A 142749-nucleotide genomic window follows, 5' to 3' on the forward strand; every position below is an offset into this window, starting at 1 on the left:
TATTGATCAATTTTGATGATAACAAAATCGATGGTATTGTTTTGCTGTGTATCCCCCTTCTAGACTGCGAGCCCGTCGTTGGGTAGGGGCCGTCTCTACATGCCGCCGACTTGTACTTCCCGAGCGCTTAGTACAGTGCTCTGCCCACAGTAAGCGCTCAATAAATACATCTGACTGAATGAATGGATGAACGGAGAATTGTCAAGGTCAGTCGCCTGGGCTTGAAGACGACGGTAGAAACTCCCAACAGGGAGATTTTTTCTCCTCGTGTGACAACAGAGCGGTGAACGACCTCGCCCTCCCAAGCAAAGATCATCCCGGGTTGCCCGGCTCAGTGGAAAGAGCCCGGGCTTGGGAGTCCGAGGTCGTGGGTTCTAATCCCGGCTCTGCCACTTGTCAGCTGGGTGACTTTGGCCAAGTCACTTCACTTCTCTGGGCCTCAGTTCCCTTGTCTGTAAAAATGGGGGTTACGACTGTGAGCACCCCCGTGGGAAAATCTAATCACCTCGTATCTAACCCAGCACTCAGAACAGTGCTCGGCACATAGTAAGCGCTTAACAAAAACCATCATCATCAAGTGGCGGAGCCGGGATTAGAACCCAAGACCTTCTGATTCCCAGGCCCGGGTTCTACCCGCTCCACCATCCTGCGTCTAAAGAAAGTAGGTATTCGTCTCTCCCGCTCCCTTTTTCCCTCCCAATCTGGCGGAGCCGGCTGTTGGGTAGGGGTCATCTCTATCTGTTGCTGACTTGAACTTCCCAAGCGCTTAGTACAGCGCTCTGCACAAAGTAAGCGCTCAATAAATATGATTGATTGAATGAATGAATTAAATCGAGCCAGCCAGGAGTCAAACGAGAAATCGGACTCGAAAACCGAGGCCCAGAGAATCAATCAATCAATCGTATTTATTGAGCGCTGACTGTACGCAGAGCACTGGACTAAGCGCTTGGGAAGTCCAAGTTGGCAACATATAGAGACGGTCCCTATCCAACAGTGGGCTCACAGTCTAGAAGGGGGAGACAACAGGCTAGGGGCAGGACACTGGGCAGACTGGGGACAGGCTGGGGGCAGGACACTGGGCAGACTGGGGACAGGCCTGGGGGTAGACACTGGGCAGACTGGGGACAGGCCTGGGGGTAGACACTGGACAGACTGGGGGCAGGCTTCTGGGGAGGTCTGGGGATAGACTGGAGGACAGGCCGCTGGGCAGACTGGAGGCAGGCTGGGGGCAGGCCTCTGGGCAGATTGGTTGTAGGGAGGGGACAGGCCAGGGGCAGGACACTGGGCAGACTGGGGACAGGCCGGGGGCAGGTCACTGGGCAGACTGGGGGCAGGCTGGGGGCAGGCCTCTGGGCAGATTGGTTGTAGGGGGGGGGACAGGCCAGGGGCAGGACACTGGGCAGACTGGGGACAGGCCGGGGGCAGGTCACTGGGCAGACTGGGGGCAGGCTGGGGGCAGGCCTCTGGGCAGATTGGTTGTAGGGGGGGGACAGGCCAGGGGCAGGACACTGGGCAGACTGGGGACAGGCTGGGGGCAGGACACTGGACAGACTGGGGGCAGACTCGGGGCAGGCTGGGAGGAGGCAGGGGTCAGGCCAGGGACAGGCCTGGGGGTAGAATGGGGGGCAGGACAATGGGCAGACTGGGGACAGGCCAGGGCAGGCTACTGGGCAGATTGGGAGTAGGTGATGATGATGATGATGACATTTATTAAGTGCTTATTATGTGCAAAGCACTGTTCTAAGCGCTGGGGAGGTTACAAGGTGATCAGCTTGTCCCATGGAGGGCTCACAGTCTTAATCCCCATTTTACAGATGAGGTCACTGAGGCACAGAGAGGTTAAGCGACTTGCCCAAAGTCACACAGCTGACAAGTGGTGGAGTCGGGATTTGAACCCATGACCTCTGACTCTTAAGCCCAGGCCAGGGGCAGGACACTGGGCAGACTGGGGGCAGGCCGGGGGCAGGACACTGGGCAAACTGGGGGCAGGCCAGGGCAGGCTACTGGGCAGATTGGGAGTGGGTAGCGGATAGGCCAGGGGCAGGACACTGGGCAGACTGGGGACAGGCCGGGGGCGGGACACTGGGCAGACTGGGGACAGGCCAGGGCAGGCTACTGGGCAGATTGGGGGTAGGTAGGGGACAGGCCAGGGGCAGGACACTGGGCAGACTGGGGGCAGGCCAGGGCAGGCTACTGGGCAGATTGGGAGTAGGTAGGGGACAGGCCAGGGGCAGGACACTGGGCAGACTGGGGGCTGGTCACTGGGCAGACTGGGGGCAGGTCGGGGGCAGGTAACTGGTCAGACTGGGGGTCAGGCTGGGGTCAGGCTGGGAGTAGGCAGGAGAGACAAGCCGGGAGGCACCGGTTGGGCCCGAATGTGGCTCCTGAGGCAGCTGGGTGGGTTTTGGGGGGGGGTTTTGGGGGCTCCCGGGGCTCCCACCTGCCATCATCTCACCGAGCCGATGGATGGGCGGGCGGGCGGCCAGCACAGCCCCCGGCCGACGCCTCTCCCAGCTGCTCCTCGCCCTCCCGCCCACGGTTGCCTGGCAACAGCGGCGGCGGCGCTGATTGGACGCGGGCTCGGGCCGGGCCTCCCGCCTCCACAGCGCCCCCCGCTGACCCAGTCGCAGCGGTGCCTGACGAGGACGGCGGCGGCGCTGATTGGACGCGGACTCGGGCCCCGGCCTCGCCGTCTCCACAGCGCCCCCCGCTGGTCGGGTTCGGGCCTCTCCGCCTCCACAGCGCCCCCCGCTGGCCCAGGGGCAGCGGCGCCTCACCAGGACGGCGGCGGCGGCGCTGATTGGACGCGGGCACGAGCCTCGCCGTCTCCACAGCGCCCCCCGCTGGCCCAGTCGCAGTGGTGCCTGACGAGGACGGCGGCGCTGATTGGACGCGGGCTCGGGCCGGGCCTCGCCGTCTCCACAGCGCCTCCCGCTGGCTTCCTAGAGAAGCAGCGTGGCTCAGTGGAAAGAGCCCGGGCTTTGGAGTCAGAGGTCATGGGTTCAAATCCCGCCTCCGCCACTTGTCAGCTGTGTAGCTTTACTGCACTTCTCTGTGCCTCAGTTCCCTCATCTGTTGAATGGGGATGAAGACTGGGAGCACCCTGTGGGACAAGCTGATCACCTTGTAACCTCCCCAGCAATTAGAACACCACTGTTGAGTAGGGACTGTATATGTTGCCAACTTGTACTTCCCAAGCGCTTAGTACAGTGCTCTGCACACAGTAAGCGCTCAATAAATACGATTGATTGATAGTAAGCGCTTAATAAATGCTATTATTATTATTATTATCATTATTATTATTATTATTTCCTTGCGGGGTCGCTGGTCAGACCCGAGCCCTGGCCTCTCCGCCTCCATAGCGCCCCCCGCTGGCCCAGGAGCAGCGGCGCCTCACCAGGACGGCGGTGGCGGCGGCGCTGATTGGACGCGGGCTCGCGCCGGGCCTCCCACCTCCACAGCGCCCCCCGCTGGCCCAGTCGCAGCGGTGCCTGACGAGGACGGCGGCGGCGCTGATTGGACGCGGGCTCGGGCCCGGCCTCGCCGTCTCCATAGCGCCCCCCGCTGGTTTCCTCGCGGCGGCGCTGGTCAGGCCCGAGCTCCAGCTCGGGCCTCGCCGCCTCCACAGCGCCCCCCGCTGGCCCAGGAGCAGCGGCGCCTCACCAGGACGGCGGCGGCGGCGCTGATTGGACGCGGGCTCGGGCCTCCACAGCGCCCCCCCGCTGGCTCAGTCGCAGCGGTGCCTGACGAGGACGGCGACGCTGATTGGACGCGGGCTCGGGGCGGGCCTCGCCGTCTCCACAGCGCCCCCCGCTGGTTTCCTGGCGGCGGCGCTGGCCGGACCCGAGCTCGGGCCACGCCGCCTCCACAGCGCCCCCCGCTGGTCTAACTCTGCCTCTGTCCTGGCCGTCTGTCTCCACAGCGCCCCCTGCTTGCTCATTCATTCATTCATTCATTCATTCATTCATTCATTCACTCACTCACTCACTCACTCACTCACTCATCCATCCGCCCACTCATTCATTCATTCACTCAATCGTGTTAATATGTTTGGTTTTGTTCTCTGTCTCCCCCTTAGTACAGTGCTCTGCACACAGTAAGCGCTCAATAAATACGATTGATTGGTTCTAGACTGTGAGCCCACTGTTGGGTAGGGACCGTCTCTATATGCTGCCAACTTGGACTTCCCAAGTGCTTAGTCCAGTGCTCTGCACACAGTAAGCGCTCAATAAATATGACTGATTGATTGATTGATTGAGCGCTTACTGTGTGTAGAGCACTGGACTAAGCACTTGGGAAGTGCAAGTTGGCAACATATAGAGACGGTCCCTACCCATCAGCGGGCTCACATAATAATAATAATGATGGCATTTATTAAGCGCTTACTATGTGCAAAGCACTGTTCTAAGCAGTGGGGTGGTTACAAGGTGATCAGGTGGTCCCATGGGGGGCTCACAGTCTTAATCGCCATTTTACAGATGAGGGAACTGAGGCCCAGAGAAGTGAAGTCGGGATTTGAACCCATGACCTCTGACTCCAAAGTCCCAGCTCTTTCCACTGAGCCACGCTGCTTCTCACATCCATCCATTCATTCATTCATTCGTATTTATTGAGCGCTTCCTGTGTGCAGAGCACTGGACTAAGCGCTTGGGAAATACAAGTTGGCAACATATAGAGACGGTCCCGACCCAACAACAGGCTTACAGTTTAGGAGGGGGAGACAGACAACGAAACAAAGCAAGTAGACAGGTGTCAATACCATCAAAATAGATACATAGAATTATAGCTATATGCACCTCATTAATAATAATAATGATAATGGCATTTATTAAGCGCTTACTATGGGCAAAGCACTGTTCTAAGCACTGGGGAGGATACAAGGTGTTCAGGTTGTCCCACGGGGGACTCAGTCTACATCCCCATTTTCCAGATGAGGTCACTGAGGCCCAGAGAAGTGAAGTGACTTGCCCAAAATCACCCAGCTGTCAAGTGGGGGAGTCAGGATTTGAACCCATGACCTCTGACTCCAAAGCCTGGAATCTTTCCACTGAGCCATGCTGCTTCTCTGATGAGGAATGATGGGGAGGAACTGCTACTGCCTGAAAATGTGAGGGTTTTTAAATTTGTATTAATACTAAGAATACTAATACTAACAATAACTCTAGAGTGTAAGCTCTATAATGATGATAATAATATTGGTATTTGTTAAGCGCTTACTACGTGCCAAGCGCTGTTCTAAGCGCTAGGGTAAATACAAGGTAATTAGGCTGTCCCACGTGGGGCTCACAGTCATAACTTGTACTTCCCAAGCGCTTAGTACAGTGCTCTGCACACAGTAAGCGCTCAATAAATACCCTTCAAGGCCCTACTGAGAGCTCACCTCCTCCAGGAGGCCTTCCCAGACTGAGCCCCTTCCTTCCTCTCCCCCTCGTCCCCCTCTCCATCCCCGCATCTTATCTCCTTCCCTTCCCCACTGCACCTGTATATATGTATATATGTTTGTACAGATTTGTTACTCTATTTATTTATTTATTTTATTTGTACATATCTATTCTATTTATTTTATTTTGTTAGTATGTTTGGTTTTGTTCTCTGTCTCCCCCTTTTAGACTGTGAGCCCGCTGTTGTGTAGGGACCGTCTCTATATGTTGCCAACTTGGACTTCCCAAGCGCTTCGTCCAGTGCTCTGCACACAGTAAGCGCTCAATCAATACGACTGATGATGAACAAATACGATTGATTGATTGATTGATTAATCCCTATTTTACAGATGAGGGAACGGAGGCATAGAGAAGTGAAGTGACTTGCCCAAAGTCACACAGCTGATAAGTGGCAGAGGCGGGATTAGAACCCATGACCTCTGACTTCCAATAATAATAATAATGTTGGTATTTGTTAAGCGCTTACTATGTGCCAAGCACTGTTCTAAGCGCTGGGGGAATACAAGGAGATGAGGTTGTCCCATGTGGGGCTCACAGTCTTAATCCCCATTTTACAGATGAGGGAACTGAGGCACAGGGAAGTGAAGTGACTTGCCCAAGGTCACACAGCAGACATGTGGGGGAGGCGGGATTCGAACCCATGACCTCTGACTCCCAAGCCCGCACTCTTTCCACTGAGCCACGCTGCTTCTCTGATGATGTGGGCAGGGAACTGGTTTGCCAATTCAGCTATATCATACTCTCCCAGGCTCTTAGTACACTGCCCTCCACAAAGCAAGCGCTCAATAAATACCAATTGATATTGACTGATTGAATTGTGGTATTTCTTAAACATTTATTAAACCCTGGACTAGATACGGGATATCAGGTGGGACACGGTCCCTGTCCTATTCGGGGCTCATAATCTACATGTCTGCTGTGTGACCTTGGGTAAGTCACTTCACTTCTCTGGGCCTCAGTTCCCTCATCTGTAAAATGGGGATTAAGACTGTGAACCCCACACGGGACAACCTCACCTCCTTGTGTTCCCCCCAGCGCTTAGAACAGTGCTTTGCACATAGTAAGCGCTTAACAAATACCCACATTATTATTATTATAAAGGGGCGGGAGGACAGACGTAATATAATTACGGTTCTCGTTAAACCCTTATTGGGTGCCAAGCCCTGTTTTAATGCAGGGTTGAATAGGTGGGGTTCATAGCCTAAGTAGGAAGGGGATTTAATCCCCTTCTTTTACAGATGAGGAAACTGAGGCACGGATCTCCCACCGGACCAGTGGCAGAGCTGAAATTTGAACTCAGCTCCTCCGATTCCTAGGCCTCTGTTCTTGCCGCCGGCCACGCGGCGGGGCTCAGTGGAAAGAGCGCGAGCTTGGGGGTCAGAGGACGTGGGTTCTAATCCCACCTCTGCCACTTGTCAGCTGTGTGGCCTTGGGCAAGTCACTTCACTTCTCTGGGCCTCAGTTCCCTCCTCTGTAAAATGGGGATTAAAAGTGTGAGCCCCACATGGGACAACCTGATTACCTCGTATTTACCCTAGCATTTAGAACAGCGCTTGGCACATAGGAAGCGCTTAACAAATACCAATATTATTATCATCATTATTTGTCACCGTGGGCAAATCACTTCACTTCTCTGGGCCTCAGTTCCCTCCTCTGTAAAATGGGGATTAAAAGTGTGAGCCCCACGCGGGACAACCTGATCGCCCTGTATCTCATCTGTAAAATGGGGATTAAGACTGTGAGCCCCACATGGGACAACTTGATCACCTTGTGTCCCCTCCCCGGCGCCTAGAACAGTGCTTGGCACATAGTAAGCGCTTAACAAATACCATTATTATTATTATTATTATTATTATTATTATTTATCCCCATGTTACAGATGAGGAAACTAGTATGTTTTGTTTTGTTCTCTGTCTCCCCCTTGTAGACTGTGAGCCCACTGTTGGGTAGGGACTGTCTCTGTTGCCAACTTGTACTTCCCAAGCGCTTAGTACAGTGCTCTGCACACAGTAAGCACTCAGTAAATACGATTGATTGATTGATTGATTGATTAAGTGAAATGTCTTGCCTTCCCTCCCCCCACTTACCCCCTGCTCTTCCCCTACGGCACACTGATAAAGATTTATTGGTATCAAAGTACAGATCTCCACCTTGGTGTGGCCCGGGTTTTTTGAGATAAAAACACATCTGGTTTGGAGAGAGGGAAGGGCCCATTCGCTCACTCAGTCGTATTTATTGGGCGCTTACCGTGTGCAGACACTGGACTAAACGCTTGGGAAGGACAAGTCGGCCACAGGGAGGGACGGTCCCTACCCAACGACGGGCTCGCGGCCTAGAAGGGGGAGACGGACAGCAAAACAAAACATGGAGACGGGGGTCAAAACCGTCAGAACCAAGAGAATTACAGCGCATCATTAACAAAATTAGTAGAGTAGTAAATATGTCCAAGTAAAATAAATAGAGTAATAAATCTGTACAAATATATACAAGTGCTGTGGGGAGGGGAAGGAGGTAGGGCAGAGGATGGGGAGGAGGAGAGGAAAAAGGGGGCTGAGTGTGGGAAGGCCTCCTGGAGGAGGTGAGCGCTCAGTAGGGTTTTGAAGGGAGGAAGAGAGCGAGCTTGGCGGATGTGTGACTTCTATAATAATAATAATAATGGCATTTATTAAGCGCTTACTATGTGCAAAGCACTGTTCTAAGCGCCAGGGAGGTTACAGGGCAATCAGGTTGTCCCACAGGGGGCTCACAGTCTTAATCCCCATTTTACAGATGAGGGAACTGAGGCCCAGAGAAGTGAAGTGACTCTGCCCAAAGTCACACAGCTGACAATTGGCGGAGCCGGGATTTGAACCCATGACCTCTGACTCCAAAGCCCAGGCTCTTTCCACTGAGCCACGCTGCTTCTAGACTGTGAGCCCACTGTTGGGTAGGGACCGTCTCTCCATGTTGCCAACTTGGACTTCCCAAGTGCTTAGTCCAGTGCTCTGCACACAGTAAGCGCTCAATAAATACGATTGATTGATCGATTCGAGACTGTGAACCCACTGTTGGGTCGGGACCGTCTCTCTATGTTGCCAACTTGTACTTCCCAAGCACTTAGTCCAGTGCTCTGCACACAGTAAGCGCTCAATAAATACGATTAATTTGATTGATGTGTGGAGGGCATTCCAGGCCCATCTCTCTCCTCAAATATAATTTTTCTCGTCCTGCCATTCACCGCAGAACTGAAAGTCGTTTCTCCGTTCCTTGCCATCACCATCATCAATCGTATTTATTGAGCGCTTACTATGTGCAGAGCACTGTACTAAGCGCTTGGGAAGTACAAATTGGCAACATGTAGAGACAGTCCCACACTCTGCAGCGCTGTGCATTGTTTTTTTTTACGGTAACAATAATAATTTTGGTATTTGTTAAGCGCTTACTACGTGCAAAGCACTGTTCTAAGCGCTGGGGAGGACGCAAGGTGATCAGGTTTTCCCATGTGGGCTCACAATCTTCAGCCCCATTTTACAGATGAGGGAACTGGGGCGCGGAGAAGTGAAGTGACTTGGCCAAAGTCACACAGCTGGTATTTGTTAAGCGCTTACGCTGGGTGGAGCAGTGTTTTAAGCACCGGGATAGATATAAGAATATCAGGCCGGGCGCAATCAATCAATCGTATTTATTGAGCGCTTACTGTGTGCAGAGCACTGTACTAAGCGCTTGGGAAGTACAAGTTGGCAACATCTAGAGACGGTCCCTTCCCAACAGTGGGCTCACAGTCTCTGTCACACTCAAAGCCCCCCTTTTCCTCAGTTCCCCATCCATCCATCCCCCCAACTCCCTTTATCCCACCCGCCCCTCAGCACTTGGATATATCCGTACATATCTGTAATTCCATTTATTTCTATTACTGCTCGTTTCCTTGTTTTGATGCGTATACATCTATAATTCTATTCCTATCGATGCCTCTTCACTCGTTCTGCAGTCTGTCTCCCCCCACTTCTAGACTATTAGCGGCAGAGAAGCAGCGTGGCTCAGTGGAAAGAGCCCAGGCTTGGGAGTCGGAGGTCATGGGTTCAGATCCCGGCTCTGCCACGTCTGCTGCGTGACCTTGGGCAAGTCGCTTAACTTCTCTGAGCCTCAGTTCCCTCATCTGTAAAATGGGGATGAAGACTGAGCCTCACGTGGGACAACCTGATCACCTTGTATCCCCCCTCAGCACTTAGAACAGTGCTTGGCACATAGTAAGCGCTTAACAAATGCCATTATTCCATAAGCCCGTTGCTGGTAGGGATTGACACTCTTTATTGCTGAATTGTACTTTCCAAGCGCTCAGTATAGTGCTCTGCAATCAATCGTATTTATTGAGCGCTTACTGTGTGCAGAGCACTGTACTAAGCGCTTGGGAAGTACAAGTTGGCAACATATAGAGACGGTCCCGACCCAACAGTGGGCTCACAGTCTAAAAGACTCTACACACAGTAAGCGCTCATTAAAGACTGAATGAATGAACCCAGGGGCTTACAGTCCAAGTAGGAATGAATTCCCCATTTTACAGTTGAGAAAACTGAGGCCCAGGGAGGCTAAGTGACTCACCCAAGCTCACTCAGCAAGCAATTGGCAGAGGCAGAATTAGAACCCAGGTCCTCTGATCCCCTGACTGTGCTCTTTCCACCAGACCATGCTGTTTCTCATGCATATCCACGCATCAACAAAGCCGGGAAAATCAGGCTCTGGGGGGGACATCTCTTTGCAGTGCTAAGAGCAAAGGCTTGGAAATCAGAAGGTCATGGGTTCTAATCCTGGCTCTGACACTTGTCTGCTGGGTGACCTTGAGCAAGTCACTTCACTTCTCTGGACCTCCATTACCCCATCTGTAAAATAATAATAATAATGGTATTTGTTAAGCGCTTACTATGTTCCAAGCACCATTCTAAGTGCTAGGGTATATATGTTTGTACATATTTTTTACTCTATTTATTTATTTATTTTATTTGTACATATCTATTCTATTTATTTTATTTTGTTAGTATGTTTGGTTTTGTTCTCTGTCTCCCCCTTTTAGACTGTGAGCCCACTGTTGGGTAGGGACTGTCTCTCTATGTTGCCAACTTGTACTTCCCAAGCGCTTAGTCCAGTGCTCTGCACACAGTAAGCGCTCAATAAATACGATTGATTGATTGATGAGGGTAGATACAAGGTCATCAGGTTGTCCCACGTGGGCCTCACAGTCTGAATTCCCATTTTACAGGTGAGGGAACTGAGGCACAGAGAAGTTATGTGACCTGCCCAAGGCCACACAGCAGACAAGTGGCCAAGCCGGGATTAGAACCCACGTCCTCTGATTCCCAAGCCCGGGCTCTTGCCGCTGAGCCACGCTCCTTCTCCCACATGGGATGGAGACTGTGAGCCCCACGGGGGACAGGGACTGTGTCCGACCCAATTGGCTTGCAACCACCCCAGTGCTTAGTACAGTGCCTGGCACATAGTAAGCGCTTAACAAATGCCATTATTATTATTATTATCATCATAATGCTAGACTGCGAGCACATTGTTGGGTAGGGGCCGTCTCTGCATGTTGCCAATTTGTACTTCCCAAAGTACAGTGCTCTGCACACAGTAAGCGCTCAATAAATACGATCGAATGGCTGAATATTATTCCAGTGTCAGGAAAATCCAGGACACGAGGGGAAGAAGTGCCCAGTCAAATCCCGAAGAGTGGGTTGACCCCGATTTCACGTTAGGCCTGTCCACATGTTTTGTTTTGTTGTCTGTTTCCCCCTTCTAGACTGTGAGCCCGTTATTGGGTAGGGACCTTCTCTATGTGTTGCCGACTTGGACTTCCCAAGCGCTTAGTAACAACAATAACAACAATGATGGCATTTATTAAGCGCTTACTATGTGCAAAGCACTGTTCTAAGCGCTGGGGAGGTTACAAGGTGATCAGGTTGTCCCACGGGGGGCTCACAGTCTTAATCCCCATTTTACAGATGAGGGAACTGAGGCCCAGAGAAGTGAAGTGACTTGCCCAAAGTCACAGAGCTGACAATTGGTGGAGCCGGAATTTGAACCCATGACCTCTGACTCCAAAGCCCATGCTCTTTCCACCGAGCCACGCTGCTTCTCAATGTTAGCATTTGTTAAGCACTTACTATGTGCAAAGCACTGTTCTAAGCGCTGGGGGGATACAAGGTGATCAGGTTGTCCCACATGGGGCTCACAGTCTTAATCCCCATTTTACAGATGAGGGAACTGAGGCCCAGAGAAGTGAAGTGACTTGCCCAAAGTCACACAGCTGGCAAGTGGCGGAGCCGGGATTTGAACCCATGACCTCCGACTCCAAAGCCCGTTCTCTTTCCACTGAGCCACGCTGCTTCTCGGCACACAGTAAACGCTCAATAAATACGATTGAATGAATGAATGAATGGTAATCCTTCCTCAAGAGCCAAAGAAATCCCTTTCCGTGGAGCACCCAAGCGCAAATAAGGCACAGCACCCGGGAGATAGCCTCGCGCGTCTTTATTCAGAGCTTTTACACGTGTTGGCCGGCGCCTCGGCAAACACTGTTCCCCTGTGCATTAATCATAATCAGTGCAAAAATTATTTTCGGCACTATTGCTTTTCAGAAGCGGTAAGAAAATAGCCATTTCTTTTTTAGAGTGCCAGAAATGCAAAAAAAAAAAAAAGGTAATAAATCTCCATGAAAGAGAGATGAAGCAGTTACGGAGAAAACCCGACAAACAGAGGTTTCGGTGACTGCCTGACGTTCTCCGACGGCTTTGTCCAGTCTCGATTTTTCTAGCGTGTTAGATGTGACTTGTTTCTCCGGTGAACCTCCCCAGGCGCTACTCAGCCAAAACGTGCAAGCATCGCCAATACGCTTTGCGGTCCGAGAAAGGGGAAAAATGGTTAAGAAGATTTCCAAGTCCCAACTGTGAATAAAATCCTTCCCTTTGGATTTCTGCTATCGATCGACAGGATTTAGAATCACGACGAGGCGCACTGTGGCTGGGACTCTGGATTTTCATTCCTTTGGATTTCTGCTATCGATCGACAGGATTTCGAATCACCATGAGGCACACTGTGGCTGGGACTCTGGATTTTCATTCCTTTGGATTTCTGCTATCGATCGACAGGATTTCGAATCACCACGAGGCACACTGTGGCTGGGACTCTGGATTTTCATTCCTTTGGATTTCCGCTATCGATCGACAGGATTTCGAATCACCACGGGCCACACTGTGGCTGGGACTCTGGATTTTCATTCCTTTGGATTTCTGCTATCGATCGACAGGATTTCGAATCACGACGAGGCACACTGTGGCTGGGACTCTGGATGTTCATTCCTTTGGATTTCTGCTATCGATCGACAGGATTTAGAATCACGACGAGGCACACTGTGGCTGGGACTCTGGATTTTCATTCCTTTGGATTTCTGCTATCGATCGACAGGATTTAGAATCACGATGAGGCACACTGTGGGTGGGACTCTGGATTTTCATTCCTTTGGATTTCTGCTATCGATCGACAGGATTTAGAATCACCACGAGGCACACTGTGGCTGGGACTCTGGATTTTCATTCCTTTGGATTTCTGCTATCGATCGACAGGACTTAGAATCACGACGAGGCACACTGTGGCTGGGACTCTGGATTTTTGTTCATTAATTCGATCGTATTTAGTGCTTACTGGGTGCAAAGCGCTTGGGAGAGTACGATTCAAACAAAAAAACAGACACGTTCCCTGCCCACAGTGAGCTTTCATTGGGTTTTCCAATCACCCATGCACTCCTAGGGGATTGTCGCCAGTGGTATCTTCTTTGAATCGGAAGGGCAACTAGTTATATTTTGCGCACTTACTCTGTGCAAAGAACATTTTTTTAAAGGCATCCGTTAAGCGCTTACCCTGTTCCAGGCATTGTTCTAAGCTCTGGGGTATTTCTAAGCTAATCGGATTGGACACGGTCTCTGTCCCATATAGGGCTCACGGCTTTCATCCCCATTTTACAGATGAGGTAACCGAGGCACAGAGAAGCGAAGCGACTTGCCCAAGGTCACACGGCTGCCAAGCGGCGGAGGCGGGATTAGAACAAAGGTCTTTTTGATCGCCAGGCCCGCGTGTTCTATCCATTCGGCCACACTGTTTCGCGGGATCTCTGACCTCAAGGAGTTTTCAATCCAGGTCGTTTGCCAGGGTGATTCCAACTGGAATAAAAGAAAATTGGCAGGGAAGGCCCGGGACGCAGCTAGGAACAAGAGACCCATGTAGCCACGGTCTCTAACACAGCCGGGAAGCCGGACGTGGGCGGAACCCCAGATTTCCGCAGAAGCCGTTCGGAATTTTTAAAACATTGACAGCGCGTTGAAGTGCAGCTCTCGGAGCGTTTCGTTTCTTCGTAAATCGCCTGGGACGAGGAAGGAAAATTGACTTTATTTCTTCGGAAAACTAAGTCCAGGCAGATGGATGAAAGAGGATCCCGTTTCCCCAAGCGGAGACGGGGAAGGAGCGAGCCCGTCGTCGGGTAGGGGTTGTCTCTATCGGTGGCTGCGCCGTACTTTCCAAGCGCTTAGTCCAGTGCTCTGCACACAGTGAGCGCTCAATAAATAGGACTGAATGAATGAATGAGTGGCCATAAATAAGTCTTAAATATTTGGCGCTCTCCCGTGTAGGGGAAGCCCAGCCAGGAGGACAGAAAGACTTCCTTTTGATAAAGCGCCCTGGTTTACTTACATCTTTCACCATATAGGACGGATTCTGGTGGTATACTCCTCTGGCCTGGCAGCAGTCATCACCGTGGTGTAGATTGTGTAGCTAAAAGGAGGACAGGACAGCTTATATTCATTCATTCATTCATTCAATCATATTTATTGAGCACTTACTGCGTGCAGAGCACTGTACTAAGCGCTTGGGAAGTCCAAGTTGGCCACATATAGAGACGGTCCCTACCCAACGGCGGGCTCACAGTCTAGAAGCTTATATGAGGAGGCCTTCCCAAACTGAGCCCCCCTTTTCCTCTGCTCCTCCTCCCCTCCCGCCCCAAAGCCCTTGTGTCTATAGGTACCTATTTATTATTCTATTACTTATTTTATTAATGATGCACATATATCTATAATTCTATTTATTTATATTGATGCTACTGGCGCCTGTCTGCTTGTTTCGTTTTGTTGCCTGTCTCCCCGCTTCTAGACCGTGAGCCCGTTGTTGGGTAGGGATTGTCACTATCTGTTTCTGAACTGGACTTCCCAAGCGCTTAGTCCAGTGCCCTGCACACGGTAAGCGCTCAATAAATATGATCGAATGAATGAATAATAATGATAATGTTGGCATTTGTACATTCATTCATTCGATCATATTTATTGAGCGCTTTTTTATTGCTTACTTTTATTTGTTAAGCGCTTACTATGTGCCAAGCACTGTTCTAAGCGCTGGGGGGAAGATACAAGGTCATCAGGTTGTCCCACGGGGGGCTCACAGTCTTAATCCCCCATTTTACAGATGAGTTAACTGAGGCACAGAGAAGTGAAGTGGCTTGCCCAAGGTCACACAGCTGACAAGCAGCAGGGCCAGGATTAGAACCCATGACCTCTGACTCCTAAGCCCGGGCTCTTTCCACGAAGCCACGCTCAATAAACTGGTCTAGATCATACGCTCGTTGCGGGCAGGGACTGTGTCTGTTTCTTGTTCTGTCACACTCTCCCAGGCACTTAGTACAGTGCTCTGCACGCAGTAAGCGCTCCAGAAATACGATTAAATGGCTAAATGAATGCAAAATACAAGAATGAATGAATACAAGAGAAGCAGCGTGGCTCAGTGGAAAGAGCCCGGGCTTTGGAGTCAGAGGTCATGGGTTCTAATCCCGGCCCCGCCAACTGTCAGCTGTGTGACTTTGGGCAAGTCACTTCACTTCTCTGGGCCTCAGTGACCTCATCTGTAAAATGGGGATGAAGACTGGGAGCCCCCCCGAGGGACATTTATTTATTTTACTTGTACATATCTATTCTATTTATTTTATTTTGTTAATATGTTTTGTTTTGTTGTCTGTCTCACCCTTCTAATCAATCAATCGTATTTATTGAGCGCTTACTATGTGCAGAGCACTGTACTAAGCGCTTGCTTCTAGACAGTGAGCCCGTTGTTGGGTAGGGACCGTCTCTATATGTTGCCAACTTGGACTTCCCAAGCGCTTAGTACGGTGCTCTGCACACAGTAAGCACTCAGTAAATACAATTGATTGATTGATTGATTGACAACCTGATCACCTTGTAACCTCCCCAGAGCTTAGAACAGTGCTTTGCACATAGTAAGCGCTTGATAAATGCCGTCATCATCAAAATAGGGATTGATCAATTGACGGGGGAGAAGGAAATTAATCACAGAAACCCCCGATCACTGTCGGCTCCTCGTGAGTGCTTAGTCCAGTGCTCTGCACACAGTAAGCGCTCAATAAATATGATTGAATGAATGAGTGCACCCCAGATGAGACGCGAACCCACAGTCTGCATTTTCATTCAACGTGGCACTTACTTGTTCATGACTGGGACCACTGACAACACCTGTATGAAACAAGGGAGAGATCAGGTTAGCCAAGCAGATTAAAAGCCATCCGATCACACAGTTGGCACACAGTAAGCGCTTAAGAAATACCATAATTATTATGGTTGGGGGTGATCTTCAAAGCCCTACTGAGAGCTCACCTCCTCCAGGAGGCCTTCCCAGACTGAGCCCCTTCCTTCTTCTTCCCCTCGTCCCCCTCTCCATCCCCCCCATCTTACTTCCTTCCCTTCCCCACAACACCTGTATAGATGTATATATGTTTGTACAGATTTATTACTCTATTTACTTTACTTGTACATATCTATTCTATTTATTTTATTTTGTTAGTATGTTTGGTTTTGTTCTCTGTCTCCCCCTTTTAGACTGTAAGCCCACTGTTGGGTAGGGACTGTCTCTATATGTTGCCAACTTGGACTTCCCAAGCGCTTAGTACAGTGCTCTGCACACAGTAAGCGCTCAATAAATACGATTGATTGACTGATTTATACGGATTTATTACTCTATTTATTTATTTTACTTGTACATATTTATCCTATTTATTTTATTTTGTTAATATGTTTTGTTTTGTGGTCTGTCTCCCCCTTCTAGACTGTGAGCCCGCTGTTGGGTAGGGACAGTCTCTAGATGTAGCCAACTTGGACTTCCCAAGCGCTTAGTCCAGTGCTCTGCACACAGTAAGTGCTCAATAAATACGCTAGAATGAATGAATGAATGTATCTGCAGCGTGGCTCTGTAGAAAGAGCCCGGGCTTTGGAGTCAGAGGTCATGGGTTCAAATCCCGGCTCTGCCAACTGTCAGCCGTGACCTTGGGCAAGTCACTTCACTTCTCTGTGCCTCAGTTCCCTCATCTGGAAAACAGGGATGTAGACTGTGAGCCCCCCGTGGGACAACCTGATCACCTTGTAACCTCCCCAGCGCTTAGAACAGCGCTCTGCACATAGTAAGTGCTTAATAAATGCCATTATTATTATTATTATTATTATCAGGATGGCAGCAAGCCCAGGAAGTGTGATCTCCCTTGGAAGGAAGGGCATGTAAATTCTAGGACAAAAAACACCCCATCCTGCCCCATAATAATAATAATAATAATAATAATAATAATAATAATGGTATTTGTTAAGCGCTTACTATGTGCAAAGCACTGTTCTAAGCACTAAGCACCGTAATTCACCTCTCTCGTTTCCCTCTAGCCAACATTCCTGGCTCCCTCTCAGGGTGGCACCTGGAGAGTTTCCAATCAATCAATCAATCAATGGTATTTATTGAGCGCTTTTTTCCCAGTACTCTACTAGTCTCAACTATGGGAGGGAGAGTCGAGCAGAGGCCAAACCGTTCCATTTCTAGCTTGGCCAGTGGCTAGCGAGTGGCAGGCAATCGCGGATGGAGAGCGGGGCCTTCTGAGAGAAAAGCGTCCGCAGCGTCGCTATGGGTTGGAAACGGCTCGGCGGCGAAAGTCAAGACAACATTCCTGGCAATCGTTCACCCTTGGCAACTGGCGGAGGAATCGGAGCCGAAATCCCAAGACGGAAAGGGAGCTACCTGAAAGAGGGTGTTCAAACTGATGTGTTCCTGGCCGGTTGCGTTGAGCGCCTTGATGGCCGGAGTCCTGTGGCGAAAATGGCTGATTAATTAGACGGAAGGTCACTTCCCGGTCCCCGGACACCGAGCTGAACCACCGCCGGGCCTGAATCGAGGCTGAGCCGGGGGGGAGACGGGCACCCTCCCATCCCGTCTCCCACCCTGGAACACAGTTCTCTTTAGCCCAGGGTGGCAACCAGAACTGGAAAAATATCTGCCGCAGAATTGATGTACGGCCCCCGCTGAGCCTGGGTTCGGGAAGGGTCTCCCCTCATCCGAGGCTAAGGAATTCCACCTCCGCCGACTCCTTTCTTTGCCCCCACGACCCAAGGCCCCGAGGGGAACCCCTCGATGTCCCCCCGCCCCCCGCTGAGGGATGCTACAGCAGGAAGGAGTTCTGCTTTCCGCTCCGGGCCCCTGGTCCGAGGCCCCAGGGGAGCAAAGGAATAAAGTAACAGGGAGAAACTAGCCCGGCTCAGAGATGCCCGGTTACCTGCGGTCATCGGAGTGCGGAGGAGGCTTCCAGTGATCGTAGTTGGTCTCGACGCGGAACCACCTACACGCCAGGGCACAAAAAATGACATGAGAGACTTGGGGGGGAGGTGGGGGGAAGGAGATGTGTGTGTGTGTATGTGTGAGAAAAAGAGAGAAAAAGAGAGAGAAAGGGGTGGGGGGAGCTAAACTCCGTTATTTGGGGTCATTAGGAAGAGGAGATACCCAGGCGTTCAGGGACAAAAATAATAATAGAAAAATAATCCCGGTTTTTATTAAGCACTTATTAGGTACCAAGTAATCGTAACAGTAATAATGATGGTATTTGTTAAGCGCTCTCCATGTGCCAAGCACCGTTCTAAGCGCCGGAGGAGATACAAGGTGATCAGGTTGTCCCATGTGGGACTCACAGTTTCCGCCAATTGTCAGCTGTGTGACTTTGGGCAAGTCACTTCTCTGTGCCTGTTATCTCATCTGTAAAATGGACATTAAGACTGTGAGCCCCCCGTGGGACAACCTGATTACCTTGTAACCGCCCCCCCCCCCAGCGCTTAGAACACTGCTTTGCACATAGCAAGCGCTTAATAAATGCCATCGTTATTATTATTATTAATCCCCATTTTACAGAGGAGGGAATTGAGGCCCAGAGAAGTGATGTGACTTGCCCAAAGTCACCCAGCTGACGAGTGGCGGAGCCGGGATTGGAACCCATGACCTCTGATTCCCAAGCCTTTGCCACTAAGCCACGTTGCTTCTTTATTAAGTGCTGGAGTAATCAGGTGGACACAGTCCCTGTCCCACCTGGGGCTCACAGTCTACGGGAGGGGAGGAAGAACAGGCATAAATAATCCCCATTTTACAGAGGAGGCAACAGAGGCACAGAGTAGTTAAATGACCTGTCCAAGGTTACACAGCAAGCAAGAGACAGAACTGGAATTATAACTCAGGTCTCCTGTCTCTCAGGCCTGTTCCCTTTCCATTAGGCCACGATGCCCCCCTCAAAACTTCTTGCACCCCAGAAAATAATAATAATAATGAATAATAATGATGGCATTTGTTAAGCACTTACTACATGCCAGGTACTGTACTAAGCACTGGGATGGATACAAACTAATCGGGTTGGACAGAGTCCCCATCCCAGGTGAGGCTCAACGTCTCCATCCCCATAATAACAATAATAATAACGGCATTTGTTAAGCGCTTACTATGTGCAAAGCACTGCTCTAAGCACTGGGAGGGATACAAGGTGATCAGGTTGTCCCACCTGGGGCTCACAGACTTAATCCCCATTTTACAGATGAGGGAACTAAGGCTCAGAGAAGTTAAGCGACTTGTCCCAGGTCACACAGCAGACATGTGGGGGAGCTGGGATTAGAACCCATGACCTCTGACTCCCAAGCCCGCGATCTTTCCACTGAGCCACGCTGCTTCTCTATTTTACAGAGGAGATAACTGAGGCCCAGAGAAGCCAAGTGACTTCTAGACTAGACTTTTATTTTACTTGTACCTATCTATTCTATTTATTTTATTTTGTTAGTATGTTTGGTTTTGTTCTCTGTCTCCCCCTTTCAGACTGTGAGCCCACTGTTGGGTAAGGACTGTCTCTATATGTTGCCAACTTGTGCTTCCCAAGCGCTTAGTCCAGTGCTCTGCACACAGTAAGCACTCAATAAATACGATTGATGGATGATGGACAGACTTTCTAGACTGTGAGCCCACTGTTGGGTAGGGACTGTCTCTACATGTTGCCAACTTGTCCTTCCCAAGCGCTTAGTACAGTGCTCTGCACACAGTAAGCGCTCAATAAATACGATTGATGGATGATGGATAGACTTTCTAGACTGTGAGCACACTGTTGGGTAGGGACTGTCTCTACATGTTGCCAACTTGGACTTCCCAAGCGCTTAGTCCAGTGCTCTGCACACAGTAAGCGCTCAATAAATACGATTGATGGATGATGGATAGACTTTCTAGACTGTGAGCCCACTGTTGGGTAGGGACTGTCTCTACATGTTGCCAACTTGGACTTCCCAAGCGCTTAGTCCAGTGCTCTGCACACAGTAAGCGCTCAGTAAATACGATTGATGGATGATGGACAGACTTTCTAGACTGTGAGCCCACTGTTGGGTAGGGACTGTCTCTATATGTTGCCAACTTGTCCTTCCCAAGCGCTTAGTACAGTGCTCTGCACACAATAAGCGCTCAGTAAATACGATTGATGGATGATGGACAGACTTTCTAGACTGTGAGCCCACTGTTGGGTAGGGACTGTCTCTACATGTTGCCAACTTGGACTTCCCAAGCGCTTAGTCCAGTGCTCTGCACACAGTAAGCGCTCAATAAATACGATTGATTGATTGATTGATTGACTTGCCCCGGGTCACACAGCGGGCGAGTGGAGGAGCCGGGATCAGAACCCACGACCTTCCCCCTCCCAGGCCCGTCGGCCAGAGCCCGTTTCCACTTACTCTCCATTTAAGGGGTCCAGAGGCCAGATGTCCGCCGGGCCACCTCTGTTCCTAGTGATGACCACGCCCTCCTTGGGAGACACCCCTCCGACGATGTAATAGGCGTCGGCGATGATGGGGGTCTTGGCCAGCATGAGCACGGCGGCTTGGAAATCCTTAGCTTCGCTCAGGGTCTGGCCGCAGAGACAAGAGCAGGGCGTCATTCGCCGCCGCCGCCCCGGGGAGGGTGGACCACTAGGCCCGAAGCTCGTTGCGGGGCAGGGAACGTGTCCGTCGGTATTTGTGGAATGCTTACTGTGTGTGGAGCACTGTCATAATAATGGCTACCAATCAATCCGCACATCAGGCAGAAACTCCTCACCCTGGGCTTCCAGGCTGTCCATCCATCCATCCCCTGGCCCCCTCCTACCTCACCTCCCTTCTGTCCTTCTCCAGCCCAGCCCGCACCCTCCGCTCCTCCACCGCTGATCTCCTCACCGTACCTCGCACTCGCCTGTCCCACCATCGACCCCCGGCCCACGTCCTCCCCCAGGCCTGGAATGGCCTCCCTCTGCCCATCCGCCAAGCTCGCTCTCTTCCTCCCTTCAAGGCCCTGCTGAGAGCTCACCTCCTCCAGGAGGCCTTCCCAGACTGAACCCCTTCCTTCCTCTCCCCCTCGTCCCCCTCTCCATCCCACCCATCTTACCTCCTTCCCTTCCCCACAGCACCTGTATATATGTATATATGTTTGTACATATTTTTTACTCTATTTATTTATTTATTTTACTTGTACATATCTATTCTATTTATTTTATTTTGTTAGTATGTTTGGTTTTGTTCTCTGTCTCCCCCTTTTAGACTGTGAGCCCACTGTTGGGTAGGGACTGTCTCTATATGTTGCCAACTTGGACTTCCCAAGCCCTTAGTACAGTGCTCTGCACATAGTAAGCGCTCAATAAATACGATTGATGATGATGATGATGATGATAATAGTGCTTTGGAGTCAGAGGTCATGGGTTCGAATCCCAGCTCTGCCACATGTCTGCTGTGTGACCTTGGGCAAGTCACTTAACTTCTCTGAGCCTCAGTTACCTCATCTGTAAAATGGGGATTGCCTGAGAGCCCCACATGGGACAACCTGATCGTGTTATATCCCCCCGCCCCCCAGCGCTTAGAAAAGTGCTTGGCACATAGTAAGCGCTTAACAAATTCCATCATTATTATTATTATTATAATGATGGTATTTGTTAAGCGCTTACTATGTGCCAAGCACTGTTCTAAGCGCTGGCGGGACACACAAGGTGATCAGGTTGTCCCACATGGGGCTCCCAGTCTTCATCCCCATTTGACAGATGAGAGAAGGGAAGTGACTTGCCCAAAGTCACCCAGCTGACAAGGGGCGGAGCCGGGACTAGAACCCACGACCTCTGACTCTCAAGCCCGGGCTCTTTTCACTGAGCCACACTGCTTACTGAGTGTATATATGTCTGTACGTATTTATTACTCTATTTATTTATTTGTACATGTTTATTCTATTTATTTTATTTTGTTAATATGTTTTGTTTTGTCGTCTCTCTGCCCCTTCTAGACTGTGAGCCCGCTGTTGGGTAGGGACCGTCTCCAGATGTTGCCAACTTGTACTTCCCAAGCGCTTAGTACGGTGCTCTGCACACAGTAAGCGCTCAATAAATACGGATTGAATGAATGAAGGATTGGGAGAGTAGCGTGGCTTAGTGAAAAGAGCCCGGGCTTGAAAGCGCTCAATAGATAAGATTGAATGGATGAATGAATGAGTCAGAGGACGTGGGTTCTTAATCCCGGCAAGTCACTTCACTTCTCTGGGCCTCAGTTACCTCACCTGTAAAATGGGGATTAAGACTGTGAGCCCCATGGGGGACAACCCGATTACTCTGTATCTACTCCAGCCTTTAGAACGGTGCTTGGCACATAATAAGTGCTTAACAAATACCATTATGATTATTATTAGGCTGTAACAGTGTAACAGCCATGGTGTCTGCTACCTCTGTTGTATTGTACTCTCCCAAGCGCTTACTACAGTGCTCTGCAGATAGCAAGCACTCAGTAAATACCACTGATTCACTGATCGATCCCAGAATTTCCTCGGATGCCTCAAGGCGGAACCAAGCGGGAGAGGAATTTTAAAACATGCCAACGTATCCTCCCGTCAGTCACCACAATTGATCCCCGAGTTCCGGTGGTCACCATTCCGTGAGTTTCTCTTTTTTTATGGTTATTTGCTAAGCGCTCACTATGCGTTAAACACTGTTCTAAGCAGTGGGGTAGATACAAGCTAATCAGGGGGGATACTGTCCCTGTCCCCCGTGGGGCTCACGGTCTTCATCCCCATTTGACAGAGGAGGGAACTGAGGCCCAGAGAAGTGAAGTGACTTGCCCTAAGTCACACAGCAGACAGGTGGCGGAGCCGGAATTAGAACCCAGCTCCTTCTGACTCCAAGGCTGGGCTCGATCCTCCGGGCCACGCTGCATCCCACCGAGTGCCGTGGTCATCGTTCAGTGAGTTTCTCCTTGGCTGGAGATTCATTCATTCATTCAATCGTATTAATTGGGCGCTTACTGTGTGCAGAGCACTGGACTAAGCGCTTGGCAACTTAGAGATGACAACTGGCCCCCGGGCTTATGAGTAAGAAGGCCTGGGCCACTTTTCTTCCTCTCCCAAAGGGACAAGATCATGGTGCCCATTATAGCGTACCCTCCCAAGCGCTTAATACAGTGCTGTGCACACAGTAAGCGCTCAACAAATCCGACTGATTGACTGGAGGAGGTAGGGGGAAAAAACAGCCAACCCAGGCTTTTCCCCAGGTGCCTTGGATTCACCAGGCTCACTCATTTATTCATTCAATCGTATCGATTGCGCGCTTACCGTGTACAGAGCACTGTACTAAGCGCTTGGGAAGGACAAATCGGAGACGGTCCCTACCCAACAGTCTAGATGGGGGTTTGGCTCGAGCCCCAAACCTCCAGCTTCCGTGACCCAGTGACCAACACACTTACGTTCCTGATAAGCCAGCTGACCGGAGAATTCCTCTGCAGGAGAGCGGCTATGGCGTTTTCCCACCACCATCCTTTGTCTACGAAGTCGGGGGAGGGAAAGGGACGTTAGCCAGGAAGGAAAACTTCCAGGACCTTCCCCCCACACAATGGCAGTCCGTCTCCTGACACTTTCTCTTGCTCAAGGGGTGAAAAGCACGGAACGCCCTTCCTCTTCAAACCTGACAGTGCCTCTCCCCGGCTTCAAAGCCTCCTCCAAGAGGCCTTCCCTGACTGCGCCCTCCTTTCCTCCTCTCCCACTCCCGTCCGCGTCGCCCTGACTTGCTCCCTTTATTCATCCCCACTCCCAGCCCCACACCACTTACGGCCGTATAATAATAATAATGATGATGGCATTTATTAAGCGTTTACTCTGTGCAAAGCACTGTTCGAAGCGCTGGGGAGGCTACAAGGTGATCAGATTGTCCCACGGGGGGCTCACAGCCTTAACCCCCATTCTACAGATGAGGTAACTGAGGCCCAGAGAAGTGAAGTGACTTGCCCAAAGTCACCCAGCTGACAATTGGCGGAGCTGGGATTTGAACCCATGACCTCGGACTCCAAATCAATCAGTCGTGTTTATCGAGCGCTTACTGTGCGCAGAGCACTGGACTAAGCGCTTGGGATGTACAAGTTGGCAACATATAGAGACGGTCCTTACTCAACAGTGGGCTCACAGTCTAGAAGGGGGAGACAGAGAACAAAACAAAACATATTGACAAAATAAAATAAATAGAATAGATATGTACAAGTAAAATAAATAGAGTAATAAATACGTACAAACATGTATACATATATACAGGTGCTGTGGGGAAGGGAAGGAGGTAAGGCGGGTAGGGAAGGTGGGAGGCAAGGAGGTAAGCAAAAAAATAATGGCACCGGGCCACTTTTTTAAAGGTATGTTTGGAAAAGGAAGAAATCACATTTTGTCTCCAAAGCCCGGGCTCTTTCCACTGAGCCACGCTGCTTCTCTATCTGTACGTTATTTATTTAGAATAATGTCTGTCTCCCCCTCAAGACTGTAAGCTTGTGGGAAGGGACCGTGTCCGTTTATTGTTGTGTTGGACTCTCTCAAGGGCTCAGTACAGCGCTCTGCACACAGTGAGCGCTCAGTAAATACTACTGAATGAATGAATTCTCTTCTTCAATCATCATCAGCTGATAAAGAGCCCATCTTCTTGTTGGGTAATTTCTCCGCTTGTTGGGTAATTTCAGCATTTCGCCCTTATTTCTATTGAGCAAGAAGAAGCATCCGGTCGCTAAGAGCGATTTGTAATTCCCCCGCAACACAGTAATTTCAGTTAAGACAAACAGCTCAGCAGGGAAAAACACTCAGTTTTACTCCCCATCATTTCTAATTATATAAATTATCATCTACTCTTCCTAACACCTGTCAGAGACAAATGAAAATGAGCAACGAGGCCTGGCCAGAATTCAGTGATTTACTCTGAGGCTACTACTGGTATTTTTTTTTACGGTATTTACGGTATTTGTTTTCGAGGTGTCAAGCACGAAGCTGTGAGACTGTGAGCCCGCTGTTGGGTAGGGACCGTCTCTATATGTTGCCACCTTGTACTTCCCAAGTGCTTAGTCCAGTGCTCTGCACACAGTAAGCGCTCAATAAATACGATTGATTGATTGATTGATTAAGTGGTGGGGGAGATAGAAATGAATTAGGTCGGACACAGATACGTCTGTCTGTCGGTCTCCCCTGCTACAAACGGCTTGGGTTCAGGGAACCGTATCTCAGGCGCTTAGTCCAGTGCTCTACACACAGTAAGCGCTCGATAAATACAATTGAATGAATGAATTAATTAATAATAATAATGGTATTTGTTAAGCGCTTACTATGTGCCAAGCACTGTTCTAAGCAATGGGGGGATACAAGGCAATCAGGTTGTCCCACGTGGGGCTCACAATCTTAATCCCCATTTTACAGATGAGGGAACTGAGGCCCAGAGGAGTGAAGTGACTTGCCCAGAGTCACACAGCTGACAGTTGGCGGAGCTGGGATTTGAACCCATGACCTCTGGCTCCAAAGCCCGGGCTCTTTCCACTGAGCCATGCTGAATTCAGTTGCATTTAGTGTAGTGCATCAACTCAATATCATAACACCACTACCATAACCTCCCCCTTTTAGACTGTGAGCCCACTGTTGGGTAGGGACTGTCTCTATATGTTGCCAATTTGTACTTCCCAAGCGCTTAGTACAGTGCTCTGCACATAGTAAGCGCTCAATAAATACGATTGATGATGATGATGATGATAACACAACTACTACTGGTATGGCCCAAAGGATAGCGGACGAGCCTGACAGTCACGGGGACCTGGGTTCTAATCCCGACTCCGCCACTCTTCTGTGTGACCTTGAGCAAGTCACTTCACTTCTCCGGGCCTCCGTTCCCTCGTCTGTAAAATGGGAATTCCATACCTCCTCCCCCTCCTACTTAGATTGTAAGCCCTGTGAGGGCCAGGGTCTGTGCCTGATTTGATTATCTTCTATCTTCCCTAGTGCTTAGCACATAGTAGGTGCTTAACCCGTTCATTCATTCATTCAATTGTATTTATTGAGCGCTTACTGTGTGCACAGCGCTGTACTAAGCGCTTGGGAAGTACATTGTTAGGTAGGGACGGTCTCTATAGGTTGCCGATTTGTACTTCCCAAGCGCTTAGTACAGTGCTCTGCAAACAGCGCTCAATGAATACAATCGAATGAATGCCACAATTGTTATTATTACTAATGCAACTAACAATAATAATAATGATGGTATTTGTTAAGTGCCTACTGTTGCTACCACAACAACCACTACTATTACTGCTAATACTGCAATTATTTATTTTGTTAATGATGTGCATTTAGCTTTAATTCTATTTGTTCCGACAATTTTGAAACCTGTTCACATGTTTTGTTTTGCCGTCTGTCTCCCTCTTCCAGACTGTGAGCCCGTTGTTGGAGAGGGACCGTCTCTATATGCTGCAGATTTGTCCTTCCCAAGCGCTTAGTCCAGTGCTCTGCACACAGTAAGCGCTCAATAAATACGATTGAATGAATGAATGAATGATTACTACCATTGCTCCTATTACTGAAGCAGCACAGCGTGGCTCTGTGGAAAGAGCCCGGGCTTTGGAGCCAGAGGTCGTGGGTTCAAATCCCGGCTCCGCCAATTGTCAGCTGGGTGACTTTGGGCAAGTCACTTCACTTCTCTGGGCCTCAGTTACCTCATCTGGAAAATGGGGATGAAGACTGTGAGCCCCACGTGGGACAACCTGATCACCTTGTATCCCCCCAGCGCTTAGAACAGTGCTTGGCAAATAGTAAGCGCTTAACAAATACCATCATTATTATTATTAGGGGCCGTCTCTATATGTTGCCAGTTTGTACTTCCCAAGCGCTCAGTACAGTGCTCTGCACACAGTAAGCGCTCAATAAATACGATTGATTGATTGATTACTGAGCGCTGAGGATAGTGCCTGCCACACAGTAAGCGCTTAACAAATACCATCATTATTATTACTGAGCGCTGAGGATAGTGCCTGCCACACAGTAAGCGCTTAACAAATGCCATCATTATTATTATCAACGACTACTACCGTTATCTTGAAATATTTTCACATCGCCGGAGGCAGTGAGAGGGGAGTCGCACACTGACAATGTTCAGAAATCTCAACCCCAAACAAAAGGCTAAGAAACCAGGCTCAGGCCCGCTCATCCGGTGAAGGTTTTAACAAGCAAATCGGATCAACTTGTACTTCCCAAGCGCTTAGTACAGTGCTCTGCACACAGTAAGCGCTCAATAAATACGATTGATGATGATGATGATCAACTTCGCAGAATCCCAGGTCTTGGCTGGGACGGTTTGGGACTCCTTAAGATCCCTGGATTTTGTCCGTTTACCTCGCTCGTCACCGGAAACCGTAAACTTGTACGGACTCTGCCCCGTCCACAGACCCACGTAGCCGACAAAGGTAGTACCGGTGTACGCAATCTGAAATCAAAAAAGGAGCGCTTTGGTCGCAATTATATCACACCCGTATACACGTGACGGTGCCCTTCTCCATCTCAATCCCGTCTTAATGGGAGCTTCCTCCCGATGGGGGGATGAACTCCAAACTGCCCCTCGGAAGGGGACGTCAGCTGCGACTACAAAAAAATCATTTTTCTGTAGATTTACAATTTTGTAGATTGTGTGGCTAGTTAGCAAGACAGTGCTAACTAGCTCAACTTGCGGGCCTGTGCTCCAGAAAGTAAAAAGAGGATGCAGGCCTAGAAAGAGGATGTCACAGTTTGAAACGCTACCAGTTCTCTGTCTTTTCTTCTCTTCTTAAGCACTCTGAGACCCCAGCCTCGCAACACTTATGACAAGTTCCTCATACTCCACTACTTCCCTTTTCTGCAACTGATTTTTACGTCTGTCTCCCCTGTAGACTTTAAGCTCCCTTTGGGCAGAGAACAGGCTCACCAACTCTACTATATTGCACTCCCCCAACTGCTCAGTACAGTGCCCTGTATACAGTCAGTGCTCCGTAAATATGATTGATATTAAAATAAATTACAGGTATGGACAGTGAGTGCTGTGGAGTTGAGGATGGGGGAATAAAGGGTAAATATTCAAATGCAAGGGGGACGCAGAAGGGAGAGGGAGAAGAGGAAAGGAGGGCTTCGTCAGGGAAGGCCTCTCGGAGGAGATGGGCCTTCAATCAATCAATCAATCGTATTTATTGAGCGCTTACTGTGTGCAGAGCACTGTACATGAGGCTTTGAAGGTGAGGCCATCAGACGTGGGAGGGTGGGAGGCATTCCAGGTCAGGACGTGGGCGAGGGGTCGACGGTGAGACGGGATTGATGGCCAGCGAGTAGGCTGGCATTAGCGGAGCCAAGTGGGACAACAGCGTGGTGAGGGAGCCGGGGGAAGGTGATCGGATGCTTTAAAGCCGACGGGAAGGAATTCCTGTTTGATGTGGAGGTGGATGGGCAACCACTGGAGTTTCTTGAGGAGTGGGAAGACATGGACTGAATCGTTTTGGAGAAGATGACAAGGGCGAAAAGGACCAGAGCAGGGAGGCAGGGAGATCAGCAAGGGGATTCATGCAATAGTCAAGGCGTCCTTATTTGGGGTTTTTCAGCTTTCCCCTGAGGTGCTTTGGACAGACCGACCCAGGCGGGAGGTAGGGTGGGGAGCGGATTCCACTCGCTGGAGGAAATTGGTCATCTGAACCTCCAAGAGTGGACAGGCTAAAGGGTCGACACTGTCAACAGAGAAGCAGTGTGGCCTAGTGGAAAGATCCCAGGCCTAAGCCTGGGTTCTAATTCTGGCTCCTCCATTTGTTCATTCATTCCTTCACTCGATCGTATTTATTGAGCGCTTCCTGTGTGCGGGGCACGGTACTAAGCGCTTGGGAAGTACAAGTCGGCACCATATAGAGACGGTCCCCACCCAACGACGGGCTCGCAGTCTAGAAGGAGGGAGACGGACAGCAAAACGAAACACGTAGACGAGTAAGCGCTCAATAAATACGATTGATTGAACGAATGAATGAATGAATCATTTAGGGAGCCTCGTTGGAGTTTGAACCCCCCCGTCACGCTAACCACTCTACAGCCGGGCCTGGATCGTTTCCTATACAGGGCCTGGTCGCTGGCTTACGTGTCCTCTCATGGCTCCGCCTCAGGATGTGTCCCCCGTAACCGCCCTCCAACTTGTGGCCCTCCTCGCCCGCCCCGCATCCGTCCCTTCCCAGAGCGGGCCGACACGCTCCCTTCTCGGACGCGGCCTGGAGTCCGGCCCGCTGCGTCCCCCCCCGGAGCCCATACCTTCCCGGCCCTCATGAACTGCACGTCGATGACGACCTGGCGCAAAATGTCTCCGAAGACGTAATCCAAGTTTCGGCCGTGGAAAATGCGGCCGCTGGAATCCTGGGTGACGATACTGGTGCAGAAGCTGGGAGGATGCGAAGATGGGATGGGCAGAAAAAAGACAATCAACAGAACTCAATCGGGGCTTGATAATAATAAATAATAATAACGGCATTTAGTAAGCGCTCGCTATGTGCAGAGCACTGTCCTAAGAGCTGGGGAGGTTACAAGGTGATCAGGTTGTCCCACAGGGGGCTCACCGTCTTCATCCCCATTGTACAGATGAGGGAACTGAGGCCCAGAGAAGTGAAGCGACTTGCCCAAAGTCACCCAGCTGACAAGTGGCAGGGCCGGGACTTGAACCCATGACTTCTGACTCCAAAACCCGGGCTCTTTCCACTGAGCCATGCTGCTTCTCTAAGGTGTGCAAGGAGCGCTGTACTGAACACATGGGAGAGTTCGACAGAGATAGCGCAAGACCGTGAGCCCACTGCTGGGTAGGGACTGTCTCTATATGTTACCAACTTGTACTTCCCAAGCGCTTAGTACAGTGCTCTGCACACAGTAAGCGCTCAATAAATACGATTGATGATGATGATGATAGCAGAAACGGGAAGAAGTCCAGCCCCGCAGGCTTACGAATCTGTTAGATCGATCCTTGGGGTAAAGTTGTTAAGTGTGGACTTGGGGTCAAGCACTGTACAAAGCACTGGGGAAAGAGCAGGGGCTTGGAAGCCAGAGGTCGTGGGTTCTAATCCCGGCTCCGCCACCTGTCTGGTGTGTGACCTCGGGCAAGTCACTTCACTTCTCTGTGCCTCAGTTCCCTCATCTGTAAAATGGGGATGAAGACTGTGAGCCCCGCGAGGGACAACCTGATCACCTTGTATCCTCCCCAGCGCTTAGAACAGTGCTTTGCACATAGTTAAGCACTTAACAAATGTCATTATTATTATTATTATTATTATTATTATTATTATTATTATTTTCGCTTCTCTGAGCCCCAGTTTCCTCTCCTGTAAAATGAGGATTGAGGCTGTGAGCCCCACGTGGGATGGGGACTGTGTCCAACTCGATTTGCTTGTATCCACCCCAGTGCCCGGCACATAGGAAGCGCTTAACAAGTACCACAATTATCATTATTGTTATGATTAATAGTAGAAGTAAAAAATAGCCTCTATAACTTAAAGATCTGTACGGAGAGGCTGTGGGGTTGAGGGTGGGGCGGATTAAAAACTGACCAAAGGTCACAGTTTCCAAATGCGCAGATGACGGAGAGGGGGAAAGGAGCTGGGGAAAAGAGGCCTTAAATCGGGGAACCCCTTTTATTCATTCTTTCATTCAAGCGTATTTATTGAGCGCTTACTGTGTGCAGAGCACTGGACTAAGAGCTTGGGAAGTACAAGTTGGCAACATATAGAGACGGTCCCTACCCAACAGCGGGCTCACAGTCTAGAAATCTTTTAGATCTTTACATCTTCGAGATCTTTTAGATCTTGAAACCCTTACAGGCATAAGGGCAGTGCTAAATCCAAGAGCAAATAGCAAGTTTCAGAAGGACAGGGCTAGGAAAACCATCATGCAGATGCAAACCAGCTCTGCAGCGGAGAAAAGCAGCCCAAAACAACAGACTTAATCCTACTAGTTTTGGTGCTTACTTCCTGACCCACTTCATCTTTACAGAATAATCAGGATTGGCTAAGTCTTCCAGCTGAAGCAGAGCTCTTCAGCGTGAACAACTACAACCTCCCGCCCCTGAAGCTTTATTCATCCTCTTGATGCAGAGCTTTGCCTCTGTGCTATCAGTTTCCTTCTTTGGAACCGGGGAAAGCAGCTTCTGAACTTTGAAAGAGAAGTTTTCAACAAAGTTTGCTTGACTGTCTGTCTCCCCCTTCTAGACTGTGAGCCCGCTGTTGGGTAGGGACCGTCTCTAGATGTTGCCGACTTGTACTTCCCAAGCGCTTAGTACGGTGCTCTGCACACAGTAAGCGCTCAATAAATACGATTGAATGAATGAATGAAAGTTTTTCCGACCCATTACCGGCAAAAGTGCCGCCCCGGTAACTTAACGTCCCCGTTAGCTTGGAGAGGCGCAGAGCACTGGGTAGCCATCGCTATAGCCTTCGAAAGAACAGATAATAATAATAATAATGATAGCATTTATTAAGCACTTTCTATGTGCAAAGCACTGTTCTAAGCACTGGGGAAGTTACAAGGTGATTAGGTTGTCCCACAAGGGGTTCACAGTCTTAATCCCCATTTTACAGCTGAGGTAATGGAGGCCCAGAGAAGTGAAGTGACTTGCCCAAAGTCACACAGCTGACAGTTGGTGGAGCCGGGATTTGAACCCATGACCTCTGACTCCAAAGCCCGGCCTCTTTCCACTGAGCCACGCTGCTTCTCCAGTGTCCTCTCAGCTAGTAATGATAACAATGGCATTTAATAAGCCCTGAAGAAGATACAGAGTTGAAAAGCGGCATGGCCTAATGGAAAGAGCCCAGGCCTGGGGTCAGAAGACCTAGGTTCTAATCCCAGTTTATCGGCTGTGTGACCTTGAGCAAGTCACTTCTCTCGGCCTAAATCCACCCCTTCTGTAAAGCGGGGATTTAGACTGGGATCCCCATCTAGGAGAGGGACAGTGCCCAATGTAATTAACTTATATCTTATAGAGAAGCAGTGTGGCTCAGTGGAAAAAGCCCGGGCTTTGGAGTCAGAGGTCAGGGGTTCGAATCCCGGCTCTGCCAACTGTCAGCTGTGTGACTTTGGGCAAGTCGCTTCACTTCTCTGGGCCTCAGTGACCTCATCTGTAAAATGGGGATTAAGACTATGAGCCCCCCGTGGGACAACCTGATCACCTTGTAACGTCCCTAGCGCTTAGAACAGTGCTTTGCACATAGTAAGCGCTTAGTAAATGCCATTATTATTATTATACCTACCTCCATCACTTGATATAGCGCCTGGGACACAGTGAGCGTTTAGCAAGTGCCATTAAAAAAAACACAGTCCAGTGCTCTGCACACAGTAAGCACTCAATAAATATGATCAAATGAATGAATGAAAAAGGGAAAAAAGTTATGAGATCAGACAGAGTCCAGGTCTCACAGAGGGTGCCTACATAATCGATCCCCATTTTACAGGCGAGGAAACTGAGGCTTGGAGATCTCTTGTTAAGAAGAATCATGGTATTAGATGAGCGCTTACTATGTGCCAAGCACTGTTCTAAGCACGGGGGTAGATACAGGGTGATCAGATTGTCCCACGTGGGGCTCACAGTTTTAATCCTCATTTTCCAGTCGAAGGAACTGAGGCCCAGAGAAGTGAAGTGACTTGCCCAAGGTCACACGGCAGACAAGTGGCGGAGCCGGGATTAGAACCCACGTCCTCTGACTCCCAAGCCCGGGCTCTTTCCACGAAGAAGACACCTAATAGTTAGCAGGGTGAAGGTAAAAACGATCTCTGGGTCGCAGTGAAGACCTGGGAGCCAGGGGATCTGGGTTCTAATCCCGGTTCTGTCATTTGCTTGCTGTGTGACCTAGGGAAAGTCACTTCACTTCTCTGGGCTTCAGTCACCTCACCCGAAAAAGGAGGATTAAATCCAATTCCCTCCCATTTAGAGGGTAAATTCCATGTGGGAAAGGGACTGGGTCCATCCTGATTCTCTAGACTGTAAACTCATTGCGGTCAGGGGACGTGTCTGCCAACTCTGTTGTAGTGTACTCTCCCAAGCGCTTAGTACAGTGCTCTGCACATAGGCGGAGCTCGATAAGCTCCTAAATATCACTCAGGGGATGAGAGAAGCAGCGTGATCTAGTGGAAAGAGCCCGGGCTTGGGAGTCAGAGGTCGTGGGTTCTAATCTGTGCTCTGCCACTTGTCTGCCGGGTGACCCTGGGTGAGTCACTTCACTTCTCTGGGCCTCAGTTCCCTCATCTGCAAAATGGGGAGCCCCATGTGGGTCAGGGGCTGTGTCATTGATTCACTCCATCCTATTTATTGAGCACTGACTGTGTGCAAAGCACTGGACTAAATGCTTCCAACCCAATTGGCTTGTATCCACCTCGGCGCTTAATACTTCTAGACTGTGAGCCCACTGTTGGGACCGTCTCTATATGTTGCCAACTTGGACTTCCCAAGCGCTTAGTACAGTGCTCTGCACACTGTAAGTGCTCAATAAATACGATTGAATGAATGAATGAATGAATAATACAGTGCCCGGCACATAGCACGCGCTCAACAAATACCACAGTTGTTGCTATTCTCGTTGGGGAGAAACTATGGTGTAGTGGATGGAGCCCGGGCCAGGCAGTTGGAAGGTCACGGGTTCTAATCCCGACTCCGCCGCTTGTCTGCTGCGGGACTTGGGGCGAGTCGCTTCACGTCTCTGGGCCTCAGTTCCCTCCTCTGTCAAATGGGGATGAAGACTGGGAGCCCCACTTGGGGCAGGGGGCTGTGTGAGAACTGCTTGCCTCCACCCCAGTGCTGAGCGGAGGGCCCGGCCCAAAGTCGGCGCTTCCCGGATGCCCTCATTTTCTTCTTAGGGTTCTCCGAGGGAGCGGGGCGGGGCAGGGCGAGAGGGTGCACGGGCACTCACGCGCTGTACTCGTAGGCCAGGTTGAGGAGGATGCCGTCGCTGAGGGGGATGCCCAGGACCTCGCTCATGCCCCGGATCTCCCCCAGGAAGGGCTGGGGCAGGAGGCCCTCCATCTCGGTCACCACCAGACCCAGGGTCACGTGCACCCACGGAGGAACTTGCTCCCTGAAAGGAAAAAGCCAAGGGTCAGCGGCCGGGCCCGGCCGGAGGGGCCCCTGGGGGGAAGAGAGGGCTCCCGGGTTGGGGGCTGGGGGCGGCTCGACAGTGCCGGGGCCCCCCAGGGCGCAGCGTCGCCCCAGCGCCCAGTGCCCCGCAGGAGAGGCAGGGGGCTGCCCCTCACCTTGCCCCTGCTCTGTCCCTGCCCCTTGCCCCAGGCCCTGGCAGGGCCAGGCTTTACATCAGAGATGTCCTGGCCCCCAGATGGTCTGAGGAAGTCACCTCCCATCCCATGCCCCTGGTGCCCACCAGCCTGCGCACCCCAGCAGGAACAACTGTCCTCTCGCTCTCTCTCTCTCCCACCCACCTCCATCTCTGTCTCTTCCCTCTCTCTATCTCTCCCTCTGTCTCTTCCTCTTCCCCTCTCTCTCCCCTCCATCTGTCCCTTCCCTGTCTCTCCCTCTTTCTCTTGTTTCTCTTCCTCCTCCCCGTCTCTCCCTCTCTCTCTGTCTCTCTTTTCCTCTCTCCCTTCCCCTCTTTCTCCCCACCTCTCTGTCTCTCTTCCCCCTCTCACCACCTCCATCTCTGTCTCTTTCCCCCTCTGTCTCTCCTTCTTTCTCTCTGTATCTCTGTCTCTCTCCCTTCCTCTTCCCCTCTCCCTCTCTCTCCGCCCCTCCATCTGTCTCTTCCCCCTCAGTCTCTCACTCTTTCTCTTTGTCTCTCTCTGTCTCTCCCTTCCCCCTCTCTCTCTCCATCTCTGTCTCTTCCCCCCCTCTGTCTCTCTCCCTTCCTCTTCCCTGTTCCCCCCTCCATCTCTGTCTCTCCCTCTTTCTGTGTCTCTCTGTGTCTCTGTCTCTCTCCCTTCCTCTTCCCCTCCCTCTCTCTCCCCCTCTATCTCTGTCTCTTCCCCCTTTCTGTCTCTCCCTCTTTCTCTCTCTTCCTCTTCCCCCCTGTCTTTCTGTCTCTCTTCCCACCTCCATCTGTCTCTTCCCCCCTCTCTGTCTCTCTCTTCATCTCTCCCTTCCTCTTTCCCTCTCTCTCCACCCCTCCATCTCTCCCTCTTTCTCTGTCTCTGTCTTCCTCTCTCTCTTCCCCTCTCTCTCCCCCCTCCATCTCTATCTCTCCCCTCTCCATCTCTATCTCTCCCTTCCCCTCTCCCCCTCCATCTCTCTCTCTCCCTCTTTCTCTGTCTCTCTCCCTTCCTCTTCCCCTCCCCCTCTCTCTCCCCTCCATCTCTGTCTCTTCCCCCATCTCTCCCTCTTTCTCTGTCTCTCCCTTCCTCTTCCCCTCTCTCTCCCCCTCCATCTGTCTCTCCCTCTTTCTCTCTGTCTCTCTCTCCTCCTCTTCCCCTAACTCTCTCCCTCATCTCTGTCTCTTCTCCCTTCTCTGTCTCTCTCCCTCTTTCTCATTCTGTCTCTCCCTTCCTCTCCCTCTCCCTTTTTATTCATTCCTTCCTTCATTCACTCGATCATATTTATTGAGCGCTTCCTGTGTGCCGAGCACTAGACTAAGTGCTTGGGAAGTCCAAGTCGGCAACACCCAGAGACGGTCCTTACCCAACAGCGGGCTCACAGCGCTTAGAACAGTGCTCGGCACAGACTAAGCGCGTAACAGATACCGCCCATCATCATGAACATTATTACAAATTATTATAACAGTTATTATTGTGATCATCAAGACGGCCCTTACCCAACAGCGGGCTCACAGTGCTTTGAACAGTGCTTGGCACAGACTAAGCACGTAACAGATACCGCCCATCATCATCAACATTATTATAAATTATTATAACAGTTAATATTGTGATCATTAAGACGGCCCTTACCCAACAGCGGGCTCACAGCGCTTAGAACAGTGCTTGGCACAGAGTAAGCGCGCAACAGACACCGCCCATCATCATCAACATTATTATAAATTATTATAACAGTTATTACTGTGATCATCAAGACGGCCCCTACCCAACAGCGGGCTCACAGTGCTTAGAACAATGCTCGGCACAGAGTAAGCACGTAACAGATACCACCACCATCATCAACATTATTATAAATTACTATAATAATAATGGCATTTATTAAGCGCTTTGTGCAAAGAGCACTGTTCTAATTGCTGGGGAGGTTACAAGGTGATCAGGTTGTCCCACGGGGGGCTCACAGTCTTAATCCCCATAATAACAATAATAATAATGATGGTATTTGTTAAGCGCTTACTAGGTGCAAAGCACTGTTCTAAGCGCTGGGGAGGTTACAAGGTGATCAGGTTGTCCCACGGGGGGCTCACAGTCTTCATCCCCAAAATAATAATAATAATAATAGTATTTGTTAAGTGCTTACTATGTGCAAAGCACTGTTCTAAGTGCTGAGGAGGTTACAAGGTGATCAGATTGTCCCACGGGGGGCTCACAGTCTTAATCCCCATTTTTACAGATGAGGGAACTGAGGCCCAGAGAAGTGAAGTGACTTGCCCAGAGTCACCCAGCTGACAAGTGTTTGTTTTGTCGTCAGTCTCCCCCTTCTAGCCTGTGAGCCCGCTGTTGGGGAGGGACCGTCTCTCTAGGTTGCCAACTTGGACTGCCCAAGCGCTTAGTCCAGTGCTCTGCACACAGTAAGCGCTCAATAAATATGACTGATTGATTGATTGGACTCCCCAAGCTTTTAGTCCAGTGCCCTGCATTCATTCATTCGTTCAATCGTATTTATTGAGCACTTACTGTGTGCAGAGCACACAGCGACCTTACTGCGCACAGTAAGCGCTCAGTAAATAATCAATCGTATTTATTGAGCGCTTACTGTGTGCAGAGCACACTGCGAGCTTACCGCGCACAGTAAGCGCTCAGTAAATAATCAATCAATCGTATTTATTGAGCGCTTACTGTGTGCACAGCAGTGTACTAAGCGCTTGGGAAGTCCAAGTTGGCAACATCTAGAGACAGTCCCTACCCAACAGAGGGCTCACAGGCTAGAAGGGGGAGACAGACGACAAAACCAAACACATTAACAAAATAAAATAAATAGATTAGATATGGACAAGTTAAATAAATAGAGTAATAAATCTGTGCAAACATATATACATCTATACAGGTGCTGTGGGGAAAGGAAGGAGGTAAGGCGGGGGGGATGGGGAGGGGGGGGGAGAGGAAGGAGGGGGCTCAGTCTGGGAAGGCCTCCTAACTTGTACTTCCCAAGCGCTTAGTCCAGTGCTCTGCACACAGTAAGCGCTCAATAAATACGATTGATTGATTGAATGAATGAATGAATGAATGAATGAATGAAAGTGTGGGATTTGAACCTACGACCTCCGACTCCCAAGCCCGGGCTGGGGAGATACGGTTGAATTTTTAGACTGTGAGCCCACTGTTGGGTCGGGACCGTCTCTAAGATGTTGCCAACTTGGACTTCCCAAGCGCTTAGTCCAGTGCTCTGCGCACAGTAAGCGCTCAGTAAATAATCAATCAATCGTATTTATTGAGCGCTTACTGTGTGCGGAGCACACTGTGAGCTTAATGCGCACAGTAAGCGCTCAGTAAATAATCGATCAATCAATCGTATTTATTGAGCGCTTACTGTGCGCAGAGCACTGGACTAAGCGCTTGGGAAGTCCAAGTTGGCAACGTATAGAGACGGTCCCTACCCAACAGTGGGCTCACAGTCTAAAAGGGGGAGACAGAGAACAAAACCAAACATACCAACAAAATAAAATCAATAGAATAGATATGGACAAGTAAAATAGAGTAATAAATCTGTACAAACATCTATACATCTATACAGGTGCTGTGGGGAGGGGAAGGAGGTAAGATGGGGGGATGGAGAAGGGGAGGAGGGGGCTGAGTCTGGGAAGGCCTCCTAACTTGGACTTCCCAAGCGCTTAGTCCAGTGCTCTGCACACAGTAAGCGCTCAATAAATACGATTGATTGATTGATTGATTGAATGAAAGTGTGGGATTTGAACCCACGACCTCCGACTCCCAAGCCCGGGCTGGGGAGATACGGTTGAATTTTTAGCCTGTGATCCCACTGTTGGGTAGGGATCGTCCCTAGATGTTGCCAACTTGGGCTTCCCAAGCGCTTAGTCCAGCGCTCTGCACACAGTAAGCGCTCAATAAATACGATTGATTGATTGAATGCAAGTGTGGGATTTGAACCCACGACCTCCGACTCCCAAGCCCGGGCTCTTTGCACGGAGTTGCGACGGTGATCGCCGTTATTATCTGATAAATGCTTATCACGGTGACCGGAAGATGCGTTGGAGGGCGGCGGTGAGGAAGGCGGGGTCGAAGGCCTTGAGGACCGGCAGCCAGCGAAATTCCGGGCCGGCGTCCAGGTCCACGGCGAAGGTCCGGGGGGCCTGGCCCGGGATCGGGAGCGGGAGCGGGAGCGGGAAGCCCGGGATCGGGAGCAGCAGCAACGGGAGCAGCAGCGAGAGCATCCTCCCTCCCGCGCTCCGCTCGGCTCCCGGGCTCCGGGAACTCTGAGAGGTCTCCCCTCCGGCCTCCCAACCACACCCCGCCCCGGACACGCCCCCTCCGCTCCCGCGCCCAATCAGCACTCGCCCATCCCGCTCAGGACACGCCCCCAAGCCCCGCCCCCAATCAGCACCCTCCCGTCCTGCCAAGGACACGCCCACCTGGCCCCGCCGTCCAATCAGCACTCGCCCGTCCTGCCCCGGACACGCCCCCTTCGGGCCCCGCCCGGACACGCCCTCTCCGCCCCCGCGCCCAATCAGCACTCGCCCATCCCGCCCAGGACACGCCCCCCCGCCCCGCCCTCCAATCAGCACCCGTCCGTCCTGTCCAGGACACGCCCACTTGGCCTCGCCGTCCAATCACCTCTCGTCCGTCCTGCCCCGGACACGCTCCCTTCGGGCCCCGCTCGGACACGCCCCCTCCGCCCCCTACGCCCCCGCGCCCAATCAGCACTCGCCCATCCCGCCCAGGACACGCCCCCAAGCCCCGCCCCCCAATCAGCACTCGCCCGTCCTGCCCAGGACACGCCCACTTAGCCTCGCCGTCCAATCAGCACTCGCCCATCCCGCTCAGGACACGCCCCCCCGGCCTCCAATCAGCACCCGCCGGTCCTGCCCAGGACACGCCCACTTAGCCTCGCCGTCCAATCAGCACTCGTCCGTCCTGCCCCGGACACGCCCCCTTCAGGCCCCTCCCGGACACGCCCCCTCCACCCCTGTGTCCAACAGCACTAGCTGATTCCCCTCAGGACACGCCCCCTGCACCCCCGTCCAATCAGCACTCGCTCGTCCTGCCCCGGACACGCCCCCTTAGGGGACAGCCCCCCCGGACACGCCCTCCGCCTCCGCGTCCAATCAGCACTCGCGGATCCCGCCCAGGACACGCCCCCCTCCCCGCCCTTCAATCAGCACTCGTCCGTCCTGCCCAGGACACGCCCACTAGGCCCTGCCGTCCAATCAGCACTCGCCCGTCCTGCCCCGGACACGCCCCCTTCGGGCCCCGCCCGGACACGCCCCCTCCACCCCCTTGGTCATCTTGTAACCGCCCCAGCGCTTAGAACAGTGCTTTGCACATTGTCAATGCTTAATAAATGATATTATTATTGCCCAAGGTCACCCAGTAGACAAGTGGCAGAGGCGGGATTAGAACCCGTGACCTCTGACTCCCAAGCCCGGGCTCTTTCCGCTGAGCCACTATGCTTCCCACTGTTCTAAGCGCTGGGGTGGTTACAAGGTGATCAGGTTGTCCCATGTGGGGCTCACAGTCTTCACCCCCATTTGACAGATGAGGAAACCGAGGCCCGGAGAAGTGCAATCATTTTCCCAATAATAATAATGATGGCATTTATTAAGCGCTTACTATGTGCAGAGCACTGTTCTAAGCGCTGGGGAGGTTACAGGGTGATCAGGTTGTCCCATCGGGGGCTCACAGTCTTCATCCCCATTTTCCAGATGAGGGAACTGAGGCCCAGAGAAGTGCAATCATTTTCCCAATAATAATAATGGCATTTATTAAGCGCTTACTATGTGCAGAGCACTGTTCTAAGTGCTGGGGGAGGTTACAAGGTGATCAGGTTGTCCCATGGGGGGCTCACCGTCTTCACCCCCATTTTCTAGATGAGGAAACTGAGGCCTGGAGAAGTGCAATCATTTTCCCAATAATAATAATGATGGCATTTATTAAGCGCTTACTACATGCAGAGCACTGTTCTAAGCGCAGGGGAGGTTACAAGGTGATCAGGTTGCCCCACGGGGGGCTCACAGTCTTCATCCCCATTTTCTAGATGAGGGAACTGAGGCCCAGAGAAGTGAAGAGACTTGCCCAGTCACACTGCCGCCAAGTGGCAGGGCCGGCATTTGAACCCATGACCTCTGACTCCAAAGCCTGTGATCTTGCCACTGAACCACGCATCCCTTTGCTCTTCCCCGACGGGCAGACCTACAGATGGACAGAGAAGACAGATGGACGGACGGATTGACCTACAGATGGACAGGCGGACAGAAGGACGGACGGATGGATTGATGGGGAAAGTCCTAAGGTAAAAAACACCCAAGTAGGTGACCAGCTGCCCAGAATTCTGGTGGAACATCCGCCAAGCTCGCTCTCTTCCTCCCTTCAAGGCCCTACTGAGAGCTCACCTCCTCCAGGAGGCCTTCCCATGCTCAGCCCCCTCCTTCCCCTCCCCACAGCACCTGTATATATGTATATATGTGTGTACACATTTATTACTCTATTTTATTTGTACATATTTATTCTATTTATTTTCTTTTGTTAATACGTTTTGTTTTGTCATCTGTCTCCCCCTTCTAGCCTGTGAGCCCACTGTTGGGTAGGGACCGTCTCTAGATGTTGCCAACTCGGACTTCCCAAGCGCCTAGTCCAGTGCTCTGCACACAGTCAGCGCTCAATAAATACGATTGATTGATTGAACTTCCCAAGCGCTTAGTCCAGTGCTCTGCACACAGTAAGTGCTCAATAAATACGATTGAATGAATGAATAACGACCCAATTGAAGGGGGGGAGCTAAAGCGGTTGAATTCTGCCCCGGGATCGGCGTATTTTCCGAGTTGACCACAGTCACAGTGAGAACCTCTTCCTCCCTTCAAAGCCCTACTGAGAGCTCACCTCCTCCAGGAGGCCTTCCCACACTCAGCCCCCTCCTTCCTCTCCCCCTTCTCCCCCTCCCCATCCCCCCTGCCTTACCTCCTTCCCCTCCCCACAGCACCTGGATAGATGTATATAAGTTTGTACGCATTTATTACTCTATTTTACTTGTCCATATCTATTCTATTTATTTTATTTTGTTAGTATGTTTGGTTTTGTTCTCTGTCTCCCCCTTTTAGACTGTGAGCCCACCGTTGGGTAGGGACTGTCTCTAGATGTTGCCAATTTGTACTTCCCAAGCGCTTAGTACAGTGCTCTGAACATAGTAAGCGCTCAATAAATACGATTGATGATGATGATGATTTATTACTCAATTTATTCATTTATTTTATTTGGTTAATATGTTTTGTTTTGTTGTCCGTCTCCCCCTTCTAGCCTGTGAGCCCGCTGTTGGGTAGGGACCGTCTCTACATGTTGCCAACTTGTACTTCCCAAGCGCTTAGTCCAGTGCTCTGCACACAGTAAGCGCTCAATAAATATGAACGAATGAACAAACGAACCTCCTGAGATGGGAACAAGGAACAACTCTGTTCAGGTCAGACTGTCAGCTCATGGTGGGCAGGCAAGGTCACCGTTTATTGTTGTGTCGTACTCTCCCAAGCGCTTAGCACCCAGGAAGGGCTTAATTAGCACCCAGTACGTGCTTAATAAATACAATTGAATGAATGCTTAGGCTGTGAGCCCCGAATAGGGCAGGCACCACGTCCAACCTAATAACGTCCATCTTCCCCAGTGCTTAGAACAGCGCTTGACACATAGTATGGGCTTAACAATCAATCAATCAATCAATCAATCGTATTTATTGAGCGCTTACTATGTGCAGAGCACTGTACTAAGCGCTTGGGAAGTACAAATTGGCATCACATAGAGACAGTCCCTACCCGATAGTGGGCTCACAGTCTAAAAGGGGGAGACAGAGAACAGAACCAAACATACCAACAAAATAAAATAAGTAGGATAGAAATGTACAAGTAAAATAAATAAATAAATAAACAGAGTAATAAATATGTACAACCATATATACATATATACAGGTGCTGTGGGGAGGGGAAGGCGGTAAGGCGGGGGGATGGAGAGGGGGACGAGGGGGAGAGGAAAGAAGGGGCTCAGTCTGGGAAGGCCTCCTGGAGGAGGTGAGCTCTCAGGAGGGCCTTGAAGGGAGGAAGAGAGCTAGCTTGGCGGATGGGCAGAGGGAGGGCATTCCAGGCCCGGGGGATGACGTGGGCCGGGGGTCGATGGCGGGACAGGCGAGAGCGAGGTACAGTGAGGAGATTAGTGGTGGAGGAGCGGAGGGTGCGGGCTGGGCAGTAGAAGGACAGAAGGGAGGTGAGGTAGGAGGGGGCCAGGGGATGGAGAGCCTTGAAGCCCAGGGTGAGGAGTTTCTGCCTGATGCGCAGATTGATCGGTAGCCATTGGAGGTTTTTGAGGAGGGGAGTGATATGTCCAGAGCGTTTCTGGACAAAGATAATCCGGGCAGCAGCATGAAGTATGGATTGAAGTGGAGAGAGACACGAGGATGGGAGATCAGAGAGAAGGCTAGTGCAGTAGTCCAGACGGGATAGGATGAGAGCTTGAATTAGCAGGGTAGCGGTTTGGATGGAGAGGAAAGGGCGGATCTTGGCAATGTTGCGGAGCTGAGACCGGCAGGTTTTGGTGACGGCTTGGATGTGAGGGGTGAATGAGAGAGCGGAGTCGAGGATGACACCGAGGTTGCGGGCTTGTGAGACGGGAAGGATGGTAGTGCCGTCAACAGAGATGGGAAAGTCAGGGAGAGGACAAGGTTTGGGAGGGAAGACAAGGAGCTCAGTCTTCGACATGTTGAGCTTTAGGTGGCGGGCGGACATCCAGATGGAGATGTCCTGAAGGCAGGAGGAGATGCGACATAAGTACCATACCATACAAGTACCATAAGAATCACAGCAGGACAACTGGTTTTTTTTGGGGGGAGGGGGGTATCTGTTAAGCGCTTACTATGTGCCAAGCACTGTTCTAAGCACGGGGAGGATACAAGGTGATCAGGTTGTCCCACGTGGGGCTCACCGTCTTCACCCGCATTTTACAGATGAGGGAACGGAGGCCCAGAGAAGTGAAGTGACTTGCCCAGAGTCACCCAGCTGACAAGCGGCGGGGTCGGAATTTGAACCCATGACCCGACTCCCAAGCCCGGGCTCTTTCCACTGAGCCACTGTTGCCGACCAGGGCCACTCCCCACCTTTGACCCTGGTTTGGCGCTGCAGAAGAGAGCCCGGGTTAGGGTTAGCCCCACGTGCCTTGTATCTCCCCCAGCGCTTAGAACAGCGCTTGGCACATAGTAAATGCTTAACAAATACCACCACCATTATTTTAGAAGCAGCGTGGCTCAGTGGAAAGAGGCCGGGCTTGAGAGTCAGAGGACATGGGTTCTAATCCCGGCTCCACTACTGGGAGACCTTGGGAAAGTCACTTCACCTCTCTGGGCCTCAGTGACCTCACCTGGAAAATGGGGATGAATCAATCAATCAGTCGTATTTATTGAGCGCTTACTGTGTGCAGAGCACTGTACTAAGCGCTTGGGAAGTACAAGCTGTCAACATAAGACGATGCACCCCACGTGGGACAACCCCATTACCTTGTATCCATCCCGGCGCTTAAAACCATGCTCGGCACATAGTAAGCGCTTAATACTATAATTATTACTGGGGAGAATCAATCAATCAATCAGTCGATAGTATTTGAGTGCTTATTTATTGAGCCCACATCTCCCCTCTTCGGGGCATCTCATCTCCCCCAGTCCTGAGCCAATCCGGAGGATCAAAATTTTGGGAAGGTGTGATGGGAGGACAGGAAGGGAGGAGAGGGGCAGGACTGCCAACCGCACGGTCATTTTAGAAACCACTGGACACGGAAAACCGGCTTCCGGAAGGAAAAGGGAGATCCGGGGTCCGGCGAAGCAGCCACGTTCCCTCTCCTTTCCTCCCTCATTCTCTCCCGTGAGAGCGGCGCGGACAAGGCCGTCGACCCGATGCCGTTCCCGGTTGTCAGGGCATCCCGTTTCCAAGGAGACCGGCTCCCGGGCGGACCCCGGATAAGCCCCCCGCTCCCAAAGGCTTGGGGTCGGCAGTCAGTCGTTCTTCGCCGGACGGCCCCGGCCTCCCTGGGTCCCCCCGGGTCCTGATGGAAACCGTCGTCTCCCCTCTGCTCACTTCACCAGCTGTTTCCTCTTTTTCAGAAGGGCGTCCCGGAGGGCCAGCTGGAAGGCAGGGATAACAAAAAATCAGAAATGGTCGGAACCGGGAAAACCCAGCACGTGAAGCTGGTTTCCTCCCCCTCGGCCCCTAAGGGCAACAGCAAACACGGAGCTCGTTGGGCAACAACAGCAGCTTTGGCTTTTAGTTTGGTTTTTTTTTTTAACAGCATTTGTTAATCACTCATTCATTCAATCAATCGGATTTATTCACTCATTCAATTGTATTTATTGAGCGCTTACTGTGTGCAGAGCACTGTACTAAGCACTTGGGATGTACAAGTTGGCAACATCTAGAGACAGTCCCTACCCAACAGCAGGCTCACAGGCTAGAAGGGGGAGACAGACAACAAAACAAAACATATTAACAACAGAAAATAAATAGAATATTCATTCATTCATTCGCATTTATTCATTCATTCATTCAATCGTATTTATTGAGCGCTTACTGTGTGCAGGGCACTGGACTAAGCGCTTGGGAAGTCCACGTTGGCAACATCTAGAGACGGCCCCTGCCCAACAGCGGGCTCACAGTCTAGAAGGGGGAGCGTGGCTTAATGGAGTGAGCCCAGGTTGGAGTCAGGAGACGTGGGTTCTAATCCCGCCTCCGCCACTTGACTGCTGTGTGACCTTGGGCAAGCCGCTTTGCTTCTCTGGGCCTCTGTGACCTCTTCTGTAAAATGGGGATTAAGATTGTGAGCCCCACGGGGGACAGCCTGCTCACCTTGTATCTCCCCCAGGGCTTAGAACAGTGCTTGGCACATAGTAAGCGCTTAACAAATGCCATAATTATAAGGGAAGAAGCGTGGCTCAATGAAAAGAGCCCAGGCTTGCGAGTCAGAGGTCATGGGTTCTAATTCCGGCTCTGCCACTTGTTAGCTGTGTGACTGGGCAAGTCGCTTGACTTCTCTGTGCCTCAGTCACCTCATATGTAAAATGGGGATGAAGACTGGGAGTGCCCCCCATGGGACAACCTGATCACCTTGTATCTCCCCCAGTGCTTAGAACAGTGCTTGGCATCATCATCAATCGTATTTATTGAGCGCTTACTGTGTGCAGAGCACTGTACGAAGCGCTTGGGAAGTACAAGTTGGAACATAGTAAGCACTTAACAAATACCACCATCATCATTAGTTGGTTTTTTTTGAGCGCTTATCATGCGCAGAGACCTGTACCAATCTCTTGGGAGAGCACGATCCGACAGAACTAGCAGAGCCGTTCCCTGCCCGCAAAGAGCTAAGCACTTACTACGTCCCAGCCACTGTACTAAGCGCCGGAGTAGATACAAGCTAATCAGGTCAGACACAGACCTCCTCCCACGTGGGGCTCACATTCTTAACCCCCCACTTTACAGATGATGATGAGGATGATGGCATTTATTAAGCGCTATGTGCCAAGCACTGGTCTAAGCGCTGGGAAGGTCGCAGGGTGATCAGGTTGTCCCACGGGGGGCTCATTCATTCATTCAATCGTATTTATTGAGCGCTCACTGTGTGCAGAGCACTGGACTAAGCGCTTGGGAAGTCCAAGTCGGCAGCATATAGAGACGGTCCCTACCCGACAGCAGGCTCACAGGCTAGAAGGGGGAGACAGACAATCAATCGATCAATCAATCGTATTTATTGAGCACTTACTGTGTGCAGAGCACTGTACTAAGCACTTGGGAAGTACAAGTTGGCAACATATAGAGACAGTCCCTACCCAACAGTGGGCTCACAGTCTAGAAGGGGGAGACAGAGAAGAAAACCAAACATACTAACAAAATAAAATAAATAGAATAGATAGGTACAAGTAAAATAAATAACTAAACAGTAATAAATAAATAGAGTAATAAATAACTAAATAGAGTAATAGACAACAAAACAAAACATGGGGACAGGTGTCAGAATAAATAGAAATAAATATAAAATAAATAGAATTTTATTCATCAGAATAAATAGAAATAAAGCTAGATGCACATCATAAACAAATAAATAGAATAGCTACAGTCTTAACCCCAACTTTACAGATGAGGTCACTGAGGCCAGCTTGTACTTCCCGAGCGCTTAGTACAGTGCTCTGCACACAGTAAGCGTTCAATAAATACGATTGATTGATTGAGGCATGGAGAAGCACAGTAACCTAAGGTCGCAAGGCAGACAAGCGGCGGAGCCAGAATTAGAACCCAGGTCCTCCTGACTCCCAACCCCGGGCTCTAGCCCCTACGTCGTGTACAATGCTTACACTTTGTCCCAAGCGCTGTTCTAAGTAATGAGGTAGGTACGGTAAGATCGGACGCACGTGGGGGGCTCACACGCTAAAGGGCTTTTTGGCATTTTACAGATGAGGAAACTGAGGCACAGGATGCTAAACGACTTGCTCCAGGCCTCGTGGCAGGCGGGAGGCAGAACGAGAATTAGAACTCAGGTCCTCGGACTCCTAGGCCCGCGGTATTCCCGTTAGGCCATGCCGCTTCCACCCGCCCAGCCCCAGGGCTCCTCTTCTCGGCTGCAGCTGTTCCGTGCCCAGGGAATAAAACAAAACCAATGATAATAATAATAATAATAATAATGATGATGGTATTTGTTAAGCACCTGCTATGTGCCAAGCACTGTTCTAAGCGCTGGGGGGGGCAGATACAAAGTAATCAGGCCCACGTGGGGCTCACAGTCTCAATCCCCATTTTCCAGATGAGGTCACTGAGGCCCAGAGAAGTGAAGCGACTCGTCCAAAGTCACCCAGCTGACAGGTGGCGGAGCCGGGATTCGAACCCATGACCGCCGACTCCAAAGCCCGGGCTCTTTCCACTGAGCCACCCTAACCGCAACTGCACTCACACGCTATGGGCGGCGTGGGTGGCCTCGCAGACAGAGCTCGGGCCTGGATTCGAATCCCGGCTCCTCCAATTCCCCGCTGGGTGACCTTGGACAAGTCACGAGAAGCAGCGTGGCTGAGTGGAAAGAGCCTGGGCTTGGGAGGCCTAAGGTCATGGGTTTGAATTCCGGCTCCGCCACTTGTCAGCCGGGTGACTTTGGGCAAGTCACTTCACTTCTCTGGGCCTTAGTTCCCTCATCTGGAAAACGGGGGTTAATAATAATAATAATTATGATGGCATTTGTTAAGCGCTTACTATGTGCCAAGCACTGCTCTAAGCGCTGGGGGGGATACAAGGTGATCAGGTTGTCCCACGGGGGGCTCACAGTCTTCATCCCCATTTTACAGCTGAGGTACTGAGGCCCAGAGAAGTGAAGTGATTTGCCCAAAGTCATCCAGCTGGCAAGTGGCAGAGCTGGGATTTGAACCCATGACCTCTGACTCCAAAGCCCGGGCTCTTTTCCACTGAGCCACGCTGCTTCTCAATAATGGCATTTATTAGGCGCCTACTATGTGCCAAGAACTGTTCTAAGCACTGAGGGAGATACAGGTGATCAGGGTGTCCCACGTGGGGCTCCCAGTCAATCCCCATTTTACAGATGAGGGAACTGAGGCTCAGAGAAGTTAAGCGACTTGCCCAAGGTCACACAGCAGACATGTGGCGGAGCCGGAATTCAAACCCAAGACCTCTGGCTCCAAAGCCCAGGCTCTTTCCACTGAGCCACGCCTGTGAATCTCACGTGGGACAACCTGATTAGCTTGCATCCCCCAGTGCTTAGAACAGTGCTTGGCACATAGTAAGCGCTTAACAAATGCCATCATCATTATTATTGAACGCCCCAGTTTCCTCAGCGGCAAAATGGGGGGGGAGTCAATTCCCGTCCTCCCCACCATTTAGACTGGAAGCCCCGTGTGGGCCAAGGACCGCGTCCCCTCTGATCACCCCGCATGACGACGACGGTATTTGTTAAGCGCTTACCGTGTGCCTAGCACTGTTCTAAGCACCGACCTGTCTCGACACCCCGGTGCCTGGCCCGGGGTGTCTATTTATTTTATTTTGTTTTAGTATGTTTTGTTTTGTTCTCTCTCTCCCCCTTCTAGACTGTGAGCCCACTGTTGAGTAGGGACCGTCTCTCTATGTTGCCAACTTGTACTTCCCAAGCACTTAGTCCAGTGCTCTGCACACAGTAAGCGCTCAATAAATACGATTGATGATGATGATCAAGGCCCTGCTGAGAGCTCACCTCCTCCAGGAGGCCTTCCCAGACTGAGCCCCTTCCTTCCTCTCCCCCTCGTCCCCCTCTCCATCCCCCCCATCTTACCTCCTTCCCTTCCCCACAGCACCTGGATATATGTATTTATGTTTGTACAGATTTATTACTCTATTTACTTTACTTGTACATATCTATTCTATTTATTTTATTCTGTTACTATGTTTGGTTTTGTTCTCTGTCTCCCCCTCCTAGACTGTGAGCCCACTGTTGGGTAGGGACTGTCTCTATATGTTGCCAACTTGGACTTCCCAAGCGCTTAGTCCAGTGCTCTGCACAAAGTAAGCACTCAATAAATACGATTGATGATGATGATGACTGTCTATGTTGCCAACCTGGACTTCCCAAGCGCTTAGTCCAGTGCTCTGCACACAGTAAGCACTCAATAAATATGATTGATTGATTGATGATTAAGCGCTCAACAGATACGTCGGCGATGGTCTTCCTCTCCACCCCGCGGCTCAGAGGTCAGTCTCAACGCACTGGAAGCAGCGTGGCTCAGTGGAAAGAGCCCGGGCTCGGGAGTCAGAGGTCATGGGTTCGAATCCCGGCTCCGCCACTTATCGGCTGTGCGACTTTGGGCAAGTCACTTCACTTCTCTGTGCCTCAGTTCCCTCATCTGTAAAATGGGGATTGAGATTGTGAGCCCCCCGTGGGACAACCTGATCACCTTGCATTCATTCATTCAATCGTATTTATTGAGCGCTTACTGTGTGCAGGGCACTGTACTAAGCGCTTGGGAAGTCCAAGTTGGCAACATCTAGAGACGGTCCCTACCCAACAGCGGGCTCACAGACTAGAAGGGGGAGACAGACAACAAAACCAAACATATTAACCAAATAAAATAAATAGAATATGTATAAGTAAAATAAATCCGAGTAGTAAATCTGTACAAACATATATACATCTATCCAGGTGCTGTGGGGAGGAGAAGGAGGTAAGGTGGGGGGGATTGAGAGGGGGAGAGGAAGGAGGGGGCTGAAGGCCTCCTAGTTACAAAGTTACAAAATAGAAGCTTGTAGGTGAGATTTTTTTGTACCCTTGTTTCCCCCCCAGCGCTTAGAACAGTGCTTTGCACATAGTAAGCGCTTAATAAATGCCATTATTATTATTATTATTATTATTATTATTACCTGCTTCTCCCTGAAGGAGCGTTTGTTCTTGGACCGGACGTCGCGGCTGTATCTCATCATCATGAAGTTCTTCTGCCGCTTCTTTTCTTTATTAGTGGAGCTGGAGAACGGATTGACCTTGGTCTTCTTCTTCACAAACTCCCTCCGGTCCGTCTTCCCGGCCTGTTGGTGCGAGGGGGTCCTCTTGCTGGCGGCGGGGGGGGGGGGGGGGGGGGGGGGGGGGGGTATCCCGGGACTCCCGCCCCCATTCCCGCGGCCTTTGGGGACCGCCCGGAAAACCCCCGCCCGCTCCCGCCGGCTCCGGAGCGAGTCGAGGGCCCGGCCAGCCGCCCGACGGCCGGAAAACTCACCTTCGCCGTTGCCAATCTGGTCTCCTTGTCGGACTTGGGCTTCTTATGCAGGTGTTCGATGGCCCGGAGAGACAGTAACTCGCCCCTGCCGAGGACACGCCGCCATGGGGAGGTGAGAGACGGAGGTGGGGAGGGAGTAACATTTGCACATAGTAAGCGCTTAATAAATGCCACCCAAAAAAAAAAAAAATCCCAGCTCTGCCAATTGTCAGCTGTGTGACTTTGGGCAAGTTGCTTCACTTCTCTGGACCAGTTACCTCATCTGTAAAATGGGGATGAAGACCGGGAGCCCCCCGTGGGACAACCTGATCACCTTGCAACCTCCCCAGTGCTTAGAACGGTGCTTTGCACATAGTAAGCGCTTAATAAATGCCATCCAAAAAAAAAAAAAAAAATCCCAGCTCTGCCAACTGTCAGCTGTGTGACTTTGGGCGAGTCGCTTCACTTCTCTGGACCGCAGTTCCCTCATCTGTAAAATGGGGATGAAGACCGTGAGCCCCCCGTGGGACAACCTGATCACCTGGCAACCTCCCCGGTGCTTAGAACAGTGCTTTGCACATAGTAAGCGCTTAATAAATGCCATTATTATCACTTATTACTCTATTTTACTTGCGCATATTTACTATTCTGTTAATGATGTGCATTTAGCTTTAATTCTATCTGTTCTGATGACTTGACAACTGTCCGCTTGTTTTGTTTTGTTGTCTGTCTCCGCCTTCTAGACTGGGAGCCCGCTGTTGGGTAGGGACGGTCTCTCGATGTCGCCAACTTGGGCTTCCCAAGCGCTTAGTCCAGTGCTCTGCACACGACTGAATGAATTACTCCCCTCCTCAAAAATCTCCAGTGGCTACCAATCAATCTGCGCATCAGACAAAAACTCCTTACCCTGGGCTTCCAGGCTGTCCATCCCCTGGCCCCCTCCTTCCTCACCTCCCTTCTGTCCTTCTCCAGCCCAGCCCACACCCTCCGCTCCTCCGCCGCTAATCTCCTCACCGTTAGGCCTCGTTCTCGCCTGTCCCGCCATCGACCCCCGGCCCACGTCCTCCCCCGGGCCTGGAATGGCCTTCCTCCGCCCATCCGCCAAGCTAGCTCTCTTCCTCCCTTCAAGGCCTTACCGAGAGCTCACCTCCTCCAGGAGGCCTTCCCAGACTGAGCCCCTTCCTTCCTCTCCCCCTCGTCCCCCTCTCCGTCCCCCCATCTTACCTCCTTCCCTTCCCCACAGCACCTGTATATATGCTTGTACATATTTATTACTCTAGTTATTTATTTATTTTACTTGTACATATCTATCCTATTTATTTTATTTTGTTAGTATGTTTGGTTTTGTTCTCTGTCTCCCCCTTTTAGACTGTGAGCCCACTGTTGGTTAGGGACCGTCTCTATATGTTGCCAACTTGTACTTCCCAGGCGCTTAGTCCAGTGCTCTGCACACAGTAAGCGCTCAATAAATACGATTGATGATGATGATGATGATGAATGAATGAATGCCTCTCTCCATCTCCACGGCAACAGCGGGCCTCCTGCCCCGAGCGGGGCCGCCGGGTACCCACCCGCGCTCCTCGTCGCTGTCGATCTCCACGTTCTTCCTCTTCTGGGCCTTCCCGGGGGCGGCGTCGACTTCGCGCCTCAGCTGGGCCAGACGGATTTTCCGGAAGTCCTCCTGGCTCAGGAGCCGGCTGGCGCTGACGGCCGTGGCCTTGGCCTTGCGTTCCTCGGCGGGCATGCCCTCCAGCCGCTCCGCCTTCCCCAGAAATTATCGTTACGGCATCTGTAAGCCGCTCGCCCTGGGCCAGGCGCCGAGCTAAGACCGCGCGGGGCTCACGGTCTCCATCCTCCCTTTACGGAGGCCCAGAGCTGAAGTGACTTGCCCGGGGTCCCACAGCGGATAAGAGGCGGAGCCGGGATTAATAATGATAATTGCCTTCTAGACTGTGAGCCCGCTGCTGGGTCTCTATATAATAATAATAATGACAGCATTTGTTAAGCACCTACTATGTGCAAAGCACCGTTCTAAGCGCTGGGGAGTTTACAAGGTGATCAGATTGTCCCACGCTGCCAACGTGGACTTCCCAAGCGCTTGCACACAGTTAGCGCTCGATAAATACGATTGAGTGCATGCTAAGCGCTTACTATGGCACTGATCTGAACGCTGGGGCAAGCAGGTTGTCCCACGTGGGGCCCACCCTTTTCACCCCCATTTGCCAGATGAAGCCACTGAGGCACCGAACGGTGAAATGACTTGCCCACGGATTAGAACCCGTGACCTTCCGGCTCCCAAGCCCATGATGGATCCAGTATGCTAAGCTGAAGAGGGGGTCACCCCTTACATACATCGGCTGTTCCCATCTCCGCCAACCCCACAGCCCTCACGGGAATATCTTTAAGCGCTCAATAAATACGATTGATTGATTGATTGATCTTTAAATTCCACAATGACGGTATTGATTATACATGACTTAATTCATCCGTATTAACGTCGGTCTCCCCCTCTAGACCGTAAGCTCGTTGTGGACTGTGAGCCCACCGTTGGGTAGGGACTGTCTCTATATGTTGCCAACTTGTACTTCCCAAGCGCTTAGTACAGTGCTCTGCACACAGTAAGCGCTCAGTAAATACGACTGATGATGATGATGATGATGTGGGCAGGCGACGTGCCCGCTAATTCTGTTGGACTGCGCTCTCCCAAGCGCTTCTGCACTCAATAAGTACACCTGATCAACGGATCACCTACAGAAGCAGCACGGCATAGGGGACGGAGCCCGGGCCCCGGAAGGTCACGGGTTCTAATCCCGGCTTCACCACGTGTCTGCTGTGTGGTCTCGGGAAAGTCACTTCACTCACAGAACAGTGCTTTGCACAGAGTAAGCGCTTAACAGCGTGAGAAGCAGCGTGGCTCAGTGGAAAGAGCCCGGGCTTTGGAGTCAGGGGTCATGGGTTCGAATCCCGGCTCCGCCAATTGTCAGCTGCGTGGCTTTGGGCAAGTCACTTCACTTCTCTGTGCCTCAGTTCCCTCATCTGTAAAATGGGGATTAAGACTGTGAGCCCCCCGTGGGACAACCTGATCTCCTTGCAACCTCCCCAGCGCTTAGTACAGTGCTTTGCACATAGTAAGCGCTTAATAAATGCCATTATTATTATTATTTAACAAATGCCATCATCATCATCATCATCATCATCATCATCATCATCCTCTGGGCCTCGGTGACCTCATCCGTCCAATGGGGATGGAGCCCCACGGGGGACGGGGACTGTGTCCAACCCGATTTGCTGGGATCCACCCCAGCGCTTAGTACAGTATCCGGCGGCGCGCAGTAAGCGCTTAACAAATAGAGAAGCAGCATGGCTCAGTGGAAAGAGGTCATGGGTTCAAATCCCGCCTCCGCCGACTGTCAGCTGGGTGACTCTGGGCAAGTCACTTCACTTCTCTTTCAGCGCTTAGTACAGTGCTCTGCACACAGTAAGCGCTCAATAAATACGATTGATTGATTCTCTTTGCCTCGGTGACCTCATCTGGAAACTGGAGATGAAGCCTGTGAGCCCCCCGTGGGACAACCTGATCACCCTGTAACCTCCCCAGCGCATAGACCAGTGCTTTGCACATAGTAAGCGCTTAACAAATGCCATCGTTATGATCATTATTAAATACCACAGTTATTGGTCCCATTTTACGGGACTCTCTGGCTGCCTCCGCCCCCACCCCCGCGGCCAGGTGCCAACGTCCACCCACCACCGCCTGCTGCTCTTCGTCGGAAGAGTGATGGACGTCGACCCATTCGCCGTCCTCATCGTCCTCTTCGCTGAGGCTGGCGCTTTCCCAACCGTCTGCAGGGCGACAGCACACCGGTGGTCAGACCTCCCGCCCCGCCTCCGCCGACTCCTCCTCGGTCGGTGCCAGCGACGGGGCGGAGGGGAAATGGGGAAGAGAGGGGAGGGCGAGGAACCGGGCACCCGGGATGGAAGCGTGCCCCTCCGACGGCTTTCCCACCACACTGGGCCCGGTCGGGAAGGGGGCCGCCGGACGCTCCCTAGGGAACCACTCGGAAGCCCGGGGAAGAGGACGGTGGGCGACCGGGCCGTCTGCCTCGTCGCCCAGGGAGCAGTTGTTGGGATGGGCTCCTCTCCTCCCCAGGTGCCAATCCGGACTCGGTGGGCCCCGTGGACCCTCGGCGCCAAGCGTCCCCGATTCCCCGGAGGAGCCGGCCCAGCCCCGCGCCCCGCTGGGCCGACCTCGCTGACCAGGCCGGACCGTGAGAAGCCCCTCAACCCGCCGGCGCAGGGAACTGATTAACCTCCATCGGCTTCTCCGTCCGCATCCTCTTGCTCAACCTCCAAAACCTCTGCCCCGGGAATGTAATCTTTGGCATCTAATTCACCGTATTCTTGGATTCTGGCCTCCTTGGAGGCCTCTGTTGGTTTACCCTAAAGGAGATACAAATATTCCACGTCATTCATTCATTCCATCGTATTTATTGAGCGCTTGCTGTGTGCGGAGCACTGTATTTAGCACTTGGGAAGTCCAAGCTGGCAACATATAGAGACGGTCCCTACCCAACAGCAGGCTCACAGGCTAGAAGGGGGAGACAGACAACAAAACAAAACATATTAACAAAATAAAATAAATAGAATAAATAGGTACAAATAAAATCAATAAATAACATCAGACGTCTTACCTAACAGGACCACCTAGACACGTCCTCTTGCAGCTAATAACAGACCACCCATCTTCCCTAACTCGCCCCCTCCCCTCCTCACTTTCCCACCAGTGATCCAGCACGGAACGCGCCCCCGCGGATCCATTTAATTCCTCTCCAGCTTTCCAACACCCTTTAACCGTTCCGCAAAACTTTCACACGACGCGAATGGAAGGAAAGGCATTTTCGAGAATGAGGGGTCACCATCGAGGCCGGTCTTCAACCCGCCCCACCATCAGAATGACCCTCCTGTTCCTTACCAACCTTCTATTCATTCATTCACTCATTCAATCGTATTTATTGAGCACTTAATGTGTGCAGAGCGCTGTACTAAGCGCTTGGGAAGGACAAGTTGGCAACATCTAGAGACGGTCCCTACCCAACAGTGGGCTCACAGTCTAGAAGGGGACTAGACTAGTCGAGAAAGCTCTTCTCAGCCCACCGCCACCCCCACGGCAAATTCCTACGGACAAGTGCCCGCTTCTTCCAGCCTTAGTTTCCTCATCTGTAAAACGGGTGGGCTGCACCCGTTCTCCTTCCCCGCTCGAGACTGCGAGCGCCACAGGGGCCCAGGGACTCTATCTGACCTCATTATCTTCTGCCTGTATGTATGGGAAGCAGCGTGGCTCAGTGGAAAGAGCCCGGGCTTTGGAGTCAGAGGTCAGGGGTTCAAATCCCGGCTCTGCCACCTGTCAGCTGTGTGACTTTGGGCAAGTCGCTTAACTTCTCTGTGCCTCAGTGACCTCATGTGTAAAATGGGGATTAAGACCGTGAGCCCCCAGTGGGGCTCCCCAGCGCTTAGAACAGTGCTTTGCACACAGTAAGTGCTAAATAAATGCTATCATCATTATTATTATTATTATTATTATTAATAATACGGGAAGCGCTTAACAGTCCCTAAGGCCACGGGCGGTGGTTGGCGGCGTGCCTCTGCTAGTCGACGACACTTTCCCCTCTGGGAATGGTTTCCCAGAATTCCCCGCGGCTGGGAACGGTTTTCCAGAATTCCGCCCCCCGCCACCGCTTACCCTGAACTTCTTCTGGAGCATCTGGGGGTTCAGCGTTCGGAACAGCTGGATCAGAGTCCGGGCGGACATCATCACGTCTGCGGAACAGAAGCCACCGGGGGTTTGCCGGGACCCCCCGGAGACACCCCCGGGGGCCACTGGTCACCCCCGGACCCCAACCAACACACTCACTCTTATCCCTGTGGGTCTTATAGAGGGCCAAGTCCTGGAGAAGGTCTTCTGTCATGGCCAGCGGACACCTGGCCGTTATCTCTTTAATGGCGTTGATCCTGGAAGAGAAAGGCCCTCACTGAGCGAATGATCATAATCGTGATGATGATAATAATTCTGGTATTTGTTAAGCGCTTCCTATGTGCAAAGCCCTGTTCTAAGTGCTGGGGAGGATCCAAGGTGATCGGATTGTCCCAGGTGGGGCTCCCAATCGTCATCCCCATTTTACACATGAGGTAACTGAGGCGCAGAGAAGTGAAGTGACTTGCCCAAAGTCACCCAGCTGACGAGCGGCGGAGCCGGGATTAGAACCCATGACCTCTGACTCCCAAGCCCGGGCTCTTTCCACTGAGCCACGCTGCTTCTCTATAATAATGGTGGCATTTGTGAAGCGCTTACTGTGTGCAAAGCGCTGTTCTAAGCGCTACAAGGTAATCAGGTTGTCCCACATAATAATAATAATAATGATGGCATTTATTAAGCGCTTACTATGTGCAAAGCACTGTTCTAAGTGCTGGGAAGGTTACAGGGTGATCAGATTGAGCCCCCTCCTTCCTCTCCCCCTCCTCCCCCTCTCCATCCCTCCCGCCTTACCTCCTTCCCTTCCCCACAGCACCTGGATATATGGATATATATCTGTACGGATTTATTACTCTATTTTACTTGTACATATTTATTCTATTTATTTTATTCTGTTAATATGTTTTGTTTTGTTCTCTGTCTCCCCCTTCTAGACTGTGAGCCCACTGTTGGGTAGGGACCGTCTTTATATGTCGCCAACTTGTACTTCCCAAGCGCTTAGTACGGTGCTCTGCACACAGTAAGCACTCAATAAATACGACTGAATGAATGAATGAGTGAATCAGGTTGTCCCACGGTGGGGCCCACAGTCTTCACCCCCATTTTCCAGATGAGGTCACTGGGGCCCAGAGAAGTGAAGCGACTTGCCCAAGGTCACACAGCTGACAGCTGGAGGAGCCGGGATTGGGACCCATGACCTCCGACTCCAAAGCCCGGGCTCTTCCCGCTGAGCCACGCTGCGTCTAAATCCCCGTTTTCCAGATGAGGGCACGGGAGGCCCAGGGTCTGTCTCTATATGTTGCCAACTTGGACTTCCCAAGCGCTTGGTACAGTGCTCTGCACACAGTAAGCGCTCAATAAATACGACTGATTGATTGATTGATTCATGCGACTTGCCCAAAGTCACCCAGCAGCCAAGTGACGGAGCCGGGATGAGAACGGACGACCTCTGACTCCCAAGCCTGGGCTCTAGCCACTGAGCCACGCTGCTTCACGGCTTTACTGAGCTTCCCATAGTAAGGTCTGTGTGGGTGGGGGTGGCCGTCTATTACGTCTCTGGGGTGCTCCGCAGGGCTCCCCTCCTCCCCGCCCCGCCTTGGGCACCTACCCGACGGTCATCACCTCCCCCGAGTTCTTGTCCGTCACGAAGTTGTTGGCCACGGTCATCAGCACGGACTGGACGATCTGGAGAGGAGAGAGGCCTCTTGAGCCTCCACGTGATGGACAACTTGGGGAAGGGGGGTCCACGCCGCCTCCCTAATCCCCCCCGACTGATGGTGCAGAGCCCTTCAGCCCCGTCCCCCCCCACCGAGGCTGGGGCCGTGAGTTCGATTCTCGGCCTCCGAGGGGGTCGCAGCGGTTTCCGGAGCCCTCACCTCGGGGGGGACCAGCTGGTGGGCAGCCTGGGCGGCGAACAGGAGGATCTTGGTGACGTCTGCGCACGGGAGAGGGGGGAAACGGCCGGAAAACGTTAGGTCCGGTGCCTCCGGCGATGGAGCCGGCAGCAAGGACCTCCACCGGTCGCCCATCATCATCAGTCGTATTTATTGAGCGCTTACTGTGTGCAGAGCACTGTACTAAGCGCTTGGGAAGTACCACCTCCACCTCAAAAACCCCTGGCCACCGGCTTTAAAGCAGTCCACCATCTCGCTCCTCTCCTACTCCCAGACCGCACACTCGATTTCTCTAACGCCAACCTTCTTGCTGTGCCCCCATCTCGCCCACATCCTGCCCTCCCTCCTCAGATCATCATCATCATCAATCGTATTTATTGAGCGCTTACTATGTGCAGAGCACTGTACTAAGCGCTTGGGAAGTACAAATTGGCAACATATAGAGACAGTCCCTACCCAACAGTGGGCTCCCAGTCAGATCCCCCAGACAGTGACTCTCCCCACTTTTAATAATAATAATGGCATTTACTAAGCGCCTACTTTATGCCAAGCACTGCTCTAAGCGCTGGGCCTCCGATTACAAGGTGATCGGGTTGTCCCCCGGGAGGGCTCACAGTCTTCACCCCCGTTTTACAGATGAGGTCACCGAGGCACAGAGAAGTTAAGCGACTTGCCCAAGGTCACCCAGCTGACAAGTGATGGAGCCGGAATTTGACCCACGACCTCTGACTCCAAAGCCCGGGCTCTTTCCATTGAGCTTCCCTATCAAACCCTTATTGAAAGCCCATCTCCTCCAAGAGGCCTTCCCTGACTAAACCCCCCTTTCCTCTTCTCCCTCTCCCTTCTGCGTCCCCCGGCTCGCTCCCTTCATTCATCCCCGCTCCCAGCCCCTCACCGCTTTCGTACAAATCCAGCGCTTAGAAAAGTGCTTTGCACATAGTAAGCGCTTAATAAATGCCATAATCATTATTATTATTATTATTATTATTAAATCTGTCATTTATTTAATTCTACTTTACGTCTGCCTCCCCCTCTTCTATACCGCGAGCTCATCGTGGGCAGGGAACGTGCCTGTTGATGGTAGTAAGCGCTTAATAAATGCCATCATCATTATTATTATTATTAAATCTGTCATTCATTTAATTCTATTTTACGTCTGACTCCCCCCTTCTATACCGCGAGCTCATCGTGGGCAGGGAACGTGCCTGCTGATGGTAGTAAGCGCTTAATAAATGCCATCATCATCATTATTATTATTATTAAATCTGTCATTTGTTTAATTCTATTTTACGTCTGCCTCCCCCTCTTCTATACCGCGAGCTCATTGTGGGCAGGGAACGTGCCTGTTGATGGTAGTAAGCGCTTAATAAATGCCATCATCGTTATTATTATTAAATCTGTCATTTATTTAATTCTATTTTACGTCTGCCTCCCCCACTTCTATACCGCGAGCTCATCGTGGGCAGGGAACGTGCCTGTTGATGGTAGTAAGCGCTTCATAAATGCCATCATCATTATTATTATTATTAAATCTGTCATTTATTTAATTCTATTTTATGTCTGCCTCCCCCTCTTCTATACCGCGAGCTCATCGTGGGCAGGGAACGTGCCTGTTCGTGGTAGTAAGCGCTTAATAAATGCCATCATCATCATTATTATTATTAAATCTGTCATTTATTTAATTCTATTTACGTCTGCCTCCCCCTCTTCTATACCGCGAGCTCATCGTGGGCAGGGAACGTGCCTGCTGATGGTAGTAAGCGCTTAATAAATGCCATCATCATTATTATTATTATTAAATCTGTCATTTATTTAATTCTATTTTACGTCTGCCTCCCCCTCTTCTATACCGCGAGCTCATCGTGGGGAGGGAACGTGCCTGCTGATGGTAGTAAGCGCTTAATAAATGCTATCATCATTATTATTAGTAGTATTAAATCTGTCATTTATTTAATTCTATTTTACGTCTGCCTCCCCCTCTTCTATACTGCGAGCTCATCGTGGGGAGGGAACGTGCCTGTTGATGGTAGTAAGCGCTTAATAAATGCTATCATCATTATTATTAGTAGTATTAAATCTGTCATTTATTTAATTCTATTTTACGTCTGCCTCCCCCTCTTCTATACCACGAGCTCATCGTGGGCAGGGAACGTGCCTGTTCGTGGTAGTAAGCGCTTAATAAATGCCATCATCATCATTATTATTATTAAATCTGTCATTTATTTAATTCTACTTACATCTGCCTCCCCCTCTTCTATACCGCGAGCTCATCGTGGGGAGGGAATGTGCCTGTTGATGGTAGTAAGCGCTTAATAAACGCCATCACCATTACTATTAAATCTGTCATTTATTTAATTCTATTTTACGTCTGCCTCCCCCTCTTCTATACCGCGAGCTCATCGTGGGCAGGGAACGTGCCTGCTGATGGTAGTAAGCGCTTAATAAATGCCATCATCATTATTATTATTATTATTATTATTAAATCAGTCATTCATTTAATTCTATTTTACGTCTGCCTCCCGCTCTTCTATACCACGAGCTCATCGTCCGGATGGACGAACGAATGACAGGGCTCACCTCTCTGGTGGGGCTGGAGGAAGCGCTGGACGAAGGGGTAGAAGTTGAAGAGGAAGAGCTGTGAGGGGAAGAGGCCAAACAGGATTAGCAGCACGGAAAGGAAATCAATTTCTCGCCCCTCCTTCGATTCTCCTCCCCTCTGCGCGGGTCTGTATCCCCTGAGCAATCAGTTTCCCCACCCTAAGGCCCTTCTCTACGTACTCTGCCACTTCATCATCAATCGTATTTATTGAGCGCTTACTATGTGCAGAGCACTGTACTAAGCGCTTGATGGTAGTAAGCGCTTAATAAATGCCATCACCATTATTATTATTATTAAATCTGTCATTTATTTAATTCTATTTTACGTCTGCCACTTCCCCTATATTTTATTTTTCTCTCCCCTCAGATGGACTTCCCCTCTTCCCCCCTCTCCATCCCCGCATCTTACCTCCTTCCCTTCCCCACAGCACCTGTATATATGGATATATGTTTGTACAGATTTATTACTCTATTTATTTATTGACTGATTTTACTTGTACATATCTATTCTATTTATTTTATTTTGTTAGTATATTTGGTTTTGTTCTCTGTCTCCCCCTTCTAGACTGTGAGCCCGCTGTTGGGTAGGGACTGTCTCTATATGTTGCCAACTTGTACTTCCCAAGCACTTAGTACAGTGCTCTGCACACAGTAAGTGCTCAATAAATACGATTGATTGATTGATTGATTGACTGTAAGCTTCTTGTGGGCAGGGATTGTGTCTACTGAACTCTCCCAGGTGCTTGGTACAGTGCTCTGTTCAGCGTTTCCAGACTGTGAGCCCACTGTTGGGTAGGGACTGTCTCTATATGTTGCCAACTTGTACTTCCCAAGCGCTTAGTACAGTGCTCTGCACACAGTAAGCGCTCAATAAATACGATTGATTGATTGTAACCTCCCCAGCACTTAGAACAGGGCTTTGCACATAGTAAGCGCTTCATAAATGCCATTATTATTATTATTATTATATAAGCAAATCGGGTTGGACAAAGTCCCTGTCCCCCAGGGGGCTCACAGTCTCAATCCCCATTTTACAGCCGAGGTAACTGAGGCCCAGAGAAGTGAAGTGACTTAATAATAATAATAATGATGGCATGTATTAAGTGCTTACTATGTGCACAGCACTGTTCTAAGCGCTGGGGAGCTTACAAGGTGATCAGGTTGTCCCACGGGGGGCTCACAGTCTTAATCCCCATTTTACAGCTGAGGTACTGAGGCCCAGAGAAGTGAAGTGACTTGCCCAAAGTCACCTAGCTGGCAAGTGGCAGAGCTGGGATTTGAACCCATGACCTCTGACTCCAAAGCCCGGGCTCTTTTCCACTGAGCCACGCTGCTTCTCAATAATGGCATTTATTAGGCGCTTACTATGTGCCAAGAACTGTTCTAAGCACTGAGGGAGATACAGGTGATCAGGGTGTCCCACTTGGGGCTCCCAGTCTTCATCCCCATTTTACAGAGGAGGGAACTGAGGCCCAGAGAATAATAATAATAATAATAATGATGGCAGAGAAGTGAAGTGACATTCCCCAAGTCACCCAGCTGACGCGTGGCCGAGCCGGGATTCGAACCCACGACCTCTGACTCCCAAGCCCGGGCTCTTTCCACTGAGCCACGCTGCTTCTCAATAATAATAGTGGCATTTATTAAGCGCTTACTATGTACCAAGAACTGTTCTAAGCACTGGGGAAGATACAGGTGACCAGGTTGTCCCCCCGTAGGGCTCCTAGTCTTCACCCCCATTTTACAGAGGAGGGAACTGAGGCCCAGAGAATAATAATAATAAATAATAATAATGATGGCAGAGAAGTGAAGTGACTTTCCCCAAGTCACCCAGCTGACGAGTGGCCGAGCCGGGATTCGAACTCATGACCTCTGACTCCCAAGCCCGGGCTCTTTCCACTGAGCCACTCTGCTTCTCAATAATAATAGTGGCATTTATTAAGCACTTACTATATACCAAGAACTGTTCTAAGCACTGGGGAAGATACAGGTGATCAGGTTGTCCCCCCGTAGGGCTCCTAGTCTTCATCCCCATTTTACAGAGGAGAGAACTGAGGCCCAGAAAATAATAATAACAGTGCTCTGCACACAGTAAGCGCTCAATAAATACGATTGATGATGATGAATAATGATAATAATAATGGTGGCAGAGAAATGAAGTGACTTTCCCCAAGTCACCCAGCTGATGAGTGGTGGAGCCAGGATTCGAACCCACGACCTCTGACTCCCAAGCCCAGGCTCTTTCCACTGAGCCACGCTGCTTCTCAATTCATCCCCATTTTACAGAGGAGGGAACTGAGGCCCGGAGAATAATAATAATAATAATAATGATGGCAGAGAAGGGAAGTGACTTTCCCCAAGTCACCCAGCTGACGAGTGGCCGAACCAGGATTCGAACCCACGACCTCTGACTCCCAAGCCTGGGCTCTTTCCACTGAGCCACGCTGCTTCTCAATTCATCCCCATTTTACAGAGGAGGGAACTGAGGCCCAGAGAATAATAATAATAATAATAATGGCAGAGAAGGGAAGTGACTTTCCCCAAGTCACCCAGCTGACGAGTGGCCGAACCGGGATTCGAACCCACGACCTCTGACTCCCAAGCCTGGGCTCTTTCCACTGAGCCACGCTGCTTCTCAATTCATCCCCATTTTACAGAGGAGGGAACTGAGGCCCAGAGAATAATAATAATAATAATAATAATGGCAGAGAAGGGAAGTGACTTTCCCCAAGTCACCCAGCTGACGAGTGGCCGAACCAGGATTCGAACCCACGACCTCTGACTCCCAAGCCTGGGCTCTTTCCACTGAGCCACGCTGCTTCTCAATTCATCCCCATTTTACAGAGGAGGGAACTGAGGCCCAGAGAATTAATAATAATAATAATAATAATAATAATGATGGCAGAGAAGGGAAGTGACATTCCCCAAGTCACCCAGCTGACGAGTGGCCGAACCGGGATTCGAACCCACGACCTCTGACTCCCAAGCCTGGGCTCTTTCCACTGAGCCACGCTGCTTCTCAATTCATCCCCATTTTACAGAGGAGGGAACTGAGGCCCAGAGAATTAATAATAATAATAATAATAATGATGGCAGAGAAGGGAAGTGACTTTCCCCAAGTCACCCAGCTGACGAGTGGCCGAGCCGGGATTCGAACCCACGACCCCTGAGTCCCAAACCCGGGCTCTTTCCACGGAGCCAGGCTGCTTCTGCCGGATCGCACCTCATGGATTCCCACCAGTCGGGAGATGAGGTCCATCAGCATCATCTTCACTTCGAACCTTTCCTTGGAGTTCTCCAGTTGCTTCAGGAGTTTCTCCGCGAAGCCTGGAAGAGAGGAGAAGCGTTAGGGGGGGAGGCATTACCAGCCTCTCGCGCTTCCCTGACTAGGGGAAAGAGAAGCAGCGTGGCTCGGTGGAAAGAGCCCGGGCTTTGGAGTCAGAGGTCACGGGTTCAAATCCCGGCTCCGCCACTTGTCAGCTGGGTGATTTCGGGCCAGTCACTTCACTTCTCCGGGCCTCAGTTCCCTCATCTGGAAAATGGGGATGAAGACTGGGAGCCCCACGTGGGCAACCTGATCACCTTGTATCTCCCCCAGTGCTTAGCACAGTGCTCGGCACTTAGTAAGTGCTTCACAAATACCACAATCATTATTGGGAGCAGGGAGGGACAAGGGAAGGATCCTCGCTCCACACCTTGGGGATCGTGGATCAGGTGAATGGCGGAGAAATTGAACACTTCCGGCTTCTTCTTCTTCTTCTGTTTCTGGAAGCAGAGGAGGAGGAGGAGGAAGAGCGAAGGTTATTCCGACGGCAATTCAAGGGAAGGGTGGTGATTTTCCACCACCGCGGCTCTTCTGCCCCTTCTTAGACCGTCCACTGGTGACCCGTCTGATGATCCCGGATTGCAGCACCGAGCGAACACCAGAAAATACCATTTTTTTTATATAAAAAAAGACTCACTTTCAGGACTTTCATGGCCTTTTCTAACTTCTTCTTGTGCTTGGAAGATTTTTTCCCGGTGGCATATTTCACGAGGAAGTCCCTGGCCGTGGGACCTTCGTCCTAAGGAAGAAACCACCACGATAATAATAATAATAATGGCATTTATTAAGCGCTTACTATGTGCAAAGCACTTAATAATGACGCTATTTGTTAAGCGCTTACTAGGTACCAACGAATGAACAACAGGCTCAATAGACTGTGAGCCCACTGTTGGGTAGGGACCGTTTCTACATGTTGCCAACTTGTAATAATGATAATGGCATTTATTATCATCAATCGTATTTATTGAGCGCTTACTATGTGCAGAGCACTGTACTAAGCGCTGGAGCACTGTACTAAGCGTTTTATTAAGCGCTTACTATGTGCAAAGCACTGTTCTAAGCGCTGGAGAGGTTACAAGGTGATCAGGTTGTCCCACGGGGGGGCTCACAGGCTTCACCCCCATTTTACAGATGAGGGAACTGAGGCCCAGAGAAGTGAAGTGACTTACCCAAAGTTACACAGCTAATTGGCGGAGCCGGGATTTGAACCCATGACCTCTGACTCCAAAGCCCAGGCTCTTTCCCACTGAGCCACGCTGCTTCACTGTACTTGTACTACATTGAACTTCATCGAACTTGTACTTCCCAAGCGCTTAGTCCAGTGCTCTGCACACGGTAAGCACTCAATAAATACGACTGAATGAATGAAATCCGATCTGAGGAAGGGCAGCCCTGGGTGACGGGGAACGGGCCCTGACGGGAAGGTCGAGATCTCTCAGCGTGGCTCAGTGGAAAGAGCCCGGGCTTTGGAGTCAGAGGTCATGGGTTCAAATTCCGGCTCCGCCAAGTGTCAGCTGTGTGACAACTTCTCTGGGCCTCAGTGACCTCATCTGTAAAATGGGGAAGAAGACTGTGAGCCCCCCATGGGACAACCTGATCACCCTGTAACCTCCCCATCATCATCATCATCAATCGCATTTATTGAGCGCTTACAATGTGCAGAGCACTGTACTAAGCGCTTGGGAAGTACAAATTGGCAACATCTAGAGACAGTCCCTACCCAACAGTGGGCTCACAGTCTAAAAGGGGGAGACAGAGAACAAAACCAAACATACTAACAAAATAAAATAAATAGGATAGATATGTACAAGTAAAATAAATAAATAAGTAGAGTAATAAATATGTACAAACATATATACATATATACAGGTGCTGTGGGGAAGGGAAGGAGGTAAGATGGGGGGATGGAGAGGGGGATGAGGGGGAGAGGAAGGAAGGGGCTCAGTCTGGGAAGGCCTCCTGGAGGAGGTGAGCTCTCAGTAGGGCCTTGAAGGGAGGAAGAGAGCGAGCTTGGCGGATGGGCAGAGGGATTGGGGGCATTCCGGGCCCAGGGGTCGATGGCGGGACAGGCGAGAACGAGGTACGGTGAGGAGATCAGCGGCAGAGGAGCGGAGGGTGCGGGCTGGGCTGGAGAAGGACAGAAGGGAGGGGAGGTAGGAGGGGGGAAGCTCCCCAGCGCTTAGAATGGTGCTTTGCACATAGTAAGTGCTTAATAAATGCCATTATTATTATTATTATCTGTCGCACGCGAGAGTTGGCTGGGAAGGCGGAGTGGGACGGCCCCTCTTCTGATGCCCCGCAGGCACTTCCTGCCCCGAATGGCGGCATCGGGCACGAGTCTCGAGGGGCAGGGACGAGCAGGGCGACTGACCTCAGACTCTGAATCGCTCTCTCGCTTCTCGTCCTCGTCTCTCCCCAGGAAGAACTTCAAACCGGCCACCAGGATCTGAGGAGGAAGAGGAGGACTTGGACTTCCCAAGCGCTTAGCACGGTGCTCTGCACACGGTAAGCGCTCAATAAATACGATCGATTGATTGAGGGGAGTCCGTCAGCCCGGCCGGAAGCTCCCTCCCCGGCTCCCCGGGCGGAGATCGGGGAAAATTTCCCCTGCCTCAGATGCCGGACCGTCGGAAGGCCGAGACCGGGCTCGGGTGCGGATCTAGGAAAGGTAAATCGGGAGGGAGGCGGTGGTGCGGCCGATCGCCGGGCTCCGCTCCCGGCTTCCTGTCGGACCATGGGCCTCCATTCCCAGAATAATCATAATGATGGTATTCGCTAAGCGCTTACTATGTGCCAAGCACTGTTCTAAACGTTGGGGTAAATACAAGGTAATAATAATAATGGCATTTATTAAGCACTTACCATGTGCCAAGCACTGTTCTAAGCGTTGGGGTAAATACAAGGTAATAATAAGAATGGCATTTATTAAGCACTTACTATGTGCCAAGCACTGTTCTAAACATTGGGGTAAATACAAGGTACTACTAATAATAATAATGGCATTTATTAAGCGCTTACTACGTGCCAAGCACTGTTCTAAACGTTGGGGTAAAGACAAGGCAATAATAATGGCATTTATTAAGCACTTACCATGTGCCAAGCACTGTTCTAAACGTTGGGGTAAATACAAGGTAATAATAATGGCATTTATTAAGCACTTACCATGTGCCAAGCACTGTTCTAAGCGTTGGGGTAAAGACAAGGTAATAATAATGGCATTTATTAAGCACTTACCATGTGCCAAGCACTGTTCTAAATGTTGGGGTAAATACAAGGTAATAATAATGGCATTTATTAAGCACTTACCATGTGCCAAGCACTGTTCTAAGCGTTGGGGTAAGTACAAGGTAATAATAAGAATGGCATTTATTAAGCACTTACTATGTGCCAAGCACTGTTCTAAGCGTTGGGGTAAATACAAGGTACTACTAATAATAATAATGGCATTTATTAAGTGCTTACTATGTGCCAAGCACTGTTCTAAGTGCTGGGGTAAATACAAGGTACTAATAATAATGGCATTTATTAAGTGCTTACTATGTGCCAAGCACTGTTCTAAGCGTTGGGGTAAATACAAGGTAATAATAATAATAATGGCATTTATTAAGTGCTTACTATGTGCCAAGCACTGTTCGACGCATTGGGGTAAATACAAGGTAATCAGGTTATCCCACGTGGGTCTCACAGTCTTAATCCATAATAAATGCCATTATTATTATTACAGATGAGGTAAACTGAGGCCCAGAGAAGTGAAGTGACTTCCCCAAAGTCACCCAGCTGACAGGGGGTGGAGGCAGGATTAGAACCCACGACCTCTGACTCTCCAGCCCACGCTCTACCCACTGAGCCGCAAGTTAGTCTAGCCTAACTCGCCAGTTGGAGCCTCCGGGCAGAAAAGACGAGGAGAAGAAAGATGACATCGCCTCGCCCCACCTTGTGTGTGCGTGTTGTGTTGTGTCTGTGTGTTGCGTGCCGAACCCAATCTCACCTTTGTGACCTTGGAAAAGCACGCGGTGGTGATTACGTTCACTGTTTTGGCATCGTTCCTGCAAAAACGACATGACAATAATAATAATAATAATAATAATAATAATAATGATGGCATCTGCTAAGCGCTTATTATATGCCACTTAACAAATACTATTTTATTTTAAAAAAAAACAAACAACCCCAGCACTTACCATAGTGCCTGGCACCTAGTAAGCACTTTCTTAGTGATACTTGTTGAGCACTTACTATGTACCACTTAACAAATAGTATTTTACTTTTTCCTGAAAAAAGCACCCCGGCACTTTTTTTAATGGTATGTTAAGCACTTACCGTTTACCGCTTAAATACTATAACTTTTTTCTTAAAAAAAGAACCCCAACACTTATTTAATGGTATTTGTTAAGCGCTTATTATATGCCACTTAACAAATACTATTTTATTAAAAAAAACAAAAAAACAAAAAAACCACCCCAGCACTTACCCCAGTGCCTGGCACATAGCAAGCACTTTTTAAATGATACTTGTTGAGCGTTTACTATGTACCACTTAACAAATACTATTTCACTTTTTTCTAAAAAAAGCACCCCAGCATTCTTTAGTGGTATTTGTTAAGCACTTTGTACCACTTAAATACTATTTTACTTTTTTCTTATAAAAGCAACCCAGCACTTCTTTAATGGTATTTAAGCGCTTACTATGTACCACTTAAATACTATTTTACTTTTGTCTAAAAAAAGCACCCCAGCACTTTTTTAATGGTATGTTAAGCGCTTACGATGTACCATTTAAATACTATAACTTTTTTCTAAAAAAAGCACCCCAGCACTTTTTTAATGGTATTTGTTAAGCGTTTACTATATGCCACTTAATAAATACTATTTTATTAAAAAAAAAAAAACACCCCAGCACTTACCCCAGTCCCTGGCACCTAGTAAGCACTTTTTTAATGATACTTGTTGAGCACTTAATATGTACCACTTAACAAATATTATTTCATTTTTTTCTAAAAAAAGCACCCCAGCATTTTTTAATGGTATTTGTTAAGCACTATGTACCACTTAAACACTATTTTACTTTTTTCTTGTAAAAGCAACCCAGCACTGCTTTAATGGTATTTAAGCGCTTACTATGAACCACTTAACAAATACTATTTTACTTTTGTCTAAAAAAAGCACCCCAGCACTTTTTTAATGGTATGTTAAGTGCTTACCATGTACCACTTAAATACTATAACTTTTTTCTAAAAAAAAAGCACCCCAGCACTTTTTTAATGGTATTTGTTAAGCATTTACTATATGTCACTTAACAAATACTATTTTATTTAAAAAAAACAACACCCCAGCACTTACCACAGTGCCTGGCACCTAGTAAGCACTTTTAAAATGATACTTGTTGAGCATCTACTATGTACCACTTAAATACTATTTCATTTTTTCTAAAAAAAGCACCCCAGCATTTTTTAATGGTATTTGTTAAGCACTCTGTACCACTTAAATATTATTTCATTTTTTTCTAAAAAAAGCACCCCAGCATTTTTTAATGGTATTTGTTAAGCACTCTGTACTGCTTAAATACTATTTTACTTTTGCCTAAAAAAAGCACCCCGGCACTTTTTAAATGGTATATTAAGCGCTTACTATGTACCACTTAACAAATACTATTTTATTTTTTTCTAAAAAAAAGCACCCCGGCACTTTTTTAATGCTACGTTAAGCGCTTACTATGTACCATGTACTATGAGAAGCAGCGTGGCTCAGTGGAAAAAGCCCGGGCTTTGGAGTCAGGGGTCATGGGTTCGAAATCGGCTCTGCCAATTGTCAGCTGGGTGACTTTGGGCAAGTCACTTCACTTCTCTGGGCCTCAGTTCCCTCATCTGTACAATGGGGATTAAGACTGTGAATCACCCGTGGGACAACCTGATCTCCTTGTAACCTCCCCAGCGCTTAGAACAGTGCTTTGCACATAGTAAGCACTTAATAAATGCCATCATTATTATTATTATTATTACCACTTAACAAATACTATTTTAATTTTGTCTAAAAAAAGCACCCCGGCACTTTTTTAACAGTACGTTAAGCGCTTACTATGTACCACTTAACAAATACTATTTTACTTTTTTAATGGTATGTTAAGCGCTTACCACCACTTAAATACTACAACTATTTTACTTTTTTAATGGTATGTTAAGCGCTTACCATGTACGACTTAAACACTATAACTTTTGTCTAAAAAAAAAAAAAAGCACCCCAGCACTTTTTTCATGGTGTTTGTTAAGCGCTTACTATGTGCCACTTAGGAAATATTGTTATTATTTTTTTTTTAAAAGCATCCGGAACATCCCGAGAGCAATCTCGGGCGCCTTGAGAAGCGTCACACGTCCCAGGGGATGGGAGGACTAAGGTTTTGGGTTCGACAGATACTTCGCTCACCAGATGTTCCTCTTGTACAGCTCAATCATCACGTCCAGGGAGATCTTGGCGGCGATGACGTTGCTGTCCCTCAGCATGGTGTACATGAAATTCTGCAGGACCTAGGGACACGGAGGAGGGCCGGGGGGTGGCACTGAGCTGAGCGTTGGTCTGCCCTGCCTCCTCCCACCCACCCCGGGGAGAACCCCCCACACTCACCGTGTTCACTTTGTTGTTCTTGTGCTTGGCGTTTATATTCTTGATGTCGGTCACGATGTGAGTGTACAGCGTCTGTTGTGAGGGAGGTTAAAAAAAAGAGATGACGACGCTTGGTAGGCGTCTACTAGGTGCCAAGTCCTGTATTAAGCGCTGGGGTAGAACATGGGAAGCGGCGTGACTTAGTGGAAAGAGCGCGGGGTGGGGAGTCGTAGGGCATGGGTTCTCATCCCAGCGCTTTGGACATAGTAAGCGCTTAATACATGCCATCATTATTATTATTATTATTATTATTATTATTATTATTATTATTATCCCAGCTCTGCCACTTGTCGGCTGGGTGACTGTGGGACGAAACAATTCATTAATAATAATAATAATGATGGCATTTATTAAGTGCTTACTATGTGCAGAGCACTGTAATAATCAATCAATTATTTATATTTATTGAGCGCTTACTGTGTGCAGAGCACTGCTAAGCACTTGGGAAGTATAAATTGGCAACATCTAGAGACGGTCCCTACCCAACAACGGGCTCACAGTCTAGAAGGGGGGAGGCAGACAACAAAACTAAACATATTAACAAGATAAAATCAACAGAATAGTAAATATGTACAAGTAAAATAAATAGAGTAATAAATCCGGACAGACAATCTCACACTTGCCTGCTGTTGCCTCAGTTTCCTCATCCGTGAGACTGTTTTGTTTTGTGGTCTGTCTCCCCCTTCTAGACTGGGAGCCCGCCACTGGGCAGGGACTGTTTCTATAGGTTGATGATTCGTATTTTCCAAGTGCTTAGTCCAGTGCTCTGCACGCAGTAAGCGCTCGATAAATACGACTGAATGACTGAATGAATGAGGAAACAGGTTGGGAGGAGTTCACACAGCGGGCAAGCGGCGGAGCCGGGATCAGAACGTGAATTCTCCGACTGGCGGGCCCGGATCCCGCTGCTTCCCGGACATCCGGAGACGTCCAGTCGAGCCACCCACCATCCCCCTCCGGACCGGCTAGCGGGGACCCTCGCCCCCCAGCCCCGGGCCCCCCGGGGCCGATCCGGGTCCTCACCTTTCTCAGGAGCTTGTCATGGCAGCGCAGGAGTTCGAAGAACAGTTCCAGCAGACTGGTTGGGTTGATGAGGTTCTTGTTTCTCAGCAAGATCAGAGCTTTGCAAAACGTCTGGAGAACAAGGGGGGAGACGCAACGTCCGGACGGTGAATAATAACGGTAATGACGATACCTGCCAAGCACTGTCCTAAGCACCGGGGTAGATACACGGTGATCAGGTTGTCCCACGTGGGGCTCCCAGGCTTCACCCCCATTTTACAGATGAGGGAACTGAGGCACGGAGAAGTGAAATGATTTGCCCAAATCACACGGCTGACAAGCGGCGGAGCCGGGATTAATGCTGCTGCTTATGGTGGCATTTGTTAAGCACTTACTATGTGCCAAGCACCGGGGTAGATACAAGGAGATCAGGTTGTCCCATGTGGGGCTCGCAGTCTTCATCCCCATTTTCCAGGTGAGGGAACTGAGGCCCAGAGAAGTGAAGTGACTTGCCTAAAGTCACAGAGATGATAAGTGGCGGAGTTGGGATTAGAACCCAAGACTTCTTACTCCCAAGCCCGGGCTCTTTCCACTGAACCACGCTGCTTCTCCTCAATGGGCTCACAGTCAATCAATCAATCGTATTTATTGAGCGCTTCCTGTGTGCAGAGCACTGTACTAAGAGCTTGGGAAGTACAAGTTGGCAACATATAGAGACAGTCCCTACCCAACAGTGGGCTCACAGTCTAGAAGAAACGGGTTGGACACAGCCCTCTGTCCCACGTGGGGCTCACAGTCTTAATCCCCATTTTCCAGATGAGGGAACTGAGGCCCAGAGTAGTGAAGTGACTTGCCTACAGGGGTCGGGATTAGAACCCACGACCTCTGACTCCCAAGCCCGGGCTCTTTCCACTGAGCCACGTTGCTTCTCCTTAACAGGCTCACAATCTAAAAGAAATGGGTTGGACACAGCCCTCTGTCCCCCGTGGGGCTCACAGTCTCAATTCCCATTTTCCAGATGAGGGAACTGAGGCCCAGGGAAGTGAAGTGACTTGCCCAAAGTCACATAGATGATAAGTGACGGAGTCGGGATTAGAACCCACGACCTCTGACTCCCAAGCCCGGGCTCTTTCCACTGAGCCACGCTGCTTCTCCTCAACGGGCTCACAATCTAAAAGAAACAGGTTGGACACAGCCCTCTGTCCCACATGGGGCTCACAGTCTCAATCCCCATTTTCCAGATGAGGGAACTGAGGCCCAGAGAAGTGAAGTGACTTGCCTACAGGGGTCGGGATTAGAACCCACAACCTCTGACTCCCAAGCCCGGGCTCTTTCCACTGAGCCACGCTGCTTCTCCTCAAGGGGATCACAATCCAGAATAAACAGGTTGGACACAGCCCTCTGTCCCATGTGGGGCTCCCAGTCTCAATCCCCATTTTCCAGATGAGGGAACTGAGGCCCAGAGAAGTGAAGTGACTTGCCTACTGGGGTCGGGATTAGAACCCACGACCTCTGACTCCCAAGCCCGGGCTCTTTCCACTGAGCCACGCTGCTTCTCCTCAACGGGCTCAGTCTAGAAGAAACGGGTTGGACGCAGCCCCCGTCCCACGTGGGGCTCCCAGTCTCAATCCCCATTTTCCAGATGAGGGAACTGAGGCCCAGAGAAGTGAAGTGACTTGCCTACAGGGGTCGGGATTAGAACCCACGACCTCTGACTCCCAAGCCCGGGCTCTTTCCACTGAGCCACGCTGCTTCTCCTCAATGGGCTCACAGTCTAGAAGAAACGGGTTGGACGCAGCCCTCTGTCCCCCGTGGGGCTCCCAGTCTCAACCCCCATTTTCCAGATGAGGGAACTGAGGCCCAGAGAAGTGAAGTGACTTGCCTACAGGGGTCGGGATTAGAACCCACGACCTCTGACTCCCAAGCCCGGGCTCTTTCCACTGAGCCACGCTGCTTCTCCTCAACGGGCTCCCAGTCTAGAAGAAACGGGTTGGACGCAGCCCTCTGTCCCCCGTGGGGCTCCCAGTCTCAATCCCCATTTTCCAGATGAGGGAACTGAGGCCCAGAGAAGTGAAGTAACTTGCCTACAGGGGTCGGGATTAGAACCCACGACCTCTGACTCCCAAGCCCGGGCTCTTTCCACTGAGCCACGCTGCTTCTCCTCAACGGGCTCACAATCTAAAAGAAACAGGTTGGACACAGCCCTCTGTCCCACATGGGGCTCACAGTCTCAATCCCCATTTTCCAGATGAGGGAACTGAGGCCCAGAGAAGTGAAGTGACTTGCCTACAGGGGCCGGGATTAGAACCCACGACCTCTGACTCCCAAGCCCGGGCTCTTTCCACTGAGCCACGCTGCTTCTCCTCAACCGGCTCACAATCTAGAAGAAACGGGTCGGACGCAGCCCTCTGTCCCCGGTGGGGCTCCCAGTCTCAACCCCCATTTCCCAGATGAGGGAAACTGAGGCCCAGCGACAGATAACCGAGGCCTGAGGCTCGGAAGCCGCCCGCGGGCCCGGGCGGCCACCCGCCGGTCTCACCATTCGAAGATCGGGGTCCAGGAGGGTATGGTTGTACCTCAGCAGGTCTTTGAGGTGCTGGGGGAAGTCGGCCAGGTGGTCCGGATAACAGTGCCCCACCTGCAACGCAACCAAAACGGCGTCCTCAACACCTTCGGGGCCCGTGGGCGCCTCGTCGGTCGAAGAAAAGCCCCCCCAAACACGGTCAGGACCCCGCGGAAGCCGCCCCCCCCTCCCTCCCGCTCCCGCCATCCTCCGCGTCGTGGCCCACGGTCGCTCATTCAGTCGTATTTATTGAGCGCTTACGGTGTGCAGGGCGTCACAACCCCATCTTGGGAGGACGGTGACGTGACTGTTTTGAACTCGGGCTGGCAAAACCTCTCCCCAGCTAGGCAGTCGACTCTTAGAGGGCAGAGATTGTCCCCGCCTACTCTACCGCACTGTCCCGAGCGCTTACTGCAGTGCTCTGCACAGAATCATCATCATCAATCGTACCTATTGAGCGCTTACTGTGTGCAGAGCACTGGACTAAGCGCTTGGGAAGTACAAGTTGGCCACATATAGAGACGGTCCCTACCCAATAGTGGGCACACAGAATAACGCTCAATAGACACCCCTGATGGAGGAAAGCCAGACACTCACTGGAAAATAATAATAATAATAATAATAATAATAATAATAATAATAATAATAATAATGGCATTTATTAAGCACTTACTATGTGCAAAGCACTGTTCTAAGGCTGCGTTGAGCTCGGGCTGGAAAAACCTCTCCCCGGCTAGGCAGTCGACTCTTAGAGGGCAGGGATTGTCCCCGCCTACTCTACCGCACTGTCCCAGGCGCTTACTGCAGTGCTCTGCACAGAATCGTCATCATCAATCGTATTTATTGAGCGCTTACTGTGTGCAAAGCACTGTACTAAGCGCTTGGGAAGTACAAGTTGGCAACATATAGAGACGGTCCCTACCCAACAGTGGGCGCACAGAATAACGCTCAATAGACACCCCTGATGGAGGAAAGCCAGACACTCATTGGAAAATAATAATAATAATAATGGCATTTATTAAGCGCTTACTATGTGCAAAGCACTGTTCTAAGCCCTGGGGAGGTTACTGTAATAATAATGGTGGCATTTATTAAGTGCTTACTATGTGCAAAGCACTGTTCTAAGCGCTGGGGAGGTAATAATAATAATAATGGTGGCATTTATTAAGCGCTAACTATGTGCAAAGCACTGTTCTAAGCACTGGGGAGGTTACAATAATAATGATAATAATGGTGGCATTTATTAAGCGCTTACTATGTGCAAAGCACTGTTTTAAGCGCTGGGGAGGTTACAATAATAATAATAATAATGGTGGCATTTATTAAGCGCTTACTATGTGCAAAGCACTGTTCTAAGCGCTGGAGAGGTTACAATAATAATAATAATAATAATGGTGGCATTTATTAAGCGCTAACTATGTGCAAAGCACTGTTCTAAGCGCTGGGGAGGTTACAAGGTGATCAGGTTGTCCCACGGGGGGCTCACAGTCTTCATCCCCGTTGTACAGACGAGGGAACTGAGGCCCAGAGAAGTGACGTGACTTGCCCAACGTCACCCAGCTGACAATTGGCGGAGCCGGGATTGGAACCCATGACCTCTGATTCCAAAGCCCGGGCTCTTTCCACTGAGCCACGCGGCTTCCCTAAATCCCTCTGAAGACGGGCCCCGGACTGAGCCCCCCTCTTATTCTCTCCTCCTCCCCGTCACCCCCTCCCACCCTACCCCCTTCCCCTCCCCATAATACTTGTATATACTTGTACATTATTTATTACTCTATTTTATTTGTACATATTTACTACTCTATTTATTTTATTAGTGATGTGTATATAGCTATAATTCTATTTATTATTCTGACGGTACTGACGCCCGTCTGTTTCGCTCTGTTGCCTGTCTCCCCCTTCTAGACCGTGACCGTTGGGTAGGGACCGTCTCTATATGTTGCCGACTTGTCCTTCCCAAGCGCTCAGTACAGCGCTCTGCACCCAGTCAGCGCTCAATAAATCCGACCGAATGAGCGAGCCCCCGCTGCCGGCCGAGCCCACCCTCTCCTCAGAGGACGACGTCCTACCTGGGCCAAGAACATCACCAACTCGGCCAGTTCCTTGCTGGGTTTATCCGGCTGCAGCTTGAAAATCTCCACATTGGACCGGTAGTGGTTGTACTGCTGCAGAAACTGAAAGCACAAAGACAACACAACCGATCCGGTCGGGCTCCGCTACCCAAAGTGGCTTCTCCGCCTCACAAGAGTGGATACTAATTTGTACAGATTTAGTACTGTTTTATTTGTACCTATTTACTACTCTAATTTATTAATGATGTGTCTGTACATATCTATTCTATTTATTTTACTAATATAATAATAACAATGATGGCATTTATTAAGCGCTTACTATGTGCGGAGCACTGTTCTAAGCACTGGGGATATACAAGGTGATCAAGTTGTCCCACGTGGGGCTCACAGTTTTAATTTCCGTTTTACAGATGAGGTAACTGAGGCTCAGAGAAGTTAAGTGACTGGCCCAAGGTCACACAGCAGACATGTGGTGGAGGCGGGATTCGAACCCATGACCTCTGACTCCAAAGCCCGGGCTCTTTCCACTGAGCCACGCTGCTTCTCTGTAATAATGGTATTTGTTAAGCGCTTACTATGTGCAAAGCACTGTTCGAAATGCTGGGGGGATACAAGGTGATCAGGTTGTCCCACGTGGGGCTCACAGTCGTAATCCCCATTTTACAGATGAGGTATGGTTTGTTTAACATTAATACATTAATCAAATACATTAATCAAAACATTAATATGTTTTGTTCCGTTCTCTGTCTCCCCCTTCTAGCCTGTGAGCCCGCTGTTGGGTAGGGACCGTCTCTAGATGTTGCCAACTTGGACTTCCCAAGCGCTTAGTCCAGTGCTCTGCGTACAGTAAGCGCTCAATAGATACGATTGATTGATGTAGCTATAATTCTGTTTATTCTGATGGTATTAACCCCTGTCTACTTGTTGCGTTGTCTGTCTCAATCAATCAATCGAATTTATTGAGTGCTTACTGTGTGCAGAGCACTGTACTCAGCGCTTGGGAAGTACAAGTTGGCAACATATAGAGACAGTCATCATCATCATCATCATCAATCGTATTTATTGAGCGCTTACTGTGTGCAGAGCACTGTACTAAGCGCTTGGGAAGTCCAAGTCGGCAACATATAGAGACGGTCCCTACCCAACAGTGGGCTCACAGTCTAAAACAGTGGGCTCACAGTCTAGACAGTGAGCCCGTTGCTGGGTAGGGACCGTCTCTATATGTTGCCGACTTGTACTTCCCAAGCGCTTAGTCCATCATCATCATCATCATCATCATCAATCGCATTTATTGAGCGCTTACTATGTGCAGAGCACTGTACTAAGCGCTTGGGAAGTACAAATTGGCAACATCTAGAGACAGTCCCTACCCAACAGTGGGCTCACAGTCTAAAAGGGGGAGACAGAGAACAAAACCAAACATACTAACAAAATAAAATAAATAGGATATGTACAAATAAAATAAATAGAGTAATAAATATGTCCAGTGCTCTGCACACAGTAAGCGCTCAATAAATACGATTGAATGAATGAATAATAATATTTTTCAAGTCCTTACTATGTGCTGGCATTCCATGGTCCGTGACCAAGGAACTGGGCCCACACGGGCTTGAGGCTGAAGCCTGGCTAGAGATTCATTCATTCAATCGTATTTACTGAGCGCTTACTGTGTGAAGAGCAAGATGTGGCTCTAATAATAATAATAACGATGGCATTTGTTAAGCGCTTACAATGTGTGAATCACTGTTCTAAGCGCTGGGGGGGATACAAGGTGATCAGGTTGTCCCATGGGGGGCTCACAGTCTTCATCCGCTGAGAAGCCGCGTGGCTCAGTGGAAAGAGCCCGGGCTTTGGAGTCGGAGGTCACGGGTTCAAATCCTGGCTCCGCCAATTGTCAGCTGGGTGACTTTGGGCAAGTCACGTCACTTCTCTGGCCCTCAGTTCCCTCATCTGTAAAGTGGGGATTAAAACTATGAATCCCCCGTGGGACAACCTGATCACCTTGTAACCCCCAAAGCGCTCAGAACAGTGCTTTGCACATAGTAAGCGCTTAATAAATGCCATTATTATTATTATTATTCATCCCCATTTGACAGATGAGGTCACTGAGGCTCAGAGAAGTTACATGACTTGCCCAGGGTCACACAGCAGACATGTGGCGGAGCGGGATTAGAACCCACGACCTCTGACTCCCAAGTCAGATTTGAGGGGAGAAGTCACCAGCCCCAGAAATCGATTCAGTTCAATTCAGTCGTATTTATTGACACTTACTATCTGCAAAGCACTGTACCAAGAGCTTAGGGGAGTGCAATGCAACAATAAATGGACAGATTCCCGGCCCACAATGAGCTTACAGTCTCCGAGAAGCAGCGTGGCTCATGGAAAGAGCCCAAACTTGCAAGTCAAGGGTCATGGGTTCTAATCCCGACTCTGCCACTTGCCAGCTGTGTGACTTGGGGCAAGTCACTTCACTTCTCTGGGCCTCAGTTGCCTCATCTGTCAAATGGGGATGAAGACTGTGAGCCCCACGTGGGACAACCTGATCACCTTGTATCCTCACCAGCGCTTAGAACAGCGCTTGGCACATAGTAAGCGCTTAACAAATGCCAACATTATTATCTCAATTCTGCCACTTAGCTGTGTAACTTTGGGCAAGTTGCTTCACTTCTCTGGGCCTCAGTTCCCTCATCTGTCAAATGGGGATGAAGACTGTCAGCCCCACGTGGGACAACCTGATCACCTTGTACCCTCCCCAGCACTTAGAACAGTACTTTGCACATAGTAAGCGCTTAACAAATACCATCATTACTATTATTATTATTATCTGGGCCTCACCTCATCTGTCAAACGGGGACGAAGACTGTGAGCCCACCGTGGGACAACCTCATCACCTTGTATCCCCCCCCCAGCGCTTAGAACAGTGCTTGGCACCTAGTAATCACTTAACAAATACCATCATCATTATTACTATTATTCTCTAGGCCTCAGTGCCCTCATCTGTCAAATGGGGATGAAGACTGTGAGCCCCCCGTGGGACAACCTGTTCACCTTGGACCCTCCCCAGCGCTTAGAACAGTGCTTGGCACATAGTAAGCGCTTAACAAATGCCATCATCAATATTATTATTTGTCAAATGGGGATGAAGACTGAGCCCCCCCGTGGGACAACCTGATCACTTTGTACCCTCCCCAGCGCTTAGAACAGTGCTTGGCACATAGTAAGCACTTAATAAATGCCATCATCATCATCTGTCAAACGGGGATGAAGACTGTGAGCCCCCCGTGGGACAACCTGATTACCTTGTAACCTCCCCAGCGCTTAGAACAGTGCTTGGCACATAGTAAGCGCTAAATACCATCATTACTATTATTATTATTCTCTGTGCCTCAGTTCCCTCACCTGCCAAATGGGGATGAAGCCTGTGAGCCCCACGTGGGACCACCTGATGACCCTGTACCATTCGTTCATTCCCCCCCTTTTAGACTGTGAGCCCACTGGTGGGTAGGGACCGTCTCCATATGTTGCCAACTTGGACTTCCCAAGCGCTTAGTCCAGTGCTCTGCACACAGTAAGCGCTCAATAAATAATAATAATGGCATTTATTAAGCGCTTACTACGTGCAAAGCACTGTTCTAAGCGCAGGGGAGGTTACAAGGTGATGAGGTTGTCCCACGGGGGGCTCACAGTCTGCATCCCCATTTTCCAGATGAGGGAACTGAGGCCCAGAGAAGTGAAGTGACTTGCCCAAAGTCACCCAGCTGACAAGTGGCGGAGCCAGGATTCGAACCCATGACCTCTGACTCCAAAGCCCGGGGCTCTTCCCACTGAGCCACGCTGCTAATAAATACGATTGATTGATTGATCTCCCCCAGCGCTCAGAACAGAATAAGCGCTTAACAAACGCCATCATCATCACCACCACCATCCTCATGGTCTGATGATGATGATGCCATCATCATCCTCCTCATCACCATCCTCCTCATCACCATCCTCATGGTCTTCTGATGCCAATGGCGGGATCGCTGATGTGTGGGGAGAGGCCAAGGCTGCCGTTCGGGCCGGGCCCGGCACCCACCTCCTGGACGTAGGCGGGCGGGTCCCTTTTGATGAGGTTCTGCAGCTGGGGCAGGTTACTGGGAAGCTTGTTGTGGTTTCTGCCCGACATGGTCACCCCAGCAACGGGCCTGGTCCTCTGCCTAGGCCCCCAAAGAGGCCCAACTAGGATCACTTCCGGTCCCGCAGAGGCCCACTTCCGGTCCCGCGGAGGCCCACTTCCGGCCCCCGGAAGGACCACGTGGCCGGCCTCCCTGGGGGCCGCCATCTTGCGACGGCACGGGCTGAGGGTCAAACTTCGTCCGCCCGCGAATGCCAGTCGGTCGATCCTTTGATCGTTCGTTCATTCACTCCTTCGCCCATTCATTCATTCGTCCCTTCATTTAGTCACGCATTCGTTCGTTCACTCATCCCTTCATTCGTTCTTGCGACGGCACGGGATGAGGGTCAAACTTCGCCCCCCCGCGAATGTCAGTCAGCCAGTCCTTTGATCGCTCATTCACTCGTTCGTCCATTCATTCATTCGTTCGTTCACTCATTCCTTCATTCGTTCATTCATTCATTCATTCATTCACTCACTCATTCCTTCTTTTAGACTGTGAGCCCACTGTTGGGTAGGGACCGTCTCTATCTGTTGCCAACTTGTCCTTCCCAAGCGCTTAGTACAGTGCTCTGCACACAGTAAGCGCTCAATAAATACGATTGATGATAAATACGATGGATGATTCCTTCATTCGTTCACTCATTCATTATTCACTCATTCATTCGTTCACTCGTTCGTTCGTTTAGTCATTCACTCGTTCGGTCATTCATCCATTCGCTCATACATTCATTCGTCCATTCCTTCATTCACTCGTTCGTTCGTTCATTCGCTCATTCCTTTATTCCTTCATTATTCACTCATTCATTCACTCACGCATTCCTTCATTCGTTCATTCACTCATTCCTTCATTCGTTCATTCACTCGTTCGTTCGTGTAGTCATTCATTCGTTCATTCATTCATCCACTCACTCATTCCTTCATTCGTTCATTCACTCGTTCGTTCGTGTAGTCATTCATTCGTTCGTTCATTCATTCATCCACTCACTCATTCCTTCATTCGTTCATTCACTCGTTCGTTCGTGTAGTCATTCATTCGTTCGTTCATTCATTCATCCACTCACTCATTCCTTCATTCGTTCATTCACTCGTTCGTTCGTGTAGTCATTCATTCATTCATTCACTCACCCATTCGTTCATTCACTCGTTCGTTCGTGGAGTCATTCATTCGTTCATTCATTCATTCACTCACCCATTCCTTCATTCGTTCATTCACTCGTTCGTTCCTTCCTTCATTCATTCATTCATTCACTCATTCGTTCGCTTGTTTATTCATTCGTTCGTTCATTCATTCCTTCATTCGTTCATTCACTCATTCGTTCATTCATTCATTCATTCATTCAAGCGCTTAGTCCAGTGCACTGCACACAGTAAGCGCTCAATAAATACGATTGAATGAAATTCATTCGCACTTATTCATTCATTCATTCGCTCGTTCATTCACTCATTCATTTGTTCATTCCTTCATCCACTCGTTCGTTCGTTCATTCATTTGCTCATTCCTTCATTCATTCATTATTCACTCATTCATTCATTCACTCACTCATCCCTTCATTCGTTCATTCACTCGTTCGTTCGTTTAGTCATTCATTCATTCGTTCATTCATTCACTCATTCATTCATTCATTCATTCACTCGTTCGTTTAGTCATTCATTCGTTCATTCATTCATTCACTCACTCATTCCTTCATTCGTTCATTTCTTCGTTCGTTCATTCACTCATTCGTTCGTTCGTTTATTCATTCGTTCATTCATTCATTCATTCGCTCACTCATTCGTTCATTCCTTCATTTGTTCACTCACTCATTCGTTCATTTGTTCATTCATTCATTCATTCATTCACACACTCATTCATTCATTCGCTCATTCCTTCATTCGTTCATTCACTCATTCGTTCCTCTGTTTGTTCATTCATTCACTCATTCCTTCATTTGTTAGCTCGTTTATTCATTCATTCATTCATTCGTTCATTCGTTCACTAGTCCAGTACTCTGCGCACAGTAAGTGCTCAATAAATACGATTGAATTAATTCACTCATTCATTCACTCATTCCTTCGTTCGTTCATCCGTTTGTTCATTCATTCACTCATTCTTATTTAATAATAATTATAAGGATGGTATTTGTTAAGCGCTTACTATGTGCCAAGCACTGTTCTAAGCGCTGGGGGCGATGCAAGGTGATCAGGTTGTCCCACGTGGGGCTTACAGTCTTCACCCCCATTTTCCAGATGAGGGAACAGAGGCCCAGAGAAGTGAAGTGACTTGCCCAAAGTCACCCAGCTGACAAGTGGTAGAGCCGGGATTTGAACCCATGACCTCTGACTCCAAACCCCGGGCTCTTTCCACTGAGCCACAGTAAACAAGTAACACCTGTCTACGCAAGGTCGTCGGACCGATAGCAAGTAACTCCTGTCTGTATGGCAAGGTTGTAAGGCCTAAAACAAGTAACTCTTGCCTGTACAAAGGCTGTGATAACCGAGACCATTCATTCATTCATTCAATCGTATTTATTGAGCGCTTACTGTATGCAGAGCACTGTACTAAGCGCTTGGGAAGTCCAAGTTGGCAACATAGAGAGACGGTCCCTACCCAACAACGGGCTCACAATGAAAATTCATAACCTTCCTGTCGGTCGCTCGCTTCCGTGTTGCTGTGAGTCAATAAAAGATGCAGTGGAAATGGGATTGTCACTTGTCACTCATATAATAATAATAATAATAATGGCATTTGTTAAGCGCTTACTATGTGCAAAGCACTGTTCTAAGCGCCGGAGGGAATACAAGATGATCAGGTTGTCCCACGGGGGGCTTACAGTCTTAATCCTCATTTTACAGATGAGGTAACTGAGGCTCCCAGAAGTTAAGTGACTTGCCCAAGGTCACACAGCAGACATGTGGTGGAGCCGGGACTCGAACCCATGACCTCTGACTCCAAAGCCCGGGCTCTTTCCACTGAGCCACGCTGCTTGAGTGCTTGTCACTCATCTCTCTCTCAGGAGGTGAACGGACAGGTGGCCACCTTCCTCCTTTCCTGCTCTATCTGAACCCACGTCTCCGAGTCATTTTTCTTTTCTGCGTCACCACCTTGGGTTCTCGAACCCTGCTGCCGATTTACACCGGTTAATTCATTCATTCATTCATTCATTCATTCAATCGTATTTATTGAGCGCTTACTGTGTGCGGAGGTTAACTTAATTCTCCCCCTAATTGTCGATAACCTCAGTTCCCTCATCTGTAAAATGGGGATGAAGACTGTGAGCCCCTCGTTGGACAACCTGATCACCTTGTAACCCGCTAGCGCTTAGAACAGTGCTTTGCACATAGTAAGTGCTCAATAAATGCTATCATTATTATTATTATTATAACAACACACATCCCCCCTTATCCTGTGTTGGTAATTGGCTGTGTGACCCAATAAAAAACAGGCAGTGGAGGTGGGACGGGGCTGTTTTTGTCACTGGGGTGAACGGGCGGACGGCCACTTTCCTTCCTTTTCTGCTCTTCGGCTCGCTTCCCCAGAGTCCGTTCCTACTTAATAATAATGATGGCATTTGTTAATAATAATAATAATAATAATAATAATAATAATAATAATGGTATTTATTAAGCGCTTACTATGTGCAAATTGCTTACTATGAGCAAAGCACTGGAGGTGACAGGGGAAGCGGTGACTACTTAATGATAGCATTTATTAAGTGCTTACTATGTGCAAAGCACTGTTCTAAGCACTGGGGAGGTTACAAGGTGATCAGGTTGTCCCCCAAGGGGCTCACAGTCTTAATCCCCATTTTACAGATGAGGTAACTGAGGTGCAGAGAAGTTAAGTAGCTTGCCCAATGTCACACAGCTGACAAGTGGCGGAGTGTATACTATACTTAGCGTATAGTATATAGTATGTATAGAGAGAGAAGCAGCGTGGCTCCGTGGAAAGAGCCCGGGCTTGGAAGTCAGAGGTCATGGGTTCTAATCCCGGCTCCACCACGCGTCTGCTGTGTGACCTCGGGCAAGTCACTTCTCTGCGCCTCAGTTTCCTCATCTGGAAAATGGGGATTAAGGCTGTGAGCCCCACGTGGGACAACCTGATCACCTTGTATCCCCCCCAGCGCTTAGAACAGTGCTTTGCACAAAGTAAGCACTTACGTGTCATTATTATTATTATTAATAACCCTACCAGGGTACTACGACCCCCTCCCCAAGCGATCCGGTGAATGGTTGGCGGGACAAGAAATCCACAACAGTAACTGAGGCCCAGCGAAGTGAAGTGACTTGCCCAGAGTCACCCAGCTGGCCAGGATTAGAACCCACGACCTCTGACTCTCAAGCCCGGGCTCTTTCCACTGAGCCACGCTGCTTGAGCACTTACTAATAATTAATCATAATTAAAGTATACAGTGTATGTAATGTATATGTAATATAGTATATATTATATAGTATATCTATACATTCATTCTATCATATTTATTGAGCGCTTACTGTGCGCACAGCACTGTACTAAGCGCTTGGAAAGTACAATTCGGCAACATATAGAGACAGTCCCTACCCGACAACGGGCTCACAGGTGGGAAACACAGCTCGATTCATCCAATCATTCATTCATTCAATTGTATGTATTGAGCGCTTACTGTGTGCAGAGCACGGTACTAAGCGCTTGATCTACTGACCTCCGAACAACCCCCCGATATAGTATAAAGTATATGTGCAGTTTAGTATATAGTATATAATAATAGTAATAATGATGGCATTTATTAAGCGCTTACTATGTGCAAAGCACTGTTCTAAGCACTGGGGGGGATACAAGGTGATCAGGTTGTTCCCACGTGGAGCTCACAGTCTTAACCCCCATTTTCCAGATGAGGTCACTGAGGCACAGAGAAGTTAAGTGACTTGCCCAAGGTCACACAATATAATATGTATATAGTATTATAGCATACAGTATATATGCAATAGTGTATAGTTTATGGTATGTATGTAGTATATATACTACTGTGTATAATTATCATCATCGATCGTATTTATTGAGCGCTTACTGTGTGCAGAGCACTGTACTAAGCGCTTGGGAAGAACAAATTGGCAACATATAGAGACAGTCCCTACCCAACAGTGGGCTCACAGTCTAAGAGGGGGAGACAAAACCAAACATAATGATAATAATGATAACAATGATTATGATATTTGTTAAGCACTTACTATGTGCCAAGCATCGTTCTAAGGGCCGGGGTAGAGGCCAGGTCATCAGGCGGTCCCACGTGGGGCTCACAGCCTTCATCCCCATTTGACAGATGAGGCAACTGAGGCCCAGAGAAGTGCAATGACTTGCCCAAAGTCACCCAGCTGACAAGTGGCGGGATTGGAACCCGCGCCCTCTGACTCCCAAGCCCGGGCTCTTCCCGCTAAGCCGCGCCGCTTCTCTCCGTGAGAAATCACGGGAAGAAAACCTGGAGGTCTCAAATACACGTGAGACAAAAATCGAGAGTTTTGCTTTTCTGTTCAGCGTCTGTTTAATAATAATGATAATAATAATAATAACGATGGTATTTGTTAAGCGCTTATTATGTGTCATAGTAATTCTGCACTGGAGGCTTATACATTGCGGTTCTGATTAACTGCAGATATTCAGCTTGAGTCTTCTAAATGAGCAGGCTTGTCTACGGTGGGGCAGCTGCGGAGATTATGAGAACGAGAAGGGGAGAAAAGGTGAGGAGGCGAGAAGCCGGAGGGCTGAGGAACTAACTTCCAAACTGGCGTTGGAGGGATCATCATCATCATCAGTCGTATTTATTGAGCGCTTACTGTGTGCAGAGCACTGTACTAAATGAATGAATGAACATGAGACAAGGATAGCATCCGACCTCACTCCCTTGGTGACCTCATTCGCTCCCACGGCTTCAACTATCATCTCTACGCTGATGACACCCAGATCTCCATCTCTGCCCCTGCTCTCTCCCCCTCCCTCCAGGCTCGCATCTCCTCCTGCCTTCAGGACATCTCCATCTGGATGTCCACCCGCCACCTAAAGCTCAACGTGTCGAAGACTGAGCTCCTTGTCTTCCCTCCCAAACCTTGTCCTCTCCCTGACTTTCCCATTTCTGTTGACGGCACTACCATCCTTCCCGTCTCACAAGCCCGCAACCTTGGTGTCATCCTCGACTCCGCTCTCTCATTCACCCCTCACATCCAAGCCGTCACCAAAACCTGCCGGTCTCAGCTCCGCAACATTGCCAAGATCCGCCCTTTCCTCTCCATCCCAACCGTTCCCCTGCTCATTCAAGCTCTCATCCTATCCCGTCTGGACTACTGCACTAGCTTTCTCTCTGATCTCCCATCCTCGTGTCTCTCTCCACTTCAATCCATACTTCATGCTGCTGCCCGGATTATCTTTGTCCAGAAACGCTCTGGACATATTACTCCCCTCCTCAAAAACCTCCAATGGCTACCGATCAATCTGCGCATCAGGCAGAGACTCCCCACCCCGGGCTTCAAGGCTGTCCATCACCTCGCCCCCTCCTACCTCACCTCCCTTCTCTCCTTCTACTGCCCAGCCCGCACCCTCCGCTCCTCCACCGCTAATCTCCTCACTGTACCTCGCTCTCGCCTGTCCCGCCATCGACCCCCGGCCCACATCCTCCCCCGGGCCTGGAATGCCCTCCCTCTGCCCATCTGCCAAGCTAGCTCTCTTCCTCCCTTCAAGGCCCTGCTGAGAGCTCACCTCCTCCAGGAGGCCTTCCCAGACTGAGCCCCTTCTTTCCTCTCCCCCTCGTCCCCCTCTCCATCCCCCCTTCTTACCTCCTTCCCTTCCCCACAGCACCTGTATATATGTATATATGGTTGTACATATTTATTACTCTATTTATTTATTTATTTATTTATTTTACCTGTACATTTCTATCCTACTTATTTTATTTTGTTGGTATGTTTGGTTCTGTTCTCTGTCTCCCCCTTTTAGACTGTGAGCCCACTGTTGGGTAGGGACTGTCTCTATGTGATGCCAATTTGTACTTCCCAAGCGCTTAGTACAGTGCTCTGCACATAGTAAGCGCTCAATAAATACGATTGATTGATTGATTGATTGATTGACCTGATTGTCTTGGATTTACCCCAGTGCTTTTCTCTAAAAATGACATTTGTTGAGCACTTACTATGTGCTAGGCACTGTACTAAGAGCTGCACAAGATAATCAATCAATCAATCGTATTTATTGAGCACTTATTGTGCGCAGAGCACTGTACTAAGCGCTTGGGAAGTCCAAGTTGGCAACATATAGAGACAGTCCCTACCCAACAGTGGGCTCACAGTCTAAGAGAAACTGAGGCCCAGGGAAGTCAAGTGACTTGCCCAAAGTCACACAGCTGACAACTGGCAGAGCTGAGATTCGAACCCTTGACCTCGGACTCCAAAGCCCGGGCTCTTTCCATTAAGCCACGCTGCTTTGTCACCTTCGGCATCGTGCTTATCACCTCAAGCCGCAGCGGCCTACGGACGCCCGTCCGGGCCCACGCGTCGTTTACGGGAGAAGGTTTGGCTCGGCTCCGGACACCGGCGATGGCTTGGCCTTGACCGGGCGACGGAGATGTTTCGGCTTCTTCCCTTTCTTTGGATTTTTCTTGTGGAGGGACTGCGGGACAAGGGGAAATGGAAATGTACAGTGCTTGACACAGAGTCAGTGCTTAATAAATACCATTAAAACGGAACTTCACTTCTCTGTGCCTCAGTTACCTCATAAGCACTTAGTACAGTGCTCTGCACACAGTGAGCGCTCAATAAATACAATTGAATGAATGAATGATGTGTATATGTCTATAATTCTATTTATTCTAATGGTTTTGACACCTGTCGTACATGTTTTGTTGTCTGTCTCCCCCTTCTAGACTGTGAGCCCATTTATTACTTTATTTACTTATTTATTTTACCTGTACCTATCTATTCTATTTATTTTATTTTGTTAGTATGTTTGGTTTTGTTCTTTGTCTCCCCCTCCTAGACTGTGAGCCCACTGTTGGGTAGGGACTGTCTCTATATGTTGCCAGCTTGTACTTCCCAAGCGCTTAGTACAGTGCTCTGCACACAGTAAGCGCTCAATAAATACGATTGATTGATTGATTGACCGTCTCTATATATTCGATAAATACGATTGAATGAATGAATGAATCTGTAAAATCGGGATTAAGACTGTGAGCCCCACGGGGGACGGAGACTGTGTTCAAACTGAACACAGTCCTTCTAGACTGTGAGCCCGCTGTTGGGTAGGGACCGTCTCTATATGTTGCCAACTTGTCCTTCCCAAACGCTTAGTACAGTGCTCTGCACACAGTAAACGCTCAATAAATACGATTGATTGATTGATTATCTTGTGCAGCTCTTAGTACAGTGCCTGGCACATAGTAAGTGCTTAACAAATGTCATTTTTCGAAAAAAGCACTGGGGTAAAACCAAGATAATCAGGTCGGATGCTATCCTTGTCCCATATTCATTCATTCATTCAATCATATTTATTGAGCGCTTACTGTGTGCGGAGCACTGTACTAAGCGCTTAGGAAGTACAAATCAGCAACATACAGAGACGGTCTCTACCCAACAGCGGGCTCCTAGTCTAGAAGGGGAAGACACACAACAAAACACGTAGACGGCGTCAAAACCATTAGAATAAATAGAATTATAGACATATACAGCGTGGCTTAGTGGAAAGAGCCCGGGCTTTGGAATCAGAGGTAATGGGTTCAAATCCCGGCTCTGCCATGTGTCTGCTGTGTGACCTTGGGCAAGTCACTTAACTTCTCGGAGCCTCAGTGACCTCATCTGGAAAATGGGGATGATGACTGTGAGCCCCATGCGGGACAACCCGATCACCTTGTACCCCCCCCCCCAGCTCTTAGAACAGTGCTTTGCACATAGTAAGCACTTAACAAATGCCATCATCATCATCATCATCATATACACAACATTCATTCGTTCATTCATTCATTCAATTGTATTTATTGAGTGCTTACTGTGTGCAGAGCACTGTACTAAGCGCTTGGGAAGTACAAGTTGGCAACATATAGAGACGGTCCCTACCCAAAAACGGGCTCACAGTCTAGAGTAGTAAATATGTACAAGTAAAATAAATAGAGTACTAAATCTGTACAAATATATATAAGTGCTGTGAGGAGGGGAAGGAGGTAGGGCAGAGGTGGGGGATACAATGGCATTTGTTAAGCGTTTACTATGTGTAAAGCACTTTTCTAAGCACTGGAGAGGATACAAGGTGATCAGGTTGCCCCACAAGGGGCTCACAGTCTTAATTCCCATTTTACAGATGAGGGAACCGAGGCCCAGAGAAGTTAAATGACTTGCCCAAAGTCACACAGCTGACAATTGGGACTTGAACCCATGACCTCTGCCTCCAAAGCCCGGGCTCTTTCCACCGAGCCATGCTTCTCTTGGGGATCAATCAATCAATCATATTTATTGAGCGCTTACTGTGTGCAGAGCACAGGACTAAGCGCTTGGGAAGTCCAAGTTGGCAACATATAGAGACGGTCCCTACCCAACTGGGGAGGAGGAGAGGAAAAAAGGGGGATTTGTACTTCCCAAGCGCTTAGTCCAGCGCTCTGCACACAGTAAGCGCTCCATAAATACGATTGAATGAATGAACAGTAGTATTATTATCATGCGAGGAAGGATTTTCCCTGCCACGAACCTGCTTTTTCTTCAGAATGGTGTCCAGGAGCTTCTTCACGTCCCGAGAATCTGGGTTCAGGCAAATCTCCTCCTTGGATTTCTTCAGCGTGGCACTACCGAGAGCAAACCAAAGCCATTCATTCTCGTCCAGTTTGGGCCCCAAGAGGACTGACCAACAGGAATAAGGCGAATAATAATTACGGTATTTGTTAAGCGTTTATTATGTCAGCTTACTTATTTGCTTCCTTACTAAGCGGTGTTTAAGCGCTGGGGTAGATTCAAGTCAATCAGGTTGGACACAGTCCCTGTCCCCCATACTGCGGCCAAGGCTGAAGCAGCGTGGTTTAGTGGAAAGAGCCCGGGCTTGGGAGTCAGAGGTCATGGGTTCGAATCCCGCTCTGCCGCTTGACAGCTGTGTGACCTTGGGCAAGCCACTTAACTTCTCTGTGCCCGTTACCTCATCCGGAAAATGGGGATGACGACTGTGAGCCCCCCCGTGGGATAACCTGATCGCCTTGTATCCCCTCATAGCACTTAGAACAGCGCTTTGCACCTAGTAAGCGCTTAACAAATAGTAATAATAATAATAATGGCATTTATTAAGCGCTTACTATGTGCAAAGCGCTGTTCTAAGCGCTGGGGAGGTTACAAGGTGATCAAGTTGTCCCATGGGGGGCTCACAGTCTTAATCCCCATTTTACAGATGAGGTAACTGAGGCCCAGAGAAGTTAAGTGACTTGCCCAAAGTCACACAGCTAACAATTGCCAGAGCCGGGATTTGAACCCATGACCTCTGACTCCAAAGCCCGGGCTCTTTCCACTGAGCCACGCTGCTTCTCTAGTAAGCGCTTAACAAATGCCATCCCCTCGTCCCCCTCTCCATCCCCCCCGTCTTACCTCCTTCCCTTCCCCACAGCACCTGTATGTATGTATATATGTTTGTACATATTTATTACTCTATTTATTTATTTATTTATTTTACTTATACATATCTATTCTATTTATTTTATTTTGTTAGTATGTTTGGTTTTGTTCTCTGTCTCCCCCCTTTAGACTGTAAGCCCACTGCTGGGTAGGGACCGTCTCTATATGTTGCCAACTTGGACTTCCCAAGCGCTTAGTCCAGTGCTCTGCACACAGTAAGCGCTCAATAAATACGATTGATGATGATATATACATGTATATATGTATACAGAGCTTAGTCCAGAGCACTGGACTAAGCGCTTGGGAAGTACAAATGGTCAACAGCTAGAGACGGTCTCCCCACTGACGGAAGGAATTTCCAAAGGCTTGGATCGTGCGCCCGGGTAAAGAGAGGAGTTTCTACTCACATGACTTCATTTTTTCCGCAGGAGCTGCTCTTGGGGAGAAATTCTAATTTTGCCAGAGCGTTTGGATGGATGAAGTAGGTGCTGTTCTCCAGGCAGCGGCAGCGCCCGGGCCCGAGCAGGGGTAATCCTGAGGGGAAGAGAGGAAAACCGGCTGTTGAGCAAGACACCAGACTGGAAGTAGGGGAAAGGGCCGGAGGGGCTGCTTGTGTCCCCGGGGAGGGATGGGCCTGTCCAGAGGCTCCGGGATAATAATAATAATGATGGCAGGATGAGGATGAAGGTGTCCGAAGAGGGGTAGACGCCACAGCGGATGCCAATGCTGCCGTCAAGGCAGCCCGTCCCCCCGGGGCAGCTGAATCCAGGGGCTTGGAAGTTCAACCCAAGGCCTTTGGCCCTTTCCCTAAACCAACAGCGGGCAGAGAACGGTCCCTCCCTGCTCCGGTCAGCAGTCCCATCCCTTCCCCTTGTCCCCCGTCCACGGGGTGCTGACCCTCTGGGCCACTTGAGCCCCCTCAGGGATGGGGGGCAGCCCCGGCCTGACCCCTGACCTCGGACGACGGTCGGCGCCAGCGTGAGGAGCGGGATGCCGAGGAGGAGGAGGAGGAGGACCGGGGCGGCTCCGGCTCGGGCCATGCTGCTGCTCCCTCCGGGCTCGGCCTCCTCTCCGGGGTTTGGGGCTCTCTGGGGTCCGGAGGCCGAGGTGTCTGTTGGAGACCCACCAATCAATCAATCAATCAATCAATCGTATTTATTGAGCGCTTACTGTGTGCAGAGCACTGTACTAAGCGCTTGGGAAGTCCAAGTTCACAACATATAGAGACGGTCCCTACCCAACAGTGGGCTCACCAATTTATCTGGCCCTGAATTTCCCTCCTCGACGCTGACTGGCCAAATGTTGCTGTCTCTGTGACGACACGGGGAAGTTCCCACTGTCCAGGGAATCTCTTTCCTTTTCACATAAATGACCAGTTTACTATAAAGGAGATAAAACTAGCTTAACAACTTTCAGTGGCCTGACTCGATCATTTCATAACCATAATAATAATAATAATGGCATTTGTTAAGCCCTTACTATGTGCAAAGCACTGTTCTAAGCACTGGGGAGGTTACAGGGTGATCAGGTTGTCCCACGGGGGGCTCACAGTCTTAATCCCCGTTTTACAGATGAGGGAACTGAGGCACGGAGAAGTGAAGTGACTTGCCCAAAGTCACACAGCTGGCAGTTGGCGGAGCCGGGGTTTGAACTCATGACCTCTGACTCCAAAGCCCGGGCTCTTTCCACTGAGCCACGCTGATCGTTCATTATTTATTCATCCCCCTTCCCAGTCCCACAGCACCTATGATCAGAGCTCTGATTTTATTTAATCCGTATTGATGTCTGTCTCCCCCTCTAGACTGTCAGCTCCTTGTGGGCAGAGAAAGTGTCTGCTACATTGTTATATGGGACTCTCCCAAGCACTCAGTACAGCGCACTGCACGCGGTAAGTGTTCAATAAATGCGATTGAATGAGCGAGAAGGTATTTACCTCTCTGCTTTGTTCAGTTTCAATGGCTGGTATCAGCGTGGCTCATCATCATCATCAATCGTATTTATTGAGCGCTTACTGTGTGCAGAGCACTGTACTAAGCGCTTGGGAAGTACAAGTTGGCAACATATAGAGACAGTCCCTACCCAATAGTGGGCTCACAGTCTAAAAGGGGGAGACAGAGAACAAAACCAAACATACTAACAAAATAAAATAGAATAGAATAGATATGTACAAGTAAAATAAATAAATAGAGTAATAAATATGAACAAACATATATACATCTATACAGGTGCTGTGGGGAAGGGAAGGAGGTAAGATGGCGGGGATGGAGAGGGGGACGAGGGGGAGAGGAAGGAGGGGGCTCAGTCTGGGAAGCCCTCCTGAAGGGGGTGAGCTTTCAGTAGGGCTCACTGGAAAGGGCACGGGCTTTGGAGTCAGAGGTCATGGGTTCAAATCCCGGCTCCACCACATGTCTGCTGTGTGACCTTGGGCAAGTCGCTTAACTTCTCTGAGCCTCAGTTACCTCATCTGTAAAATGGGGATTAAGACTGTGAGCCCCACGTGGGACAACCTGATCACCTTGTATCTGCCCCAGTGCTTAGAACAGTGCTTTGCACATAGTAAGCGCTTAACAAATGCCATTATTATTATTATTATTATTATCATTATTATTATTATTATCGGGTCTGTGGAGAAGTTTCCCTTTCTGTGGTCTGTCTGGTCTTCTTTGCAAAAAAGTCTTTAGCCCACTGGCCCCTCTAAGATTGGGAGAGGGGAATGCAGAGGAAGAATTTCTGGTGGCTTACGAGCCAAGATTTCAATTCACTAGCCAATCGTATTTATTGAGCGCTTTCTTGCTGGGTGCACAGCACTGTCCTAAATGCTTGGAAAGTACCATTAGCCAACAAATTTCACTAGGGAAGCAACCTGGCCCTCCTGGGAATTGGGGGATTCTAATCCCGGCTCCGCCACTGCTCTCCTGGATAACTTTTCTGCGCCTCCACTCCCTCATATGTAAAATGGGAATTAAATCCTACTCCGCCCCTTCTCTGTGCCTCAGTTCCCTCACTGTAAAATGGGGATTAAGACTGTAAGCCCCCCGTGGGACAACCTTCATTACCTTGTATCCCCTCCCAGTGCTTAGAACAGTGCTTGGCACATCGTAAGCGCTCAACAAATACCAACATCATCATTATTATTATTATTATTACTCCTCAGACTTGAGCCCCATGTGGGACAGGGACTGAGTCCAACCTAATTAACTTGGATCCACTCCAGAATTTAGGACGATGCTTGACACACACAGTAAGAGTTTAACAATCAATCAATCGTATTTATTGAGCGCTTACTGTGTGCAGAGCACTGTACTAAGCGCTTGGGAAGTACAAGTTGGCAACATATAGTGACGGTCCCTACCCAACAGTGGGCTCACAGTCCCATAATTATTATTAATTATCAGGGGGGAGGCGGAGAGATAAGGGGAATGAGGTTGGTGGGGGGGGGGGGCAGGCAGCAAAGAGTTAAAGGGTCAGAAAGTCCAAAAAGCAGCCCACCAGTCGCCAGGGGTTATGTAGTGGACGCCTTCTGACTGCACAGAGCACTGGGAAGGCCCATGCTTCCTGCCCTCAAGGAGCTGACAGACCATAGGGAGAGTCAGGCAGAAAAATGGATGGACAGATGGATAGAATTTATTTATTTTATTTTATTTTATTTTTATTTATTTATTTATTTATTTATTTATTTATTTATTTTACTTGTACAGATCTATTCTATTTATTTTATTTTGTTAGTATGTTTGGTTTGGTTCTCTGTCTCCCCCTTCTAGACTGTGAGCCCACTGTTGGGTAGGGACCGTCTCTACATGTTGCCAACCTGGACTTCCCAAGCGTTTAGTCCAGTGCTCTGCACACAGTAAGCGCTCAATAAATACAATTGATTGATTGCCAACTTGTACTTCCCAAGCGCTTAGTACAGTGCTCTGCACACAGTAAGCCCTCAATAAATACGATTGACTGATTGATTGATTGATTGATAGAATGGGGTCTAGCGAGTGGGAGCCGGAGGAAAAACAGTAAAGTTGGAAAGGCGACCCAGACCTATCAGCTTGAATGGACAGATGAGTGGATCGGTAGATTGTTATAGTGTTATATTCTCCCAAGCACACTGTAATCAATAAATCAATCAATCGTATTTATTGAGCGCTTACTGTGTGCACAGCACTGGACTAAGCGCTTGGGAAGTGCAAGTTGGCAACACATAGAGACAGTCCCTACCCAGCAGCGGGCTCACAGTCTAGAAGGGGGAGACAGAGAATAAAACCAAACATACTAACAAAATAAAATAAATAGCATAGATATGTACAAATAAAATGGAGTAATAAATACGTACAAACATAGTAAGCGCTTAATAAATGGTTTAAATAATATATTGTATTCCCAGAAAGCACTTAGTACAGTGCTCTGCACACAGTAAGTGCTCAATAAATACTATCGATTGATCAGTGATTATGAGAAGCAGCGTGGCTCAGTGGAAAGAGCCCAGGCTTTGGAGTCAGAGGTCCTGGGTTCAAATCCCGCTCCGCCAATTGTCAGCTGTGAAACATTGGGCAAGTCACTTTGCTTCTATGTGCCTCAGTTCCCTCATCTGTAAAATGGGGATGAAGACTGTGAGCCCCATGGAGGACAACCTGATCCCCTTGTAACCTCCCCAGCGCTTAGAACAGTGCTTTGCACATAGTAAGCGCTTAACAAATACCACCATCATCATCATTATTATTATAATTAAAATGGAGGATTTTAGCAATCCCGCATGGAAGCTCTTTGGTTTGGTTAGAGAACAGTATAAGTGAGGCTGGGAATCCAGCCCAAGGCACCTGTTGAAATATAATAATAATAACAATAATAATAATTGTGGTATTTGTTAATCAATCAATCGCATTTATTGAGCGCTTACTGCGTGCAGAGCACTGTACTAAGGGCTGGGTTGGATACAAGCACAATAGGCTGGACCCAAGCCATATCCCTTATGGGGCTCACAGTCTCAATCCCCATTTTCCAGATGAGGGAACTGAGGCCCAGAGAAGTGAACTGATTTGCCCAAAGTCACACAGCAGACAAGTGGCAGAGCAGGGATTAGAACCCAAGACCTTCTGACTCCCGAGCCTGTGATCGATCAATCAATCAATCAATCATATTTATTGAGCGCTTACTGTGTGCAGAGCACTGTACTTAGCACTTGGGAAGTACAAGTTGGCAACATATAGAGACAGTCCCTACCCAACAGTGGGCTCACAGTCTAAAAGGGGGAAGAGATTCCGAATCCGAATCCGAATCCCGGCTCTGCCACTGATCAGCTGTGTGACTTAGGGCACTTAAGTCACTTTACTTCTCTGGGCCTCAGTTCCCTCATCTGTAAAATGGGGATTAAGACTGTGAGCCCCGCGTGGGACAACCTAATTACCTTGTATCTACCTGCAGCGCTTAGAACAGTGCTCAGCACATAGTAAGTGCTTGACAAATGCCATCATCATCATCATCATCATCTATCCATTACACCATGCTGTTGTCTTTTTCCCACTATTTAAAAGCACTAAATTAGATGAAGAACACAATTGGAATGACAAATTTCATCCCCAGAATCCGCCCGGATCCTTTTTCCGAAAAACCTTTCAGTCCACATCCCCCTTCTTTTCCAAAATATCCAAGGGGCCACCCACCCACCTTCTCATCAAACAGAAACTCCTTACTGTCGGCTTTAAGGCAGCCTCTCTCGTACCTTACCTTGCCAAACTCCTGCGTGGCTCAGTGGCAAGATCCTGGGCTTTGGAGTCCGAGGTCATGGGTTCCAATCCCGGCTCCTCCAATTGTCAGCTGTGTGACTCTGGGCAAGTCACTTCACTTCTCTGGGCCTCAGTTCCCTCATCTGTAAAATGGGGATAAAGATTGTGAGCCCCACGTGGGACAACCTGATCACCTTGTAACCTCCCCAGCGCTTAAAACAGTGCTTTGCACGTAGTAAGTGCTTAATAAATGCCATAATAATAATAATTATTATTATTATTATTAATCCCGGCTCCTCCATTGTCTGCTGTGTGACACTGGGCAAGCCGCTTCACTTCTCTGGGCCTCAGTTCCCTCCTCTGGAAAGTGGGGATTGAGGCTGTGAGCCCCACGCGGGACAGGGACTGCGTCCAACCCGATTTGCTTGTATCCACCCCAGCGCTCAGTACAGTACCTGGCGCATAGTAAGCGCTTAACAAATGCCACAGTTTATTTTAGAGCCCAACCCCCAGGAGACGTCGCTGAGGGGCGGCTGGGACTTGAGAGAGGGTGCTGGGATTGAGTGGGACAGTGCTTTGCACGTAGTAGGCGCTTAATAAATGCCATCGTTATTATTAATCCAATTGAGATACAGTGATCTGCAAATAGTAAGCACTTAATAAATGCCATCATTATTATTAATTGAGAAGCAGTGTGGCTCAGTGGAAAGAGGCTTTGGAGTCAGAGGTCATGGTGATTGAGTGGGATTGTGTTGTACAGGGCAGGCGTCCCCGCGGGAAAGCACGGACGGGGTGAGGAGGCCTCGGGGCCTGCAGGATGGACCCTCGTCCTCACGTGTACCGAGGGGTGATTCCCAAAGATGCGCGAAGACTTTAGTCTGGACACGGAGACTTTATTCACAGCCGAATCCGGGCTAATCAAAGACACCCCCTTCCCAGTTGGGCCCGCAGGAAGGACCCTCGTCCGCACGTGTACTGAGGGGCGATTCCCAATGATGCGCGGAGATTTTGCTCTGGACACGGAGACTTTATTCACAGCCGAATCCAGGCTAATCAAAGACACCCCCTTCCCAGTTGGGCCTGCAGGAAGAACCCTCGTCCACACGTGTACCGAGGGGAGATACCCAAGGATGCGCGGAGATTTTGCTCTGGACATGGAGACTGTATTCACAGCCAAATCCGGGCTAATCAAAGACATCCCCTTCCCAGTTGGGCCTGCAGAAAGGACCCTCATCCACATGTGTACCGAGGGGAAGATACCCAAGGATGCACGGAGATTTTGCTCTGGACACGAAGACTTTATTCACAGCCGAATCCGGGCTAAACAAAGACATCTCCTTCCCAGTTGGGCCTGCAGGAAGAACCCTCGTCCACACGTGTACCGAGGGGAGATACCCAATGATGCACGGAGATTTTGCTCTGGACATGGAGACTGTATTCACAGCCAAATCCGGGCTAATCAAAGACATCCCCTTCCCAGTTGGGCCTGCAGAAAGGACCCTCATCCACACGTGTACCGAGGGGAAGATACCCAAGGATGCACGGAGATTTTGCTCTGGACACGAAGACTTTATTCACAGCCGAATCCGGGCTAATCAAAGACACCTCCTTCCCAGTTGGGCCTGCAGGAAGGACCCTCGTCCGCACGTGTACCGAGGGGAAGATACCCAATGATGCGCGGAGATTTTGCTCTGGACACGGAGACTTAATTCACAGCCAAATCCGGGCTAATCAAAGACACCCCCTTCCCAGTTGGGCCTGCAGGAAGGACCCTCGTCTGCACGTGTACCGAGGGGAGATACCCAGTGATGCGCGGAGATTTTGCTCTGGACACGAAGACTTTATTCACAGCTGAATCCGGGCTAATCATAGACACCCCCTTCCCAGTTGGACCTGCAGGAAGGACCCTCGTCCGAACGTGTACCGAGGGGAGGTACCCAATGATGCACGGAGACTTGGCTCTGGACAAATAGACTTTATTCACATCCAAATCCGGGCTAATCAAAGACACCCCCTTCCCAGTTGGGGAGTGATGGGACCAGATGTCGGGGCCTCGGCCACCCGGGATCCCCGTCGCGCCCTTCACGTTACAGTCACAACTCGGCTCGAGCAGTAAACCGGTTGATCTACCTCAGCGCTTACAACAGTGCTCGACACACAGTAAGCGCCGAACAAATACCGCCATCGTTATTATTATTACCAGCTCTGCTGTACCGTAGTCCCCCAGCAGCTTAGTGGACAAGAGCCCAGGCTTTGGAGTCAGAGGCCATGGGTTCAAATCCCAGCTCTCCCAATTGTCAGCTGGGTGACTTTGGGCAAGTCACTTCACTTCTCTGGGCCTCAGTTCCCTCACCTGGAAAATGGGGATGAAGACTGTGAGCCCCACGTGGGACAACCTGATCACCTTGTATCTCCCCCAGCGCTTAGAACAGTGCTTGGCACATAGTAAGTACTTAACAAATACCAACATTATTATTATTAAATCTACCCCAGCGCTTAGGACAGTGCTTAGCACATAGTAAGCACTTAACACCATAATTGTTATAATTATTGAGCGCTTAGTCCAGTGCTCTGAACATAGTAAGCGCTTAACACCATAATTGTTATTATTATTGAGCGCTTAGTCCAGTGCTCTGAACACAGTAAGGGATTAACACCAATCAATCAATCAATCAATCAATTGTATTTATTGAGCGCTTACTGTGTGCAGAGCACTGTACTAAGCACTCAAATCTACCCCAGCACTTAGGACAGCGCTTAGCACATAGTAAGCGCTTAACACCACAATTGTTATTATTATTGAGCGCTTAGTCCAGTGCTCTGAACACAGTAAGCGCTTAACAACGTAATTGTTATTATTATTGAGCGCTTAGTCCAGTGCTCTGAACACAGTAAGTGCTTAACAACATAATTGCTATTATTATTAAGCAATGAGTCCAGTGCTCTGAACACAGTAAGCGCTTAACAACACAATTATTATTATTGAGCGCTTAATCCAGTGCTCTGAACACAGTAAGGGCTTAACAACATAATTGTTATTATTACTGAGCGCTTAGTCCAGTGCTCTGCGCACAGTAAGCACCCAATAAATACGACTGAATGAGTGAATCAACAAGTACCACAATTACTACAGTTGTAGGAGGGGCCCGGTATGACGTCACCGCCCCCGATGGGCGGGGCCGAACGAGGTGTCTGCGCACGCGCGCTCCCGAGGCCGCGTCCCGTCCACTGATTGGTCCGCATCAGGGGGCGGGGAATGACGTCACCAAAGGGTGGGTGGGGCCGAACGCGCCGTTCGCGCGCTCCCCGTCCTCGGGCCGGACCGCGCCTGCGCAGACGTCGGGGGCGGGGCCTGATTATGACGTCACGGGCCGGAGGCGGGCTGTCCGCGCGCGCCCCCCGGCGGCCGCTGTCGCCTCAGCCGCGAGGCCCGGTTCCCGCCGACCTGAGGGAGGCCAAGGCGAAGGTCATTCAGTACATTCAGTCGTATTTACTGAGCGCCTACCGTGTGCACAGCACTGGACTAAGCGCTTGGGCAGGACAAGTTGGCAACATATAGAGTCGGCCCCTGCCCAACAGCGGGCTCACAGTCTAGAAGGGGGAGACGGACAACTAAACAAAACATATTAACAAAATAAAATGAATAGTAAATATGTACAAGTCAAATAAATAGAGTGATAAACCTGTACAAACATATAGACAGGTGCTGTGGGGAGGGGAAGGAGGTAGGGCCGGGGGGAAGGGGATGGGGAGACAAACAGGGGAAACCCCAGCCTCTGCTCTAGACGCCCCTCCCCGCCGCCCACTACACTGCTCTGCCCACAGAAGACGTGACTGACCGACTGACCGAGGGACTGAGGGAGGCTGGAGACCCGGATGACAGATGGGGCACATTGAGGCCTATCGGCCCAAACAACTCCAAGGCCTGGGTTTGAATCCTGCCCCGCCGCCACGTGCCACCCGCTGCCCAACATTGGGCAGCTTACTTTACTTCTCTGGGCCTCAGCTTCCCCAGCAGCAAAATGGGGCTAGAATGCCCGCTCTCCCTCCTATTTAAAGTGGGAGCCCCCCGGGAGGCAGGGATTCTAGCTGGCCACCTTAATTTCTGTCCATCCCAGCGCTTAGAACAGTGTTTGACACCTAGTAAGGGCTTACATTTCATGTGGAAAAGACCCCAAGAGCATGGGAGGGAAGAGGGGTGGGCCGCCTGGCTTCTCCCTGCAAGTGTCAGGGCGGCCCCGGGGCCGGGCGATGCCCACCTTGGCAGGAGCCCAGCAGGCCACACGCAGGCCCACCCCCTGCCCAAACCCACCTTTTCATTATAATGGTCATCAGTTTCTTGACCTTGGGGGAATCGGCCTTCAGACACGTCATCTTCCCATTTTTCAGGGTGACACTGCGGGGCACAAACCACACGCTCACATCCATTGTCCTGGTCCGCTCCCGAGTCTGCCCTGCCTCCTCCATCCACAGCTGTGTGACGCCGGAGGAGTCGCTTAACCTCTCTGAACCTCAGTTTGCCCCCCTCCCCGCCGTAGAGGAGCCGTCCCTGCCGGAAATACTCGTCCACCTCGGGCAGTGAGCTCGTTGTGGGCAGGGAACGTCACTTTATTGTGTATTGGACATTCCCAAGTGCTTCGTACAGTGCTCTGCACACAGTAAGCACTCAATACATACGATTGAATGAAAGAATGACTCTGCCGGGTTGGACGAGCGCAATCTTAGGGGAAACAGACCCAGTGGGCTTGCTGTTCCCCAGGGACCCTGGGATCCCTCAAGGCCTGAAGCGCCTCGGATTCCTCCCTCCTCTGCCCCAGAAGAAGGGGGAAGCCCCAGTGTAGCGGGAGGGCCCCGGGATGGTGATGGGAGAAGGGTAGGGGAAACCCAACCGTGCCCCTTCTTTCCAGGACCGGAAAACGTTTCGCAGAGGAGTCAGGCGCAGCTCGGGCCGGGCCTTCTACTCACATGATCTCGACTCGCTCGCACACGGAGCTGGCAGGAAACACTTCCAGTTTGGAGAAGATTCTGGGGTGGATGCTCTCGTCCTGAAATTCCACGCAGCGGCAGCGCCCGGGGAGCAGGGGTAACCCTGGGGGGCACAGAGAGAGAGAGAGACCCGACAGGTGAGCAGGACTGACGGATCCAGCTACCGCCCTTGGGACGGGAGGCGGCCGGACCCAACCCGGGCAGGGGCTTGGCAGTGGTATCCCGAGGACTTTGGCACTTTCTCTAAACCAACAGCGGGCAGAGAACGGTCCCTCCCTGCTCCGGTCAGCAGTCCCATCCCTTCCCCTTGTCCCCCGTCCATGGGGTGCTGACCCTCTGGGCCACTTGAGCCCCCTCAGGGATGGGGGGCAGCCCCGGCCTGACCCCTGACCTCGGACGACGGTCGGCGCCAGCGTGAGGAGCGGGACACCGAGGAGGAGGAGGAGGAGGACCGGGGCGGCTCCGGCTCGGGCCATGCCGCTGCTCCCTCTGAGCTCGGCCTCCTCTCCGGGGTTTGGGGCTCTCTGGGGTCCAGAGGCTGAGGCATCTGTCGGAGACCCACCAATTTATGGGGCTCGCCGTTTCCCTCCTCCACGCTGATTGGCCGGACGTTTCCGGCTCCGAGACAACCCTTCCCTCGGAGGAGAAGCGGGGAAGTCCCCAAGGAGGACAGAGTCAAGGTTTCTACCCACGTGCCTTCTCCCGTGGGGGCAATCCCCTGGCTAATCGAGGGCAGTCGGGTCAGGTTTCACTTTCTCCCAGGACGCCCACACAAGGGGATGGAGGTTTAGCCGACTACTCAAAGCAGAAGACCCCAAACAATCTCGAAAGCCGGTTCTGGGCCTCTCTCGGTTCCCCATGGCGGGGATGTGATGAGCAATAATGAGGAACGAAAGCCGAATTCACAGTCTCCTTGGGCAAGTGAAGCCTAGCAACTGTCACCCCATCCATCCCTCTGCCCATATCTGCCCCTTGGTTTTCAGAGATTTCTCAGTCTTCCTTGGAAGACATAGAGACAGGGCAATTCTTCTGGATATCTAACCTGAATCCTTCCTGCTGCAGTCAGCCCATTCCCTCTTGTGGAAACCAAACAGCACTTGATTGTGTGCTGTCATATGAAGTCCTGTCCTACACCTGAGCCTGTCTGAGCTCTTCAGCCCACCCTTCTAGTAATAAGCATATTTATTAAACACCCACTCAGTGGACTGCACTGTAATAAGCTCTTCAGTGCTTAGGAATTACATAATAAAGAAATGACTCATTCCCCGACCACAAAGAACTTACATTCTAAGGAGGGAGACAAACAAAACTATTTACTTCTACAGTCATCAGAATAAATAAGTGCTTAGGTTGGCTGCTGATTTCGCATGGTTTAGGATGCTGGAAAGTGAATCCGGGAAGGCTTGTTAGAGGAGATGGGATTTTAGAAGGTGGCCGGTCGGATTTGGGGAGGGGAGGAAGTCCAAACTGGAAGATTAGCGTGAGCGAGCGGATGGAGACGGGAGAGAGGAGAGCCTTGTACAGCTAGATGGTTGGCTGGAGTTTGCGCTTGCCGCAGTGGGACACGGGGAGCTAGTGTAGGAAAGCATGGAGGAGAGGAGACATGTAGGCCGAGGGTCACTTTGGGAAGATATTCCGTGCAGAGGCAGATGGGGAGGTGGGAGAGGCCAGAGGCTGGGAGTCCGGCGAAGAGGCTGGATCCAGTAGTCTGGGCTTCTCTCCTCTGTGCCATTCGGCTTCAAGGCTGTCCATCCCCTGGCCCCCTCCTACCTCACCTCCCTTCTGTCCTTCTCCAGCCCAGCTCGCACCCTCCGCTCCTCTGCCGCTAATCTCCTCACCGTACCTTGTTCTCACCTGTCCCGCCGTCGACCCCCGGCCCACGTCCTCCCCCTGGCCCAGAATGTCCTCCCTCTGCACATCCGCCAAGTTCGCTCTCTTCCTCCCTTCAAAGCCCTACTGAGAGCTCACCTCCTCCGAGAGGCCTTCCCACACTCAGCCCCCTTTTTCCTCTCCTCCTCCCCATCCACCCCCCTGCCCTACCTCCTTCCCCTCCCCACAGCACTTATATCTATTTGTACAGATTTATTAGTCTATTTATTTTACTTGTCCATATTTACTATTCTATTTATTTTGTTAATGATGTGCATATTGCTTTAATTTTATTTGTTCTGACGATTTTGACACCCGTCTATATGTTTTGTTTCGTTGTCCGTCTCCCCCTTCTAGACTGTGAGCCCGTTGTCGGGTAGGGACCGTCTCTATATGCTGCCGACTTGTACTTCCCAAGCGCTTAGTACAGTGCTCTGCACACGGTAAGAGCTCAATAAATACGATTGAATGAATGAATGAATATTTACTATTCTATTTATTTTGTTAATGATGTGCATATTGCATTAATTCTATTTGTTCTGATGATTTTGACACCCATCTACATGTTTTGTTTCGTTGTCCGTCTCCCCCTTCTAGACTGTGAGCCCGTTGTCGGGTAGGGACCGTCTCTATATGTTGCCGACTTGTACTTCCTAAGCGCTTAGTACAGTGCTCTGCAAATGGTAAGCGCTCAATAAATACAATTGAATGAATAAATGAATATTTACTATTCTATTTATTTTGTTAATGATGTGCATATTGCATTAATTCTATTTGTTCTGATGATTTTGACACCAGTCTACATGTTTTGTTTCGTTGTCCATCTCCCCCTTCTAGACTGTGAGCCCGTTGTTGGGTAGGGACCGTCTCTATATGTTGCCGACTTGTACCTCCCAAGTGCTTAGTACAGTGCTCTGCACACGGTAAGCGCTCAATAAATACAATTGAATGAATGAATGAACAACAGTCACTTTCCCTGCCCACAACGAGCTCACGGTCCAGAGGGGGAGAGACAGAAAGCAATATAAGTAAATAAATTGCAGACATGGACATAAATGACAGATTGGGTCTCCCAACCCTGCTGCACTGAACAATCCCAGACACTTAGTCCAGTGCTTAGCTCATAGTAAGTGCTTAGTAGATACCATTCATTCATTCATTCAATCGCATTTATTGAGCGCTTATTGTGTGCAGAGCACTGGACTAAGCGCTTGGGAAGTCCAAGTTGGCAATATATAGAGACGGTCCCTACCCAACAGTGGGATTGAAGTAGGCATTCTGGAACCCAGTCACCAGGTCAAAACAAGGGGATTTTTCCTTCAACTGCAGAACAGCAGGGAGTGTTTCCTCTTCCTTGAAGGGAAAGGGAAAGAGAGCAGGGGAATCGAAAGTGGCTCTGAGAGTCTGTTGGAGAAGCGGGAGGAAAAGCCTGGACTTGGAGAAGGACCGCTTCCCCCTCGCAGGCCAGGAGCGAGACCACCCTTCCCCTGAAGCCCCCCGACTCCGCCGCTGTGGAGAGGACGAGGTCCCCGGGCAGTGTCCAAAACGCCTGGGCCTTCCTCACTGGAATTCCCGGGAGCAGGGAGGGGAGGAGAGAGGATGGACGGCCGGATGGTCGGGAGATTTTTAACCTTCTTCCTATCCCCGTCCGGGCTCCCCGACGGGGAAGGGTCATGGTGCGGTCGGAGCCGGAGCGGTCAGGCCCACCAGGCTGGGGATGGGGACACGTGTCCGCTCTCCGCCGACCGGACTCCGGGGACCGTTACAGAACAGCCGGGATTTAGAGGAAATCAGAGACCGCCAAGTCACCCTGGGGAATTCCAGGAACGGCTGGTTAAACGATGCTGAGCCAGCCCGGCCCTGCTGGATTTACACTGATTTCCAGGAAGCAGAGCCCTCTAATAATAATAATAAAATGGCATTTATTAAGCGCTTACTATGTGCAAAGCACTGTTCTAAGCACTGGAGAGGTTGCAAGGTGATCAGGTTGTCCCATGGGGGGCTCACAGTCTTCGTCCCCATTTTACAGATGAGAGAACTGAGGCCCAGAGAAGTGAAGTGACTTGCCCAAAGTCACACAGCTGACAATTGGTGGAGCCTGGATTTGAACCCATGACCTCTGACTCCAAAGCCCGGGCTCTTTCTACTGAGCCACGCTGCCTTTCTGTGAGCCTGGGTGCAGAACAGGCGTCTGTTTATTGTTACAGTGTACTCTCTCAAGGGCTTAGTACAGTGCTTTTTGCATACAGTAAGCACTCAATAAATAGGATTGAATGAATGAACGAAAGCGAGCCTGGCCCTCCTCTCTTCGGCCAGGATTCTCCTCCAGCCCTACCCTCTAATAATAATAATGATGGCATTTATTAAGCGCTTACAATGTGCAAAGCACTGTTCTAAGCACTGGGGAGGTTACAAGGTGATCAGGTTGCCCCACTGGGGGCTCACAGTCTTAATCCCCATTTTCCAGATGAGGTCACTGAGGCCCAGAGAAGTGAAGTGACTTGCCCAAAGTCACACAGCTGACAATTGGTGGAGCCGGGACTCGAACCCATGACCTCTGACTCCAAAGCCCAGGCTCTTTCCACTGAGCCACACTGCTTCTCTAACTAACCATCATCATCATCATCATCATCACCAAGCCCAACCCGATGGCCTCTGCTCTACCACTCTACTCTATTAATCCTCCTAGACCTCTCAGCCGACATGTTCCCTGCCCTCATCGAGCTTACATCGAGCTTGTTGCCAACTTGTCCTTCCCAAGCGCTTATAGTACAGTGCTCTGCACACAGTAAGCACTCAATAAATTCGATTGATCGATTGATTGATTGATTACAGTCTAGAGGAGGAATTACAAGAAGAAAATATCCCAGGCGGGGCCGTTTTCAGAGCTGGTTTGCTTGGCACGATGATTTTTTTTTCCCCGTGGCCATAAATCAGAGGCAACAAAGGTGTTCATCAGCTAGGTTTTATTTGTCCGAACACTTCTGTGGCCGACGGAAAGGTTTCTTTGCTTAATCACGTCCAGGGCATCTCTTTGGTCAAAGATAGAAACAGAGATTTTTAAAATGCATAATGAAAATATACAGTCCCCTGGGCTACTTATGTTTTGAGCTATCTGCCCGAGGCCGGGGGTGATTCTACTTTTAACACAGGTTCGCTTTCACTTTTACTATATAATAATGAGAAGCAGCGTGGAAAGAGCCCAGGCTTTGGAGTCAGAGATCATAGGTTCGAATTCCGGCTCCGCCACATGTCTGCTGTGTGACCTCGGGTAAGTCACTTAACTTCTCTGTGCCTCAGTTACCTCATCTGTAAAATAGGGATTAAGACTGTAAGCCCCACATTTGACAACCTCGTTACCTTGTTTCCCCTCCCCAGCGCTTAGAACAGTGCTTTGCACATAGTAAGCGCTTAACAAATGCCATTATTATTAATGGCATTTATTACCCGCTTACTATGTGCAAAGCACTGTCCTAAGTGCTGACTATGTGTTCAAGCGCCTAGAGCAGTGGTCTGCATACAGTAGGAGCTCAGTACAGAGCTCTGCACACACAGTGGTCAGCCAGTACAGTGCTCTGCATACAGTAGGAGCTCAGTTCAGTGCTCTGCACACAGTAGACCCTCCAGTAGAGCATCCTGCCTATAGTAGGAGCTCAGTACAGCGCCCTGCATACAGTAGGAGCTTAGTACAATGCTCTGCCCACGCCAGTCTCCTAACATAAGGCTCTGCATAGAGCAGGCAGCCAGTACAGTGCTCTGCACATAGTAGATACCCAGTTCAGTGCTCGGCATGCAGTAATAATAATAATAATGATGGCATTTGTTAAGCGCTTACTACTACTACTAATAATGATGGCACTTACTAAGCGCTTACTATGTGCCAAGCACTGTTCTAAGCTCTGGGGAGGTTACAAGGTGATCAGGTTGTCCCATGGGGAGCTCCCAGTCTTCATCCCCATTTTCCAGACGAGGTCATTGAGGCCCAGAGAAGTGAAGTGACTTTCCCAAAGTCACCCAGCTGACAAGTGGCGGAGCCGGGATTTGAACCCGTGACCTCTGACTCCAAAGCCCGGGCTCTTCTCCACCGAGCCACGCTCCTTCTCTCTATATCCCTATCTGTTGCCAAATTGTACTTTCCAAGCGTTTAGTCCAGTGCTCTGCACACAGTAAGCGCTCAGTAAACACGGCCGACTGAATGACTATATCAGCACAGTGGACGAACCCAGATTTCTCTAGTGCACGTGGCTAGGGGATGGGACAAATCTTACTCCAGCTCCTCGGGCGATAGGCCGAATGAAAAAGTCTCAACCCCAGTTCATTCATTCCGTCATATTTATTGAGCGCTTACCGTGTGCAGAGCACTGGACTGGGAGCTTGGGAAGGACAAATCTGCAGCAGATAGAGGTTATCCTTGGTTCCAGCGCAAAGAAGACCCAGTCTGCAGAGGATGGTGATGAGCAAGAGCAAGAAAAGCGGGGAAGGTTGGAGCCGCGGACCCCCTGACGAACCTCGGAAGGGGTCGGGACAAAGACGCAACCAGGCCCGGAGTTTACAGGTCCGGGACTGTAGCCTCTGGACGGGCTCCTCAGGTCATCTTCTCTCTCTGGGCCTCTTTTCTTTCCACTATTTTCTGAAAAGCAAAGAATGGGATCTGCCCATCGGGTAATGATAATAATGATGGCATTTGTTTAGCGCTTACTAGCAATCAATCAATCGATCAGTCTCTCTCTGGACCTCTTTTCTTTCCACTGTTTTCTGAAAAGCAAAGAATGGGATCTGCCCATCGGGTAATAATAATAATGATGGCATTTGTTTAGCGCCTACTGTCAATCAATCAATCAATCAATCAAAATCTCTCTGGGCATCTTTTCTTTCCACTATTTTCTGAAAAGCAAAGAATGGGATCTGCCCATCGGGTAATAATAATAATGATGGCATTTGTTTAGCGCTTACTATCAATCAATCAATCAATCAATCAATCAAAATCTCTCTGGGCATCTTTTCTTTCCACTATTTTCTGAAAAGCAAAGAATGGGATCTGCCCATCAGGTAATAATAATAATGATGGCATTTGTTTAGCGCCTACTATCAATCAATCAATCGATCAATCTCTCTCTGGGCCTCTTTTCTTTCCACTATTTTCTGAAAAGCAAAGAATGAGATCTCCCCATCAGGTAATAATAATAATGATGGCATTTGTTTAGCGCCTACTATCAATCAATCAATCGATCAATCTCCATCTGGGCCTCTTTTCTTTCCACTATTTTCTGAAAAGCAAAGAATGGGATCTGCCCATCAAGTAATAATAATAATGATGGCATTTGTTTAGCGCCTACTGTCAATCAATCAATCGATCAATCTCTCTCTGGGCCTCTTTTCTTTCCACTATTTTCTGAAAAGCAAAGAACGGGATCTGCCCATCGGGTAATAATAATAATGATGGCATTTGTTTAGCACTTACTATCAATCAATCAATCAATCAATTTCTCTCTGGGCCTCTTTTCTTTCCACTATTTTCTGAAAAGCAAAGAATGGAATCTGCCCATCGGGTAATAATAATAATGATGGCATTTGTTTAGCGCTTACTATCAATTAATCAATCGATCAATCTCTCTCTGGGCCTCTTTTCTTTCCACTATTTTCTGAAAAGCAAAGAATGGGATCTGCCCATGAGGTAATAATAATAATAATGGCATTTGTTTAGCACTTACTATCAATCAATCAATCAATCGTATTTATTGAGTGCTTACCGTGTGCAGAGCACTGTACTAAGCGCTTGGGAAGTCCAAGTTGGCAACATATAGAGACGGTCCCTACCCAACAGTGGGCTCACAGTCTAAAAGGGGGAGACAGAGAACAAAACCAAACATACTAACAAAATAAAATAAATAGAATAGATATGTACAAGTAAAATAAATAGAGTAATAACTATGTACAAACGTATATACATATATACAGGTGCTGTGGGGAAGGGAAGGAGGTAAGATGGGGGATGGAGAGGAAGGAAGGGGCTCAGTCTGGGAAGGCCTCCTGGAGGAGGTGAGCTCCTCCAGGGATAATTCTGGGCCCACAAGAGATAAAGATCTGGCTGGGAGATAGGAAAGGGACCGGCTCAAGGGGTCACAGCCTTTTTCAGGAAGGCTTCCTAAGAAGGTTTCTTTTTCGGTGTGTTATAAACAGGTAGATTTCCCCACCCGCCTCTCCAGCGTCGGGGATCGCTGCCATCTGGGGCCTCTTGCCCCGTTGGACTTTGGTCGGCCCCGAGGGTGGGGAGAAGGACCCACCTTGAGAATGAGTCGAGCTTGCTTGGAGAACAGGTTCAGACACCTCTGCCCCTGCCCTCTCTTCAGGGTGACGCTGTCGGGGGGAGTCAAAGGGGCGTCAGGCCCACCGCAGGCCGACCCCCTGCCCCCCGTGGGTGCCCGCTCCGCCGGCCGTGGCCCTCCCCGTGGGCTGCCCCTTCCGCCCCGTCACTCACATCACCTCCTTGTAGTCACAGGTGCTGGTCGGGAGGAAGACAGAGATGCTCTTGATCTTCCCCGGAGGCACCGAGTTCACTCTGGGGCCAAGACAGAGGCAGCGGCTTCCTCGGAACCTGGGGGTGACTGGAGGCCGGAGGGAGGACGGCGTGTTGGGGGGGACTGTGAGCCCACTGTTGGGTAGGGACTGTCTCTCTATGTTGCCAATTTGTACTTCCCAAGCGCTTAGTACAGTGCCCTGCACATAGTAAGCGCTCAATAAATACGATTGATGATGATGATGACGGCCATTACCCCCAGGCTGGGGGAGGCCGGCCTGGGCCTGGGCTACCAAGTGGACGATGCCGTCAGGGCCTCAATCCCTCCTATCTCATCACCAACCTCTCGCCCACGTCCTGCCTCTGGCCTGGGCCGCCCTCCCTCCTCAGATCCCACGGACGACGACTCTTCTCAGCATCATCATCATCAATCGTATTTATTGAGCGCTTACTATGTGCAGAGCACTGGACTAAGCGCTTGGGAAGTACAAATTGGCAACATAGAGAGACAGTCCCTACCCAACAGTGGGCTCACGGTCTAAAAGGGGGAGACAGAGAACGAAACCAAGCATACTAACAAAATAAAATAAATAGAATAGATATGTACAAATAAAATAAATAAATAAGTGAATAGAGTAATAAATCTGTACAAACATATATACATATATACAGGTGCTGTGGGGAAGGGAAGGAGGGAAGATGGGGGGGATGGAGAGGGGGACGAGGGGGAGACGAAGGAAGGGGCTCAGTCTGGGAAGGCCTCCTCTCTTCAAAACTTTATTGGAGGCCCATCTCCTCCAAGAGGCCCTCCTTTCCTCTTCTCCCGCTCCCTTCTGCGTCGCCCTGACTCAATCAATCAATCAATCAATCAATCGCATTTATTGAGCGCTTACTGTGAGCCCTTGGGAAGGCCAAGTTGGTAACATATAGAGACGGTCCCCCTTTATCCATCCTCCCACCTCCCAGCCCCACAGCGAGCGCTTACGTCCACGGCCGTAATGTGTTTCTTTCCATTAATGTCTGTCTTCCCCTCTAGACTGTAAGCTCACGGTGGGCAGGGAATGTGCCTGTTTGTTGTTCTATCGACTCTCCCTTAGTACAGCGCTCTGCACACAATAAGCGCTAGATAAATACGACTGAATGAATGGATGAACGCTTACTGCGTGCTTAGAACAGTGCTCTGCACATAGTAAGAGCTTAACAAATGCCATCATTATTATTATTATTTTATCTCCCCCATCGCTTAGAATAGTGCTCGGCATATAGTAAGCGCTTAACAAATGCCATTATTATTATTATTATTATTATTGTATCTCCCCCAGCACTTAGAACAGTGCTTGGCACATAGTAAGCACTTAACAAATGCCATTATTATTATTATTATATCTCCCCCAGCGTTTAGAACAGTGCTTGGCACATAGTAAGCGCTTAACAAATGCCATTATTATTATTATTATTATCGTATCTCCCCCAGTGCTTAGAACAGTACTTGGCACATAGTGAGCACTTAACAAATGCCATTATTATTATTATTATTGTATCTCCCCCAGTGCTTAGAACAGTGCTTGGCACATAGTAAGCGCTTAACAAATGCCATTATTATTATTATTATTATTGCATCTCCCCCAACGATTAGAACAGTGTTGGCACATAGTAAGCGCTTAACAAATGCTATTATTATTATTTTTATTGTTATTATTATTGTATCTCCCCCAGTGCTTAGAACAGTGTTGGCACATAGTAAGCGCTTAACAAATGCCATGATTATTATTATTATTATTATTGTATCTCCCCCAGTGCTTAGAACAGTGCTTGGCACACAGTAAGCACTTAACAAACGCCATTATTATTATTATTATTATTATTGTATCTCCCCCAGCGCTTAGAACAGTGCTTGGCACATAGTAAGTGCTTAACAAATGCCATTATTATTATTGTTATTATTATTATTATATCTCTCCAGCGCTTAGAACAGTGTTGGCACATAGTAAGTGCTTAACAAATGCCATTATTATTATTATTATAATTATTGTATTTCCCCCTACACTTAGAACAGTGCTTGGCACATAGTAAGTGCTTAACAAATGCCATTATTATTATTATTGTATCTCCCCCAGTGCTTAGAACAGTGCTTGGCACATAGTAAGGGCTTAACAAATGCCATTATTATTATTATTATTATTGTATCTCCCCCAGCACTTAGAACAGTGTTGGCACATAGTAAGCACTTAACACATGGTATTATTATTATTATTATTATTATTATTATTATTATTATTATTGTATCTCCCCCAGCACTTAGAACAGTGTTGGCACATAGTAAGCGCTTAACAAATGCCATTATTATTATTATTGTATCTCCCCCAGCACTTAGAACAGTGTTGGCACATAGTAAGCACTTAACAAATGCCATTATTATTATTATTGTATCTCCCCCAGTGCTTAGAACAGTGCTTGGCACATAGTAAGCGCTTAATACATGCCATTATTATTTTTATTATTATTATTATTATTATTATTATTGTATCTCTCCCAGCACTTAGAACAGTGTTGGCACATAGTAAGAGCTTAACACATGCTATTATTATTATTATTATTCTTATTATTATTATTGTATCTCCCCCAGCGCTTAGAACAGTGTTGGCACATAGTAAGCGCTTAACAAATGCCATTATTATTATTATTGTATCTCCCCCCGTGCTTAGAACAGTGTTGGCACATAGTAAGCACTTAACAAATGCCATTATTATTATTATTGTATCTCCCCCAGCGCTTAGAACAGTGTTGGCACATAGTAAGCGCTTAACAAATGCCATTATTATTATTATTGTATCTCCCCCCGTGCTTAGAACAGTGTTGGCACATAGTAAGCACTTAACAAATGCCATTATTATTATTATTGTATCTCCCCCTGTGCTTAGAACAGTGTTGGCACATAGTAAGCACTTAACAAATGCCATTATTATTATTATTATTATTATTATTGTACCTCCCCCAGTAATTAGAACAGTGTTGGCACATAGTAAGCACTTAACAAATGCCATTATTATTATTATTGTATCTCCCCCAGCGCTTAGAACAGTGTTGGCACATAGTAAGCGCTTAACAAATGCCATTATTATTATTATTATCATTATTATTATTATTATTATTATTATTATTGTATCTCCCCCAGTGCTTAGAACAGTGTTGGCACATAGTAAGCACTTAACAAATGCCATTATTATTATTATTGTATCTCCCCCAGCGCTTAGAACAGTGTTGGCACATAGTAAGCGCTTAACAAATGCCATTATTATTATTATTGTATCTCCCCCGGCGCTTAAAACAGTGTTGACACATAGTAAGCGCTTAACAAATGCCATTATCATTAATATTATTATTATTATTGTATCTCCCCCAGCGCTTAGAACAGTGTTGGCACATAGTAAGAGCTTAACAAATGCCATTATTATTATTATTATTATTATTGTATCTCCCCCAGGGCTTAGAACAGTGCTTGGCACATAGTAAGAGCTTAACAAATACCAAAATTATTATTATTAAGGGGACAGGAGATAGGGGCAAGCAGGGGGAAAGGGGAAAACAATACCTGGCATTAGTGCGGCAAGCAGAAGCAGGGCCACGAGGAGGTTAGACGCCTTTCCGGCCATGCTCGGGGTAGGCCGGGGCACCGTAGATGCTGTTGTCTCTCCTCAGAGGGTACAAGAATAATGGATCGATAAGGACGACGTTCCCCTTTACTTATAGGTTTCCCCGACCTCAGTGACCCCGCCACCTCACAGGACCGGGAATTCCCTTACTTCGATTAATTCATTCGGTTACGCGCCTCTGTTGCCAAAATGATGCCAAAGCGAACGCACCCGTTTCCTCGTCCTCCTTCGGGATACGGCCGGGACTGAAACCGATCCATCGTAGAAGGGGGACGTCAATCAATCAATCAATCAATCGTATTTATCGAGCGCTTACTATGTGCAGAGCACTGTACTAAGCGCTTGGGAAGTACAAATTGGCAACACATAGAGACAGTCCCTACCCAACAGTGGGCTCACAGTCTAAAAGGGGGAGACAGAGAACAGAACCAAACATACCAACAAAATAGAATAGAAATGTACAAGTAAAATAAATAAATAAATAAATAGAGTAATAAATATGTGCAACCATATATACATATATACAGGTGCTATGGGGAAGGGAAGGAGGTAAGATGGGGGGATGGAGAGGGGGACGAGGGGGAGAGGAAGGAAGGGGCTCAGTCTGGGAAGGCCTCCTGGAGGAGACCCGCCCCTCTAGACCGTAAGCTGGTGTTAGATCGTGCTGTTGTCCTCTCCCAACCGCTCAGTACGGCGCTCCATATATAGTAAGCGCTCAATAAATGCGATTGACCGACTGATGCAAGCGAGTTTGACGTCGCGGAGCGGAAGGCCCGGGGAGAAAGGCGGCATTGGTCCCGTGGGGCATTTTGGGGGTGTCTTTGGGGGGCAGTGAGGATGAACAAGTTGTGGTAAAAAAATGGAGAGAGGGAAGAAGAAATCCTCGTGGCGGCAACCTAAGCCGTCGGGGCCGTAAAACCCAGTTTAGAACGGTGTTCATCTGTAAAATGGGGATTAAGACTGTGAGCCCCCCGTGGGACAATTTGATCACCTTGTACCTCCCCCAGCGCTTAGAACAGTGCTCTGCACATAGTAAGCGCTTAACAAATGCCATTATTATTATTATGAACAAAAGACTGGGAGAACCCAGAACTCAGAGCCAGGATCCCAGCCAGGGTGACTGGGCACGGCTAAGAGTTTTTCCCTCTTGGCCCCCGGCCAAGCTGTCTCGCTATCTAATTAGGAAGCCACGCTACTTTCATTTTCCTTGAAACGAGGCCCGTTTCTGTTCCTCCCGCCCGGAGGAATCCTGGATTGCTCCTTGTTTCATGGCGTTCTGGATATCCCCCGCTTCTAGGAAAAGATCGGTCGGCAAACAAAGCCGGAGAGGAGGAGGGTGGGCCTGGGGCTGGGCACGATTCGGTCTCTGCGGCCACCTAATAATAATAATAATGATGGCATTTATTAAGCGCTTACTATGTGCCAAGCACTGTTCTAAGCGCTGGGGAGGTTACAAGGTGATCAGGTTGTCCCGCGGGGGGCTCCCAGTCTTCACCCCCATTTTCCAGATGAGGTCACTGAGGCCCAGAGAAGTAAAGAAGTAAAGAAGCAGCGTGGCTCAGTGGAAAAAGCCCGGGCTTTGGAGTCAGAGGTCATGGGTTCAAATCCTGGCTCCACCACTTGTCAACTGTGTGACTTTGGGCAAGTCACTTCACTTCTCTGGGCCTCAGTTCCCTCATCTGGAAAACGGGGATGAAGACTGGGAGCTCCCTGTGGGACAACCTGATCACCTTGCTCTTTCCGAGAAAGAGCTTGCTTTCAGAGAAGCAGCGTGGCTCAGTGGAAAGAGCCTGGGCTTTGGAGTCAGAGGTCATGGGTTCAAATCCTGACTCTGGCAGTTGTCAGCTGTGTGACTTTGGGCAAGTCACTTAACTTCTCTGGGCCTCAGTTCCCTCCTCTGTAAAACGGGGATGAAGACTGTGAGCCCCCCGTGGGACAACCTGATCACCTTGTAAATTCCCCAGCGCTTAGAACAGTGCTCTGCACATAGTAAGCGCTTAATAAATGCCATCATTATTATTATTATTATTATTATTAAAGTGACTTGCCCAAAGTCCCACAACTGACAATTGGGGGAGCCGGGATTGGAACCCATGACCTCTGACTCCAAAGCCCGGCAACTTGCTCGTGGAGGAAACAGGAGGCAGGTTGGGCCTGCTGGACTTGGGTGGTGCAAATGGGATCTCTAGCTGGAATAAGACGGCTCTGTCTCTTATTTCCCAGGCCGGGAATTGGGCAGGGTCTTGCTCCCGACATTCCGGGGGCGGCTCCCCCACTCTCCTGCCCTCCGCGGCCGGATTGTGGGCTTTCGGAGAGGCCGAGAGGCCAGTGGACCACCCCTACCTTCTGGGAGGGGGCAGGGGGGAGTGCGGGAACATGACCTTAGCAAGAAGCAGTGTAGCTCGGTGGAAATAATAATAATAATAATAATGGCATTTATTAAGCGCTTACTATGTGCAAAGCACTGTTCTAAGCGCTGCTGCTGCTAATAATAATAATAATAATGGCATTTATTAAGCGCTTACTATGTGCAAAGCACTGTTCTAAGCCCTGGGGAGGTTACAAGGTGATCAGGTTGTCCCATGGGGGGCTCACAGTCTTAATCCCCATTTTACAGATGAGGGAACTGAGGCACACAGAGAAGTTAAGTGACTAGCCCAAAGTCACACAGCTGAAAACTGCCAGAGTCAGGATTTGAACCCATGACCTCTGACTCCAAAGCCCGGGCTCTTTCCACTGAGCCACACCGCTTCTCTGAAGGCAAGCTCTTTCTCGGAAATAGCAAGGTGATCAGGTTGTCCCACGGGGAGCTCCCAGTCTTCATCCCCATTTTACAGATGAGGTCGCTGAGGCCCAGAGAAGTGAAGTGACTTGCCCAAAGTCACACAGCTGACAAGTGGTGGAGCCGGGATTTGAAACCACGACCTCTGACTCCAAAGCCCGGGCTCTTTTCCACTGAGCCACGCTGCTTCTCTCTATATCCCTATCTGTTGCCAAGTTGTATTTTCCAAGCATTTAGTCCAGTGCTCTGCACACCGTGAGCGTGCAATAAATACAGCTGAATGAGCATGGCTCAGTGGAAAGAGCCCGGGCTTTGGAGTCAGAGGTCATGGGTTCAAATCCCAGCTTCCCAAGCGCTTAGTACAGTGCTCTGCACACAGTAAGCGCTCAATAAATACGATTGATTGATTGTCAGCTGAGTGACTTTGGGCAAGTCACTTCACTTCTCTGGGCCTCAGTGACCTCATCTGTAAGACTGTGAGCCCCCTGTGGGACAACCTGATCACCTTGTAACCTCCCCAGCACTTAGAACAGTGCTTTGCACATAGTAAGTGCTTAACAAATGCCATTATCATTATTATTATTACAACCTCATTCAGTCATTCATTCATTCGATCGTATTTATTGAGCACTTACTGTGTGCAGAGCACTTGGGACCTCATCACAACAATACCCCAACACTGCTCGATCTACAGTGCCTCAAGACACCGCCACCTCGACACGTCAGTCTGCACAACCTCACCTCAGCATTCTTCCGTTCGCACAACCCCACCGCAACGTTCACCGCAACACTGACGGGTCACCCCCAAACGGTTGATTCCTGGACCGAATGGTCCAAGAAAGTTCCCTTTTGGGATCAAGTGTTCTCATAAGTGATAAAAAAAAATTTGCGATTTCATTCCCCACAGATTCACTGGTGAGAGACCCCCCACCTTCCCACCTCAGCCACCACCGTGCGACCTCGTAAAACCCACTCCCCTATACCACCCTAAGTGATCATCATCAATCATATTTATTGAGCGCTTACTATGTGCAGAGCACTGTAATTATCATCACTGTACTAAGTGATGATAATTAGCTTGGCTGGACACAGAGACCGAAAAGGATGTTCCTGCTGAGAAGCTGCTGTGTGTCAATCGATCAATCAATCGTATTTATTGAGCGCTTACTGTGTGCAGAGCACTGGACTAAGCGCTTGGGAAGTCCAAGTTGGCAACCTATAGAGACGGTCCCTACCCAACGGTGGGCTCACAGTCTAGAAGGGGGAGACGGAGGACAGAACCAAACATACTAACAAAATAAAATAAATAGAATAGATATGTACAAGTAAAATAAATAAATAAATAGAGTAATAAATATGTACAAACATATATACATATGCCTTCATGTATAATCATAATAATAATGTCTTCATGTAGAAGTGTGTTTTCCTCCGTCTAATTGTTTATTTATATGATCCAGCAGCGTGAAAGTGAGAGCCTCTAATGTTCTCTTGCTGCTTTTCTTGTACTTCCCAAGCGCTTAGTACAGCGCTCTGCACCCAGTAAGCGCTCAATCAATACGACTGATTGATTCTGCTTCGCCCCTGACCCTCAGAAGCCAACCCTGAAGCCAGGATTCTCCGTCAGTCAGTCACTCAAGCATATTTATTGAGCGCTTACTGGCTGCTGAGCGCTTTACTAAGCACCTGGGAGAGTACGATACAACAATAAATAGACACATTCCCTGCCAGCAACGAGCTGACCATCCAAAGCGGCAGACAGACGTCAGTAAAAATAAATAAATGACAGATAGGGACGTAAGGCAGGGTGACACAGAAGGGAGTGGGAGAAGAGGGAAGGAGGGCTTAATCGGGGAAGGCCTCTTGGAGGAGGTGGGCTTTCAATCAGGTTTTGAAGGTGTCGTATTCTCCTGCAAACGGTAGCTCCCAAAGTCGCAGACAGGGCCTGATGGTTAGAAAGCAAACGGAGCCCGGCTCAGTGGAACGAACCCGGGCTTGGGAGTCCGAGGTCATGGGTTCAAGCCCCGGCTCCACCAATTGTCAGCTGTGTGACTTTGGGCGAGTCACCTCACTTCTCTGGGCCTCAGTTCCCCCATCTGTAAAACGGGGATTGACTGCGAGACCCCCGTGGGACAACCTGATCACCTTGTAACCTCCCCAGCGCTTAGAACACTGCTTTGCCCATAGTAAGCGCTTAATAAATGCCATTATCATCATCATCATCACCTCTCCCAGTGGCTGCCATATAAGAAGTGCTTTAACAAATACCATAAAAACAAAAAAAAATACAAAACATATTATTAATAATAATAGTGATATTTGTTAAGCATCTTCTATGTGCCAAGCACTGTTCTAAGCGCTGGGGGAGATACAAGGTAATCAGGTTGTCCCACGTCGGGCTCACAGTCTTAATCCCCATTTGATAGATGAGGGAACTGAGGCAAAGAGAAGTTAAAAGGCTTGCTCAAAGTCACACAGCAGACAAGCGGTGGAGTCGGAATTCGAACCCACATCCTCTGGCTCCCAAGCCCGGGCTCTTTCCACTAAGCCACGTTGATAGGGGAAAGAAAACAGTCAATGCGGTTGATTTTTTGACAGTCCAACAGTTTGCCCGTTACCTCCTCCTCACCAGTCTTCTTTCCAGGACATTTTCTCCCAATCGTGAGCGTTTCCGAGGGAAGCGGTACAGTCTAGTGGGAAGAGCCCAGGCCCTGAAATCAGAAATCCCGGATTCCAATCCCAGCCCCGACATTTACCTCCCGTGTGATCTTGGGCCGGTCTCTTCACTTCTCGGCGCCTCAGTTCCCTCATCTGCAAAATGGGGATTCGATACCTGTTCTCCCTCTTGCTTATCCTGTGAGCGCCGTGTTTATTCATTCAAAGAAGAAGTGTATTTTTATTCATTCAAAGAAGAAGAGTATTTTTATTCATTCAAAGAGAAGCAGCATGGCTCAGTGGAAAGAGCCCGGGCTTTGGAGTCGGAGGTCAGGGGTTCAAATCCTGGCTCCGCCACTTGTCAGCTGTGTGACTTCGGGCAAGTCACTTCACTTCTCTGGGCCTCAGTTACCTCGTCTGTAAAATGGGGATTAAGACTGTGAGCCCCTTCCTTCCTCTCCCCCCCGTCTCCCTCTCCTTCCCCACAGCACCTGTATATATGTGTTTGTACGTATTTATTACTCTATTTATTTATTTATTTATTTATTTATTTATTTATTTTACTTGTACATATCTATTCTATTTATTTTATTTTGTTAGTATGTTTGGTCTTGTTCTCTGTCTCCCCCCTTTAGACTGTGAGCCCACTGTTGGGTAGGGACTGTTTCTATATGTTGCCAACTTGTACTTCCCAAGTGCTTAGTACGGTGCTCTGCACACAGTAAGCGCTCAATAAATACGATTGATTGATTGATTGATTGACAACCTGATCACTTTGTAACCTCCCCAGCGCTTAGAACAGTGCTTTGCACATAGTAAGCGCTTAATAAATGCCATCATTATTATTATTATTCAACTGTATTTATTGAGCGCTCACTGTGTGCGGAGCACTGTACTAAGAGCTTGGGAGAGTACATAATAACAACAGACATATTCCCTGCTCACAACGCCACTTACAGTCTTGACGGCCCGATTATCGCAAATCTCATTGCTCAGTTCAGTTATTTATTTATTTATTTTATTTGCACATATTTATTCTAATTATTGTATTTTGTTAATATGTTTTGTTTTGTTCTCTGTCTCCCCCTTCTAGACTGGGAGCCCACTGTCGGGTAGGGACCTTCTCTATACGTTGCCAACTTGTGCTTCCCAAGCGCTTAGTACAGTGCTCTGCACACAGTAAGCACTCAATAAGTACGATTGAATGAATGAATGAATGGTTTTGACCCCTATCTACATGTTCTGTTTTGTTGTCCATCTTCTAGACTGAGATCCCATCGTTGGGTAGGGACCGTCTCTATCTGTTGCCGACTTGTACTTCCCAATCACTCAGTACAGTGCTCTGCACCCAGTAAGCGCTCAATAAATTCATTCATTCATTCAATCGTATTTATTGAGCGCTTTCTGTGGGCAGAGCACTGGACTAAGCTCTTGGGAAGTCCAAGTTGGCAACATCTAGAGACGGTCCCTACCCAACAGCGGGCTCACAGTCTAGAAATACGATTGGATGAATGAGCTTTTAGACTGTGAGCCCACTGTTAGGTAGGGACCGTCTCTATATGTTGCCAACTTGTACTTCCCAAGCGCTTAGTACAGTGCCCTGCACACAGTAAGCGCTCAATAAATCCAATTGATGATGATGATGATGAAAGTTTTGGTGTCTTCATTCATTCATTCGATCGTATTTATTGAGTGCTTACTGTGTGCAGAGCACTGGACTAAGCGCTTGGGAAGTCCAAGTTGGCAACATCTAGAGACGGTCCCTACCCAACAGCGGGCTCACAGTCTAGGCACCTGGGAGGGTATAACAATATATTTTATTTTGTTAATATGTTTGGTTTTGTTCTCTGCCTCCCCCTTCTAGACTGTGAGCCCGCTGTTGGGTAGGGACTGTCTCTATATGTTGCCAACTTGGACTTCCCAAGCGCTTTGTCCGGTGCTCTGCACGCAGTAAGCGCTCAATAAATACGACTGATTGATTGATTGATATACAGACACATTCCCATTCAGTAAGTTCATTCAGTAAGTTCAGAATGTCTGGGTCTGCCCCTGTCCCTTCTGCTTTTCCCACCTTTTGTGCCCCACCCCGGTCCGTCCTGTACCACTCGGTGAGGCACAAACAGCAGCTGTCATTTGGGCAACTCGCCAAAGAACAGCAAAGGCAGCGGTGTGATGGGTCATCATGTCTGCTGTGTGACCTTGGGCAAGTCACTTCACTTCTCTGAGCCTCAGTTCCCTCATCTGTAAAATGGGGATGATGACTGTAAGCCCCACGTGGGACAACCTGATCACCTTGTATCCCCCCCCAGCGCTTAGAACAGTGCTTTGCACATAGTAAGCGCTTAACAAATGCCGTTATTTATCTATCCTGTTTATTTTATTTTGTTAGTATGTTTGGTTTGGTTCTCTGTCTCCCCCTTTTAGACTGTGAGCCCACTGTTGGGTAGGGACTGGCTCTAGATGTTGCCAATTTGTACTTCCCAAGCGCTTAGTAAGGTGCTCTGCACATTGTAAGCGCTCAATAAATACGATTGATGATGATGATGATGATGATGATGATGATGATTATTATTCCCAGCCCACATCAACAGGTACGGAATCACTGACTCCGCATTTTACAGATGAGGAAACTGACGCCCAGAGCAACAAAGTGACTTACCTAAAGTTTCCGACAGAAGGTAAGTGGCAGAGCCAGGAATCGATGTGGGGCCTACTAACCCCCAGGCCAGGGCTCTTTCTGCTGCCTTTGGTGGCGAGACCCTGGCGTAGAGTAAGCCCTTAGCAAATACCACAATTATTATTATTATTATTGTAGAGTAAGCCCTTAGCAAATACCACAATTATTATTATTTCCTCCAGAAGCAGCGTGGCTCGGTGGAAAGAGCCCGGGCTTTGGAGTCAGAGGTCATGGGTTCAAATCCCAGCTCCACCACTTATCGGCTGTGTGACTTTGGGCAAGTCACTTCACTTCTCTGGGCCTCAGTTCCCTCATCTGTAAAATGGGGATGAAGACTGGGAGCCCCCCGTGGGACAACCTAATCACCTTGTTAACCTCCCCAGCGCTTAGAACAGTGCTTTGCATGTAGTAAGCGCTTAATAAAGGCCATCATTATTATTATTATTATTCCTCCAGCCCGCTCCAGAGTAAAGGAATTAGCCGGGGTCTTTCTCCCAACAAACGGGGCTCTGTGCTTGACCTTCAGAGAGCGGATCCGCGGAGGCCGAGCGGGTCTCTCAGCGGACAAAAGGCCTATTCTGGAAGGACCCGGCTCCGGTGGAAGCGGTTTTCGAAAAGTACCGCCCCGGGAAATCCGTCGGAACGGACCAGAACAGCCAAGACGGTGGAGGGGCGAGTTCGAAAACCGGTTTCCTGTCGGGCGGCCCGCAGGCCGGGGGTCTCCGGGGGAAGGTGGGGTGCTGGGGCCGTCTTCTGTGCGCCAAGCACTTGTTCTCCTCTATTTGTTCCGACGATTTTGACACCTGTCCACGTTTTGTTTTGTCGTCCGTCTCCCCCCTTCCAGACTGTGAGCCCACCGTTGGGCAGGGACCGTCTCTAGATGTTGCCAACTTGGACTTCCCAAGCGCTTAGTCCAGTGCTCTGCACACAGTAAGCGCTCAATAAATACGATTGATGATGATGATGAGGATTGATTGATGTCCGGGAGAGGGAAAGAGAGGAAAGCGTTGGAGGGAAGGTCCGGGAGAGAGAGAGACGTCCCAGATTGGGAGAGACACGGGAGCGATGTCCGTCTTGGACCACTGGAGGTAAACGTTCCCGACCCCTCCGGTTTTGGGGGGCGTCCGCGGCCTGTTTCCGGCCTAGCTTTGCCCCCAAAGTCATCTTTTAGACTGTGAGCCCACTGTCGGGTGGGGACCGTCTCTATATGTTGCCAACTTGTCCTTCCTAAGCGCTTAGTACAGTGCTCTGCGCACAGTAAGCGCTCAATAAATATGACTGATTGATTGACTGATTTCCTTGGGCTCCGTAGAGTGGAGGCCATTAATAATAACAACGATAATAATATTTGTCAGGCACTTATAATGTGGTAAGCAAACAGTGTGGTCCGGGAGATAGAACCCGGGCTTGGGACCTGGGTGCCACTTCCGCCACTTGTCTGTTGTGTGACCTCGGGCAAGTCACTTCACTTCCCTGTGCCTCAGTTACCTCATCTGTGAAATGGGGATGGAGGCTGTGAGCCCCATGAGGGATAAGGACTGTGTCCAACCCTGACTAGCTTGTATCTACCCCAGCACTTAGTACAGTGCCTGGCACAAAGTAAGTGCTTCAAAAATAGCACCGTGATTATTATTATTATTATTATTAAATACCGTTCTAAGTGCTGGGGTATATACAAGATATTCAGGCCGAGACGCATTCCCTGTGCCGGATACGGTTTACAGCCTAAGTAGGAAGGAGAACAGTGATTAAACCCCCATTTTACAGACAAGGAAACTGAGGCACAGAGACGTTAAGTGACTTGCCCGAGGACACACAACACACAAGTGGCGGAGGTGGGATTAGAACCCAGGCCCGGGCTCTTTCCACCAGTCCACGCTGTATCTCACACTAGAACTTCAGAAATGAGGAATGAATGGATAGGAGTCCGTTCAGGCTATTTGTTGAGCACCTGAAGTGTGCAGAGCACCATGCTGAAGGCCCTTGAAGAGGATGCTAGAAATGGAAGAGGCCTTCTCTGACTAAGCCCTCCTTTCCGGCACGTAAGCGACAGTTTCCTTGGAGTCTGCAGGATGGGTGAGACTTCATCTAGCTGTGCCCAGCAATCATCATCATCATCATCAATCGTATTTATTGAGCGCTTACTGTGTGCAGAGCACTGGACTAAGCGCTTGGAAAGTACAAGTTGGCAATCTCTCTCAACAATTACATGTGACTCTAGGGTGGGTTTTATCACACACTAGAAATTCTACCCTATGCCTGGGATGAAAATGCAATATTTTCTTTCTTTCTCTACTCTGTCCCTTTTACTTTCTTCCTATACTTTATCCCATCACTTCTCGCTCCTCTATGGAGAGGCAGTGTGGCTCAGTGGAAAGAGCCCGGGCTTTGGAGTCAGGTCACGGGTTCAAATCCCGCCCCGCCAACTGCCAGCTGTGTGACTTTGGGCAAGTCACTTCACTTCTCTGTGCCTCGGTTACCTCATCTGCAAAATGGGGATGAAGACGGTGAGCCCCCAGTGGGACAACCTGATCACCTTGTAACCTCCCCAGCACTTAGAACAGTGCTTGGCACATAGTAAGCGCTTAATAAATGCCATCATCATCATCATCATCATCATCACTTGTGAGTTTCATGCCACCAATCTTTTCAAGTAGGTAAGGCGTGGCTCAGTGGAAAGAGCCCGGGCTTTGGAGTCAGAGATCACGGGTTCAAATCCTGGCTCCGCCAATTGTCAGTTGTGTGACTTTGGGCAAGTCACTTCACTTCTCTGGGCCTCCGTTATCTCATCTGTAAAATGGGGATTAAGACTGTGATCCCCCCGTGGGACAAGCTGATCACCTTGTAACCTCCCCAGCGCTTAGAACAGTGCTTTGCACATAGTAAGCGCTTAACAAATACCATCATTATTATTATTGTTATTTCCTCTTCTACCACTCCCTCCCACATCGCCTTGACTTGCTCCTTTTATTCATCCCCCTCCCAGCCCTACTGGACTTTAAGTCCATGTTTCTAATTTATTTATTGCTTTTAATGTCTGGACTCTCCCCCTCTGGACTGTAAGCTCGTTATCGTTGTATTGCACTCTCCCAAGTGCTTCTTACAGTGCTCTGCACCCAGTAATCGCTCAATAAATACGACTGACTGACTGCAAGATGGAAGATGTCGGATTCGCTAGCCAGGGACAGAAGTGGGACTCGGGGGGGCATTCCCAAGCGTAGCCAGTCTGAAAGGGAAAGGAGGAGATTTGCTGGTTTCTTTTTCGGCACAAAGTTGCTGAAAAGCAGATGTTGCCGACTGCCGTCTTCCCTCCCCCGGTCCGGGGGGTCTTTCCGGGAATCAGTCATCGACTAAGCGGTGAATTTCTGCTCTGGCTTTCCCTTCCCCTCCGTCGCATTGGGAGTTCCTTCTTTGAAAGACAAGGGAACAGAAAGGAATTTCCCTGCGTATTTATAGAAGCCCCCCATCCTGCTCCCCGCATCACACCTAGTCATTTCAAGGCTCCTCTTCTCTGCCTTCTTCCTCATGAGAGGATGCTGGCCTGTGTCTCTCTCTGACCTTTGAAAGAGCAGGAAAAGCGCGAGCCCTCCCGCTCTGGCCTTTTCCCAACCTCGCACGGACGGATAACGCCGTGACTTTTGGGATATGCCGCTCAAATCCTTAAAGTGACTCTTCCAAGCGTTTCTCCTTATAATAGGGAGGGTATTAAGCGCTTACTACGTGCCAAGCACTGGGCTAAGGAACAAGATACAAGGGAATCAATTCAGATCCAGTCACCGCTCCACACGGAGCTCACGGCCTAAGCGGGAAGGACGATGGCCGTCGGATCCTCGTTTTAAGGTTGAGGAGACTGAGGCACAGAGAAGTGACATGACTCGCCCTCGGTCACGTCTGCTTGGGGCGAGGGGTGTTGGAGAAGTTTGGCCTGACTGTGAGCCCACTGTTGGGTAGGGACTGTCTCTACATGTTGCCAACTTGTACTTCCCAAGTGCTTAGTACAGTGCTCTGCACACAGTAAGCGCTCAATAAATACGATTGATTGATTGATTGATTGATATTGAACGATCCCAATGTGTTCCGTTCCTCTGTTGGCTAATATCCCCGACAGTCTGGGCAGCCAGCCTTGGGTGAGTAGAGGGAATATTTCAATAGCCATTTCTCCTCTAGGAAAGTCTTCTTCTTAGTAGTAATAATAATAATAATAGATGTGATATTTGTTAAGCACTTACAATGTGCCAGGCACTGTAATAATAATAATAATGGCATTTATTAAGCGCTTACTATGTGCAAAGCACCGTCCTAAGCGCTGAGGAGGTTACAAGGTGATCAGGTTGTCCCACAGGGGGCTCACAGTCTTCATCCCCATTTTACAGATGAGGGAACTGAGGCCCAGAGAAGTGAAGTGATTTGCCCAAAGTCACCCAGCTGACAAGTGGCAGAGCCGGGATTTGAACCCAGGACCTCTGACTCCAAAGCCTGGGCTTTTTCCACTGAGCCACGCTGCTTCTCTACTGTACTAAGTACTGCGTGGTTCAGTGGAAAGAGCACGGGCTTGGAAGTCCGAAGTGATGGGTTCAAATCCCTGCTTTGCCAATTGTCAGCTGTGTGACCTTGGGCAAGTCACTTCACTTCTCTGTGCCTCAGTTATCTCAACTGGAAAATGGGGATGTAGACCGTGAGCCCCATGTGGGACAACCTGATCACCTTGTATCCTCCCCAGTGCTTAGAACAGTGCTTGGCACGTAGTAAGCGCTTAACAGATACCAATATTTTTATTATTCTTCTTTCACTCAATCAATTATATTTATTGAGCACTTACTGTGTGCACGGCACTGTACTAAGCGCTTGGAAAGTCCAGTTCAGAAACAGATAGAGACAATCCCTACCCAATAACAGGCTCATGGACTAGACGGGGGGAGACAGACAGTGCTCTTACACACATTGGAGAAGCAGTGTGGTTCAGTGGACAGAGCCCGGGCTTTGGAGTCAGAGGTCATGGGTTCAAATCCCGGCTCCGCCACTTGTCAGCTGTGTGACTTTGGGCAAGTCACTTCACTTCTCTGGGCCTCAGTTCCCTCATCTGTACAATGGGGATGAAGACTGTGAGCCCCACGTGGGACAACCTGATTACTTGTACCCTCCCCAGCACTTAGAACAGTGCTCTGCACATAATAAGCGCTTAACAAATGCCATCATTGTTATTATTATTATTCCTGGGGTAGATCCAAGCTAACACGGCGGGCACAGCTGATGTTCCACAGGGGTCTCATTGTCTTAGATCCCTTTCTACAGATGAGGGAACTGAGGCTCAGAGAGGTGAAGTGACTTTCCCAAGGTCACCCAGCAGCCCAGCGGAGGATCCGGGATTAGAACCCAAGTCCTTTTTACTCCAAGGCCCATGCTCTACCCATTAGGTCGCGCTGCCTCTCTAGCCTTCCCTCATTCTCCTCGTCTTATTATTTTCCCTTCTTCCATCTTATTTTCCCTTCCTTGGACATCACCTAGGGCCTTGAATCCGTACCATGTCGTAAACCACTCACTCCGTCCCCACCCCTACAATACGCTGCCCCCGAGAAGCAGCGCGGCTCAGTGGAAAGAGCCCGGGCTTTGGAGTCCAAGGTCATGGGTTCAAATCCCGGCTCCACCAACTGTCAGCTGTGTGACTTTGGGCAAGTCACTTCACTTCTCTGGACCTCAGTGACCTCATCTGTAAAATGGGGATTAAGACTGTGAGCCCCCGTGGGACAACCTCATCACCTTGTAACCTCTCCAGCGCTTAGAACAGTGCTTGGCACATAGTAAGCGCTTAATAAATGCCATCATTATTATTATTACAATACTTACCAATCCATCAATCGACCGAATTTATTGAGCATTTCCTGTGTGCAGAACAATAAATTAAGCACTTGTATTTCTACTACGTACAATGCAACAGAGTTGATAGACACAACCCCTGCCCATGTAACAGTCTTATGGTCTAGAGGGAGAGACAGACATTAATAGAAATAAATGATTATTATTATCCTATCAAGGTGGGCTAGGATAAATGCTTGGATTAAAGAAAGGGGTGAATAAAGGGTGCGATCTAAACGCAAGGGTGATGCAGAAGAGATCGGGAGAAGAGGAAATGAGGGGTTAGTCGGGGAAGGCCTCTTGGAGGAGACGGGCCTTTAATACGTCTCTGAAGGTGGGGAGAATCATTGTCGCCGGCTATTCATTCATTCATTCATTAAATCGTATTTATTGAGCGCTTACTGTGTGCGGAGCACTGGACTAAACGCTGAAGAGGGAGGGAGATCCAGGCCAGAGGCAGGACACGGGCGAGGGGTCAATGCTGAAATAGACGAGAACGAGGTACAGGGAGTAGGTGGGCATTAGAAGAGCGAAGTGTGCGGGCTGGGTGGTAATAGGAATCAGAGAGGTAAGGTAGGAATAATAATAATAATAATCATGATGGCATTTTTTAAGTGCTTACTAGGTGCAAAGCACTGTTCTAAGCGCTGGGGAGAATACAAGGTGATCAGCTTGTCCCACATGGGGCTCACAGTCTTCATCCACATTTTACAGATGAGGTAACTGAGGCCCAGAGAAGTAAAGTGACTTGCCCAAAGTCACACAGCTGACAAGTGGTGGAGCCGGGATTTGAACCCATGTCCTCTGACTCCAAAGCCCGGGCTCTTTCCACTGAGCCACGCTGCTTCTCGAGGGGGCAAGGGGATTGCGGGCTTTAAAGCGGAGGGTGAGGAGTTTCTGTTGGATGGGAGGTTCTTGAGGAGGGGGGAGGCAAGGACTGAATGCTTTTGTAGAAAAATAATCCAGGCAGCATGGACTGGATCCAGGAGAAGCAGGAGGCAGGGAGGTCAGCAAAGAGGCTGATGCAGTAACCTTGGCGAGATGGGAAAAATGCTTGGAATAACGAAAGGAGGAGGAAAAGAAGAGGAGAAGAGAAGGTTGGAGAGCTAGAGAGTGGCAGGTAAGAATCAATCAATCGTATTTATTGAGCGCTTACTGTGTGCAGAGCACTGTACTAAGCGCTTGTAAGAAACAACAAGACCTAATGGATACAGCCCGGGCCCGTGAGTCAGAAGGTCCTGGGTTCTAATCCTGCCTCTGCCCCCAGTCTGCTGTGTGACCGTGGACAAGTCACTTCACTCCTCTGCGCCTCCATTCCCTCATCTGTAAAATGGTTACTAAGGCAACGAGCCCCATCACGGACGGCATCTGACCTGATTAGCTTATATCTACTCTAGGGCTTAGTACAGTGACTGGCACGTAGTAACAATACCATTAAAAAATAATAATAATAAAGAATCGGTCACGCTGGTTTGTTTGGGGAAGTTTTTAGTCTTGGCTGGAGAGGAAGCAGAAATCTGGGGGAGGAGGGGGCGAGGAGGACACGGAAGTTAAGGTGAAACTGGACGTGTTACATCCGTGAAAATGGGGAAAAGTCGAGCTGAACAATACCATCAGGAAGTTGAACGTGTCCGTGGGTATAATTAGTTTTTCAAATCCCTTGGCTCCCAGGAAATGCTGGCCTAGGGTATTTATGGAACCCCACCAAAATGGGGGCATTCTGGAGGCAGGAAGAACAAGATATCGCTCTTTCCTTTTCTAAAATCAATCAGTCGTATTTATTGAGCGCTTACTCTGTGCAGAGCACTGTACTAAGCGGGAAGGCACTGTACTAAATGGGAAGGTAGGGAGCCTCTAGTCTCCTCTAGACTCTGAGCTCATTCTGAGCAGGGAATATGCACATCACTTCTGTTCTATTGTCCTCTCCCAAGTGCTTAGTACAGTGCTCTGCACGCAGTAACCGCTCGATAAATACCATTTATTCAATCGCATTTACTGAGCACTTACTGTGTGCAGAGCACTGTACTAAGCGCTTGGGAGTGTACAATGGAACAAGAGATACATTCCCTGCTTACAACGAGCCCAGTCTAGAGGGGAAGATGGACATTAACATACGCACATAAATAAATAAATTACAGATATATAAAATATATATTATATATTATAATTATATTATAATATATTACAATATATTATATATTATATATTATATTATATTATATATTATAATATATATAATTGTGGTATTTGTTAAGCCAAGCACTGCTCTAAGCACTGGGGTAATAATAAGAATAATAATGTTGGTATTTGTTAAGCACTTACTATGTGCAAAGCACTGTTCTAAGCGCCGGGGAGGATACAAGGTGATCAGGTTATCCCACATGGGGCTCACAGTCTTCATCCCCATTTTACAGATGAGGGAACTGAGGCACAGAGAAGTCAAGTGACTTGCCCAAAGTCACCCAGCTGACAAGTGGCAGAGCCGGGATTTGAACCCGGGTAATCAGGTTGTCCCACGTGGGGCTCACGCTTTTAATCCCCATTCTACAGATGAGGTCACTGAGGCACAGAGAAGTGAAGTGACTTACCCAAGGTCATACTGCAGGCATGTGGTGGTGCTGAGATTAGAACCCATGACCTCTGATTTATATCCATATGTGCTGTGGGGATGGGAGGGAGGATGAATGAAGGGAGCAAGTCAGGACGCTGCAGAAGGGAGAGGGAGAAAAGGAGAGGAGGGCTCAGTCAGGGAAGGCTTCTTGGAGGAGATGGGACTTCAATAATAATAACAATAATGGCATTTATTAAGCGCTTACTATGTGCAAAGCACTGTTCTAAGCGCTGGGGAGGTTACAAGGTGATCAGGTTGCCCCTCAGGGTGTTCACGGTCTTCATCCCCATTTTACAGATGAGGGAACTGAGGCCCAGAGAAGTGAAGTGACTTGCCCAGAGTCACCCAGCTGAAAATTGGCAAAGCCGGGATTTGAACCCGTGACTTCTGACTCCAAAGCCCGGGCTCTTTCCACTGAGCCACGCTGCTTCTCAATAGAGCTTTGAAAGGAGGGGAGAGGAGCAATTATCGGAATATATATATATTTGTACAGATTTATTACTCTATTTTACTTGTACATATTTACTATTCCATTTACTTTGTTAATGATGTGCACATAGCTATAATTCTATTTGTTCTGACGATTTTGACACCTGTCTACGTGTTTTGTTTTGTTATGTGTCTTCCCCTTCTAGACTGTGAGCCCGTTGTTGGGTAGGGACCGTCTCCATCTGTTGCTGACTTTACTTCCCAAGCGCTTAGTACAGTGCTCGGCACACAGTAAGCGGTCAATAAATAGGATTGGATGAATGAATGAATGCATCGGTCCGATATGAGAAGGGAGAGGTCGGGGGCGAGCTAGATGAGATCGAAGTACAGTGAGAAGGTCAGCATTAGAAAATTGTTATATTGGGCTCTCCCGGGCACTTAGTACAGTGTTCTGCACACAGTGAGCGCTCAATAAATACGATTGACTGACTGACAGGCCCAGAAAGAGGCTGATCCCAGACAAGGCTGGGGACGACACAGTGATAACAATCATAAACGCTTACTATGTGCCAGGACTGTACTCATCGCGGGTGTTGGGTGGGAACCGTCTCTATATGTTGCCAATTTGTACTTCCCAAGCGCTTAGTACAGTGCTCTGCACACAGTAAGTGCTCAATAAATACAATAAATTGAATGAATACAAGCAAATCATCATCATCATCATCAATCGTGTTTATTGAGCGCTTACTATGTGCAGAGCACTGTACTAAGCGCTTGGGAAGTACAAATTGGCAACATCTAGAGACAGTCCCTACCCAACAGTGGGCTCACGGTCTAAAAGGGGGAGACAGAGAACAAAACCAAACATACTAACAAAATAAAATAAATAGAATAGATATGTACAAGTAAAATAAATCAATAAATAATCAATAATCAAACAGGGCGACCCTGCCCCACTGAGGGAAGCCAGGTGGCCGTAGGCCGGCGGGCCCTGGGACCAAGGAAAGCCGGGAAAACTTCTGGACTAAGCTCTCATGATGATGATGGTGATGATGGCATTTATTAAGCGCTTACTATGTGCAAAGCACTGTTCTAAGCGCTGGGGAGGTTACAAGGTGGATCAGGTTGTCCCACGGGGGGCTCACAGTCTTCATCCCAATTTGGCAGATGAGGGAACTGAGGCCCAGAGGAGTGAAGTGGCTTGCCCAAAGTCACACAGCTGACAATTGGCAGAGCTGGGATTCGAACCCATGACCTCTGACTCCAAGCCCCGGGTTCTTTCCACTGAGCCACGCTGCTTCTCATCCCCCAAACCTATTTGCCCCTCCTCATGGACTTAGCCCCAGGAGAATCAATCAATCAATCAATCAATCGTATTTATTGAGTGCTTACTATGTGCAGAGCACTGTACTAAGCGCTTGGGAAGTACAAATTGGCATCACATAGAGACAGTCCCTACCCAACAGTGGGCTCACAGTCTAAAAGGGGGAGACAGAGAACAGAACCAAACATACCAACAAAATAAAATAAGTAGGATAGAAATGTACAAGTAAAATAAATAAATAAATAAATAAATAGAGTAATAAATATGTACAACCATATATACATATATACAGGTGCTGTGGGGAAGGGCAGGAGGTAAGACGGGGGGATGGAGAGGGGGACGAGGGGGAGAGGATAGAAGGGGCTCAGTCTGGGAAGGCCTCCTGGAGGAGGTGAGCTCTCAGCAGGGCCTTGAAGGGAGGAAGAGAGCTAGCTTGGTGGATGGGCAGAGGGAGGGCATTCCAGGCCAGGGGGATGACGTGGGCCGGGGGTCGATGGCGGGACAGGCGAGAACAAGGCACGGTGAGGAGATTAGTGGCGGAGGAGCGGAGGGTGCGGGCTGGGCTGGAGAAGGAGAGAAGGGAGGTGAGGTAAGAGGGGGCGAGGGGATGGACAGCCTTGAAGCCCAGGATGAGGAGTTTCTGCCTGATGCGCAGATTGATCGGTAGCCATTGGAGGTTTTTGAGGAGGGGAGTAATATGTCCAGAGCGTTTCTGGACAAAGATAATCCGGGCAGCAGCATGAAGTATGGATTGAAGTGGAGAGAGACACGAGGATGGGAGATCAGAGAGAAGGCTAGTGCAGTAGTCCAGACGGGATAGGATGAGAGCTTGAATGAGCAGGGTAGCGGTTTGGATGGAGAGGAAAGGGCGGATCTTGGCAATGTTGCGGAGCTGAGACCGGCAGGTTTTGGTGACGGCTTGGATGTGAGGGGTGAATGAGAGAGCGGAGTCGAGGATGACACCAAGGTTGCGGGCTTGTGAGACGGGAAGGATGGTAGTGCCGTCAACAGAGATGGGAAAGTCAGGGAGAGGACAAGGTTTGGGAGGGAAGACAAGGAGCTCAGTATTCGACATGTTGAGCTTTAGGTGGCGGGCGGACATCCAGATGGAGATGTCCTGAAGGCAGGAGGAGATGCGAGCCCGGAGGGAGGGGGAGAGAGCAGGGGCAGAGATGGCGATCTGGGTGTCATCAGCGTAGAGATGATAGTTGAAGCCGTGGGAGCGAATGAGGTCACCAAGGGAGTGAGTGTATACTGAGAACAGAAGGGGACCAAGCACTGAACCTTGGGGAACCCCCACAGTAAGGGGATGGGAGGGGGAGGAGGAGCCTGCAAAAGAGACTGAGAAAGAACGACCGGAGAGATAAGAGGAGAACCAGGAGAGGACGGAGTCTGTGAAGCCAAGGTCAGATAACGTGTGGAGGAGAAGGGGGTGGTCCACAGTGTCAAAGGCAGCTGAGAGGTCGAGGAGGATTAGGACAGAATATGAGCCGTTGGATTTGGCAAGCAGGAGGTCATTGGTGACCTTTGAGAGCGCAGTTTCCGTGGAATGAAGGGGATGGAAGCCAGACTGGAGGGGGTCGAGGAGAGAGTTGTTGTTGAGGAATTCTAGGCAGCGCGTGTAGACAACTCGTTCAAGGAGTTTGGAAAGGAATGGTAGGAGGGATATGGGACGATAACTAGAAGGTGAGGTGGGGTCAAGAGAGGGTTTTTTTAGGATGGGAGAGACATGGGCATGTTTGAAGGCAGAGGGGAAGGAACCAGTGGAGAGTGAGCGGTTGAAGATGGAAGTTAAGGAGGGGAGAAGGGATGGAGCGAGAGATTTCATAAGATGAGAGGGAATGGGGTCAGAAGCACAGGTGGCCGGAGTAGCACTTGAGAGGAGGGAGGAGAGTTCCTCTGAGGATACCGCTGGGAAGGATGGGAGAGTAGCAGAGAGTGTTGAGAGCCGGGGGGTTGGAGAAAGGGGGGAAGAGACTTTGGGGAGGTCGGACCTGATGGATTTAATTTTGTTAATGAAGTAGGAGGCCAGATCGTTGGGGGTGAGGGAAGGAGGAGGGGGAGGAACCGGGGGCCTGAGAAGGGAGTTGAATGTACGGAAGAGCTGGCGGGGGTGATGGGCATGGGTGTCAATAAGGGAGGAGAAATAGTTTTGTCTGGCAGAAGAGAGGGCTGAGTTAAGGCAGGAAAGGATAAACTTGAAGTGAACGAGGTTGGCATGGTGTTTAGACTTTCGCCAGCAGCGTTCGGCAGCTCGAGCATAAGAGCGAAGGAGGCGGACAGTGGCAGTGATCCAGGGCTGTGGGTTAGTGGTGCGAGAGCGGCGAAGGGAAAGGGGAGCGAGCGAGTCTAGCTGAGTGGAAAGGGTAGAGTTGAGAGCAGTAATCTGATCATCAAGACTGGGTAGAGAGGAGAGGGCGGCGAGGTGGGGTGTGAGGCGCTCCGAAAGATGGGTGGGGTCCAGAGAGCGGAGATCTCTGTGAGGGAGTAATACGGATTTACAGGGGAAAGGAGTGTGAGTGAGGAGGCAGGTGAGAAGATTATGATCAGAGAGAGGGATCACAGAGTTGGTGAGGGTGGACACAGTGCAGCGGTGGGAGATGATGAGGTCGAGGGTATGACCAAGTTGGTGAGTGGGTGAGGTGGGGTGGAGGAAGAGGTTGGCAGCGTCAAGGAGAGATAGAAGGCGGGCAGCAGAGGAGTCGTTAGGGATATCCATGTGGATATTGAAGTCTCCGAGGATCAGAGTGGGCATGGAGAAGGAGAGAAGGAATATGAGGAAGGGGTCAAAGTCGTTAAAGAAGTTGGAAGTGGGGCCCGGAGGGCGGTAGATGACGGCTACAAGAATCTGGAGGGGGTGGTAGAGGCGAATAATGTGGGCTTCAAAGGAAGGGAAGGAAAGGGAAGGGGGAGGAGGGATAGTGCGAAAGCGACATTGGGGGGCGAGAAGGAAACCGACACCTCCTCCTTTTCCGGTGAGTCTGGGGGAGTGGGAGAAGAAGAGGCCTGCACTGCAGAGAGCAGCAGAAGAGACCGTGTCATCCGGCGACAGCCATGTTTCAGTTAGGGCGAGGAGGAGTAGAGAACTGGAAAGGAAAAGGTCCAGGATGAAAGGGATCTTACTTAAAACGGAGCGGGGGTTCCAGAGGCCACACTTGGCATCAGCTGTCGAGGGAGGGGAGGGAGGGGGAAGGGTGCGAGGGGTGGGGAGGGTTTGGATTGGGATGAGTTGGCGGGGGCCTGGGCGGGGAGAGTGGGAAGGGGGGGTGGCGATGGGAAAGGAGAACTGGGATGGGGTGGGGGCGGGGAGAAGGGGAGGAGGGGGGGCCGGGAGGGAGAAGCGGAGGACCTGCGCTGGTACAGAGGAATCCTTGGTAGGGGTTGAGGGGGAGCGGTCTTGGTGGGTGAGAGGGAGGGAAACAGCTGGGTGGGAGAGGGGAAGGGGAAGGTGAGGAATGGGAATGGCAGTTGGGAGCAAGGGAACTGAAAGTTCATGGTGAGGTCAGCAGGGCGAGTGACAGTACCGCGGGGGGTTAACAATTGAGATGCAGAAGCAATAAAACAGTAGCAATGATAAAAGTAGGCGATGGCATCACAGGGTGTAGTTGAGCAATCAATATGCTATGGCAATAATAGAATTGGCAGACAATGATGCCACAGAGAGCAGATACAAACTATTAAGAGCTGGAGTAGGGTGGGCCAGTTAAGGGGGGTCAGGGAGCAGAGATACCTGGGGAGGGGAGCCAACAGTCAACTAGCATGGGAGGGCTGAGGAGGTGGGAATGAGGTTGTCGTTAATGGAACATGTAACATGGTGCTAACATGGTGTTAACAAGGTGCTAACAAGGGCTTTTTACCTGGGGGCGGGCGGGGGGAGAGTCAGTCAGGACCGGACCGGGAAGGGGGGGGGGATGAGGGGCACTTTACGGAAGGCCTCCGAAGTGGGGGGGTGGAAGCAGGGGGGGCGTCCGTGGGGGCGCTGAGATGGCGGGAGGGCAGGCGGCCGGGCCTCTCGGGAACGGAGTCCCGGGCGTCAATGGCGGCGCTCTGAGGAGAGGAGCCTTCCGGGAGCAGCAAGGCCTCGCGGTGTGATGGCGGGCGGGCCTCTCGGGAACGGAGTCCCGGGCAGCGTGTCCTACTGCGTAGGGTACAGGCCTGGGATTCAGAAGGTCATGGGTTCTAATCCTGGCTCTGCCACTTGTCTTCTGTGTGACCTTGGGCAAGTCACTTCACAATCTGGGCCTCAGTTCCCTCCTCTGTAAAATGGGGTTGAGACTGTCAACCCCACATGGGACAGGGACTGTGTCCAACCCGATTTGCTTGTAATAGTAATAATAATGATGGCATTTGTTAAGCGCTTACTATGTGCCAAGCACTGTTCTAAGCGCCGGGGGGGATACATGGTGATCAGGTTGTCCCACGTGGGGCTCACAGTCCTCATCCCCATTTTCCAGGTGAGGGAACTGAGGCTCAGAGAAGTTAAGTCAATTGTCCAAGGTCACACAGCTGACAAATGGCGGAGCCGGGATTAATAATAATAATAATAATAACAATAATAATGGCATTTATTAAATGCTTACTATGTGCAAAGCACAGTTCTAAGCAGTGGGGAGGTTACAAGGTGATCAGGTTGTCCCACAAGGGGCTCACAGTCTTAATCCCCGTTTTACAGATGAAGCCACTGAGGCACGAGAAGTGAAATGACTTGCCCAAAGTCACACAGCTGACAGTTGGCAGAGCCGGGATTTGAACCCATGACCTCTGACTCCAAAGCCCGGGCTCTTTCCACTGAGCCATACTGCTTGTATCCACCCCAGCGCCTAGTACAGTGCCTGATGCATAGTAAGCATTTAACAAATACCACAGTTAGTATTATTGTTATGCTCAAAGCACTTAGGTACTTTCCAATCAATCAATCGTATTTATTGAGCGCTTACTGTGTGCAGAGCACTGGACTAAGCGCTTGGGAAGTACAAGTTGGCAACATAGAGAGACGGTCCCTACCCAACAGTGGGCTAGTGGCTGAATTTTACTGCTGACCGCTGAGAGCCTGCCAACAAACCCTGGCGCCTGAGATAACCCTGTCTGAGGATCAAGATGCCAGTGTCAGCGACTGTAATGAGCACCTAGGGGAGGGGAGGAGAAAGAGGGCTCAGTGGAAAGAGCCCGGGCTTGGGAGTCAGAGGTCATGGGTTCTAATCCTGACTCCGCCACTCAGCTGTGTGACTTTGGGCAAGTCACTTCACTTCTCTGGGCCTCAGTTCCCTCATCTGGAAAATGGGGATGAAGACCGTGAGCCCCCCGTGGGACAACCTGATCACCTTGTAACCTCCCCAGTGCTTAGAACAGTGCTTTGCACCTAGTAAGCGTTTAATAAATGTCATCATTATTATTATTATTCTCTGTGCCTCAGTTCCCTCATCTGTAAAATGGGGATGAAGACTGTGAGCCCCCCGTGGGACAAACTGATCACCTTGTGACCTCCCCACCGCTTAGAACAGTGCTTTGCACCTAGTAAGCGCTTAATAAATATCATCATTATTATTATTATTCTCTGTGCCTCAGTTTCCTCATCTGTAAAATGGGGACTAAGACTGTGAGCCTCCCGTGGGACAACCTGATCACCTTGTAACCTCCCCGGTGCTTAGAACAGTGCTTTGCACCTAGTAAGCGCTTAATAAATGCCGTCATTATTATTATTATTCTCTGTGCCTCAGTTCCCTCATCTGTAAAATGGGGACTAAGACTGTGAGCCCCCCGTGGGACAACCCGATCACCTTGTAACCACCCCAGCGCTTAGAATGGTGCTTGGCACACAGTAAGCGCTTAACAAATGCCATTATTATTATTATTATTCTCTGTGCCTCAGTTCCCTCATCTGTAAAACGGGGATGAAGACTGTGAGTCCCCCGTGGGACAACCTGATCTCCTTGTAACCTCCCCACCGCTTAGAACTGTGCTTGGCACCTAGTAAGCACTTAATAAATGTCATCATTATTAGTATTATTCTCTGTGCCTCAGTTCCCTCATCGGTAAAACGGGGATTAAGACTGTGAGCGTCCCGTGGGACAACCTCATCACCTTGTAACCTCCCCAGCTCTTAGAACAGTGCTTTGCACCTAGTAAGCGCTTAATAAATGTCATCATTATTATTATTATTCTCTGTGCCTCAATTCCCTCATCTGTAAAATGGGGATTAAGACTGTGAGCCCCATGTGGGACCACCTGATTACCTTGTATCCCCCCCAGCGCTTTGAATGATGCTTGGCACACAGTAAGCACTTAACAAATGCCATCATTACTATAAAAAGGGGTATAAATTGTAGCCTAAAATGTGTCTTGTGGGGGGTCTTAGGCCGCTCACCTCCCGCGGTGTGGTGTTTGACCATTCTGCAGAATAAAATTTGGAGACCGTCCGAACCACTGACCATGCGGAGCAATCAATCAATCAATCAATCGTACTTATTGAGCGCTTACTGTGTGCAGAGCACTGTACTAAGCGCTTGGGAAGTCCAAGTTGGCAACATCTAGAGCCGGTCCCTACCCAACAGCGTGCTCACAGTCTAGAAGGGGGAGACCGAGAACAAAACGAAACATATTAACGAAATAAAATAAATAGAATAAATATGTACAAATAAAATAAATAAATATGATTATCTTGTATCTACCCCAGCGCTGAGAACGGTATTTGACTCATAGTAAGTGTTTAACAAATACAGAGAAGCACAGAGAATAATAGAGAAGCAGCGTGGCTCAGTGGAAAGAGCCCGGGCTTTGGAGTCGGAGCTCATGGGTTCAAATCCCGGATCCCCCCCTTATCAGCTGTGTGACTTTGGGCAAGTCACTTCAATTCCCTGGGCCTCAGTTCCCTCATCTGTAAAATGGGGATGAAGACTGTGAGCCCCCCGTGGGACAACCTGATCACTTTGTAACCTGAACGGTGCTTTGCACATAGGAAGAGCTTAATAAATGCCGTTTAAAAAAATACGATTATTACTATTATTTATTTATGTTAATGTCTGTCTCCCCCTCTAAAGCATAAGCTCGTTGTGGGCAGGGAATATCTCTATGAACTCTGTTGTGGTGTACCTGCCCATTCATTCATTCATTCATTCATTCACTCAATTGTCTTTTAGACTGTGAGCCCACTGTTGGGTAGGGACTGTCTCTATATATTGCCAACTTGTACTTCCCAAGCGGTTAGTACAGTGCTCTGCACACAGGAAGCGCTCAATACATATGATTGATTGATTGATTGATTGATTGAGTGCTTACTTAGAGAAGCAGCGTGGCTCAGTGGAAAAGAACACGGGCTTGGGAGTCAGAGGTCATGGGTTCAAATCCCGGCTCCGCCAATTGCCAGCTGTGTGACTTTAGGCAAGTCGCTTAACTTCTCTGGGCCTCAGTTACCTCATCTGTAAAATGGGGATTAAGACTGTGAGCCCCCCGTGGGACAACCTGATCACCTTGTAACCTTCCCAGCGCTTAGAACAGTGCTTTGCACATAGTAAGCGCCTAATAAATGTCATTATCATTATTATTATTATTATTACTAAGCGTTTGGGAAGTACAAGTTGGCAACATATAGAGACGGTCCCTACCCAACGGTGGGCTCACAGTCTAGAACCATTCAATAAATACTACTGATTGATTCACTCTCAATAAATACTACTGATTGATTCACACTCAATAAATACTATTGATTGGTTCACCCCGGCCTGAAAGTGTTGAGTCTTTTTCCCCAGCTGGCTTCGGTTTCCATCACTAGATGTCTGCTTCGCTCCCCTCCCTGGGCAGTCTTGGACTTGGTCGGAGATCAGGCGGCCTGAAAGCCGCCCTGTCTGTCCCCTCTCTGGCTCGCACGCTGCGTTCACACTGCATAATAATAATAATAATAATAATAATAATAATAATAATAATAATAATAATAGCATTGGCTAACCACTTACTATGTGCCAAGCACTGTTCTAAGCACTGGGGGGGGGATACAAGTTGATCAGGTTGTCCCACATGGGGCACACAGTCTTCATCCATCTCCGCCAATTAGCTCTGCCAATTAGCTGTGTGACTTTGGGCAAGTCACTTCACTTCTCTGGGCCTCAGTTCCCTCATGGGGATGAAGACTGTGAGCCCCGCCCGTGGGACAACCTGATCATCTTGTAACCTCTCCAGCGCTTAGAACAGTGCTCTGCAAATAGTAAGCGCTTAATAAATGCCATCATTATTCATCCCCGTTTTACAGATAATAATAATAATAATAATCGGCATTTGTTAAGCGCTTATTATGTGCAAAGCACTGTTCTAAGCACTGGGGAGGATACAGGGTGATCAGGTTGTCCCACGTGGGGCTCACAGTCTTCATCCCCCTTTTACAGATAATAATAATAATAATAATAATAATAATAATAATCAGCATTTGTTAAACGCTTACTATGTGCAAAGCACTGTTCTAAGCGCTGGGGAGGATACAGGGTGATCAGGTTGTCCCACGTGGGGCTTACAGTCTTCATCCCCATTTTACAGATGAGGTCACTGAGGCCCAGAGAAGTTAAGTGACTTGCCCAAGATCACACAGCAGACATGTGGCGGAGTCGGGATTCGAACCCATGACCTCTGACTCCAAAGCCCGGGCTCTTTCCACTGAGCCACGCTGCTTCTAGATGAGAGAACTGAGGCTCAGAGAAGTGAAGTGACTTGCCCAAGGTCCCACATGCTCACTGCATGCAAACTGAGTCCCCGCGGCCTAGGTATCATTCATTCATTCAATCGTATTTATTGAGCGCTTACTGTGTGCAGAGCACTGTATTAAGCTCTTGGGAAGTCCAAGTTGGCAACATCTAGAGACGGTCCCTACCCAACAGCGGGCTCACAGTCTAGAAGGGGGAGGCGAGGCAGCAAGGCAGCGAGGAGAATCAATCAATCAATCAATCGTATTTATTGAGTGCTTACTGTGTGCAGAGCACTGTACTAAGCGCTTGGGAAGTACAAGTTGGCAGCATATAGAGACGGTCCCTACCCAACAGTGGGCTCACAGTCTAAAAGGGGGAGACGGAGAACAAAACCAAACATACTAACAAAATAGAGAGCCGGCCTGAGAGTCAGGAGGCCGTGGATTCTAATCCTGACGATTCTAATCCCGGCTCCGCCACTTGTCTGCTGGGTGACCTTGGAAGGGTCACTTCACTTCTCTAGGCCTCAGTTATCTCATCTGTAAAATGGGGATCGAGACTGTGAGCCCCACGTGAGTCAGGGACTGTGTCCAACCCAATTAGCCCGTATCCACCCCATCACTGAGTACAGGGCCTCACCCCTACTAGGCGCTTAACAAATCCCATGGTCATTAATTATTATTCTTATTAAGGGCCTGCCCAGTGATGATGCCTAAAGGCATTAAGGGCTGGGGCTCGCTCGACGCATATAGAGGGGTGTCCCGGGAGGATGGAGGGGATGAGGGTGTGTGGGGGGAGGGCTCTGTCGGAGCTGCTCGGGGGTCAGGGGGCGAAGGCAGGAATTCGAAACAAGACACTGCTGGCCCGGAAAGCTGGCCACCTCCTGCCCTGGGTGGAGGCCGCCTGACAGGTGGAAGCTGGCTGCTTCTCCGCTTTGGCCCGGGACCCCAATTTCGGGCTCCAGGAATCCCCTTGGCCTCCGGCATTCACGCCAAGATGCCGCAGGCCTGAATTCCAGCTGTCGGCTTAGCTCGGAAGGGCATTCGTTGAGTGCTTGCAAAGTGGCCTTGCCCGGCCTGGTCGGGCTCCAGGGACGGTTCCTGCTGCCAGGCCACCTTACACCCTCACTCAGCCTGCTCAAGGCAGGGCCCACAACAGCCCCAACTCCCCCTACCCTCACGCCTGCCCACCTGCCCACCTGCCCTTCCCCTCTTCCGTACTTCCTTCCCTTCTCCCGCCTTTCTTCCCCTCCCCTTCCTTCCTTCTCTTCCTTCCCCTCTACATCCTCCCATTCTCCTTCCTTCCTTCTCCTCTCCTTCCTTCCCTCCCCTCTCCTTCCTTCCCCCTCTTTCCTTCCCCTTCCTTCCTTCCTTCCCCCTCCTTCCTCCCCTTCTCCTTTCTTCCCCTCCCCTTCCTTCCTTCTCTTCCTTCCCCTCTACATCCTCCCCTTCTCCTTCCTTCCTTCCCCTCTCCTTCCTCCCTTTCCTTCCCCTCTCCTTTCTTTCCTCCTCTCTCCTTCCTTCCTCCTCCCTTCCCCTTCCTTCCTCCTCCCTTCCCCTTTCTTTCCTTCCTTCCTTCCCTTCTCCCTCCTTCCTTCCCCACTCCTTTCCTTCCTCCCTCCTTCCTTCCACACCCTCTTCCTTCCCTCTTCTCTCCTTCCTTCCCCTCTCCCTCCTTCCATCCCTTTTCCTTCATCCCTTTCTTTCCCCCTCCCTCCTTCCACCCCTTTTCCTTCGTCCCTTTCTTTCCCTCTCCCTCCTTCCTTACCCTCTCCTTTCTTCCTTCCTGTTTCTTTCCTTCCTTTCTTCCTCTCTCCCTCCTTCCTTCTGTCCCCTCTTCCTTCCCTCCTCTATCTCCTTCCTTCCTTCCCTTCTCCCTCCTTCCCTCCTTTTCCTTCCTCCCTTTCTTTCCCTCCCCCTCCTTCCTCCTCTTCTCCCTCCCCCTCCTTCCTTCTCTTCTCCCTCCTTCCTTCCCTTTTTCCTTCCCCTCTCCACCCTTCCCTTCTCCTCCCTCCGTCCCGGAGGGGAGTGGCCTGTCTGTAGGGGCGTGACCATCATTGGTTATAATTATTAATGATGGCGTTTGTTAAGTGCTTACTATGTTTAAAGCACTGTTCTAAGCTCTGGGGGGATACGAGGTGATCAGGTTGTCCCACATGGGGCTCCCAGTCTTCATCCCCATTTGACCGATGAGGGACCAGAGGCACGGAGAGGTTAAGTGACTCGTCCAAAGTCACACCGGTGACAAGTGGTGGAGCCAGGATTAGAACCCATGACCTCTGGCTCCCAAGCCCGTGCTCTTTCCATTGAGCCATGCTGCTTCTCTGTT

General features: G+C 49.5%; 5 protein-coding genes across 5 annotated transcripts; all 5 read right to left on the minus strand.

Annotated features, from left to right (window-relative positions):
* Positions 1 to 13448: 13448 nt before the first annotated feature.
* NAAA (N-acylethanolamine acid amidase) lies at positions 13449 to 38578 on the minus strand. The gene is made up of 11 exons (XM_038758784.1): positions 38385 to 38578; positions 34004 to 34168; positions 29376 to 29502; positions 27459 to 27549; positions 23528 to 23604; positions 20516 to 20688; positions 18049 to 18111; positions 17517 to 17583; positions 15948 to 15976; positions 14154 to 14234; positions 13449 to 13827 (listed from the first exon to the last, which is right to left on the minus strand). Exons 1-10 carry the CDS (start codon positions 38576 to 38578, stop codon positions 14159 to 14161), a joined length of 1062 nt encoding a protein of 353 aa, XP_038614712.1. The 3' UTR covers positions 13449 to 13827; positions 14154 to 14158.
* A 5525-nt stretch (positions 38579 to 44103) lies between these two features.
* On the minus strand, positions 44104 to 80177 carry SDAD1 (SDA1 domain containing 1). The gene is made up of 22 exons (XM_038759155.1): positions 80024 to 80177; positions 75946 to 76050; positions 73853 to 73951; positions 71335 to 71445; positions 70273 to 70344; positions 70075 to 70175; positions 67644 to 67701; positions 66027 to 66101; positions 64293 to 64394; positions 64026 to 64095; positions 63554 to 63657; positions 60310 to 60367; positions 57715 to 57773; positions 57447 to 57523; positions 56000 to 56097; positions 55829 to 55905; positions 54399 to 54528; positions 53837 to 53931; positions 51660 to 51850; positions 50110 to 50194; positions 49760 to 49921; positions 44104 to 44508 (listed from the first exon to the last, which is right to left on the minus strand). Exons 1-22 carry the CDS (start codon positions 80111 to 80113, stop codon positions 44458 to 44460), a joined length of 2070 nt encoding a protein of 689 aa, XP_038615083.1. The 5' UTR covers positions 80114 to 80177; the 3' UTR covers positions 44104 to 44457.
* Positions 80178 to 87572: 7395 nt separating this feature from the next.
* LOC119938975 (C-X-C motif chemokine 10-like) lies at positions 87573 to 91735 on the minus strand. Its single transcript, XM_038758746.1, has 4 exons — positions 91638 to 91735; positions 91090 to 91216; positions 89778 to 89871; positions 87573 to 87713 (listed from the first exon to the last, which is right to left on the minus strand). Exons 1-4 carry the CDS (start codon positions 91720 to 91722, stop codon positions 87603 to 87605), a joined length of 417 nt encoding a protein of 138 aa, XP_038614674.1. The 5' UTR covers positions 91723 to 91735; the 3' UTR covers positions 87573 to 87602.
* A 7784-nt stretch (positions 91736 to 99519) lies between these two features.
* Positions 99520 to 102006, minus strand: LOC119939646 (alveolar macrophage chemotactic factor-like). The gene is made up of 4 exons (XM_038759800.1): positions 101774 to 102006; positions 101362 to 101485; positions 100709 to 100792; positions 99520 to 99841 (listed from the first exon to the last, which is right to left on the minus strand). The coding sequence occupies exons 1-4, from the start codon at positions 101856 to 101858 to the stop codon at positions 99814 to 99816; spliced, it is 321 nt and encodes a 106-aa protein (XP_038615728.1). The 5' UTR covers positions 101859 to 102006; the 3' UTR covers positions 99520 to 99813.
* Positions 102007 to 107590: 5584 nt separating this feature from the next.
* Positions 107591 to 113437, minus strand: CXCL11 (C-X-C motif chemokine ligand 11). Its single transcript, XM_038759897.1, has 4 exons — positions 113361 to 113437; positions 109730 to 109856; positions 109536 to 109608; positions 107591 to 107881 (listed from the first exon to the last, which is right to left on the minus strand). The coding sequence occupies exons 1-4, from the start codon at positions 113419 to 113421 to the stop codon at positions 107837 to 107839; spliced, it is 306 nt and encodes a 101-aa protein (XP_038615825.1). The 5' UTR covers positions 113422 to 113437; the 3' UTR covers positions 107591 to 107836.
* Positions 113438 to 142749: the final 29312 nt, after the last annotated feature.

Source organism: Tachyglossus aculeatus, chromosome 17 (assembly GCF_015852505.1).
Source record: "Tachyglossus aculeatus isolate mTacAcu1 chromosome 17, mTacAcu1.pri, whole genome shotgun sequence".
Classification (NCBI taxonomy): Eukaryota; Metazoa; Chordata; class Mammalia; order Monotremata; family Tachyglossidae; genus Tachyglossus; species Tachyglossus aculeatus.

Coding starts and splice junctions, on each gene's coding strand:
- NAAA (XM_038758784.1), bottom strand. CDS start 38,578: ATGCTCTCGCTGCTGCTCCCGTTGCTGCTGCTCCCGATCCCGGGCTTC. Junction 29,503..34,003: donor CTGGCCTACGAGTACAGCGC/GTGAGTGCCCGT, acceptor GCATCCTCCCAG/CTTCTGCACCAGTATCGTCA. Junction 23,605..27,458: donor GGTTTCCGGTGACGAGCGAG/GTAAACGGACAA, acceptor CCGACTTCGTAG/ACAAAGGATGGTGGTGGGAA.
- CXCL11 (XM_038759897.1), bottom strand. CDS start 113,421: ATGGCCGGAAAGGCGTCTAACCTCCTCGTGGCCCTGCTTCTGCTTGCC. Junction 109,857..113,360: donor GCTTGCCGCACTAATGCCAG/GTATTGTTTTCC, acceptor TCCGGCCTCCAG/TCACCCCCAGGTTCCGAGGA. Junction 107,882..109,535: donor AAGCTCGACTCATTCTCAAG/GTGGGTCCTTCT, acceptor TTTGCTTTTCAG/AAAATAGTGGAAAGAAAAGA.
- LOC119939646 (XM_038759800.1), bottom strand. CDS start 101,858: ATGGCCCGAGCCGGAGCCGCCCCGGTCCTCCTCCTCCTCCTCCTCGGT. Junction 101,486..101,773: donor GGCGCCGACCGTCGTCCGAG/GTCAGGGGTCAG, acceptor TGTGCCCCCCAG/GGTTACCCCTGCTCCCCGGG. Junction 99,842..100,708: donor ATGACCATTATAATGAAAAG/GTGGGTTTGGGC, acceptor GGCCTCCCTCAG/GTCGGCGGGAACCGGGCCTC.
- SDAD1 (XM_038759155.1), bottom strand. CDS start 80,113: ATGTCGGGCAGAAACCACAACAAGCTTCCCAGTAACCTGCCCCAGCTG. Junction 63,658..64,025: donor CCTGATCCACGATCCCCAAG/GTGTGGAGCGAG, acceptor CCTCTCTTCCAG/GCTTCGCGGAGAAACTCCTG. Junction 57,524..57,714: donor ACCAGCTGGTCCCCCCCGAG/GTGAGGGCTCCG, acceptor TCTCCTCTCCAG/ATCGTCCAGTCCGTGCTGAT.
- LOC119938975 (XM_038758746.1), bottom strand. CDS start 91,722: ATGGCCCGAGCCGGAGCCGCCCCGGTCCTCCTCCTCCTCCTCCTCGGC. Junction 91,217..91,637: donor GGCGCCGACCGTCGTCCGAG/GTCAGGGGTCAG, acceptor TCTTCCCCTCAG/GATTACCCCTGCTCGGGCCC. Junction 89,872..91,089: donor TGCGGAAAAAATGAAGTCAT/GTGAGTAGAAAC, acceptor TGCTCTCGGTAG/TGCCACGCTGAAGAAATCCA.